General features: G+C 39.8%; 3 protein-coding genes and 1 pseudogene across 8 annotated transcripts; 3 read left to right on the forward strand and 1 right to left on the reverse strand.

Moving 5' to 3' along the window:
- The first annotated feature begins 22,500 nt into the window (after positions 1-22,500).
- On the forward strand, positions 22,501-46,720 carry LOC104611915 (mechanosensitive ion channel protein 2, chloroplastic-like). 5 transcript variants are annotated; one of them, XM_010279198.3, is made up of 14 exons: positions 22,501-22,788; positions 23,845-24,079; positions 24,188-24,247; positions 33,136-33,287; positions 39,666-39,789; positions 40,008-40,105; positions 40,191-40,304; positions 40,688-40,748; positions 42,096-42,245; positions 42,357-42,467; positions 42,719-42,886; positions 43,006-43,119; positions 43,747-43,803; positions 45,528-46,720. In XM_010279198.3, exons 2-14 carry the CDS (start codon positions 23,999-24,001, stop codon positions 46,500-46,502), a joined length of 2,265 nt encoding a protein of 754 aa, XP_010277500.1. In that variant the 5' UTR covers positions 22,501-22,788; positions 23,845-23,998; the 3' UTR covers positions 46,503-46,720. The 5 variants fall into 5 exon arrangements, with proteins under 5 accessions (XP_010277500.1, XP_088746884.1, XP_088746880.1 ...); XM_088890754.1 differs by lacking the exon at positions 22,501-22,788 and adding an exon at positions 23,549-23,735; XM_088890752.1 differs by lacking the exon at positions 22,501-22,788 and adding an exon at positions 23,564-23,582.
- Positions 46,721-48,126: 1,406 nt separating this feature from the next.
- On the reverse strand, positions 48,127-113,018 carry LOC104611913 (O-fucosyltransferase 31-like). Of its 2 annotated transcripts, XM_088890770.1 has the most exons (24): positions 112,676-113,018; positions 108,182-108,522; positions 108,001-108,088; positions 107,836-107,885; positions 102,286-102,468; positions 102,115-102,190; positions 89,482-89,590; positions 86,092-86,163; positions 85,824-85,955; positions 78,315-78,515; positions 78,155-78,210; positions 77,985-78,078; positions 76,625-76,712; positions 71,665-71,784; positions 66,729-67,160; positions 52,664-52,726; positions 52,460-52,541; positions 52,253-52,323; positions 51,977-52,065; positions 51,616-51,819; positions 49,606-49,876; positions 49,261-49,488; positions 48,956-49,153; positions 48,127-48,515 (listed from the first exon to the last, which is right to left on the reverse strand). In XM_088890770.1, the coding sequence occupies exons 1-24, from the start codon at positions 112,830-112,832 to the stop codon at positions 48,306-48,308; spliced, it is 3,615 nt and encodes a 1,204-aa protein (XP_088746896.1). In that variant the 5' UTR covers positions 112,833-113,018; the 3' UTR covers positions 48,127-48,305. The 2 variants fall into 2 exon arrangements, with proteins under 2 accessions (XP_088746896.1, XP_010277497.1); XM_010279195.3 differs by lacking the exons at positions 66,729-67,160; positions 71,665-71,784; positions 76,625-76,712; ... (10 more) ...; positions 108,182-108,522; positions 112,676-113,018 and adding an exon at positions 53,751-54,183.
- On the forward strand, positions 79,050-81,301 carry LOC148803642 (putative UDP-glucuronate:xylan alpha-glucuronosyltransferase 4; annotated as a pseudogene).
- A 21,254-nt stretch (positions 113,019-134,272) lies between the features above and the next one.
- On the forward strand, positions 134,273-142,635 carry LOC104611912 (very-long-chain (3R)-3-hydroxyacyl-CoA dehydratase PASTICCINO 2A-like). Its single transcript, XM_010279193.3, has 9 exons — positions 134,273-134,639; positions 134,745-134,856; positions 135,010-135,028; positions 135,123-135,211; positions 135,288-135,341; positions 136,103-136,173; positions 136,252-136,333; positions 142,151-142,247; positions 142,351-142,635. The coding sequence occupies exons 1-9, from the start codon at positions 134,569-134,571 to the stop codon at positions 142,419-142,421; spliced, it is 666 nt and encodes a 221-aa protein (XP_010277495.1). The 5' UTR covers positions 134,273-134,568; the 3' UTR covers positions 142,422-142,635.
- Positions 142,636-144,179: the final 1,544 nt, after the last annotated feature.

Genomic DNA, 144,179 nt, shown 5'->3' on the forward strand with positions numbered 1-144,179 from the left:
TATCATCGGAAAATCTATCATACAAGAAAGATATGATATCAAAAGAGCTTTGTTAAATGGGGGTTTGCGTTTTTTCAGCAAGCATTGATGTGTGCTTCGAAGTCCCTCAAGTTCTGCAATGGTGATTTCGCAGTTTATAGAAATGGTGACTCAAAAATTCAGGTTGGGGGAAAGAACAAACACAAACTTAATTTCATTCGGAGAATCTCAGTATTTTTGAAATTTGACAAACATACACACATTCATGCCTTTCAAGACCCTTGTGTGAACCCCTTGAACAATGAAAATATGAAAAATGGAAGCGATTCCATTATGGTTTAATTGATCATGGCTGAAGATTGAAGAAGAGATGATATTCATGTGTAAAATATGAAGAATGAAGTATCTCATATCCCTTGAACTCCTCTCTTTGAACAAAAAACTCCCACCCTCTTTCAGTTTTTGATCTCTTGTCTGAAGAAGAAAATAAGAATAGTGGAAAAAAAAACTCCCGCAGTTTTTTTATTTTATTCTCTTAAAGGCTCGTTTAAATTTTTTTATTGTTTTATAGAATGAAAGTTGAAAAAAATAAGAAATGATGGAAGAAGTTGTTTAAGAATGCTCACTCATGTATGCCAAAGGTGTTGTGCGAAGTGTGACGTGTAACATTGTAATTAGGGGTGAGAAAAAAACCGAAAAAATTGAACCGAACTGTAAAATCGGTTAATCGAACTGGTTGGTTCAATGTTTTTAAAAAACCAAAGATATCGATTTGGTTTTGGTTAACCAATATAGAAAACCGGCGGTTAATTGAACCGACCGGTATACATATATTTTTATATATTTTATATATATTTATGTATATTATATATTTTATATATTATAAATTAATAAATATGCATTATATATATATTTATAATATATTATTTATTATTTAAAATATAATATCTTATATATATTAATAATTTTTTATTATATATTTATATATATATTTATAATATATATTGTAAAAACTAAAAAACTGATGAACCGAACCGATGGTTAATCGAACTGGTCAATCGATTAATCGATTGGTTTCGATTTGGTTCCGATTATTGGTTTTCCAAAAACCGATACTACCGATTCAATTCAAGAAAATACCCCACGGTTCAGTTAACCGAACTATTTATAATTGGGAGTACACCCTGGCATATAGGAAGTCGAGTGCAGGTGATCTGGACTCTCAGCTTCCTGTATGTCGGGGTGTACTCCCAATTACAACATTGCACACCACACTTCGCACAACACCCTGGCATACATGTGCGAGCATTCTTAAACAACTTCTTCCGTCATTTCTTCTTTTATTTATTTTTTTTCAACTTTTAATTCTTTAAAACAATAAAATAAAATTTGAAATGAGTCATTGAGAATACAAAAAAAAAAACACAGCAGGAGTCTCCACTGTTCTTATTTTCAGCCAAGGGATCAAAGATTGAAAGACGTACTAAAAAAGGGTGGAAGTTATTTGTTCAAAGAGAGAAGTTCAAGGGATATGAGATACTTCATTTTTCAGATTTTATACATGAATACCATCTCTTCTTCAATCTTTAGCCAAGATCGATTAAACCATAATGGAATCGCTTCCATTCTTCATATTTTCATTGCTCAATGGGTTCATGAGGTCTTGAAAGGCATGGATGCATTGTCTATTTGCCAAAATTCAAAAATACTAAGATCCTTTGGATGATATATTTAAGAAAGCACACATCAATGGTTGTTGAAAAAATGGCAAACCCCCATTTTGAGAATGAAAATCTATTGTCGAAAAATGAAGCTTAACACATTTGAAGGTTGTCTTGTCTTGTGTTGATAACTTGAGATTGTCGTTGTAATGACTTTTTCTCTACTAGCAAACCACTGAAGTGTTTGTCTTGCGATAGGTATCCAAAGCCACCTCCTTTCCTTTCTTGCAGTGCTTCCGGCAATGGTTGATTCTCTAGTTCTATTCTTAAGGGTGAAAATCCGTAAACCTGAGATATTGATCATCTTCGGCATTGATATCTTCCTCTCAATATCCTCCTTGATTTGGGGAATCATGAATGGTTTACTTAAAAGGTTGAACAACCAACTTCATTTTCAGCCATTTAGGAAATCATGCCATCCTTAATGATTCATTTGATAAAAGACAAAGCAATAATTCATCAAGTGTTTATTCAGTTAAACCATTATTTTTCTTCTTAATCAAAAGTTTCCACTTCATTTGTTACCAAATGGCTTATGAAACTACATAGTCAAAGAGAAATGAAAAGAACATGAGGGAAAAAAAGCCATTGCACTATTTTTTTGGTAGAAAATTGATCTTATATTTGAAAAGTAAAGTAGATGCATCATCAGATAATCCTTGGATTAGGAGTATCAGGGATAAAGAACTAAATTGGTCGAGTTTAATGATAAGAGCCAAAGGTTGACTGATGTTGGGTTGTCAACATCTTCACCACCGGCTGGATGTGCTCCTTTGCTTTTATTTCTTTTAACTTTCTCTATAGTTCTATGTTGTTTCAGATTTATCATCACCTTGTCTCTTTGTTCTAGCCTCTAGTTCATCTTATCAACGATACATATTTGTGCCACCTTGATCCATAATCACACAAACTTCTTTCTAGTTCTTGAGTTCTCACCAGAGAATATATATATATATATATAACATCAAAGCAAAAACACCACCGATCTACAGTTACAGTTTGGTCTTCATGGATGATTTAGACAATTCAGAGGTTTTTCTTCACAACAGTCGCTACTGATCAATAGTGATTCAACACTTGATCTTGGGACTTTCTTCAACAATGGTTAGTGACTTAGGGTCCATTTGGCTCGTAGTCGGAATCCGAATCAAAATCCTCCAAAAACGAAATCGGAATAATCCACTCCCATAGTCCGTTTGGTTCAGACAGGAATGGACGACTAGGACAAGTTTTTTATGCATTCATGTCTACACCAATGTATCTACAACACCACAAGTTGTTTCGCTTTACCAGAGGTTCTGTTAACTCAATTGATCGAAATGGTGTTGGATTCATCTCTACAAAGCAATTCCTGTTTGTTCTAGATTTGTCTTCTCGTCTAGTTACATCACTGGTGTTTGCTCGCTGGAGCTTTGGACAGAAAGTCTAAGCATTCTATTTGCATCTTCTACCACTTTTCTCCTCCATCTTCTCCAACCTCATCACTATCAGTATCTCCCAGTCATTGTCTTTGCTCTATGTGCATTGGTGTTCATGTCAGGTTACCACTATAGCTCTACTACAAGAAATTAGTTCCATCTTTTTCATAACCTCACCTCTTAATTGATCTCATCATTCATGCTTCCCCATATTCTATTAAGACCCCAGCAAGTTTCTTATCCAATTATGCGGGTAAGTGCATTCTACCCATCTTCTTTTATTTCCTGGATAAATAAGGTAATGACCATTTTAGCCATAAAAATTTGTTATTAAAAAGGGTATTTTTGTCCCATTCAAGTGTTAGTGACTTTCCCCCCAAGTGGAAAAGTTATTTATCAACCTACTTACCAGTAAGTGATGCACAGGAAAATAAACTTTCCCTAGTCCTTGCATAAAGCACTAGTTTTCGGATGCACACCCACATTTGCCACACTACTTCTGACATCAGATCTATTAAAGATGAGGCTCCACTTGATCCACCGGGGCGTGTACTTTCTTAATCTCCTCAGCTGCCTATCTTACCAAGCTCTTTCCCATTTCCATACGAAGAATAAAGTGATTCAATCAGTTTTACCAGTTCAAACCTGTTGAACCAGTTTAACCAGCCTGCCTCTATACATATACTTGTTGCACTTACTACCATCCAACCCACTGAGGCCCACTCCCCATATTGTTTTCAGCCCATTGGTGTGTTTTGGCCTATGAAAGCCCATTTCATCCAAGAAAAAGAAAAAAGAAAAAAAGAAAATAAAGCTCATTGAGGCATTGTCTTTTGGCCCATAGTGGCTGTTTAGCCTATTAAGGCATTTTATTTGCCTTTGTTGGCCTATTTTGTTATTGGCCCTTCTATGCAAGTAAAATGATTGTTGTTATTTTAACTGATTTCATTTGGAGAAAATGGAGGTATCTTGGTCAATTAGGATTTAAGAAAAAAAGGTGAGATAAAGAAAATAATGAAAGTTTATGTGGACATTTTGATAATTTAACACATTCCATCATCTAGGTTAATGGTCAAGGGGTATTTGTTGCAAAGTGAAAGTTCAGGGGAGTCTTTGTTGCAAATGAAAATTTAGGGGATATTTGTCATAACTCCACAATACAAGGGGGTATTTGTAATTTACCACCTTTTTTTTTTATAAAACTTACAATGAACTTATATACAAGAGTGGAGACTCCCCTTAATACACAATAAGCAAGCGATCATATGCGTGATAATCCACTTAGGCCTGTCCTCCAAACTCCACCAAGGAAAGCTATGAATAATTAATTAAGTGCCTAATTGAGAGGGGTACCGATAGCCTATAAGGAATGTTTGAAACCCAAGTTAGCTATTTTTAACCTCCAAAGCTTCCGCCCTCTCGAACAGGCCTAAGTTTAAAGAATTGTTTTGACTAAAGCCCCATTCCTTTACTACTATCTTACTTACCTAAGTAGATTCATTTACCTAAGTAAGTATTTCCTAGATAAAATTTATCTAGGTAAGTTTATTTATCCATATTCCTTTTGTTAAAATTTACCCAGGTAAATGAGACATCCCAACTTATCCATGTTATTTTGCCAGCTTCACCCACTTTCTTGGTTAAGATTACCATTTTTTCCTCTACCAATATTTTCCATTTAAATGAACAATTTTGGACCTTTTGTTTTAGAAGCATATGACTTATGAGCTAATAATGGGTCTATTCTAAATAAAACCTTATCCCATAAATCAATCGTCCTCAAGGATTATTGTCATTATGCTTGCAACTATGTCAACAATTTCTGTTTTTTCAAATTTCAACTACAAAATAGACTAACTGAGTGTTCATTAATAAAAGGGGGGAAATTTCTTAAAGTACCCTTATGGTTTAGGAAATTGACTAACTCTACCCTTACTATTTACTGTTGTCTTAAAGTATCCCTAAATTTTTTGACAATTGATATTGTCATAAATACTAACGAAAAAACGAAATATCAAACTTAAAAGTCCACTATTTCTCAATTTTTTAAAATAAAACCCATTTGATGAAAATTTAAGTCTGGGTGCACCCGGTGGCTTTCAGGCAATAAAACCCATGATTCAGGTTGAACAAAGAGCTATTCACCCAACATTGGTTTTGCTCTAATTTGATAAATCCAAGAGATACAAGAAAAGGAACTAATAACTAGAATCTGACTTGAATAAGGGGCCTCTGTATTTTGAATCTCCAAAGCAACTCAAAGCTGAAACGGCAATGCACACCGAGCCACTAACGCCCTTAATTAAACCCTTGTCCAAGAGGAAAAACCAGCCTTCGTGGCCAAGAAAAGCCCATTCACGTGACTTTTCTGGGAGGAAGACGAGATCCATTTCTCGACTGCCTTCCATGACAACGCCAAGGCTGCTAAAATTATTCAACTCTGCATCACTAAGAGTATCATCCCTATCATGATCACATAAAATAAATATACGTTTCAAAGCCCTAACACACCGAGGCTTTAGGGTCTATGTTTCTTGATCAAATAGCGGGGCTGTGGGATGAAGCATTGCCTTCTGAGCATAGTAGAAACCCTTAGGTATACAACAAACACACACATAGTAGAAACCCTTAGGTACAGATTTATCCAATACAGATTTCTGATTTCTACTGCAGAACTATGAATATTCAAAAGGTTGATAATTTATACTCTATGCACCAACGCCCGCTTGTGAGTTAGCATCAATTCTGACTTGGCACCTACCCCGACAGTACATTGAGCCTATAAATTCTGACCCTGGGCTGATCGGTCATTCTCCCAACCAAAAATGAGATAAGCTACTTAAACATATAACCTAGTAGGAAAATTGTGACAGATGTACAATAAACAAAAAATGAGACAAGCTTCGAAATCACGACAAAAGTACAATAAGCTAGTAGGGAACAAATTGTTAATCAAGACTCCTCTCGATCAGGACGATTTTGTTGAGAAGGAGCCACCAAATGTTGTTACTTGTAAAGAGAGGACAAAGTCTAAAACCCTATACAGAAAGCCCCAAAATGGAGAAACAAATGAATTGATTGAAAATGGAGAAAAAAATAAATCGATTGAAAATGGAGAAACTGACATAGATAATGAATCAATTGAAAATGGAGGAACCTCCCAAGACTGGTGAGAAAGATCACAATGATAGATGTGAGCTTGAGGGTTGTTCCACTCACGGGTAGTGATTCTTATCCGACTTATAGAAGAGGGATGAAGGGTAATATTGGGTTTTAAAAAATTTTATACGTCACATGGTGTCACATGTGTACAAATTTTGAAAGAACATTAACAGATGCTAACAGTAGGGGTAGAGCTAGTCAATTGTCAGAAAACTTAAAGGTATTTAAGACAATATGTAAATAGTAGGGGTAGAGCTAGTCAATTTCCTAAATCATAAGGGTACTTTAAGAAATTTGCCCTAAAAAATTATTGTAACTTGGCAATCTTTGATAGGTATTTTGTTTGATTAAAGTTGGTCAATTGCTCTCCACAATGGGAAAATAACTTTCTCACCTCTGAGGTGGCTAAGATTTTTTCAGGTAAATAGCCAAATTATTTACCTAGGAGGATGTATCTTTTCTATGGGCCCTACATACATTTGCAAAAGAACATGGGAAAGTTAGGTGCCATTTAATTGCACTTTTTAGAGGTCTGAATGTGAAAATGCTACTTTTCAGACCTCACCCCTTGTTTGGTTGTACCTCTAAATTGATTTTCAAATCTGAAAATCATAAACCTTGGGTCGGCTCTCAATGCACTCAGACACGTTTCAAAGCTAGCCCAATGTCCAAAATATCCTTACAATTTTTTCGTAAATGACCTAAGTTACCCCTGATACCCCCAAACCTAGAAAACCTAAACATTCGACCTCTCTTTCTCTCTAGCTCTCTCTCTCTCTCAGTCTCTCTTTGCCCTATCTTCCTGCCACTACTGCTACAAGTTGCAGCGGCGTCTCTCTCTCTCTCCCCCTGTCTTCTCTCTCTCGGTCTTTCTCTCTCTCTCTCTTTCTGCCTTGTATTCCCGCTACCACCGCTGCAAAGTTGCAACGGTGGCTCTCTCTCTCCCCCTGTCTTCTCTTACTCTCTTTCTCTCTCTCTCTCCCCTGTCTTCCCACCACCGCCACCACCGTTGTCTTCTCTCTCTCTCTCCCTCCCTCCCTCCCTCATCTTCCCACCACCGCTGCAACAAGCAGTAGTGGTGGTTCGGTGAATAATAATAATGCTTTTATTAATTATTAATTATAAATTATTTTTGTTAATTATTTTAATATTTTAATTAAAAATTAATTATTTTTTATTAAATTTACTTGTGTTATTTATTAATTATTAATTATTTTTATTAACTAATAATTTTTAATTATTTCATTAATTTTTAAAAATTATTCTAATTTTTATTTGTGTAATTATTAATTATTTTAATATTTTTATAATCATTAATTATTTTTTTTAATTTTAATCATTTCATTTATTAATTAGTAATTATTAATTTATTATTTTTTATTTGTATTGTTTCAATATTATTTTGAGGTTGAGAATTATTTTTTATGAGATAATGTAAATTGAATTCAACATTTACAAATTGTATGTTTTAGGGGTAAAATAGTAAAATCAGTAAATTTCAGATGATAAAGGGTTGATCCATTCAGACATATTTAATATCTTTTTAACTTTTCATATCTAAATTTTCAGATTTATCAAACGCCACCTTATTCAACTTTCCAATTGACCAACTTTCCCACCCACTATAGTGGTGAGGGAAAGGGGCCTAAATCTAATGTGCAGAATTGAATGACTTATTACACTGTCTTTTATTGAATCGGATTGCATTTGGATGGACTTCATGATTCCATAATCATATAACTTCCATTTTATGCTTTTATGTTTTTGGGGCTTAAATTTATTTTGGCTTCAATTTATAGTGTTTTGAGAACAATTCTTATGGGATTCCTTATTGGTTCAATTTTTTTTTCTATACCCCAAACCTCAAAATCAAAAGCTTATCCAAACAAGGCCAACAAGACAAAGGAGGTTGTGAGCAGCTGATGTTTGGTTGATTACCACATATTTGGATATTTTATTATTTGATTATAATTGTTTATCTATTAAAAGGATAAACCTACAAGTTTAACTACTCCGGTCATTGTCAAATGGTCCAAGACGTCATAATCATTATTGGCTCATTATATCACCATTATCAAATATCCATATACCATGAAACAACATGAAACAGATGGTCTATATCCAATGAACAGGATTTGGTTCTATGCTTAATACGTGTTGATAGGACCACTATTGAATTTGGATATTCCAATTTGAATTTGAGCTGATGACAATTCTAATCAGCTCGAGCAAGGTTTAGCTGAACGTTTTTGCTATTGAGCGGGTTGTAAAATTAAATTGTTATTAATAAAATATATAAAGCCCATATTTTTTACAGCGGAACTTATGAATTTATTACAAACGTGGAACCTCATCATTGATTCTAGAACCTGCTGAACAGTCAAAGCATTCAGCTAATTCGAATTCAACCAGGTCCACCCTAGCCTTCTATCAGGCTACTATTCCACCACAGCACCACTGTAGGCAATTACATGTCGGTTTATTCAATCCCTTTTTTTTGTCTTGTTTGGTAGGTGTTTGATATCGATGCCTTTTTATGTTACACTGTTTTTTGAGAAAATGGCTCATTTTTTTTTTGTTTGGCATTAGTGCTGCCACCTAATACGTTTTATGGGAAAACAACATTGTCATTTGTTTGGTACCAATGCTCTATAAACTTTTCAGCACTGGTACTTATATCCAATGCTTCTAAGGCCTTTGTATTCTCTTACATCCAACGGTGTAAAAAACCCCACATTTATCATATGATCCCAATCGCAAAATAATATATAAAAGTATAAAAAAAATCAGAAATTATGGGGAAAATGGCAAGGAAACAACAGAAAATTATAAAAAAAATCACAGAATAATTATAAAAATATGCAGAATACCATAGAAAAATTTTAGATAAAACGCAGAAATAATAACTTGCAGAAAATGGATAAAATTACAGACAGATGTTCTCTTTTACCTCACATCCATGGTAACATGGCACATTCAAAAACGTTTCCAAAGTTTTTCATATTTGGGAGAAACATGATAAAGATGAAACCAGCCAAATGCACACTCTCTTGTTGCGGCTTTCGGCTATACAAAGAGGAAGGCAGCCAGAAAGCCTATAAACAATGTATGGTGAAAAAAATTTGATCAACATACAGCCATGAGCCATCTACGATTTGACACGCATCAGCCCACTGACTTTTCTCGAAGCAGCTGAAGCAGAGCTAATAATTCCTCAGCCCTGAGGGCTCAACCAGCGTATATACCTGCTATCAAGAAGTTGCAATGTGAAACTGTAACTGTTTGACAACTGACAGAAGAAAATTTAGGGTAAATTATAAAAGACCCCCTCTACTATGGGGTTTATGACAAAACCCCTATATTTTGTTTTACAACAATGACTCCTGTATTATGACCGTAAGACAAAGACTCCCTTCTCTTAGTTTTCCCAACTGTGCAATATTTTTTATTCTCTACAGTCTATACAATCTTATCTGACAATTAGAAAAAAACATCTTTCCGGACCATACGATAAACGAACAGCAGCGACGACGGACTTCCGAAATCCTCCCAATCTCTCCCTCCCCCGATCTCTCTTCTTTCCTTTCCCCGTTCTCTCCTCCCCTTTCTTCTTCCCAATTTCCTATGTTTTCACCTTGGTTCAGAACTCCTTTGTATACAGAGCCAAAACTACCCGTACCAAGCAAGTTAAAGTGAACAGAATCCTCCAGTTGCTTTCATGAGTGCTTCATAAGAGATCATCAAATGACAATGCAGAAGAAGGTTCTTCTTTTCTTTGCATTCTTCTCCAGTAAAGAATAACAAAAGGCATGACAAAAGAAATGCATACATAAGCACCACTACTACAGGCAACAATTATTAGCTTCTTATGATGAGACACTGCTTTTTCCTTCAACTCCTTAATGGGACATGGTTGAGATATGCAGTGGGACGCCCTCTGTGGGGCGCAGACGTGAAGTCAGTTGCAGTAGCTTCGTCACCGGTCACAACAACGACATTATGGTTTTTAGCAAAATTTTTTTTCTGATAAATCCCTCTCTCCGTAGCTTGAATCCAGACCCATCGAGACTTTGAAAAGAAAGAAATCCTCAACCCCATTAAACAACCTGCGATGGGGCAGCCGCTCTTAGACGTGCTCTCTATGTCTGTGATGCATTCGTCATTTACAGTCCGTGCAGTTGTTCTTCTCTCATGTCTATGCATGAATGCGGTATTGCGTCCCGGAGATGTCACCACAGCCATCGTTGCCGTTGCCGGTACCGGCACCGGTCTCGGTGGAAATGAAACAGACCTGCTGGCCTTGCTAGCCTTCAAGGGTCGAATAACACAGGATCCTCTAGGGGTCATGTCGTCGTGGAATAATTCTCACCACCACTGCAAATGGCAAGGCATTACATGTGCTCGGCGACAGCCCAGGAGGGTCACATTGTTGGCTCTGGAGTCAAAGGGATTGGTCGGATCTATACCGCAGGAAATAGGAAACCTTAGCTTGCTTGGGGAGTTATAGCTGCTAAACAATAATTTCCATGGCGAAATCCCTCGACAAATCGGCTGTTTGCTCAAGCTAGAGGTAATAAATTTCCGCAATAATTCATTGGAAGGGGAGATTCCTGCCAATCCGTCTCACTCTTCCAACCTCACAAACATTGTTTTAGCTGGAAATAGACTAACATGCAAAATTCCAGCAGAACTCGGCTCTCTGTTGAAGCTAGAAGCCCTCACAATACATGGTAACAACCTAGCAGGAGAGATGCCACATTCTTTTGGGAATCTTTCATCCCTTCTCCGTCTCTCTGCAGCATACAATATGTTGGAGGGAAGCATTCCTAATGTAGACCGCTTAACAAAGTTGACAACTCTTGGATTGGGTGGAAATAAACTATCTGGTATGGTTCCTAGCAACTCAATCTCTCATCCCTCACTGTTTTTGATGTGGGTGCTAATCAGTTGGAGGGGACTCTTCCACCTGACCTAGGCTTCACTCTTCCTAATATCCAACTCTTCATCGTCGCATAGAACCACTTCACTGGATCAAACACTTCGAAACTTGAGATTTTAGCCACCAAAATTAATGAATTCAGTGGTAAAGTTTCAGTTGATTTCAAGGGCCTACCCCATCTTTGGTGGTTGAGTATGGGTAGTGATGAAGCGTGATTTGGCACGATCTAGTAACTAAAGGTCACGTGGACGCGATTTGATCGATGGATGTCAACTCAGCGAAAAGAGCCCAGTCAGCAATAGTTAGAGCTTGGGTATTCGGTCACCTCGGCCCAAAACCATATTGACATAAAGTCATCTCGGCATAAAGGCACGTCGGCACCCAATTTAGTTCAGAGCCAAAGAATCAAAGCGCCATGTAATCGACTCCAGAAGCTTCCCCAACGGACTCTGAATTTCCCGGGATCACGACATCTAATAATAGGGCTCATCCTCACTCTGCCCAAATCGGAGGAAAGCGATAAACCTTATCAATTGATGCATTGCTCTCCTTAAAAAATGGAATAGATCTTATCTATGCAGCCCAGAGATCCTGGAGCTTTTTAATAAGATTCACGAGTACTCCACTATATAAGGGCATCGAACCTCAAGGCGAAGGTACGCGCGGTTATTTGCTCATTAGCACTCTAGCACTTAAGTATTCAGCTTGCATCCATAATACAATACTGACTTAAGCAACGGAGCGACCTCGCCGGGTTAGCCACCCCAGGTTCTCTGATCCTTTATCTTGCAGTTTGGTCCAGCTCGCCACGCGACTAGGGTCCAAGTCATCTTCTAGCTAGGAGTAACAGATCGCGCACACTCAATTGGCGCCGTCTGTGGGGACCAATCAAAAGGTCATCCCAATCTCAGTTGTAGTTCTAGCTTTTGATCTATCTCAATGGATTCTTCTAGCAACATTGGGAAAAGCATTGAGATGAACGTCATCGGGGGGAAAGATCAGCAATCAACCTTCCCCCAAGGCCCCACGGTGTGCATCGACCAACTTACTATTCCCCTTACGGCTCCAGGGCTTCCCCCAGTGGGTGTGACTTTCTCTGAGCCATCCGTGGTCCCCCCTGGAATCGAGCACTCCCAATTCCGTGACCTTGTTTAGTGCATCCGGATGATGCAGATCCAGATGCAGCAGGTCCAACAACTTCAACAATATCAGTAGTACTACCTGTACCAGCAGTATCAACAGCAGTTCCCACCACTGCAGCCGAACCAATAGCCAATTCCACCCCGACACCCAGGGTTGCGCCAGGGCCAAAACCAGAATCGGCCTGGAACTAGCCAGAATGTCCGCCGATCACCCCATCGGAGTGAGGGGAACTCGCAGGTGTCGGTCCCTCCCAGGGGTCATACTTCACCTCGTGGGAGGAGAGACGATTTGCACACCTCTCCAGTCTCACAAGGAAACTTTAGAAATAGGCCTAAGGATAGCCAGCTCAACAAGGCCAACCCGCTGCAACACTCTTAACAGGAAAACAATGGATCCCGAGGAGATAACAACCAGCCTGGAGCTCGAGGTGCAAACTCGAGGCCAGACCCTTCGGTGCCTCGTGATAGCCAGTGCGAACTCCACAACTAGGAGGACTCGACAAGAAGGAACTAGGATCCACTTCGCGACAATGTCCGTAATGATGTCGAGATACCAGACCAGACCAAGGTCAGCAGCAACAACGTTGAGTCGGTGAAGAAGCTACTACGACAACGCCGCAAGACAAGCCACTGCTCGGCCAGAAACAGCCCACCAGCAAAGCTAAGCCAACAAGCAGAGTGAGCTAAAGAAAGGGAAGAAGTGAGCTCGGTGGCAACGAAGACTGCGCCTCCCTTGCTTAGCCGGTCATCTCCTCTATCTCCCGAGCTCCTAGCAACCCCAATGCAGAAAGACTTCATGGTTCCCCCATTAGATAAGTATGACAAGTCATTTGACCCCAACGGTCACGTGGATTCTTTCTAGTCTCAAATGCACCAAGTCGGGGCTGACGAATCTAGCATGTGTGTAGCCTTCTTCACCACATTCAGGGGGGTAGTTCGAACTTGGTATAGGAACCTTGCACTAGGCTCCGTCAAAAGCTAGGTGTAGTTTGCCGACCAGTTCACTACGCATCTCACTACCAACAAGAAATGCCCGAAGTCGCAAGAAAGCCTTCTGAACGTGGTGTAGAGGGAAAGAGAATCAACCAGAAGCTACATCAAGCGCTTCAACGATTCTTGCCTGCAGATACCGAACCTCGATCCAGCGGTGTGTCTTACTGCAGCAAAGAAAGGGATCATCCACAAAGAGTTCAAGTGGCATGTGGTAGCCAACAAACGAAAAGATATCACCGAGTTCCTTAGGTTGGCAGACCAGTTCGTTGATATTGAGGAGGAGATTAACCAGAAGACTAACGATCCACCGGTTGAAAAGAGGAAGAGAGAGAATGAAGGGATGAGCAACGACGGGCAGAAAACAAAGAAGAGCAAATCCCCGAGTAGGGGAAGAAGCAAGTCAAGAAGCAGGTCCCCCTCGCGCGGCCACAAGTCAGGTCGCCGTTCTAAGACTCTGCTCGTGGAAAGAACAAACTATACACCTCTGAATGCTAAGCGAGGAGAGATCTTAATGGCTATTAAGGACTCCTCCTTCGTCAAATGGCCTCCTAGGTTAAGGGGAGACCCGACAACAAGAAACCTGAATGTCTACTGCCACTTCCACCGAGATCATGGACACAACACGAAAAATTGTAGGAATCTCCGCGATGAGATTGAAGAACTTATCCGCTGCGGGTACCTGAAGAATTACATCCTGCAAGAAGAGAGGGGGAAAGCAGATCGGCAGGGGGATCGTTAGGGGGACCAGAGGAGAAATGCCCCCAAGACTAGCAGACAGAATGAGCAGCCACCTCGGCAGCTCTCAAAGGAGAGACTAGTTCGTAGAATGATCAATATGATCATAGGCGGGTCCATCATTGCGGGATGTACATCAGTAGCTGGGAGGACCTCGATCCGCGAATTGAAGAATGAAAGCGGAAACTCGCCAAAGCGACCTCGGCTTGAAGAACCGATCTACTTCACAGAGTAGGGCTGTTCATAAGAAGGCCCAAACCGACCAACCCGGACCGACCCAATCCGAGTCGGCCGGGTTTTCATCAGCACCGGTCGGTTTCGGGTTAGGCAAATTCATAAACCGATATATCGGGTCGGTTTCGGTTTTCTTGTGTGAAAACCAAAACCGACCCAAACCGAACCGAACCAATTAGTCTTTTAGTTTCGTACTTCCTACTTAACTAGTCTTCTAGTTCCTACTTAACTAAATTGTATCTATCCTAGTTTGTATAGTCTTTTACACCAAATAGGCAACCCATTAGGCAATTACAATTAGAATTAGGTGTTTTTTTTACCTAGATTAGAATTTAGAAAGTTTCTTGAAATATAAATATTTTAGCCTTCTTTCTATAAAACAGTTTGACTTTCTATTTTATTGATAACTTTTGTCTTCTCTTCTATTCTCTAACTTGGTCCGCCCCCCTCATGTCCTCAACTCAAGACATCATTTGATTTTTGAACTTGGCTCTCCCATCTTCTCAAATAAATTTCCTTCTAGTTCTAGGTCGAGTCATAGTACCCGTGGAGGCAAGCACGTGGCCGAACATTGTATGATTTGAGCACACGTTCTTGGTTGTCACGACTCCCTCCCCCACAATACGATAGTAGGTCGGCCTATCACGCACGTTTTGTGTGCAATAGTGTCCACTTACTACTTAGCGATGAAGTTCCCAACTGACTACGGAGTGGGGGTCATGCGAGGTGACCAGCTCGAATCCCGCAAGTGTTATGTGGCCGCTTTGAAAGGAAAAGCAAAGCTAGCGAAAGACGTCGAGCTCGAGCAACCAGCGGAGTGCACCGACGGACGAGCTGCCCCGAAAGAAGAAATAGTCTATATACTGGCCTCTGACGCCGAACCATCCAGAACTCTTTAGATCGGTGCCTTGATCAGCGAGCCTCTTTGAACTTAGCTAGTAAGTTTTTTTACTTAAAAATTTAGATATTTTTGCATGGTCCGCGATAGAGATGCCCGGGATTGATCCAAAAATAATAACTCACAAGCTTAATGCTGACTCTTTAGTTAGGCCAGTAAGACAAAAGAAACCCAACCTCACCCCGAAACGTTGGAGGGTAGTCGATGAGGAGGTTAGGAAGCTCCTCGCGACAGAGTTCATTAGGGAAGTCCATTACCCGAGCTGGGTGGCCAACCCAGTTCTTGTGAAGAAGGCCATTGGCAAGTGACGAATGTGCGTCAACTACACTAACCTGAATAGAGCCTGCCCGAAAGACTACTTCCCACTGCCCAAGATTGACCGCCTAGTGGATGCGTCCTTAGGGCACGAGTTGCTGAGTTTCCTAGACGCCTATTCCGGTTACAACCAGATTAGGATGGATCCTGCTGACGAGGACAAGACCGCTTTCATAACTGAGCTTGGACTATATTGTTATAAGGTTATGCCCTTTGGATTGAAAAACATAGGGGCAACATTCCAACGCCTTGTAAATAAGGTTTTTGAGCCGTTGATCGGCAATAAAATAGAATGTTATGTTGATGACATGGTCGTGAAGACTCACCTTTCGAACTCTTTGTTAGATGATTTAACTGATGTTTTTCAAATTTTAAGAAGATATAATATGAAATTAAATCCGAATAAATGTGTCTTCGGAGTCACTTTGGGTAAATTCCTAGGCTATATAGTCAACCGATGTAGCATCGAGGCCAATTCGAAAAAAATAAAGGCAATCCTAGATATGAGACCACCCTGAAAAATAAAAAAAGTCCAGAGGTTGACTGGCCGGATAGCTGCCCTAAGCCGCTTCGTGTCTAAATTGGCGGACCGATGCCTTATCAAACAAATTTCAAGGTCTGAGAACGTTGAGGCCGATGCCTTATCATGTCTAGCGAGCACAGGCAACAACACTATGCGAACTATGTACATAGAGGACTTACCTTGGCCCAACATTCTTGGAGGGGCAGAAGAGGTTGCTCCCGTGTTGCAAGTGGAACTGAGCTGGATCGACCTGCTCACCGATTACCTGCTCCACGGGACCCTACCTGTAGAACGCAATGCAACTCAGAGGGTAGAGGGTAGAAGGTCAATCAGCCAAGTACATCCTCATAAACGGATGGTTGTACATGAGATCCTTCACGTTCCCCTACCTACGTTGCTTGTGATCTCAGAAGTTGACCTCGTATTTCGCGACACCCATGAAGGCTTGTGCGGTGGACACTTGGGGGGCAGAGCCCTCACATAGAAAGTTTTTAGGCAGGGCTATTATTGACCCACAATGAAGGCGGATGCACTTGAGCTCGTCAAGAAGTGCGACAAATGTCAGAGGCATGCCAATATCCACCACCAACCTACTATTGATTTGAAGTACCTTACCAGCCCGTGGCCCTTCGCGCAGTGAGGAATTGACATCCTCAGTCCTTTCTCGCCAGCAACAGGGTAGAGGAGGTTCTTGGTTGTAGCATTAGATTATTTTACGAAGTGGTGGAAGCCGAACCCCTGGTAACCATCACAGCTCGTAACATATAGAATTTCTTCTGGAGGAGCACAATATGCCGCTTCAGACTACCCCGGGTGCTAATATCCGATAATGGGAAGCAGTTCGAAGATATTAAGTTTCAAAACTGGTGTGCCGAGACGGGGATTCAGCAAAACTTCACCTCGGTGGCACACCCTCAAGCGAACGGACAAGCAGAAGTAACTAACAGGGCGATACTTCATGGATCGAAAGCTCGGCTAGCTCGAGCAAAAGGACTATGGGTGGACGAGTTGCCTAGTGTCCTTTGGGCCTACCGAACTACTATCAAGACTACGACAGGTGAGACCCCCTTCAACCTCATGTGTGGTACAGAAGCGTGATCCCGGCAAAGATCGAGGTACCCACATTGCAATTTGAGACCTATGATGAGGAAACAAACGACGACGAGCTCTGTACCAACGACGGACTGGAAAGAGAACAGTGAATCACTCCCAGAAGCCTAAGGGCCACGGTGCCGATCTGACAGAAGATCTCGATACTACAATAAGTCCTAGTCACCTCTTTGGCATAGGCACACAAGTTCCGGTCGCCTCTTCGGCATGGACAGATAAGTCCTAGTTGCCTCCTCGGCATTAGCAGACAAGTCTCAGTCACCTCTTCGGCATGGGCAACTAAGTCCTAGTCGCCTCCTCGGCATAGGCATAACGAGTCCTAGTCGCCTCTTCGGCTTGGGCAAGTGAGTAGCCCGTGCATAGGTAGGTCGGGTATATACCTTATAGTGTCTGTCCACCTCAACGTACAACAATACAGGGTTATTCCTACTTGGAGTCCAGCTCGTTAGCTTGGCACTTCGGATTACCAACACTTAGGCAAGTGAGTAGCCCGTGCATAGACAGGTCGGGTATATACCCTACAGTGTCCGTCCACCTAGGCGTACAACAATACAAGGTTATTCCTACTTGGAGTCTAGCTCGTTAGCTCGACAGTTCGTGATAACCAATCAAAACCCGCGAGCTCATAATGGTCGTGAACCCAAGGGTATTAACCCAAAGGAATGCTAAAGACGAGAGTATCGGGGAGACGGTAACGAGATATTAAGGACAGCAATCTATCCGATGTCATCGTGGAAGGGCCAAAGTTGTCCGGATCCCGACCTCAAGTAGAAGACGAGACCCCCTCTCTGGAGGTCGGCCGCTCTGCTTAAGGTTCGGGTTCCTCAAACTTCTCCTAAAAGGTTCAAAGAGAAGCTCTCTAAAGAAGAGCTAGCCTCACCAGCAGAAGCTGAGGACCGCATCTCGACACCCCCGGGCTCACTAGAATCACTAAGTAACCTATCTATGCTAGCACTAGGCATATTGGACAGAAAAAAGGAAAAGGGGACAACCAGTGCAAGAAGACGGACTCACCAAAGAAGGCGGTAATGATCTCGGACACAAAGGGAGAAAATGGCAAGCTGAAGGACTCCGACACGATCTCAATAAAGCTCAATTACACGATTTATGGTGAGGATAATGGGCCCTTCGAACCCTATTTATAATCCACCACATATGGAAATCGACGGTTGAGATCTATGCGATCCGACGACTCCCATGAAAACCGGTTACACGCTACCTGAGGACGAAATCGGTTGAGCGTGCCCTTTGACATCCGTGGAATTTATAAACGGTGTGACGTCCGCGCGTAGCCAAGACGTGATCTGGGTCATTTCCTGGTTGAGCCGAATGATTGAACCGGTCCGACCAACGGTCCGCCCTCCATGTCACCTAGATTTCGTGCCAAATCCACTTAGGCTCGTTATGAACTCCTTGTGTCAGGTCAGGACCTTTGGCACAAGGAGTGGGGGGCAATTGATGAAGCGTGATTTGGCACAACCTAGTAAGTAGAGGTCACATGGACGCAATTTGCTCGAAGGATGACAACTCAATGAAAAGAGTCCAGTCAGCAACAGTTAGAGCTTGGGTATTCGGTCACCTCGGCCCAAAACCACCTCGGCATAAAGGCACCTTGGCACCCAATTTAGTTCAAAGCCAAAGAACCAAAGTGCTAGTTTGGGGCTAAAGAACCGAAGTGCCACGTAATCGACTCCAGAAGCTTCCCCAACGGACTCCAAATTTCCCGGGATCATGACATCTAATAACATGGCTCATCCTCACTCTGCCTGAATCAGAGGAAAGTGATAAACCTTATCAACTGACGCATTGCTCTCCTTCAAAAACGGGACAGATCTTATCTATGCAACCTGGAGATCCCGGAGCTTTTTCGTAAGATTCACAACTACCCCAATATATAAGGGCATGAACCTCAAGGTGAAGGTACGCGCGATTATTTGCTCATTAGCACTGTAGCACTTAAGTGTTCAACTCACATTCATAATATAGTACTGACTTAAAAATCGGAGTGACCTCGCTGGATTAACCACCCCGAGGTCTCTAATCCTTTATCTTGCAGCTTGCTCCAGCTTGCCACGCGACTAGGGTCCAAGTCATCTTCCAACTAGAAGTATCCAGATCGCACACGATTAGGTAGTAACCATCTAGGAAATATGGAAATGGATGACTTGAATTTTATTGACACCATAACCAATTGCAGCAATTTACAGGTGTTGGGCTTTGAAGAAAATTGTCTTGGAGGCATGTTGCCAAAGTCTGTGGCTAACCTCTCGACCCAACTTACAGCGTTAACTTTGGGATTGAGAACCTCGTGTCTTGGAGGCAGTAGGGATTGAGAACCTCGTGAACTTGAATGTTCTTGGATTAGAGATAAATGAATTGACAGGAACCATTCCCACTTCCATGGGAAAGTTTCAAAAGCTGTACGATCTAACATTAGCTATAAATAGATTAGCAGGGCGGATCCCTTCATCTTTGGGAAACTTAACACATCTTTGAATACACTTTGTTTACAGGTGAACAACTTAACAGGTAGCATACCTCCATCTCTTGGAAATTGCAGAAAGTTGTTTCTATTCCAACTTTCTGGTAATAGTCTTAGTGGTGTCATACCAAGAGAAATCTTTGGTATCTCCTCCCTTACTTTGGCTCTTGATTTAGCCCAAAATCATTTAGTAGGTTCCCTACCTCAGGAAATAGGTCAGTTGAGAAATCTTGAACAATTAGATGTTTCAGAGAACAAGTTGTCTGGCGGAAATTCCGTCTAGTCTTAGTAGTTGTGCGAGTATGGAAAACCTTGTTTCAAAGGGAAACTTGTTCAATGGCTCAATTCCTTCATTTTAGTTCCTTAAGAGGTCTTATAAATGTGGATCTTTCGCAGGATAACCTTTCTTGCCCAATCCCACAATATTTTCAGCAATTCCACTCATTACAGAGTTTGAATCTTTCCTTCAACAGCCTTGAAGGTGAGGTACCAATAGATGTAGTTTTTCAAAATGCTAGCATTGTTTTTGTTGCAGGGAACAGTAATCTCTGTGGGGGTATTCCTCGGTTGCAATTGTCGCCATGTCCCATTAAGGAGTTGAAGGAAAAAGAAATGTCTCGTCATAAGAAGCTAATAATCGCTGCCTGTAGTAGTGGTGCTTTTGTATGCATTTCTTCTGTCATGGCTTTTGTTATTCTCTACTGGAGAAGAATGCAAAGAAAAGAAGAACCTTCTTCTGCATTGTCATTTGATGATCTCTTATGAAGCACTTATGAAAGCAACTGGAGGATTTTGTTCAGTTAAGCTTGCTTACGGGTAGTTTGGCTTTGTATACAAAGGAATTCTGGACAAAGGTGAAAACAAAGGAAAATGGGAAGAAGAAAGGGGAAGGGGAAGAAGAGAGATCGGGGGAAGGAGAGAGAGGGAGGACTTTGAAAATCTGCCGCCGCTGCAACAGCTACTACAGCTGCTGTTTGTGTATCGTGAGGTTGGAAAAGATGAACAATGTTTTTTTTCCAATTATCCGAATTGTTGACGAAAAGTTAACGAAAGGGGATCTTTATCTCTCGATCGGTAATATAGAAGGATTTTTGTCGCAAAACAAAATACAGGGGTCTTTGTAAGACGCATAGTACAGGGAGTTTTGTAATTTACCCGAAAATTTATGATCCTGTTAGACACGGCACATCATTGTACGTACCTTGCCGACCTACAGTCACGATAAGGAAGAGAAGGTGCCGTGTCCGTTTTTCATGTAGACGTAGTTCTGACCCAATCCAACCCGAGGTTGACGTGGCGTCTTACTTTTCTTCAGTTTTTTTTTTTATGGAATACTCTTCTTAAGTTTTGAGTTTTCTCAACCATCGCACTCATTATTGCGCAAATTTCTCTCTCAATTGCCCTCGAGAAAACAAAAAGAAGCCTCTTAGGAGAAGATTTTTGTAGGAGAGTCAATCCCTTAGACCATTCAGATTGTGACGCATGGCAAGCACATTTTAATCTTGTAAAACATTATAAACGGGTCTCCGACTCTCTTGTAAAAAAACGGTTGCTTCATGTATCAGTAGATGGATCCTGAAATCATCGAAGGTCCGAATCGTCAACGATAGCGCAACGCGACATGTGTCCCGCGTCCCGAGTCCTGAGTCAGCGGGAGCCGGCGGAGCGGTGACGGGTGAGTGGACGGTAGAAGTAGTGGGCATTAGGGCTGCTAAGTTATCCGAATTCGGATTTGAATTCAATAGCATTAAGGGGTGATCCGAATTCGATCTTTCTTTTAATAATTGAATCAAATATGCACTCCGACCCAATCGATATAATTCAATTTCATTCGATTAAAATATATATGTATATATAATTTAAAATTTATATTATATTAATTATTAAAATTGGTTTGAATATTTTATTAATGAATATACTATTTTGATCTTTGATTTTTTATATTACTAGTAAATGTATATTTGCATTGTATCTTTAAGATAAAATTATTTATAAATTATGGACAGTTTTTGAATGATTATATAAGTGAATAGTTTCTTAACATTATAAGTGGATAATTTCTAAACACTTATAATTTCTAAAGTGAGAATAAAAGACATATATGTCCTTTTTTATATCCACTGTATACTTAAATAAGAAGACAGAAAACATCCAGTAAAATTCTAAAAAAAATAGGCATTCACTCTTTTATAGATAGCATAAAAGTATAAATAGTATAGATTTAATATCATATTATAATCCGAATTCTAAATGAATAAAATCTGGATGTGTTAAATCTGATTTGACCCGATCCGTTATCTAGCATGGAATATAGCTCATAAGTAGACCTGGCAATTGGGTTGGGTGGGTCGGGTTCGGGTTGGGTCAGTATACTTCGAGTTGAATTTCATGTTGGGTCGTTAAAATGCTAGACCCTAACCTTAAATATTCGGGTTAGGATTGATCCATGAGTCAATTTGGGTCATCTCAAAAAATATTTGAAATTTAAAAAATAAAGAAAAATTGTAAAATTAAAAGAATTAACCTTAAAATTCCAAATATAAAATAAAAACTTGAACATTTAACAATTTAAAGAGTAAAAAATAAAAAGTAGAGACTAAATAGAAAAAATTAAATAGTGAAAACTTCTAACAATACATAAGATTCGGGTCAACGGGTTGATCCATGACCCAACCTAATCCAGTTTTCTAAGAGTTGGATCGATCAGGTCATTTTCACATTCGAGTAGTTAAATATGAGACCCTAACCCTATTTTTTTAGGTTGAATTGGGTCGGGTTCGCGGGTTGGATCAACTTTTTGCCAGGTCTACTAATAAGTTACCTCATGTTAGAAAAGTGCACGTTGTGGAAAACAAAAAACGCGGGACCACGAAAACGCAACCCAAAAAGGTTGGAAACAGTGCTATTTTGATAACGAGGCAACCAACGGCACTCCCTTCTCCCTTCTCTCTCCCGTTCTGGCTTCGCTCACTTGCATCGAAATTTCCAGCCAGTTGCTCTCTCTCTCTCTCTCTCATTGTCCCCCTTCTCTCTCTCATCACCTCTATAAGCAGAAAACATTCCTTTTTTTTTTATTGAAAGGTTCCAAACAATTGGGGGTCTCAACTTTTTCGTCACGAAAATTTTCAAGTTGTAAGGTGAATTGTTGATTTGGTTTTCTTTCTTCAATACTTCATCTAATTCTGTGAGGAAAGATATCGAGTTTAGTTTCTTTACGGGACCAATTCTCGAGTTCTTTTTTTTAATTGCATTTAAGGAAGTGAAAATTGATTTGATTAATGGAGTTTTTTGTTTTTTTTTTATTGGATGACTTGATGTTTTCCCTTTTAGGGGTACGCATTAATGAAAAAGTTGCGTTGTTTTTTTTAAGCCTTGATGAACTCTAAAGCAACAGTGTTTGATTAGTTAATTAATGCTGCAAATTTAGGGTTCCGGTTCAGATGATGGGTTTGTTGCCTTTCCTTGATGCCCATTTTTCGGTTTGAAGTTCACTTCTATTATTTTTCCCTCGGTCAAATTTGCTTAAGCTTATGAATTTACTTCACGATTGGAGCTTATTACCTTGACTTACTCTTTTTTTTTTTTTTTTAATCACGAAGGACATACTTACCTGACTTAGGCCAGGCTTAGTTGTTTTTGGGAAGAAAATTAGGAAACCGAAGTGAAGGAAACCTACAATTGTGAAGTCGCGCGGCTTTTGCTTAGTTCTGTTTTGATGGATTTCATATGCTTGATTGCCAACCTACCCGCTTTGAACTCATTGATATTGCTGACCTATGACACTGATGGATGGCCGTTTTGTTTGGTTGTTTTTGGTATCTTCCTGTTTAGAACAAATGCCTTTGTTGGTTCAAGTAAAAAGTTGGTTTACATAGAAGCTTATGGAGACGTAGGTTTGGACTTAATCCCATACATTCCTGTTGCTCTGTAGGTACAACTATGAACCTTGATTTTTCTCTGCCCTGCATGCTGGTTTGTGTCCCAATTCCTTGGGCATAAATTGGATAATTTCTTTCTTTATTGTTGTTGTTATTGTTATTATGATATACAACCTTATTTACAACAAAATGGTGTGATTCATGGGGTAACTTTTCCTCTTCAATATCCTACTTATGGATATTCTAGACATGGTGCTCTTCAACTAATTTCAACAATCCTTTGCTACAAGCTGACAATTTCGGTTACTTTGACAGGTTTTGGGCTTTTGGAGCTACTTGGTGCAACAATATCAAATCTACACGGTCTTTGAGCTCCTTGTTAAAATACTTATTTAGAGGCTAGGGATCAGATGAAATTGGGGTAGCTTAATGATTTTATGCTAATAACTAAATATCCAAACTCTGCCTGATGATGGTGATTGCTGGTTCTTTGCAATTGTCCAATGAATTGGGACTTTGCAAGAGCCATGGATGTGGTAATCGAATTAAGGTAGATGTCTTTGTACTTCTTGAATTTTATCATGTTGCTTAATATTTATTTTTCATATTTCTGCATGAACTCATTATATATTGATTTTTTTGTTCATTTTCTCCCCAGACCGTGGTGGGTGGTGGCAGATTACATTTATTAAGTATTTCCCTTTCATCGTACTCTTCAGTATGGTCCTCTTCCTCTTTGTTGATGGTTTTTATATCTCATCTTATGTGACTGCCAGCATGTTAAGTTCCATTTTCCTCTGTTTTCTGCCTCAAGGTTCACCAAGTATATTGTTTCTATATTTTTCTAGGACTGGACCACTTAAAAGCTTTACATTTTATAGCATCAGAGATGTATTGTAGAGTTTGAGAGCTTGAATTATAATTTATATTCTAATTAGGGGTTATTTTTCATCAATTTGATGTAGTTTCTAAAGTTGCTTTTTGCCCCATAGTCTTTTTTTTGCTCTACAGCTTTTTGCCCCATAGTTGTGCATTTGTAGGTATTCATACTAATATAGATTTCATGTTCAACTTGAAGACTGTTTTCTTGGGAAAGGGGCAGTACGATCTCAAAATAGTGAGAGGAGAAGGAGAAGAGAGAAGAGAGAAAGGAGAAAAAGATTGGAGAGGAAGAAAGTCAGCTTGCAAAGGTGCCCCTGCAGCACTAAATTGAAATAAACTAAGTTATTCAACACTCCCCCTCAAGTTTGGACATAGATGTCAATCATGCCCAACTTGTCACAGAAGTCATTGTGCCGCGAGTGATGCAAGCCTTTTGTAAATATATCTACAAGTTGCTCCTTAGAACTAACATATGGGGTGCACACTTCCCATTAACAATTTTTTCTCTAATAAAATGTTTGTGAACCTCTATATGTTTAGTTCTATCATGAAGAACTGGGTTGGCTGCAATATTGATGGCAGCCTTGTTATTACAATACAAGGACATAGGGCTATCAACAGGAAAACCCAATTTGCTCAACAATTTTTTTATCCACATAGCTTCAACAACTCCATGGGACACTGCTCTATACTTAGCTTTAGCACTAGACCTAGCCACCACACTTTGTTTCTTGCTTCTCCATGTGACTAGATTTCCTCCTACAGAGGAACAATACCCACTAGTGGATTTATAAACCTACTCCTGAAAACTTCTTTAGATATCTGAGGATTTTCTTTGCTGCCTCTAAGTGTGTGGTCTTAGGAGCATGCATGAACTGACTAAGAAGACCCACTGCATAAGAAATATTTGACCTGGTCATGGACAAATACAGGAACTTTCCCACAACTCTCTGGAATTGTTTTACATCACTGACAACTTCGCTACAATTGTCACCCAATCTGTGATTGGGATCAATGGGAGAGCCAGTTGGCTTAACCCCTAATTTTCCCGAATCCTGTAACAAATCTAGGATGTATTTCCTTTGAGAAATGAAAATTCCCTTTTATGAGTGGGCCACTTCAATTCCAAGGAAATACCGAAGGGGACTTAGATCCTTCACCTTAAACTGAGTGGCTAAGAAATCCTTTAGCCTCTGAATTTCAACCTTCTAGTCACTTGTGATCACTATGTCATCAACATACACTATCAAGGTTGCAATCTTTCTTTCCCCTCTTTTCACAAATAGAGTATGGTCAGTCTGACACTGTTTGTAATCTATTGTATAGCTAGATGAAACTTGTTGAACCAGGCTCTTGGTGATTGTTTTAGACCATACAAAGACTTCTTTAGCCTGCATACCTTCTGCTCTTTGCCTAGGGCACTAAAGCCAGGAGGTTGTACCATGTACACCTCTTCCTCAAGGTCTCCAGTCAGGAAGGCATTTTTAATGTCTAGCTGAAGAAGATCCCAATCAAGATTTTCCACAAGGGGGAAAAGAACTCTAATGGAGTTCATCTTGACTATTGGAGCAAAAGGCTCTGCATAATGTACACCATATACCTGGGTAAACCCTTTTTCCACCAACCTAGCCTTGTACCTTTCTATTTTGCCATCGGCCTTGTGCTTCACTGTGAACACCCACTTGCACCCTACTGGTTCTTTACCTTTAGGAAGATCCAATAACTCCCACGTACCATTTTTATGTAGGGCATTTATCTCTTCTTTCATTGCATCTGTCCATTCAGGTACTAAGATAGCTTCTGCCACATTTTTAGGGATAGGGACACTGTTAATGGAAGAAATGAAAGCACGAAAAGAGGGTGAGATGTTCTCATAGGAAACAAAATGGGAAATAGGATACTTAGTGGTACAAGACCTAACTCCCTTCCTTTTTGCAATGGGAATGTCTAGGTCATCAACAAATGAAGTATCAATAGCAAGAGGATCAAAAACATCAACAGGAATGATAGTACCTGGTTGGATATGATTTGTCCCCAGTGAATTTGATGATGTTGGCAGTATAGTTTCAAGTTGCTCCACAACTCTTGAATTTAGTTGGCCCTTGTGATGACGAAAAACACTGAATGGAGGGGGGGGTCAGGTAGAGGAGGGAGAACTTGAACTGGTTTCTCCTTCACCTTACTCTCCCCTTGAGGAGAAACCGGGAAAAAATGAATACTTTCAAAGAAAGACACATCTATAAAGACATAGTATTCCTTGGAAACGAGGTCAAAGCATCGATAACCTTTTTGGGAAGAAGGATAACCCAAGAATACACAAGGAATGGTACGGGAATCAAGTTTACCACAAGTAGGAGATAGGTCTTGGACAAAACAACGACAACCAAACACACGGATAGGAATAGAGAAGAGGGGAGCCTTGGGAGAAAGAAGTTTGGGGGGCCTTGTACCTTAGCAAGCGAGATGGCATACGGTTGATGAGATAGGCGGCACACAACACAATATCCAACCAAAAACATTTAGGAACATTCATGTGTAACCCACGAGCAACTTCAAGGAGATGACAATTTTTTCTTTCAGCAACACTATTCTGTTGGGGGATTCTAGCACAAGAGATGCGATGTATGGATCCACACGAAGCGAAAAACTCCATGAGATCACTATGAGAATATTCTTTGGCATTGTTTGATTGGAAAATTTGGATTTTCATTTGAAACTGAGTGAATATCAAGTGCTAGAAATCTTTAATGATTTTTGATACTTCATCTCTGGATCGCATAGGATACACCCATGTATATCGGGAGTAGTCATCAAGAAGTGTAATGAAATACTTATAGCCAGACTCGGATGTTAAAGAATAGGGCTCCAGACATCAGAATAAACAATATGGAAAGGAAATTCAGATTTATTATTTCCTGAAGTAAAATGATTTCTACAATGTTTGCTTAATTGACAAGTTTGACATGTGAAATCCGACACTAACACTGATTTAAATAATGGTAACAAAACTTTCATTGATTCAATAGATAAATGACCCAAACGACTGTGCTATAAATGGACTTGACTCTTACTAGACAGACTTTTAGACAAAATAGCCGCAAGACTAGTTTTATTCTCCAGCATGTAATGACCATCTACCATACGACCTCTAGCAATCATCTTCCCCAAGGCCAAGTCTTGTATCATACAAGAGGAAGGAAAAAAGGTTATTGAGTAGTTTAACGAATTTGTCATACTACTAACAGAGAACAAATTTATGGGCAGTTTAGGAACATGTAGAACATTAGAAAGGGTGAGTCCAAGAGGAAGGGAGATGGTTCCTTGACCAGCTATGGTGGAGAAAGAACCATCAACAAGTCTCACCTTATCCCGACCAGATAATAGATGATAAGATTGAAAACAATTAGACTTAACCGTCATATGGTTCGAGGCTCCATAATCTATTATCCAAGGAGAGTATGGGGGACGAGAGGACACATAGAAAGCTGTGGCAGAATTACCGTTACCTGATGTAGATGCAAAGGAAGTTGAGGGGGGAGAAGCAGAATCCATCTGGTGGATTGCCCTCCCATACAACTCCAAATGGTTACAGAAAGAATTAATGATATCTTCCTTGGGATTAGTCATGGGAGGACTCATAGTAGTGGCAAATGATTGAGGCTCTTGAGAGGCTAAGTTTGCTGCATTAAACTTCCTCTAACCTTGTTGTTCTTGCTTCTTATTTTTTGTCTGACTTTTTATTGAGCTCCTGAGCCCACTTTGGCTCCCCATGAAACTCCCAACATGTCTCTCGAGTATGTCTAGATTTCTGACAATGTGTATACCATAGTTTATCTTTGTCATCAACTTTCTTTGGGAAGTCGCTCTTCTTGAAGGAATGACCACCACCTGTACCAACACTCCCTTTAGCTACTAATGCAATCTGCTCTCCCTTAGGATTATTCATCACATTTCGTCTGCTTTCTTCTGACTGTACTAGAGCATATACTTCTTGCATTGATGGGAGATCTTTACTCCCCAATATCTGAACCCTGATAGATTCATATGTGGAATTTAACCCTCAGAGGAAGGCAAACACTCGTTGCTGGGAAACCAGAGACTTGTATGCTTTGGCATCTGCATCACATTTCCAGTCTATATTCTCATAGTGATCTAGTTCCTTCCAAATAGAAGTCATCTAAATAGTAGACGGAGAGACTTCTCTCTCCCTGCTTACAAGTTGAGGAGGAAACCTGGAACTGATATATTTTGGCATAATGCCGTTGTTTTGAAAATGTAGACTTAGCCTGCTCCAATATCTCATAAGCTGTTTCTGCCCACATGAAGGTAATTCTCACTTGTGGCAGCATAGACAATAACAGCCATGACATCACCATGCTGTTTTCCTGGTCCCACCTATCTTGTTTCACACTTCCAAATTGGGGTTCTCTAATTCTACCATTGATATACCCCACTTTCCCCCTTGTAGTTATGTAGAGCTTGATTCCCCTTGACCATTCTAGGTAATTGCATGGTTTCAAATGTCGCCAAATGTCGCCCAACATATGTCGGTGTCGAGGCTCACCGACATGAAAATGGATGGTAATACAAAAATTACATTATTTCAGTTGTCATTTCCTATATTTTGGAAATGTCGACCAAATCGGTCCAAATAACCAAAAAAAGACAGTTTTTCCTATTATGTTGACAGGATGTCAACTAGTGTACATTAATAATATAATATATTAGTATATTATATTAATATGATACAGTATATTAATATAAATTGTTTCATTAATAATTTTTATTTAATATTTCAAATAAAATATTTATAAAAAAGAATTAACAAAATATAAAAACAAAAGAATAAATTAATTACTTTATAATATAAAACGTAAAATATTAATTAGTTAGTATTTTTTAAAATATTTATTAAATTTTATAATAAATCATATTCTACATTTAATATAAAAATCAGAATAAATTTATTAAATTTTATACTAAATAAAAATTTATTATAAATTTAGTATTAAAAATCATAATAAATTCATTAAGTTTTATAAGAACTCAGAATTTATCATAATCTTAATACTACAAAAAGGAGAATCAGTTTATTAAATTTCTAATAAAACATAATGTATTATAACTTTAATATTTAAAAAATCAGAATAAGTGTATTTCTATTTACTAGTGTGAAATAAATATTTTAGAATTTATAATAAATCAGAATTAAAAATAAGAAAAGAAAATATTAGATAACCTTGTAAAAACATCAAAATGCATAATAAATCAGTAAATCGTCATTTACTAATTTGTTATTGATCTTAGTTTCTTAGCTTTATATGATGGTTGGGAATAAGATAATAATAGTCTAGAAATATGTATTAATGCTTCTTTTATCATTTTACAAAATATCATTGCATATTTCCACATATTTCATAATATTTCCACAATGTCTATAATTTTTACAATATTTCCCCTCGACATTTCCAACATATATCCTATATTTTGGTAAGCGACATTTCCATCAACATCGACATTTTAAACCTTGGGTAATTGAGGCCATCAAAGGGAATCACAGCCATAGGGAAACTCATGTCAAAACCTCCACTCATCCCACTCTGACTAGAGGTCACACCAAACATACTAGAATCCTCAAAAGACATAGAACTTGGTTTCGGTTCAGTCACAATTCAGTCAGAGAACACGTTCTCAGTTCAGTTCAGACTCACTGTTCAGTCAAACAAGGTTGAAGTCTTAGTTCAGCCACAATTCTGGGCACAAAGAAAACTTGTTCTCACATAGAATAATCAAAATTGATCACGCACCATTACTTGTTCTCAGATTTCAACCCTACTAAACCAGTTTAGATGTGTAAAACATATCAAAAACAGGTCTGACCAGTCCCTCTAGCAATAATTCACCAACTTTCCACACAACAGTTTAAGTTTCAATATGAACTGAAGAAGAAAACAAACTGCTGTCACAGCAGTTACAGAACTGCAGACCTGAACAGCCCACCTTTCAGGGCATAAGAAGGATCACTTGATCCACATATAATGAGAGAAAACACTCTCACACCAGCCGCAGGTCATTAGATCCACATAACCCACTTGCCTGGCTACAAAAAAGGATCAGTTTGATCCACAAAGCTGAGGAAAGAAGAAAAAAATGTCACAGCATTCGGCTTCCCTCGAAGATTTCTGGGCTCATGACCAAGAGAAAAAAAATTTCACAGCAAGCTTCCTCACATGTCCACCAGATTCTTTGAGTCGATCATCAATAGACAAATACAGTAGTTGGAGGAAGAAAAAACACAGTTTGCCCTGCTCCTAAGATTGGATCTGTTGCTCTGATACCATGTTTTCTTGGTAAAGGGGCAGTACGATCCCAGAATAGTGAGAGGAGAAGGAGAAGAGAGAAGAGAGGAGAGAAGAGAGAGGAGAAAAAGATTGGAGAGGAAGAAAGTCAGCTGGCGGCGCCAGCCTTTTTAATATTTATACTAGGGTGACCATTCAGAAATTAAAAAGAGGTACAATTACAAAGGTGCCCTTGCGGCACTAAACTGAAATAAACTAAGTTATTCAACAAAGACTACCAAATAATTTAAACAATGATAATGCTTAGTGTCAGTAAACTTGATGTTGAGTGTATATTCAGCGGCACCTGACTTGTTTATGGAGGTATATTAATATTAATCAATGCAAGTCAATGTGGAAACTTAGGGAAAGAAAACAAAATGTAATGTTTGGTGGTTAGTGATGACATTCTAGGATAATGTCAATAAAATTAGAAGATTGGATCCTCTTCACTATCTGTGTTCCAAAATAAGTTCCTCATTTTTTATTTAACATGTTTTTATTTTGTAATCATCATATCTTAACTGGATTTTAAGGCCAGCTGTCTAGTCTTTGACATAAGACTACTGAGAAAATGGTTGGATGCATCAAGTGTCAAATAGCATCTCAAAAGGCTGTTGAAGCTTTTGATTGTTGCAACATAGGAAATCTGGGTCCATCAGGGATTTGGGGGGGGGATCAATGATGATAATGGGGCCATAATTTCCATGTATGAAGGCCCTAAAGGCTATGGTGTTACTTCAAAAAGTTAATTGTTAGCAGTTCTACAAGGATTGCGTCTGAGGATGTCACTCAACTTAGACAATGTAGTGGTGGAAGATGACTCAAAGGTGGTTGTGTGAAGGACCTTGGCACACCTTGAGAGAGATAAGGTAGCTAACTCAGGATTTGGGTTAGGTTGCTTGCTAGCCTCTCTTGGGATGCTTGGCATGCTGTATATATTCCATTCTCTAAGCTTGTAACCACTAAAGCTTTAAGTTACCCATAAAAAGGTTGTAGAGGCTAGGGTTTCAAGGGAAAGAACTATGCTGGCTGGACCGAAAAGAGAAAATGGATATTCGAGAAGACAAAGGAGTAGGATTTTAGAAAGGTTAGAATAGGAGTCAATAAAGGTGCACGGGTGCTATCAATGGGAAGAGATGAAAAAGTGTGATTGGATGATTGGTGATTTAGGTTTCATGGAGAGGTTCTGCTTAAGGTTGAATTGGAATGGAGTAAACAAAGTTAGCATAAGGGGGAAAACATAACAATAAAAGGGAATGGTTGAGATAAAGAAGATAACCAATAAAAAAGGGCAGTTAAGGTAAAGAAGATGATTGATGAATCTTGCCTCCAAATCCTGGACAAGACTCACTAGTCTTGGGCAGGAAAAGCTCAATGTCATCCTAACATTGAGGTATGGAATCACACCATCACAACAGAACCTTTGTGAAGAGAAATCGGAGTCCATCTAGGAAATGTAATAAGATTGTGCTATCTTTAAAGCTACCAATTCTAAAGGATCCTACTGGGCCTGTGATATCAAATCCACCCTATTGCATGCACTGGTTGGATGTGGGCCTACTGCAACAAATTTTTGGTCCACCTCAAGGTCCATATTGAGCCCAAACATCAAGCTCATCTTGAGCCCTAATTGTAGGCCTGAGTGGGGGCCCATTTTTAGGCTTATCCATACTGCTTGTCTGCTTAATTTGGACTTTGGAGGTGTTAAGGAATTTGGTTTTCCAGGGCTTAAAATACAAGTCAATTGTGATTTCTTTCTTTCTTTTGTTTTCAGAATGTCAAATGGCAAAATTTGACCTAAGAGCTAAAGAGCTGAATATTAGAAAACTGGTCATAGAAGGAGATGATTCTAAGGGTGGTAGTGGGCTGGATAAAGGAAGAAATGAATGGGCTTTGGAACTACAGTAATGAAAAGAAGAAATTCAATTGGCTGAAAAAGGACATTGATGTAATATTTTTATGGGTTAAAAGAAGTGCCAATTCTTATCGAAAAGGAAGTGCCAATTCCTTTGGTGTTGGGTTAGCTAAACAAGGGGTGAATTGGGGCTCCTTATTTTGGGCTCAATTGTATCTGTATTTTTCACCTTTGGGTGGCCTTCTTTTTCGATGGGAGAGTTAAGAAAGCTTATTTCCCCTTTCCTGTACTCAATCCTTAATTCTTTTTAATGAAAAGTCACTTGTTATTGATAAAAAAAGAACCTACATAAGGATCTCTGTTAATGCTAATTTCTTTTGCTTGACAAATTGCTATGTGGTTGTGTTGTATTACTTTCTACATGTTGCAATTCTTCCTGTTTCTTTAATACTTGTATCATTAATTGGATCATGAAGAAATTTTCTGAGTGGTAACAAGATCAAGCTTTGGATTACCTTTTCATGGCAGGATTCTTGGAGCCTGAGCCTCTCAAACAGTGCATACAGACCAAAACGTTCTTTACACTCCAGATATAATGTTATTACGTGCCGGTCTGTTCTAATGCCAGGACAAGGAAATGGGATTCCCATTCTGAAAACTGCTGCTGTAGCTTTGACAAGGTATAATGCATGTTAAGTTATGAACATTCTGAGTATGTGAATAGATCCACATTCTTCATTAATACATAATCAACTTATCCGTCTATGAAGCTTCTGTTTGTAAGCCTGTGAGGCGTGCCATCGAGTTTTTCTGCATTGATAAACTTCTCATGTTCAGGCATTTGGATACTCTTGATTGGAATGCAACTGTGAAGGGAGTACACTGTCACCACCCAAACAATGGTGTTGACCTCAAGGGATTTACTTCAAGATTACAAAACAGACCAAAACAAATTGTCCCCAAAGGTTCGTTGCTTTACCAATGTATCAACTAGTCCATTTGCTTATCTCCTTGTCCACCTAAACAAAATCCCGACCCCCCTTATTAAGCAAATGGTTTCCCTTTTTAGTTGTCTATGTGTCCAGACCCCCAAGTTATTTGACTGCATCCACCCAACTTGTAGTTTAGAACCCCCAACTTCCCTTTCTACAGTGATTTAAAAGGCACGACTAGGCGCAAGGCGATGCACATTTTAGGGTATGCTCCTCACCTTAGTCCCAAGCACAGAACTTTCAAAAGGCATGCGCCTGGTGCGCTTTGCACTTCAGCCCAAGCGTGCAACTTTTAAAAATTTGTGCAGTTTTTTTTTGCTGTTTTTCTATGCCCTAGCCAAGCCCCTCGAGGCAAGTCCAAACAAGTCCATGTCAGGGTCTTAAATTCTTAATCCCTATAAAAAAGTTTTTTATAACTTTAATTGTCTTTTAAAAATATCTTTTATTAGGATGAATGAATGAGCAATATTAGCAAATATGGGGTTTCCCAGTCATTTAGATTTCTTCTAAAATCTGGGCCCTAAATAATCTCCTCACTCACCTGGTCATAGCAATCCTCCACCACAGCATCTTTGTCTTGGGCAATATTGTAAATGAAGGGGAATTTTTCTCTTAGAGTGAAGTCTCCACACCATATATCATTGCCAAAACTTGGTCTGATAGCATTTGTCTACCCTGAAGTTGATCCCTTTCAGGAAATCAGGGAGGATTTTGAGAATATTGCTCCAGACTGCACACCCTAAAGGTGAAAGGCCAGACCTAGAATCCCACCCTAGGATTGAGAGCACATATTTTCCTGCTATAACTCTTCTCTCTTCTCCACAAATTTCCTCTTTCCTTGCTAAATCTCTAGCTCCATTTACCAAGAAGAGATTTGTTGGTTTTCCTGATGTTTCTGATGCTAAGGTCACCATTTTCCTAGGTTGGCACACATTGTTCCAATTTATTAAGTGAAATTTGAAATTGTTTCTCCATCCAACCCATTAGAAAGTCCTCATCTTCTTCTCTAGCTGTTTAGCCACCCCAGCAGGGATTAGAACTGTTATGATTCGGCCTGCCTTGGAGTTCTATTTGTTTGAGATCAGTCACGTAGAGAGAGGTAGAAAGGTGGAAGAAAGAGAGAGAGAGAAAATGAGAAAGTCTGGTTCGAACTGGAAGTCAAAAAACCTAACTCCCATTCGGCCAGACATGTGCTTTTATTATTAAAATAATGGAAAAGACATATGTGCCCTTATTTAAGTAAGGAGCACTGGTTCTAACATAATATTACAGATCAACAACCTTAATATAAGTATAAAGACAGAAATACCCCTACGCTAACACTCCCCCTCAAGCTGGCGAGTATATATCATATAATCCCAACTTGTTACATATGTAGTCCACTCTTCCCCGACTCAACCCTTTTGTAAATAAGTCTACCCACTGGTTTTTTGTATTAACGTATGCAGTGTCTAGCTCTCCATTCAGCACCTTATCCCTCACAAAGTAACAGTCAACCTCAATGTGCTTGGTTCTTTCATGAAACACCGGATTAGAAGAAATATGAACTGCAGCCTGATTGTCACAATAGAGCTTCATTGGAGTATTGATGTTGTACCCTACTTTCTGTAGAAGGTTCCTTAGCCACACTAATTCACAAACAGTATGCGCCATAGCCCTATATTTTGCTTCTGCACTACTTCTTGCTACGACTGTCTGCTTCTTACTTTTCCATGTCACTAGGTTACCCCCCAGGAAAGTGCAATAGCCTGTGGTAGACCGCCTATTAGACATAGAACCGGCTCAGTCAGCATCAGAATACCCTTCTATTTCAAGTTTTCCGCCACTTTTGTATATCAAACCGCGACCTGGAACCCCTTTTAAATACCTCACAATTCTCAGAACTACGTTCCAATGAGGAACCAGAGGTTTCTACATGAACTGACTTACCACACTAACCGCAAATGAAATATCTGGCCGAGTAATAGTTAGGTAGTTTAGTTTACCTACAAGTCGTTGGTATCTACCAGGGTCTTCAAACACTTCACCCATATCACTGCTTAGCTTAGTATTTATTTCCATAGGTGTTTCAGCTGGTTTAGCACCTAACAAACCTGTTTCCTCCAGCAAATCAAGCACATATTTCCTCTGACACAAATTAATACCGTGCTTAGACCTTGTTACTTCTATCCCCAAGAAATATTTCAATTTACCAAGGTCCTTTGTTTGAAAATGTTCTTGTAGAAAAGTCTTCAACCTGTCAATGCCCATTTTATCATTCCCGGTAATAACAATATCATCTACATACACCACCAATAGTATTTTTCCTGTCGGAGAGTCATGACTGAAGACGGAATGATCAACTTGGCACTGTTTCATACCAAACTTCTTTACCACCTCACTGAACCTACCAAACCATGCTCGAGGAGACCGTTTAAGCCCATATATAGCCTTCTTTAGTCTGCATACCTTACCATCCTCCCCCTGAGCAACAAACCCTGGAGGTTGCTCCATGTAGACCTCCTCGAGTAAGTCACCATGCAAAAAGGCATTCTTGATATCAAGCTGATATAGCGGCCAATCATACATAGATGCAAGAGAGATCACAACACGAACTGACCCTATCTTAGCAACTGGTGAGGTCTCTGTGTAGTCAATACCATAGGTTTGGGAGTACCCTTTTGCAACCAATCGCACTTTCAGGCGTTCAACACTACCATCAGGTAGATACTTGACTGTATAAACCCATTTACAACCAACAGTTTGCTTCCCAGGAGGAAGAACAATGAGGTCCCGATGAAGGGCTAAAATTTCTTCTTCCATCGCACGGCACCACCCTGGAGAGGCAAGGGCTTCCTGGACATCCTTAGGGACAACAACTGATGATAACAAGGTGACAAACTGGCAATGGGAGGTGGAAAGGTGAGTAAGTGAAACATAATTAGAAATAGGATGAAGGGTGCAAGTGCGTTTACCTTTCCACAAGGCAATGGGAAGATCAAGCTCAGATGCTGGGTTTGGGTCTGGAGCCGGATCTGTCGACGGTGATGTAGCCGGAGGAGTAGAAGTTGGTACGTGTGGGTGATGTGTACACACGTGATGGATAGGTGGGCGTTCAACAGGTGGTGGCACCGGAGGCAAGGATTTGGTCACGGATGGAACAAGGGGAAGAGGGTCGGCAACGGGAAGTGGAAGAGGAGGTGACGAGGAGGAAGAAGCATCACCGGACCCCAAAAAGAACGGAGTAGACTCAAAGAAGGTGACATCAACACACACAAAGGACCGTCGAGAATTAGGATGGTAACACTTATACCCTTTCTGGGTCAGAGAATGGCCAAAGAAAATGCACTTGAGAGAACGGGCATCGAACTTGTCATTCCCGGGACCCAGATTATGGACGAAGCAGACACACCCAAATACCCTAGGAGTAAGAGGAAACAGAGACAAGGCGGGAAACAAGATTGTAAACGGAGAATGACCATCAAGGATGGACGTGGGCATCCGATTAATCAGAAAGCAAGAGGTAAGCACCGCATCACTCCAAAAATGTTTGGGAACATTAATGTGATGCATGAGGGATCGTGCTGTTTCCAAGAGATGGCGATTCTTTCTCTCAACCACCCCATTTTGTTGTGGGGTGTAGGTACATGAGGTCTGATGTATAATGTCGTGTTGGTCCAGGTATTATTGAAATGATGAGGATAAATATTCACGGCCATTATCAGAACGGAAAACTTTAATGTGAATACCAAATTGATTACGAATCTCAGCATAAAATTTTTGAAAAATGGTAAACAATTCACTTCTTTCTTTCATTAGATAGAGCCACGTCATCCTTGAAAAAGCATCTACAAAAATGACAAAATATCTATATCCATTATATGACATCACTTTATAAGGACCCCAAACATCGGAGTGAATCAAAGAAAAAGGACTCGACACACGGTTATCAACCCTAGAACTAAAGGGAACAAGATGGTGTTTCCTAAACTGACACGACTCACAATCCAAAACAGAAAGTTGACTCAAAGATGGAACCAAAGACTTCAAAACTTTCAGCGACGGATGACCAAATCGACAGTGCCACTGGAGAGGAGAAAGGGATGACTAATTTTTTCCACCACCGTCAAGGTAATACAGATCGACCCTCTTCTCTTCATCGATTAGGGGAGGGCTTCTTAGAAACCACAGCAACCGACCACACAAGACACGATTGGAGGCATAGAAACCTCCAAGGGGAGAGGGCGATCACTCCTTTTCAGCCCTTTCCCTTATCTCCAGTTGAATGTAGAAAAATCAAGAGAAACCCTAGATTGGGTGCGCAGAGAATAGAAATCTAGGCAGATTCGAGTTGCTCTGATACGATGTTATGATTCGGCCTGCCTTGGAGTTCTATTTGTCTGAGATCAGTCACGTAGAGAGAGGTAGAAAGGTGGAAGAAAGAGAGAGAGAAAAGGAGAAAGTCTGGTTCGAACTGGAAGTAAAAAAACCTAACTCCCATTTGGCCAGACATGTGCTTTTATTATTAAGATAATGGAAAAGACATATGTGCCATTATTTAAGTAAGGAGCACTGGCTCTAACATAATATTACAGATCAGCAACCTTAATATAAGTATAAAGACAGAAATACCCCTACACTAACAAGAACAAAGATGAGTAGTATATTGAAAGTGGGGATGGGACCCTGACCCTTTTTATCAAAGTAAGCTTTCCACCTTTTGATAAATGTTTTAGATTTCCACATGGCAGCTTCCTATCAAACCTCTCTAGGACTGCATCCCATGTTCTCTTGGAATTGCTTTTTGTGTCAAGGGGCAATCGGCTTGCTAAGCTATTCATTTCAGTGAATACTTAATACATGCGCCATCGTATGCACAGATACAAACTATATTAGGAAATTATTGGCTCTATGTTAGTGATTTTGACCTGTTTTATTGCCTTTTAGAGTGTTGGAAAATAGTAGTACTAGTTTATGCATTCCAGTTTAAGTATGCGTTGGCTTTAACCATCATATGCTTGCTTGTTTGTGACTTCAGCTTGACCTGTTTTATTGTCTTTTAGAGTGTTGGCAAATAGTAGTACTGGTTTATGTTCCAGTGTAAGCATGACTTTAACCATCATATGCTTGCTGGTTTGTGACTTCAGTACAACCGGAAGCACTATTTGTCTTATTCTCGCTTTTAGAATAAGACATTTAGAAGTGCTATCTATAATAGATGATGGTAATTGCTATTTCATGTAGAGTGGATTCCTAAAGTAGGTTATATACTTTATCTTCTCTGCGTTGCGGCTTTAGATGGATTCCAAGGGAGCTGAACTCAATTGTGGATCTTTTGGCTAAATCTGGGATGGATAGAATTTTTTTGTATGGTGCTAATATTTTGCCCCCTTAAGTGGGGTGATTTTATAGTTGTGAAATCCTGATGGTTGTTTGTACATCTTCTCATGTACATCCCCCCCCCCTGCCCCTTTTGAATATAATACTTATTTTTTCGCAAAAAAAAAAAAAAGATAGTAATAGTACATTACCTTGTTCTTGGAAAGTCTCTGTGCATGAAATTTGCTAAGTAGATCACAAGATACACCATATATTTGAAATAGTATGCCAGAAACTCTAGTCAATTTAAATGCCAAATTAATCATGCCTTTAGGTGGTGTTTCATAACTGATGAAATTGGGTGATGAAAACTGAACATGGAAACAATTCCAAATTTAATAATGTCCCATTCAGCATATCAGAAACCGAGGACCTACTTATTTGTGGAATGATGGAACATTGGTGTAGGGGTGATTACTTTACGCCTAAAAGATTTAACATATATCAACAACGCCCTGGATTTAAGCTGTTTTTAAGTTTAGAATCTTTTCTGTGTCCCACTTTCAGCAATTACTTCAGCAGTTATCAAATGCTACCTTAATACTAAAGTGGCTTAGTAAACTGGAAACAAAAAATGCCTATGCATTGAGAGTATAGATAAGTGAACAGCTACATCAATGGGTTTAGATCTCCAAGAGGAGTTTGGATTGGAGTCAATTGTTTTTTACTTGTTTTCTGTTCTATCTTCAATTTTCTAATATTGTGCAGGTCATATAGTGCTTTAAATGGAAGTCCTCTTGTAATTCAGTTGGTTCCGGCAGTAGGTATCATTGTCTTCACAATTTGGGGGCTTCCGCCGCTCTTGCGTATGACAAGAAACCTTTTGCTGCATGTAAGTTGCCACCCCTGCCATGTGGGATAGGTGCCTACACATCCCTTAGTTCATGATTATTTTTTCAAGAAAAGGCAGGAGTATGAGGGAGGAAAGGAACAACAAAATTTTCCCATGTGACTTTCTTTCTTTCTGTTAGTTCTTTACTATGGTTCCTTTTGAAGTTGTGTCCTGATTTTTAAAGGCATTCTGACACTTTTTTTTTTTTAATTTACTAGAGGAGTGATAGTAGCTGGAAAAAGAGTAGCACACATTATGTTATGACCTCTTATCTTCAACCTATGCTGCTGTGGGCTGGAGCAACACTTATCTGCAGGTCTTCTGGATTTTGAGAGAGGAGAATTTGAAAATCTTTTTCACTCAAAAAATTCTTGACAAACTAATACCCTTGTGTTTTGCAGGGCATTTGATCCAGTTGTTCTACCGTCAGAAGCTAGCCAGGCTGTTAAGCATCGTTTTCTGAATTTTGTTAAATCATTGTCAACTGTCATGGCCTTTGCCTATTGTCTATCAAGGTGAGTATGGTTACTATCACAATCTCAATTTTCTTGGAATCGTTGAATTGAGTCCATGCTCTGTTTTTATTTGAGTAGCCATTCCCATTGGAAGGTAATGTAAAAACTATAGCTGTCAATTATTGAATATCTATATTTATATCCACGATATTGCCTTCTGGATGCAAATCCCACATTTGTCAGCCACGTTCCCTGCACATAGAAATGATCACATTTCACTTTCTTATATTTGCTTTCAATGATTTATCCTTATTAATCTGCAGTGTACTTATTTTTGTGGTTGGATACTGTATCTGGCATCTCTCTGCATGTGTTCTTAGATTAGATGTTAAGGAATTTCCTCAAAATGACTTAACATGGCCTTTTTTTTTTTTTAAATGCAGCTTGATTCAACAAACTCAGAAATTCTTTATGGAGGCAACAGACTCTAGTGATACGAGAAATGTATGCTTTTTATTGCTTTAACAATCTCTTTGCTTGCTGGCATGCCATCTTGTTTTATCATTTAGTCTTTAGATGACTATTGCTGTAGTTCTCACTAAGTGTGCAACTAGTAACAAAACCAAATGGTATAATTTAGCACATCCTGTCAATGAGGTTGAAAGACCTATTGCAAGTATCTAACCTGTAGAATTAATGGCAGAAACTTAGGTTATGGATATGTAGATCTCTTTCCTACTTATTTCTTTGCATTCCAGTCTTAAGTCTGTAACTAGTGACAAAACCAAATGGCTAAATTTAATATATTCTGTAAAGGAGGCTGAAAGACCTGATGCTGGTTACTAACCTAGGGAATTTCTGATGGAAACTCAGGTTATAAATATGTACAGTTTCTTACTTTTTTCTCTTTGCATACAAGATTTTGTTTTATTACTAATGTGTGGATCTTATTTTATGTGTCTGATACATCTTATGATGCATTAAATATAATTTCTGATTTAGTAGTTTTATTATTACAACATAAAGATATTAAAGGGTTTTGAGAATAGAGAAAGAAAGAAAAGGGGATAAAAGAGGAGTTTCCCTTTCTCTTTTTATTTCTCTTTTATTTTCTTAATTACTCTCTCACACAAATGGGGGCCATTGCGTGGTGTTATGGTAAGATCTTGGGCTTAGAAGCATGGTGTAATGGCGTAATGCACACGCATTATATACAATAGAGGCTCAGCTGCTTGTTTTTTCTCCTTTTTATTACCTTTTTTTAAATTTCTTTTATTGTTATTGTAAAGTTACAGCTTTCTTTAGTTGCTGATTTATTACTTTTTTGGATATGCAATTGCTCTATTTGACATATTATTTATAATACTATCTTTGAAATCTGAATCATTGAAAGATTAAGATGCTATTGTTTTTCTAGATATGATGATTTGTCCTGTTCTAATATTAAATTCATTGTTATTTAGCAAAGAGAATCGCCATTTTTCAATTTATGCATACTGATTGGTATGTAAAACTAGAGAGTTAACCTAGGATTTCTATTATTTACTTGCTAACTTCTATCACCTAGGTGGCTAGGCAACTATGTACTACAGTGTTGCTTAGAATCACCTCTATGCCTTGCCAATTGTCTTTTTACATGTTCACAAGTGTTGATTAGTCTTCATTGGTCTGTTTGTTTCTCATAATCAGGTTGGGCTTCTTGACCATACCAGCCAAGCAGAACAGACTGTCTCCTTAAACTTTTACCCAGCATTTTATCGCACTGACTTGAGATATTAACTTTATTTATCTTAAACACATAGTCAGCTCTGATTTGTCATTTTGCAACTAACATTTCTTGGTTTCTGGCAGATGGGTTTCAACTTTGCTGGAAAAGCTATATATACTGCAGTTTGGGTTGCTGCTGTTTCTTTGTTCATGGAGTTGCTGGGTTTCTCCACACAGAAGTGGCTTACAGCTGGAGGTCTTGGAACAGTATTGCTGACCCTTGCTGGTCGTGAGGTGATCCCCATTTTCTGTGTATTAGGTCTATTGAAATGGTTGTAGTTTTGATGAAGTATAATGCTGTTAGGTAACTGCAAAACCTTAATTAACATAGTTCATTGTGTTCAGATATTCACAAACTTCCTCTCTAGTGTGATGATTCATGCAACACGACCGTTTGTTCTGAATGAATGGATTCAAACTAAGATCGAAGGCTATGAAGTTTCTGGTACTGTTGAGGTTCGTATTAAGTGTCAAACACTAACTAAGAAAAGTACAAAAACGAAATGTGTGGATACTGTTAGTGTGTGCCCCTTTTTGGGTTGGGTTGGGCTGGATGAGGGAGTGCATCTGGTTTATTCTTTACTCAGGGTTGGGTTTGGGCTGGGGCTGCATCTTTTTCTTACTAAGTCAGCACAGGTATAAATATAGGATTTTTAGTACAGCCCTTGTGTTTCTTTATTGCACATTTTTATCTTCTATTCTCTCAGCATGTTGGATGGTGGTCGCCAACAATTATTCGAGGTGATGATCGTGAAGCTGTTCACATTCCAAACCACAAGTTTACGGTGAGCGTTGTGAGGAATCTCAGTCAGAAGAGTCATTGGCGTATCAAAACCCACCTTGCCATTAGTCACCTGGATGTTAACAAAATTAATGTAAGGACCAATTTGGATTTCATATACTTGTTGACAAATGAGACATGTTCTATGCACATATGGACAAGAACATGCTAATGCTTCCCATATATATTTGGGTACAACTTTTCCATGTTCAGAATATTGTAGCAGATATGCGCAAGGTCTTGGCCAAAAATCCACAAGTAGAGCAACAAAGGTTGCATAGGAGAGTGTTTCTAGACAATATTGATCCAGAGAATCAGGCCCTTTTGGTAAGCTTTGATGTTGATCTATTGTAAATGAAAATTTCATTGTATAATTTGTTATTTCTATTTGCTTTTTGTATGATATACTAGTTGGTTGAGGGAGGTTGTGCATTTGCTATAAGATTGTTTCAATACCCTGAAATTTAGCTTGTAATTTAGCATGGAAGAATGGAAGGAATGCCCATTACGTATTTTATTTCATGGATTATTATTATGCATTAGATGAATCATTAGGTTTATTGAAGCTAAAAATTTCTGTTAATTACATGTTAGAAATATGCCACCACATTTAGGCTGTTCTCTGGTAGTCTACACAGTTTGCTAATTTTGTTGCTAGTGGTAAATAGACATTTTAAATAGAGACAATTCCATGACTGATGGATTACATAATTAACAAACAATAAGAGGGAATTTACTGGTGTCCCTAGTCCTGACAATTCTGGTACTTTGTTTGGAGCATGTGACCCTGAAGTATCAGGTTGGTCATCTTCCAACTGTCGCTTGATCTTATTTCTTTTATGAAATTAGAAATGCATTAATGGCAGTTGTAGTGGTTATGTATAAATCATTACTTTAGGATAAAGTTTTAAGAGTCTTAACTAACTTGTGTTCTTGGCATGGGTGGAATTGCAGATTATGGTTTCCTGCTTTGTGAAAACTTCCCATTTTGAAGAGTACCTTTGTGTCAAGGTGAGAATAAATCATTATTTAATGTTCAGCTTGTATATCAAGAAAATGGAATTCTTGCTTCTTTATAAATTTATAGGAACTTAATGCAGCTATTACAGATATGGTGCAAGCTACTGTTGCACCTCTCCATCTGCCATGAACCTATGGCAATTATGGTGCTATCTATGGTATATAATCCCACCATCAAAAAATTAAATTACTTTTTTGAACACTCATTGTTGGACGATTGGCACTTTTCTAGCGTTGATGAAAGACTGAAATTCAAAAATGTTGGATGGTCGGGTCTATATGAAACGTTGTTGTTTTGATAGGTATAGTGCATTTGAACCAAACTCAATCAAACTACTTATTGAAAGAAAAAAATAAATAAATAAACAATTTAGCATGGGTTCCTTTTTTAATTTGACCTGTTAAAATAATGACCATACTTGGCAAATTCTTGTACTAAGGTTATTCTGAAGAAAAATGCCAAATTGCATGGTTTTCAAGAATATGGAAGAATATTAAAGTAATATAGGAAAATGTATACTATATGAATAATATGAATTTGAAATATGTAGGATAAATCTTGAGGAAAATTTAATTATATATTATAAATTAAAATTATTTTCATTTTTACATATGCATATATCCATTATATTTTTTTATATGCACATATTTAACATTTACATATAAAATATGCCAATTTTTTACTCTGACCTTCTTAAATGAAAACGGCATTAAACACAGATGCATAGTTGGTCAATCTTTTTACTGCATAACATTATTTGCCCTTTTTTTTTGCATTGGCATTCCCTAACCATTTACCAATTCTTATATAGTGACTGCTGATGTGGGACTGAAACGGGGAAAAGCAACGAGTCCCTTGTCCACTTTCAAAAACTGAAAATAGATTTCTTTTGATTTGTATGATATGTTCAGCCAGTGGTTGAAAAATACGAGAATTTCACATGGCTGTTTCTTGTGTGAGTGCTCCCATCTGATGGTCAATCATATAGTATCATAAAAAGCAGTTATTGAACCAAAAGAATAAAAGAGAAAAAAATAAAAGCAGTTCTTGATGCAAAAGATGAAAAGGGGGGAAATGGTGGTTAATTTGTTTATGTTGGTGACATTCATGAACATGTTCGTAACAGTGTTGCATGGACACGGATACAAGAATCAGAATGCAATGCATGTCCAGGAACCTGATTTGGCAAGAAAAAACAAGGAAAAAATATAAATATTAGTATAAACTATTAGAATAATCCATTCTTTTTTAATTCTTACTTAAATATCTATAAGATCTAGGACTCTGTTACTTAAACAATGGTTTCTAGAAAAAGATGTCACTTGTTGTGTATATTAGCTATTCATTTATGTGGAATAAGCAAGTAGATAAAGGAACATGTTATTGAAGTGTCCAATAATCTATGAAGTGTGATTTGATGCATATCCGATATGAATGCTTCATCTACTTATGAGTTCATAACTGTTGCAACCATGGTCACAGCAACCCCCCCTTCAAATTAAATACAGATACACCAGCAATGGACACAAATATAAATTGCATGGTGTTTTGAATTTTAACAAAGGACTGGTGTATCCATGTTTAACTGGGGGGTTGCAACTTGCAAGTGTTGCAACTGTGGTTACAGCATGCAGATGTGATCTTAGGAGAGTCTATGCAACACCAGTGAATGGGAGTTCAACTGACACTAGCTGTTTTTTTTTTGAGGAAACAGGAAGCCATTTTACTGGATCTCCTCAGGGTCGTCCGCCATCACCGTGCACGGCTTGCCACTCCTATCCGTACAGTTCAGAAAGTATATAGTGATGCAGATGTAGAAAATATACCGTTTGCGGATACCATCTTCACTCGTACTCGTCCAGCTGCTAACCGTCCATTCTTACTTATTGAACCCCCATATAAAATTAATGGTGATGATAAAATAAAACCTCAAGGTCGGTCAGTACACGCAAATGAAGAACAGGATGCAAAAGGCACAGAAAGACAAACATCTGACACCAATGCAGAAGCCAGGGTTGAGGCAGCATCAACGTTTGACTCCAAGGCAGATGCCAAGATTGGAGCCATGCCTACGTCTGACTCTAAGGCAGAACCTACAGTTGCAGCGACCTCAATATCTGATTCAAAGTTAGAAGAAAAGGTAGCCGCAATGTCAGAACCATCCAAATCCAAGGCCCTGAGTTCAGTGAGGGATAGTTCAGTCCAAACCAATCCTGACAAGCAATCTGAGGTTGACAGTATTCAAATGGGAACAGGTGTATCCACTCCGCCCTCGAAGACACAGCTTGGAGGCCTAGATTCAATGGGACTAAGTTCCAAGGACATTACCCTTCTGGGAGCTGCTTTTGAGAAGCCTCCAGTCAGCTTGTCAGAGACCAGCGATGAAAGGGTAGGTGTTCCCCACTCTTCACAACCAAAGCAAGAAAATGAGACGTTGCCAGTTCCACCACCATCAATTGCCAGGACTGTGGTGGAGGATAACATTGTTCTTGGTGTTGCTCTAGAGGGCTCAAAGAGAACCCTACCTATTGAGGAGGGGATGCATTTGCCTCCAGCTTCTGCAGAATCCAAACTGGCAGCTTGCCGGAATGGGAGTGGGTCTTCATCGGCTGGGAAGGATAAGAAAGAAGGCCAGATTCCTAATGTTCCTGGTGCAGCAGCTGGAGATCAGCGGGATCATGGGAGGTGATTGATTCAGATTATATTTTCAGCAGTGTAGGTTTTCTTTTCCATTTTGTTTCGAGGGAACATGCATGGAGCTGTGTTTTTGAAGGCAGGCATGACGAAAATGTATATTGTTAATGATGTCAAAATCATCACCAATTGTAAAATTCATTGATCTTGGCTAAATCAGTAAATTCTCTGTTATATATGAAAGCAATTCATTGTGGAACACCCTTACCACCATTTACTCTATTTTGAGCCGGTTGCTTTTTCGCTTTCTCTGGAAGTGTATTTTTTAACTGAACCAGTTAACCGGTAGTGGTAATGTGAGTTTATTCTTGAGAGATGGAAGGAATGGTTCAAAATCCCGGCCTCGCCTTTGGAAGTTGGACCAAAATGAATTGTTGGTGGGTGGATAGGTGAATTTGAGTACCGATTTCCTCACAGAACATTCCTCACCCACTTTACATCAGAACAACTCCTGTACTCTATGTTTTCATCCATGGGGAGATGTTTCGAATGCATGGCTTCATGTAACAGAAAATTTTGGTTTTATTTTTTTTTCCGATTCAGTGATTTTGGTTATTGGTTATTGGTTTTTAGATTTAAAAACTAGGCTAATTGAAAAAACTGAACCAAAATTTGGTTCATTTATATTGGTATTGCCTCAATTCAGTGTCGGTTTGGTTTTTCCTCTAAGGGTAAATTGCTGAAACATCCCTGAAGTTTCTGGTTGTTGCTGAAACCTCTCCTGAAATTTGGTAATTGCAAATTTGAAATCACCTTCCCTGGACATTTTGACATAGTTGCAACTTGCAAGTAGATCACTTTTATTAGAATTCTCTAAAAAGAGGCATGAAAATGTCTAAAATACTCGTATAGTTATTTTGACCAAAATATTTTTTCCAAGTTCTCTAAATCCTTATCCCAAATCTTTCTGATCTCTTTTTCTGAAATTGATTTATTTTCTAAATTTGCTCTTCATATCAATCGCTCAAAGGTAAAGTTACAACTTTAAATTATCTTTTTTCATAAAGTTTGTATCATTTTTTTCTGTAGAACCCAGCCTCAATAGTAACTGCACAGAGTATTTTTGAACATTTTCATAGATTCTAACAGAAGAGGTCTACTTACAACTGTGTCAGAAAGTTAAGAGGAAGTGATTGTAATTACCAACTTCAAGGAGGTTTTAGCAACAGTTTCAAAACTTCAAGAGAGGTTTCAGCAATTTATCCTACCTGTAATAATAACTTTTGTTAATTCAGTTCTGGTTTATTAGGTTAAAATGGTTTTTAACCGAATAAAACAAATTATGTTCACGCGTTCTGATTTTATCTGCCAGAAAGACATGACACCAAAAGACTTTCACCAATCTGTCGCTCCCATCATTGATCTCTTTGGTAATTGCTTCGAAGTTGGGTACTAGACTCTACCATTGACCACCGGATGTTAAATGTTAAGTGGAACCATGTTTCTACAATCGGAAGTTTCTGACTGCAACAGCAGTTTTGGATACTCGCACCAAATCGCACTGAGCTAATTTAGGAGTTGCGACAAATCACAAGTTTTCTTTGGTGAGTTCCTCTAAACTGATTCTATTGAAGCATATAACTCGGTTCAGATTTGCGGAGATTAGCATTTGCACAATGTTTACTCGGAAGCCCCAGGAAGCACTTGGTCAGGATAATTATTAGATTTTCTAATAACAGGTATTGTCATTCGTACAAACAAGAGATTGAAGCTTGAAACTTAATAAAGAAAATGGATTCTGCCCTATACAACGCTATAAGCCACAAATAATCATGGCTGTAAAACATTAAAACTTGCGCTAAACGTGACACATACAATCAGGTGCAGGATATGTATAAATGGATTGCTTCTCTTTCCTCAGTCGGATTTGTCCTTGTCTGTTTTTGTGCCCCTCCAGAACTGCCTGCTGAAACTTGGACCATTCTATACTCTTGTTCAGGAGCAGCTGACCCAACAATGCCATGCTTGGCCTAATAGTCTTCAAATTCTCATAGGTTCGATGACCCACCTAATGATATGACCAAAATCAACATCAACAGTGGCATTACAATCTTTTTTTTTTTTGGATCTTCATATAAACTCGTGCATATATTTTAAACACAAGTACTGAATTGAAAACTACGGTTGACAAACTTGGAATTAGGAGCACAAACCATTTCATGGATGCCAAATATGTCGTGAACCACTGAACCAAACCTAACAATGAATCATTCCTTTCCATTTTGGCTGTTGACTGGAAAGATAGGGCTTGGTGCTCTTTAAGGACCACCACCTAATGTTGATCCTTGCTATCTGGGGGTCGTGGGAGGGGTGGACTAGATATGGACCTTCTGGTTTTGTTTTTTTTTTTGCACAAAGTGGCTTTGCTGCTCCGTCACTTCTATAAATTTTATTTAGCAACACTTCAATTCTATCAGACATGGTCTTGTGTTAAGGGGAGATACTTACCAATGCATTATGCATATTTCCAGGAGATGCCGAGATAAAAATATCACTGTGCATGCTGACATAGTAATCAACCGCAGCTAATAAAGAAGCTTTCCCTTCAATTTTAGCCCGTTCCTCTTCAGAAGCCAGGCTTTTCTTGTCTTCCATCAAGGGGAACAGATTACGCAAAGCTTGTATCCTTGCTTCCCCACCATAGACCTGGATAATATGGAAAACCAAGGTTTTTTAACTCTAGATATGACACAAATACTTCATTGATTTCAAATTCTACATAAATGCAGGGGCTTTCCTATGTGCAGATAAACCTTGTGGGATGCAAGATAGAGTCGGGTACTATTGTCAAGGCCCAAAGCTGCCAGCAACAATCCAATCTCTTCTGGAGTCAATGGGCAGCGTCCTTGACTCCTTAACTCCTCATCAGTGAACTGAGAGTTCATGACCCTTCCCTGCCAAATCACTTGTCTGTATTTGGCCAAAGCCATTTTTTCTGCTTTACCCCCACCAAAATCACAGGCCGAATGAGCAGCCATATCCTGCATGATAAGTAGTTAGAGAATACGGTGCAAAAAAAAAGACTTGTAAACAATGAGAATCTGAATGCAGTAAATTAAATGGTTCTACAAATGATTGTCAACAGAAGTACACCATACCTTATCAAACCGAAGGTGTAGTACAACAAACTTTCCATCTCCCCATTTCTTTCCATCATCAGTTGTCTCCCTCAAGAACTGATTATCTCCTAGTGCACTTTTACCTGCTGGACGCCTAAGGCGATTGACAAGGACCTCTCCCAATTCTCTGATGTGAGGAACGAAGGCTAATGCCTTAAAGTTGACTTTACAGCGAAGGCGTTGAATGTCCATAGGCAAGTTATCAAAAGCTAAACGGTGAGAAAATGGTGCAATAGCAGCAATACCATAACTGGGCCAATCACCAAGTGTAAAATCATTATTAACAATTTTTGCTTGATAAAATAAAATTTCTGATTAAAATGCACATTACCAATTAATCTTATATGTGATGTCGTGACAACCTAAGAATACACAGCTGGAAATACTTGGTGATGCATTGATTTCAAAATGATCTATTGGTACCACAAAGAAAAATGTACCATTTAAATTAAGCTAGTGGCAACCACATCTCAGGTTTCAAGATGTAAAACAATGAATAACTGGCTCCTTCATTGGAGCAAAGATAAAGATCTAATGCAAATCTTAGTTTTAAGAATGGGATGACATTAGTCAGCATGGGATCTCTTTGTATGAAAGCATCAAAGCAAGTTATAAAAATATGCAGATAAATGTTGGTTCTTGGTTTTACTCTGCTGATAAAAGAAAATGTTGGTTTTACTCTGTATTTAGGTACCCCAGAAACCCGGATACACTGCAAAAATTGGCAAATATTTAATTGGTACTTCAGGAACTGATAATGAGAATATGGTTGCATGAAGAAATATTATTTGATAAAGTGGAGAATGAAATGGCTCTGGAAACAGGTGGGTTGAGTATTGGAAGCAAGATTTTGGATGAGTTTTTCTTTTAAAGAGGGAATCTAATTTGATAACTAGAAGAAATTTCAGAGTCTTGAAACAAACCAAAATTGCCTCCTAGCTCATTCTTCTCAATGGTTGGACCAAACACAGAAGCACTTGTTCTTGCACAAATTTCTCAAAGCAGCATTCACCTAAAAGGGTTTCCATGGAAACGGTAAGTACTTGAAAAAGAAGGCCCTCCTTCCTCAAGTTCTTTGGAGTGGTTTTGATTTTCCTTCTCTATGTAAAGGAGGTGTTTTCTAAACAAGTAAACAGATATCCATACTATCTAATAAAAAACAGAACAGTCTTTCAGAAAAAAGCAATTTTTTTGAGCTAAAGTAGGACAAAAGAAGAGGAAAATTCTTTTTCCTTAAGCCTAATTCCCTGAAAAGAACCAGTAAATTCAACATGTTTGCTAGTATATAGTGGTTGATCTGATAGGTTTCTATTTGCCAGCTTGTGGTTGTTTTTGATCTCCTTTATTCAGCTGGTATTACCATTTACCATCCATTTCAAAACCTTGAAATGCTGGGTATGGATTTTTATCTCAACACTATAAATAAAACATGAATACTGTCAATTAAAAAAAAAAACACACACGATTGCTTCTAAATGCTATTGTTCTCAAAGTTTTGGAGGAAAAGGGGCGAGGTAGAGTGGAGGGAACAGACCGGGATGAGAAACTGACTCCTCTTTTGCCATGTGGTAAAGTTCTTCTTGGTTAGAATTAACCACATGGGGTGAGAATGAAATGGAGATAATGCTAGAACAAATTTCATTCTAATTAATCAACAATTGAATCAATCTCCCTAAGGCTCCCATATATGACAATGCCCATGCCACTTATCAATCAGAGATAAAGAGAAGGTAATCGCCAGTTCGCCACATTGCATTTAATTCAGTTCACAAAAACTCATTCAGAAGAGAAAGATTAAGTTGGGAAACTGAATAGATGATTCAAATCTCAAGATTCCAGACAACATAATTTCTGCCTTCGCCAGGGTAGGGGGGTGTAGGGGTTTTGGGGGAGGGCTACCTCCTGTTGGTGTAGCCTATTTACCAAAAAAAAAAAAAAACAGAACATAATTTTAATTTGCAAATAATAAAAAGTGATGTATTTACCAACCTCTGTAATACAGGCAAGACATTCTCTAGATACCAATTAGCTGAAGCATGAACAGGTGCTGTTTTTATTCTTGTAGCTCGAATGGCTGTTGCATAATACTCTCTAGTGCTCCATGAGTATTCTTTAGGTAGATCTTTAACTATAGAAATTTCATCCTTGAGGACATCAATAAAGTGATCTACATCAAATATTTCTGAGAATGAGCTGCAAATGAAAACCAATAATCAGTGGTGCAGTCTCCAACATTTTCTTACAACTGGTGTATTGTGTATTGTTAATATATACTCAAGGAAGGGGAAAGAACCCAAAACTTAGAATAATCTAGACAACATAAGAGAGTAAAAGTATTTTCTATAACTACCTTGAATCCTGCCAAACAGGATTTACTTCAAAATGTGGGATCACAAGTGTTGCATTTAGAATTTTAGCAACAGCTACAGCATCACAAATCTGCAAAATAAAAACTAAAAAATCATTCTTTGGGTAAATAAAAAAGAGCATCTTAAGTAATTAGTTTTATTTGTTCACACAAACAAATAAATGCAAAATGAACAAGATGTATACTTTTAAGCATCATGTTCAGTCTATTTGTTCCCCATATTAATGTTCTTCCTTGAAAAAAGATTAGATTACCCACCCCCATTCTTTGTTGGTTCAGGCCTCCATCCAGAAACACCTGGATATATCCCTGAGACTTCTTTGGTAGCACTGTTAGAAAATTAGAAACAAAGATAATGGATATCAGAAAACAGATCCTGCATTTGCTTCAAGAATCCCTGTTCCATTACTTCATGCAGCAGATTAACTGTATGCAATTTTCATTTGCTCCACTTTAATTACTCACCAGAGGAACTTGCAGACTTAAGACAAGGTTTCCATCCTTGATCAGCCAAAGGAGACCAGAGCTCAGATTGTTGTCTACCTGACTGGGTGTAAGAATCAACAGAGGAAAAAAATAAAAAAAAAAAACAAGAAGAAGACAATCGGCAGACAATACTTGACCTTAAGAAGAAACATTTCAAAGAAAAATATAGTCCCTTATACTCACAGGTTGGCGTTGTAAAGCACCCTTCAATAGTGGCAGATGCTTGGGTTTAGGAGCATTCCACTCCTGCAAAATAGGGAAGACATTCCATTAAATGAAAAAAAAAATCAACTGCATACTTTTAAGATATGTACATCTGTTATAAAAGTAGCCAACAAAAGTAAATGTTAACAGTGGTGTAACACCCATCCATGGAATGCATCTGCATGCTATTCATAATTCCCATGACCAACAATAATAGCTAGTACCATAAAGTTTAGTTGATAGTCTATACCGAGAGAGACATACTAGAAATAAATAATTTTAAGCAAGCAATAATAGTGAACTCAAATGCACGTATTTCTACTTTGTGAAATACAATGGAGGAATCAATGGTCAGGGATCCCATTATGCATTGAATTTGATAATAAGCACATTAACACGACAAAAGAAACCAAATAACAGTAAACTAAAACGCACTTTTAATAAGAATTTTCTTTCGAATAACAATTAATTTACTTAAGGAAAGAGAAAAAAATGAAACAATCAGGTAAGGTAACCACCAGCACAATTCCCTTTTAAAAAAAGGAGGTATGAGTCGTGAATAAGAGCCAGAAATTGTTCTAGTTGAAGCCAATGCATCAGGTTGACCGGAGTTTCCATGCTTGAAAACTCGGTGCACCAGTTTAGTATAACCATAGGTGGGTCGCAGAGCACACCCATTCAACTCACTAGCCCACCGGGTCAACTCCTTTCAGCGTTCAGCCAGACGGTTATTTAGGATTGACGTATTTGTGTCCCCAAAACCAAAAGCCAGAAGGCCCAAAACTTCTCTTCCCAATTATAGAAGAAATCATAGAATAAATCAGTTGTTCGACAAAAATCGCTCTGACTTCCGAATCACCCACAAAGTACCAGAGTAATAATCCCCAAAGTCATCAAATACATGAAATCCCGCCCGCCATTACCAGTTACAGAAGACACCCGCCCGCCCTGATACACAAACACGACCACCCGCGCGTGCTAACTTAACAACACAGACGCAAACACAGAGAAACACGGGAAGGCCGAACAAAAGCAAAGCTTGAATGTTTGATGGAGAAGAACGTACCGAGAAAAGAGAAGGCGAGGCGTGGCCCAGGGGGCTAAAGAGACGAGGAAAGAAAACGGGGAGGAGCAGCACTAAGAGACCTGCAAATGCTTCTCTCTGAGATTGGAGGAGGTGGTGGTAGAATCTCATAGTCGGCAAGCCCCCTAGTCTCGCTCTGGGATCTGAATGAAACCGATGTTGTACTGCTGGTGGTGGAAGCCCTAATCGTAGAAGCAGAGGAGAAGAAAAGAAGAATTCCTCATCAAAGGAAGATCGAGAGAGCAACAAGAAGAGAGTTTAGTTTAGACTTTAGAGAGGCTTTGCTGAATGCTGAACGTTCACAGGGGGGTGGTTTAACTGTCTCTCTCATCTTCGAGGGCCCCGAGGTTTCTGTGTAGAGGGTACGGTTCGGGTACGGCCAATTTGGCTCGACATCACCGATCCATTTATTACTTAACGTTGTTTGTTTGGTATATCATTTCCTCCTCCATGCTGCTCAGACACTGACACCGCAGTAGTAGTATCCACATCTGGGTTTTAGTTTTAGCCACCTTTTGTTTGGAGCAAATTTGGGGGGGGTCAAAAAAGCATAATTTTAAAAACCAAACCGGACCGGACGGTCTGACCGTTTGACCAGGGAATTGGTCATATCTCTGGTCCGGTTTTGAATTGAACTGTTTTTTTGAAAAAAAAAAACATTGATTTGGCCAAAGAACTATTGATTCGGGCGGTTGAACCGCTAAACCATTGACACAGACCACGGTTCAGGGTTTAATGAAAATTATTTTATTTTTTAAGGGAGGATTAAAGAGAAAAAGATGAGATCGAGAGATGGGGAGTGATTGAGACAAGATCTCAGATCTGAGGTCAAAGAGAGAGAGAGAGATCAGATTTGAGATCAAAGATAGATATTTGAAAAGGTTGGGGGAGAAACATTACCATAGTTGTGTGTCACCATGTCATCGTCGCTGATGAGCACCTCTTCCTCCTCCTCCTTCCTTCTTTCCTTCCTTCCTTCATTTCCTTTTTTTTATTTCTTTCTTTCCTTTCTCAGTCTACAATCACATATATCTCTCTTCTCACAAAAGAGTTATTAGATACATATATATGTATGATCCATTTTACCCTAATATTCCAATCTAAGGGTTAAATTTAACAAACTGCTTAAACCATTCAACCTAAAAGATAGAACCGCTGACCCAAAAACTAATGGCCAAACCGGTTCTGTTTTTGGGTTGGTTTTTAAAACCTTAGTCAAAAGTATTAAAATTTTGCAATGTATCGATGACCCTCCAATACATCCCTATAGCAAGTGTTTGGGGGTTTGACCTGTTTTAGGGGGCAAATAGTCCTTAAAGGCTTAAACAACCCCTGAACAGGTTTGAAAAATAAATTAAAAAGGTAAAAGTGTCCAAAGATACAAGCCAATATGCCCCATCCTACATATTAGCTTGTACTAAATATTTAGAACATCTGGTCAACTTTCCTATGTTCTTTTAATTGGTGAAATATGGGTTCCATAGAAATAAAACTTTTTCTTAGGTAAGTTTTTGACAACTTACTTGAGAAAGTTTTATCCACTTGGGATGTTAATAAATTACTTACCTATGAATGGGGAAATTGGTCAAACTATGTGAGGAGTAAAATATACCTACTAGAACAAAAAAGAATAGGGATCAAATTTGCTCACTTAACCATCTAACAAAAAAACATGGGTGAATGTACTTACTTGAATAACATTTTCCTAGATAACACTTACTCGGATTGAAAATGAGGAAAATTGGTTATAAGGATCGAATATCTGCTTCTAGGTAATTCTCCAACCAAGGAGGACAATTGGTTGCACAGCCATGCCAACCACTAGAAATGGAAGAAAAGGTTGTAACATTGTGGGCTACCCACTTGAAATCTGTGGGCAAAGTCCTTGAATATTTGAGATAACTAGCTAAACCTTTGATAGGGACACATCCCTTTCTTGGAGAATAGTTGTGATTAGATCCTAGGAGTCTGATTCAACAACTAGGGAAGTCACCCTGCAACTTAAAGCCTCGGTCAAACCCCTTCTAAGAGCCTTAGCTTCTAGAGAAGGATCGAAGAGGGAGAACCTTATTATGCCCTGCTGCAATTAGTTTACCAGAAGAGGACCTTAGAAAAAAAAAAAAAACTGATTATCACCTTTTGAGCTTGGGAGTTACAAGCTGCATCCGAGTTTAACTTAACAACTCTCAGAGGGGGGAATTCCAAGTTTGAGGGGGAGAAACTAGGGAGGAGATGGGGGAAGGGGATATGTAAGTCTCAAGTTGCTCATGGGTGAGAATGAAGACATTTTCAATGATCTTCTAGGGATGATCTTTCTCACCTTGGTGGACCAAGTCGTTCCTTGATTTCCATAATAGCCAGCATGTTTTTGTCACTCTAGTCTTCCTTGCTTGCCCAACCTTTAAGTTTGAGTCCTTTATCCAATTAGCTAGCCAACCCACCGAATCTTCCTAATTTGTAGGGGCTTGAATAGGAACATTTAGGCCAAACCAAACAACCCTCACGAAAGGGTAGGTGATAAGCATATGGATCAAGGAATCTGGCTACTCTCTCCACCTTGGGCAGGTGTCATCATTTATAATATGTCTTTACTTCATCTTGACAAGGGTTGGTAGAGCTCCATTTAAGCATCTCTAGTGGGAAAACTGAATTTTGGGGAGAATCTTGAGCTTCTATATGTATTGCCATATGTCGACTGACTAGTTTAGGAAGGGGTTGAGGCTAGGCACCCGTAGAACTAGCTATTAAGCTGATTTCATCGAAAAATTATTGTCCTTTGAAAGTTTCCATGCTAGCTTGTCTTATCGGGGGGTCCAACTTAAAGGAATTTGTAAAATTGCCTTCACCTCCACTTCTATAAACAAGCCTCTAAGAACTTTCGTCTTCCATGATCTTGAGTTTGAGTTGGTAAGGTAAAACACTTTCATGAACTATGACTAGGTTGGTTTCTCTAATTGAATCTTGTAGTGGGGAAGGGACGGGACCCATGGCTCCTCCCAAGTGTCGATGCTTTCTCCTGATTCAAATCTCCAAATGATGCCTTTTTTCAATAGGTTTCTTCCATCAACAAGGCTTCACCACGCCCACGATGGGTGGGACCCAAGAGGGGCCTCTAGGAAAGGGACCCTTGGAAAGTAAACATTTCTAAGGATCTTTTCGACATGGCTTGCTTTTTTAGAAGGTTCCAGGCTACTTTCACTAGGAAGGCTATGCCGAAGATGTGAAAATTTCTAAAGCTCAAGCCGCCCTTTAACTTCGGATGGCAGAGGTCTCTCTAGGGTATCCAGTGAATTTTCTTCTGTCCCCACATGAAGTTTTCCACGGCACTATTCATCTTCCTGCAAATTTCTTTTGGGAGACGAAAATGAATCATTGAAAAAGATTGAGGACGTTGAGGCTAAGGCCTTAATCAAGATTTCTTTGTCTACAGGGGTTAAAAAGGCCCCTTTTCATGAATATACTTCGGACTAAACTAATTCTAGAATTTTAGAAAACAACTCTGAATTGTTTCCATCGATGATGGAACCCCGAGGTAATTGGAGTAGTTTCCTTATGGAACTTTGACTACTCTGGCCATCATTTTCCTTAACTGCGGAGTTAAAATTTTGGATAATCTGGTTGAATGCATGACAATGGTCTAGGTCTGCTTTCTCAAAAAGGATACAATCATCTATGTATAGGAGGTGGAAAATAACCAGGCCCCGATGGCTTAAAAGAAGGCCCTGGAATTCTTGATTTCCAATTTTCCTTTTAATAATACTTGTGAGGCATTGCATGATACATACAAAGAGATATTGAGCTGGTCTCCCTAGCGGAGGCCATTTAGAGGTTCTATGAAACCTCTCACAATCCCATTCAATGGGAGAGTGTAAAACACATAAGAAACATCATTCATGATCTCTTTTACCCATCTTTATACAAACCCCATAGCCAAAAGAGTCAATTCTAAAGCTTTCCAATCCACTGTCTTATGCTTTTCTCATATCCAACTTTATTGCCATGGTGAAAGACTTCCCTCTCTTCTTTCTCAAATAATGAAATGCCTCATGAGCAATTTTGATATCTAAGATGTTCCTGTTGTCCACAAAAGCACTTTGAGAGTCATCTATTATCTTGCTTAACACCAACTTCAAACGGTTTGCCAAGGATTTAGCAAAAATTTTATAAAGCACATTGCATAAGGATATCGATCTAAAATGCTCTACTAAAAAAGCATTTTGTTGCTTTGGGATCAGGGCTACGTTGGTAAAATTTAGTTTTGGAGGGTGCATTTTGTGGGGTATAAAATGGTGGTTTTCGCATTGTGTAACACTATTACATCATTTCACTTTGATGACCCCTTATTGTCAAATATTAATACTTTATGGGGCTCAAAGTTTGGTAGATGATAGTTCCATCTAGAAGTTGATAACAGTGCCTGTGTTTTGTGAATCCTTTTGATCGATGGGATAGACTACCATATTAACCCAAAAAATTACAAATGCATTTTTCCATCCAGATTGGTGGGACAAACTACTAGTATCTATCATCTAACAAAAAATTTAGCCATCAAAGCTATAGAGTGGGTTGCAATAGTAGTAGATTTATCCTTATGGACAAAAGATATTGAAGAGAAATTGTTCAAGAGGCTCAAAATAATATCCAACTTCTCCTAACAAGACCTAAAAATTTCCTTCTCCCTTCTTCGACATCCAACAACAATTACTTTTGAGTATGAAACTATAATCAAATCCTTCCATCATTTTCCCTTGAAAAAAGAAGAGCTCTTAGAATGACTCCCAGTTCTGATTCTAGAGTACCAATGACTCCTAAGCTCCCTCTTGTAGCTACCAAAAAAAAGGATTTATCATCACTTAGCACACAAAGCCATAAAATTATAACACTCCATTCAATACATTACCATTACATAGAATTGGTTTAACTTCTTTGTCAAATAAAGACAAAAAATCAACTACTTTCTCAAAATTTACACACATAACATCCCCTTAAACATTTAAGCACAAATACATTGTTTATTTTCCTTATAATTTCAAATAGAGAAATTACTTTGTCAACATTTTTTTTTTGGATTAGCAAGCTACTAAGATCCAACTTAGCAACTCAGTCATATGAGGTTCAACAAGAGATCCAAAGAAAACTAAATCAAAAGATTATCCATCGAGTTAAATTGCACCATTCTTCTAAACATAGTAGGCTACATGCTCGAAAAACAAAATCTCTAGTCAAAGGACAAGAAATAAACAAATGAAACAACAACTTAGATTCATTTTGACAAAATGGACAACTCATATCCTTAGTTATAATATACCATTTATCTATTCTCTACATGAAGAATTTAAAACTAGGAGGGATTTTTAATCTCCAAATCTTCTTAATGCTTAGTTTGAAAGGAATATAAACACAAATACGTAAGTGCAAAACCTTGTATTTTGTATTATTTTTTATACATTTGTACTGCACATATTTGTATTTGTACTCTTTCCAAATTAAGCCTAAGTCTTTATCTAAACACTTGTTAAAAATATGTTTACCTAGAATCTTCTCAATCTCACCTGTTGAAACAAATTGGAGACCAATTGAAGATTCTAATTTCTTGATTCATGACATATCAAATCTCTTACTAAGATGCTTCGTCTCAAGGGGAGGGGGACCCATAAGGCAACAAAAATATTGTTTAGATTTTATCCAAGGACACTCCCAAATACTCAGGTCTGTTTGGCCATGAATTTGAAACCCTATTAACTTAACCATTGTTTTAAAAACTGGATTGGACCAGATAGTTAAATCATTCGACCGAAGAACCAGTTATATATCCAAGTCCGTTTTTAGGCTGGACTAATTTTCTAAAAAAAAATGTTGAATTGGTCAGAGAAGTGCTAACCCAAACGATCAAACTGCAAAATTGTCGACTTGGGCAACGGTTTGTGGTTTAATAAAAAATATTTAATATTTTTAAAGATTATTAATAAAAAGGAATGAAGAGATTGAGAGATGGGGAATGATTGAGATATGATCTCATATATGAGATCACTAAGATTTGTGTGTGTGTGTGTGTGTGAGAGAGTGAGAAAGATAGAGAGAGAGAGAAAGAGAAACAAGATCTTAGATCTTAGAAAGTGTCATCACCATTTCCGTCATAAGTGAACTTCATCATCTTCTTCTTCTTCTTCTTCTTCTTCTTCTTTCTTTCTTTCTTTCTTTTTGTTTGGGTGATGGTTGAGTTGGGTAAGGATGCCACGTGGCAATCTCAACGGCCATCCTCTCTCTAGCCATGTTGAAACCATGTGTAACGGAAGAGTACGACTAAGGAGTGCCCTACATGGACAAGGAAGCATACTCCATCGGGGAAGAGGAAACCTCCCGAAGACCTTGACAGACAACCTCATCCCAACAACCCTAGAAGCCCTATCCATCTAGGACATGGATACCCAACTATAAATAGGTATGGGATCTTTAATTTTTGGGAAGAACACTGTGAATATCTCTACACTATCTCTTAGGCTCGGACCAACATTATTCCAACCTATTCGGCCCGACTACCTCTTTCTCTACCAAACTAACTTGAACGTCGAAGTACCTACCTGGGGAATAACTCCTCAGGTTTTTGACCTTTCTCCTGGTTGTAGATCCTAGTGCGCAGCTTCATCCTTCCATATCGGCTTCATCCAGTTGGCAGGATTATCCAATTGTGTCCGCGGTTAAAAACACCTCAGATCAGACAACATCAGATTGTCGTCGTTTGTGGGAAACGTACAAAAAGATATTTTCCAAACACCTTTCTACGCACTCAAAGCAATTACACCCAAAAACACATCCAACCACTCTAGATCTTGTTCCCCATCTCGGAGATCCCGCTTACTTCACAACTCTCCACCTCGGTATCCCCAACATTAGGTTGTAGTCGACCCCACGCAATTCCAAGCCATGTAGCAAAAAGTCGACCGCATCCTAGCCATGATGGAGATGTTGGGGCAACCAGCTTACCCTCCCCAAGCTAGATGCCCTGCCGCGCAGGCGCCTACTATAGTCGATCCTCGTGCCGAAGACCCAAAAGGGTGCCACACAGATAGGCATGAGACCCAGTTTGGCCATGAATGACCACATCCATCCAAAGGATCTGACTCCGCAACCCATCCTCACGCACATGATGCTCATAGTAGATCCCATCACTCAGCCCGTCCATGGTCAACAATCGGGATGATGTGTATTCCCAAATGTGCACATACACTATCCTCCTCACAACAGCTAGCTCCTCCTTCGATAGTTCGGTCTGGGAAGGACCCTTATCCTTGGTCCTCGGAACAGACAAGGCAAGGGAGAACGACCAACCTCCTCAGCACTTCACAAAGAAAAAACCCTCTTTATAGTGTTTAATGGAAGAGGGAGCCCCAACAAGCACTTTGGTGTTCGGTCTGGTCGACAAGTAGTAGTACCCTTGCTTGTGCTTCTTCTAGTGGAGAAAATATCTAAACATCGGTAGGGTGATCTTGATGCCCTTGAGAGTGTAGTAGCAAAGTAGACCAACTAGGTACTGAAACGAGTTCGGCATGAACTGAACATGTAGAACCTAATACCACCTCAGGATGGCCACTACCTTGGGATCTAAAGGGAACCTAAGGGCAGCTATCAAATTGTGGACATATACACAAATTTCCCCAAGACGAGCCGAAGCGGCCCTCTCCCTGATCCTAGGACACCTCAGTTCATACTCCTCGGGAATATGATACACTTGCCGGATCCAAGCCAGGTTGGCCGAGGAAAGGCTACACGAAACCGAGGCAAACCGCTCCTTAGGCTCCACATCGGCCTCAATCGCCTCATTGGCACCGATTTCTTGACCTCATCACCGCCCTCGTCATTGACCTCGGCCACATTGGCATCAATCTCTGGCGCCCTAACATCGGTTACCTCATGCCGAGGACTACCCTCACTCTCATCCCCCGAAGTGTACCCAATGAAAAGGGAAGACAAGGAAGACGAAGAGAAAGACATCTTACCGAAGAAAAAAAGTTTGGGACACCCGAGATATCAAGCAAGGGACTTCAACCGAACTCCAAGAAACAAACTCTTCTCAAATGACAAAGTGAAGTGGCTCGCCTATCCCTTTTTTTATAAAGGCAGCCAACGGTTCATATCAAACCAGATCAACGACACTGATTCGATGCCGCCCTTTGCATGCGCGTGAGCTCAGGAAGACGAAATAGCGCTTCTGCCTACCAACCTCGGAAATCACACTAACGTTGAACCAACCAGTTCACCCAACAAACCGGTCTAACTCTGAGCTAGTCAACTCAAAGAAATTAAAGTTCCTCATCCGAGGACCGCAAAGCTCTTCCACATCTAGTTGCAGCCAAGCACAATACTCCTCGACTTCAAAACTGGGCGAGTGGTGTTAGGGTGATGTTTGAACTAGCTAAGGATGTCACGTAGCAATCTCCGTGGCCATCCTCTCTCTCTCTAGCCACTTCGGTACCACGTGTAATGGAAGAGCATGACTAAGAAGGAGTGTCCTACATGGACAAGGAAGAGGAAACCTCTCGAAGACCTCGACAGACGACCTCATCCAAACAACCCTGTAAACATTAAGGGACCTTTAATTTTTGGGAAGAACACTCTGTGAATATCTCTACACTATCTCTTCGACTCGGACTAGCATTATTCCAACCTGCTCAGCTCGACCACCTCTTTCTCTACCGAATTGACTTGAGCGTCAAAGCACCTACCCAAGGAATAACTCCTCGGGCCTTTGACCTTTCTCCTGGTTGCAGATCTTAGTATGCGACTTCATTCTTCCACCTCGGCTTCATCCAGTTGGCAAGATTACCTGATTGTGTCCTCGATTTAGAACACCTCAGATCAGACAACATCACTTTTCTTTCCTCCTTCATTCCTTTCTTTCCTTTCTTTCTTTCTTTTTTTCTCAACCGACCTAGCTCTAGCTCTCTCTTTTCTCATAAAAGAGAGATAGAACCCTAATATACTAAGTCATCTATAGGTCAAATCATCTGAACTGTTCGACCTGGATGGTCAAACCACTAACCTAGAAACCGATGATCAAAATGGTTCCATTTCCAGGTCGATTTTTAAAACCTTGGACTGAACTATAACTCGAAGATCAAAAAATGTTGAAATTCTTCTTGACAACACAATGGGAATTGGGAAGGTATTTACTTTCCAACAACTTGACCCAAAGGTTATTCTTTTCATTGATAAACCTTCGTGCTAATTTTTAATTTAGAGCTTTGTTCATTGATCCCATTCTTTTTAATCATAAACCTTCTATAGTTCTAGATAGATAGATATTCTTCCAATTGGCTCACTTCAATTTTCTCCTAAGTCCTACCTTCTCCCTCATTGCACCAAAACTCTCTCTGAGTTTTTTCCATTTCCTTAATTGTCTTTTCAGGGATTTGTTGGGATTATAACTGATAAGAGCAACTTTTGGGTCTTAATATCAATAAAAATATTTATTTTTAATATAATTTCTAAAATAGATTAACTTTTTAAAAAATATATCAAATAAGGGCAAAAACACTAGTCATCTTCTTCCTCTTCCAAACCACTAGCCCCTACAAACTTCAATGACCACCATCCTCCAACGCCGCCTCTAGCAATGCCTTCGCCCACCTTTGACAACGCTGCTGGCCACCTCATGTCGTCTGATTGACATTAACGAAGCTGGGCAGAGGTAGAGGTAGCGACGACGATGATGCTAGTGGATGGTAGTCATTGAGATTTGCAAGGCTGGGGCAAAGGTGGGCGGAGGCAGAGGCAGCAACGACAACATTGGTGGATGAGTCATTTAGATTCACATAGCTGAGGCAGAGGTGGGCAGAGGGAGAGGTGGCAATGACAGCATTGATATGATAGTCATTGAGATTCGCACGACTGAAGCGGTGGTGGGTGGAGGCGTTGCTGGAGGTTGTCAGAGGCGGCGGTGCTGATGGATGGTTTGTAGGAGGAAGAAGATGAACAATGTTTTTGCCTTTGATATATATATTTTTTTAAATTAACCTATTTTAGAAATTATATTAAAAGCATTATTTTTATTGATATTAGGGCCCAAAAGTTGCCCTTATTAGCTATAATCCATTTTTAATCACTCAATAAGCAGGAATAGCTTGCGTAACCAACCAAATCACCACTTTTTTCCTTGCATAGAATAAAGAGGTTGTTTTTCATCAATCATAACCAATTGATTAAGGTTCATAACATCCAAAGTTCTTGACACCATTTTTCCTTTAAAATTTGTGCCCAAATCCCCCATAGTGTCTTCTAGTCATCTACTAAGTATAACACTGATAAACTTCTCTCTAGATTAGGAATGGATGGCCAGTAGCCAAAGAGAGGGTTACGGTACACACAAGAGTTTCAGTTATTTTTACAACTCTTTCTTACTGGTCAAGTAGAAGTAGTATAATAGTTGTATCTTATCTTATAACCTAGTGTGCTGAGCATTGGGCTTTTCTTCCGTGCTGAGCTCAAATAATCTAATCTTCAACTTGGATCAACTCATCTTCTCTCCTACCAATAGACGCTACCCACACGTAGCCACAGGACATTATAACCGTGCATTGGGAACAGATCCAAACCTTTGTCTTCTCGGTAAGCTTTTGGGAGCATTGTGAGTGGAAGATCCAGACTCTTTAATTATATATGGATTTGATCCCGTGCCTCCTTTCATGGAGAGAGGCAAGTGACCATCTCAACTATTATCATAGGCCTATTTTTTGTCCTGTCAGCTAAAAAGCAAAAAACTGTTCACCCATGAAAACACTTTTGAACGCAGATTGAGTTTCTACTTTCTATTAAATTGGTTATTGGAACAGAGGGGTGAAAAGCAACGAGTAGACATGCATGTTGCTCGTCAGGTAGCATAAACATAAACGTATGATGTGCCTCCTGGTTTAATTCGTTAATAGCAGAATCGGTACAGCCATAATTTTGCAATATAGGCCCCTCGCTCGACCACATGGTTGGTTTTGTTTTTGCTGTCGAACACCCCCTTAATGATTTAGTCTTGGTTCTTTCATGGGACAGGTGGCCAGTTTAGTTATCAGAATCGATAAAAAACTTTGGCTGTCCACGTTCGACAGCCGAGAGGCCCGAGACAGTGACTACTCACTAGGGCTCTCTCTCTCTCTCTCTCTGTTCACCCAGCTGATTCGAAAGAGAAGTAGCCCCCGGCTCGAAAGTGTGACTGGATCAATATTCAAGGAATGTATGTAAAAAGACGAAATTACAGTGGCCCACTGAATAAAACTGTACAAGAAATATTACCCCCCCCCCACCCTACAACTTCAAAGTGCAAATGCTACACACGCAACTGCTTCTGTCTATTTTTTTAACCTAATTAGCCATTTTAATATCTTATGACTAACTCCCTCCGACCCTTCTCAACATAGAGCCGCACCAGATAACTCACAAGACGGCATATCAATGACCCCACCAGAAATCTAGAATGCCAAACCCCCAACAATTAACAAAGGAACCTTGGACTTTTATCATGAATGCTAAACGAGACAGGTAACTTGATCATCACCGTTCCTCTTCGACGGGAAGCATGAGCCTAGGCCTTTTTGCAGATTGCTTTTCATTTGAATCTGAATCATCAGCACTCGTTTCAACATCATTGCCTATGAAACCCAGTTGTTCAGCTGACGCAACCTCTTGGTGGGGTGGGTCAAGGGGATTTTCTTGGCAGGGGAGGGATCCTTTGCTCTCATAGCTATCATCCATTCTATCCACCACCTCTTGAGAATCCTCAACAACACAAGCCTCCAACCTCCCATCCTCAACAACACAAGCCTCCAACCTCCCACTAGAGTCTGAACCTGGGCTTCCTGTGACACACCCAATGTTTTCTGGTGAGACTGATCTTGGCCTCTCTACTTCTGTCCCCTCTGGCTGATTTAGACCAACAAAATCCCTAATTTGACAATGCTCATCATCCACACCTATTTCTGATGAATATTGTGATACACAACCAGAAGAATCAGGGGATGAGCCTCCATCTTCCTCTTCATCCAATTCCATGCAGATTCTTGGGTTCCAAAGTGTCTCTGATGTTTCAAAATCTTTTGAGAAATATGAGGTTGAACAAGCTTCATTTGTCATTCCTGCCAGTGGGTGACAAGCTTCACCTGATGGTGCATACATAAACTGTTTGCCAGTTTCAGCATCCTCCTGTTTCCAAACCCAAAATGGAATGGAAAAATATCAGTCATTTAAATTTCCTAAAAGATACTTCATCAAATATTATGATTTTTTTCTCTTCACACAGAAGGAAATATTTTTCATAATCCCAGGAAAAGTTAAATCAAAATCTTGTCTCAGTATACCCAAGTAAAGCTAATAAAAACTGAGTTATATGTTGCCAGAGCCACTAGATTTAAGGATGAATTTGAAAGCTCTGCCTTTTTGTAAGAAGACTGTCAACATTGTGATTACTCAAGGTGATTTGGCTAGCCACACTGTGTGAGCCTGCATGAATAACTGGTTTCCCTAAGGACCTTATGACACAGTGGTGCACTTGGCATGCAGAGCTTGGCAGTAAATCAGAACCTCTTTTTGGTGCACCACTGCTTATGACTTACGAGTCTCAAAAGCACAGCAACAACTTGGACGGCGGTTAGGATTTCCATGAAGGGTACTCGCCGGTGAGCTGTAACACCACTGCTATTTTGTTTTTGCACCAGGACTAATTAAAAGCAACCAAACTGAGCTGTACTGGATATCTCAGCCAGGAGTTCTGATGGGACAAGACTGCATCCAGCAATCTTCTTCTCCAAACTTCAATGAGGAATTCATTATTTTTTCTTTAAAATAGGGAAAGGGAAGCTTGCACATTCATAGTGTTCTGCCCCTCTTTCACAATGTCAAGCCAGTCATGCTCACAAATGTTGACTAGATAAGTCAATTAACTAGAAATTTTTGGTGATATTAAGAAATACTACATACCTCTATTGACGGCATAGAAGATTTGAACCTCTGAAAAGCGTCCATCTGATCAAGAGGTCGATATTGTCCACCAGGATATGATCCAGAGATAGCTCCTGGCTCAAACAACTCCCTGAAAACTAATCCTGAATCTTTGCTGCATTGAACACCACCAAGAGATGGCGAAGCCAACAACTTGATTTCAATTCCTTGTTCAGCAGTGGAACAAGATGAATTACCATGAAATGTCTTTGCTGGACTGTGTTTCTCAGTGACAAATTCCATTGTATTTTCAGTGTCATTTTTTTCGATGAACTTGAAGGATTGATGCTCATCACCACAAAAAGTTGAAGGTGCTTTCTGAGACTGATCATCAAGGATTTCATGAATCAGTTTCTGGATATGTGCGCGCTTGAGAGAAGCCTCGGAAGGTGGAAACCAGTCCATGCTAAGCTGAAAAAGGCAGCTCACCAACATAAATATATATAACAATAAAAAAACAAGGCAGACAGCCAAATAAACAGTCAATATTGATAAAGAAACTTTAAGTCCCACATCAAAATGAAATTACTGATGTATCCCCTCTCCAAGGCACAGATAAAGGAATTGATTAATTTCATTTTTTGGGCTGCTTATTATCCTTGGAGGATGTGGTGGACAAATTTAGAGGGAATTATGTGGATTTGTCTGGAAGTGACTGGAATGGAGATTGTATGCAATTCTTAACATAAATGTTTATTATGTACATGCTCAAAAGATTTTTCTAGGAAAGGCAATTGTATTAGATATGAACTGCAAAAAGTAACTTGTATACAAGTATATTTCATGATTAATGAGAGAAGACCATGTTCAAGATTAACATAATTCCGCCCCAGTGTAACAAGTGTTCTCTTCGCCGCGCCATCAAGTGCCAACCACCATGCATAGCCCACCCGCGCCATCCAAGTGTGTGTCATGGGTGGGCTATGCATGTACTTTTGTATGGGGGATTGCCAATGGCATTATTGTAATACTGTAGTATGCTTTTTCACCTTTTTGATGTTTCTTATTGTCACTCCCCCAAAAGCTTAACGTACTCTTTGAGGGGCGGTAGGTAGTCGAGTGAGCTCATAAGCGTGTAAAGGTTAAGCACGAGATCCCCTCGACACTGTACTGTGTGCTTGTGCTTACCACTGATTAATGCAATACAAATAGCCTTTTGCTAATTCGTGTGCCATCTTGTTGCCTTTTTGTGTGTGTTTGCTTTGTTGCATAGGCTTACTCGCCCATTTCGAGTGTCGCACGGGGCCCCAACGATTACCCCCGTGACAGTTGGTATCAGAGCAGGAGCTCCTTTTAAGCCATTCGACCTGCAACGCGAGTTACAGCATGAAGCACAACAGGGACATCGTGGAGGAAATCGAGCATGCACTCTCCACATCCCATGAGGCTGATGATGCGCCCGCCAACGACATCGGCAAGGACAAGGAACCGAAGACCAGCAAACGTGAGAAATCTTCCAACAAGCATGCAGCCGTTGAGTTGCGCATGCTGCGTTGCGAAGCCACCGTAGGTGAGATGCAAGACTCAATAGACGAGCTGCATCAAAACATGGAAGCCATGGACAACACACTAGTCGAGATTGAAGGTCGCTTGAGTGGAGTCGTGGACGATGTCCGAGACATAATCAATGGCACGCTCAAGCAAATCTGCAGCACTGCGCGCCAACAAGAAGCAAGCTCCAACTCGCAGGTCCAAGACAGGCTTGACAGTTTTCAAGCCCAGCTCGATGAGATGAAGAACGAGTGGGCAATGTGGAGAAGAAGCACCTCCACATCAATGGTCGTCCAAGCCCAACTAGATGAAATGAGAGCGGAGTGGGCCTCACTGAAGTCCGCCGCATGTGCCTCCTCCGACACCCAAGCTCAATTAGAGGAGCTCAAAGCAGAATGTGCAATCTTGAAGAGGGTCGTCGCTAATCCAGCCAGCACTTCCTTTGCACATACTCCCTCCCACATCAAGATTAGGGAGCCAACTCCCTATTCGGGTACCCGCAATGCACGAGAGCTCGACAACTTCCTGTGGCAAATGGAACAGTACCTTACCGCCGCCAATGTGACTGATGAAATGACTCAGGTCCGCACTGCTACTATGTATTTGACTGATGTCGCTATGTTGTGGTGGCGCAGAAGGTGTGTTGATATAGAACGTGGTACGTGTGTTATCCGTACCTGGGCTGACTTTAAAAGAGAGCTGAAGAGCCAGTTCTACCCAGAGAACGTGGAATACCTCGCTCGTCGCAAGATGAAGACTCTCAAGCACGGCGACTCCCTCCATGACTATGTCAGAGTTTTCAGCCCTCACATTAGAAGTCACCGACATGTCAGACAAGGACTTATTGTTCAACTTCATGGATGGCCTAAAGCCTTGGGCCGAGCTTGAGCTCCAACGACGCAATGTTCAGGACCTTGCCTCCGCCATGGCCGTGGCTGAACAACTTATTGAACGGAGATTATCGGATGACGAAGGAAGCAGACCAGCCAGCCCGCGTACCACACATTCAAGTGGGGGAGATAGACAACCAAGTCCCCCGAAGGAGAAGCCACCCTTCAACCACAAACCAGTCGAGTACCACAAAGGGAAGCAGCCCCAAGGAAGTCAAAGCTACTACAACAACAGATATCAAGGGAGACCCAGCCATCCTCCCATTTGCTACATTTGTGGGGAGGAGCACTTCACCAGGAATTGCCCAAAGCGAGCAAAGCTGAATGCCCTCATTGCCAAGCCAAGTGATGATGAGCAGAGTGATGGAGAACGGAGTACCCATGCGCCAAGAGTGGGCGCCCTCCAACTTTTCAATGCCATGATGAAGAAAGGGGCTACCTCCAAACAGCCCTCCTCAGTCAAGAGAGGACTGAGGTATGTTGATGTAACCATTGGCGGGAGGCCAACCAGGGCCCTAGTTGACACAGGGGCCACTCACAACTTCATATCCATTGCAGAGGCCAAGAGACTTAATTTGGCCGTCTCCAAAGAGCCTAGCTGGCTCAAAGCAGTTAACACAAGTGCCAAACCTACTGAAGGCATGGCTCGCCGAGTAAGACTACAACTCGACACCTGGGATGAAGAGATTGACCTCTCTGCCGTCCACATAGATGATTTTGATATTGTCCTTGGAATGGACTTCATGGTACAGGCAAAAGCAGCACCGGCGCCTCACCTCGACACCCTGATGATCTTGGACGAGCAGTCACCTTGCATGGTTAACATGATCGCCACCGCCAGCACCAAGAAGAAGCACGTCTCTGCCTTGCAACTCCAACACCACCCTCCACCATTGATGGCAGAGAGATCTACAACAACCACCATTGCAACCAGAAGTGATCGCAGCAACTCCGGGAAGAAGTTAGCACCAGTGCCAGTGCCGCCACAACAACAGCAGCGAAAGCCACCTTTGTAGTAGAAGCCGCACACACCCACAACTGGTGGGCCCAACAGAAGACCCAAGGCCGTGTCAAACTTTGCCCACACCTACTACCACAACCACAGGGGAGAGCGAGTGCCACCCGAGCCATTTAGGGACCACATTCACATCATCCCTCAAGATGAATCCCGTAGTACCCTTGTGAGTCACCCTTGGGGAAAAATGCATGGGAACCAACACCCTAACAATCCAAAACACCATTTTGACCCAGCCTTGGCCACCAACTTTCCTACCACCATCAGGAACAAGTCAAAGTCCTACCTTGAAGCAGCCAAGCAGGGACTTAACTTAGGGACTAGCCATAAGTTTTCCCACCATCAAGAACATCCACTAGCAATCTACCCAACCTACTATCTGGGCCTTGGAAGAAACTCGGTTCGTGGAGCAGTCGAAGAACCTTCCTTCACCAACAACAAGTTCAAGCCTCAAGCAGAAGCTAGTCTTCGAGGACGAAGACTAAATTGAGTGGGGGAGACTGTAACAAGTGTTCTCTTCGCCGCGCCATCAAGTGCCAACCACCGTGCCTACAGCCGCCACTCCAGCGTCTAAGTGTGTGTCATGGGTGGGCTATGCATGTACTTTTGTATGGGGGATTGCCAATGGCATTATTGTAATACTGTAGTATGCTTTTTCACCTTTTTGATGTTTCTTATTGTCACTCCCCCAAAAGCTTAACGTACTCTTTGAGGGGAGGTAGGTAGTCGAGTGAGCTCATAAGCATGTAAAGGTTAAGCACGAGATCCCCTCGACACTGTACTGTGTGCTTGTGCTTACCACTGATTAATGCAATACAAATAGCCTTTTGCTAATTCGTGTGCCATCTTGTTGCCTTTTTGTGTGTGTTTGCTTTGTTGCGTAGGCTTACTCGCCCATTTCGAGTGCCGCACGAAGCCCCAACGATTACCCCTGTGACACCAGGGTTTATGTAATGTCTACTACCTCTCCTAATATGTAGGAAAGATATATTGGGTCACTCGATCATTGAGTTGTAGGCTAACCACACTCCACCTTTTTTTTTGACAGGTAACCACCCTCCACCTTTTTGCGTCTCTACACTTTTCAAAAAAAGTAAAAAATTATTAAACTCTACATTACAACAGTTATTTGAGGGTGGCTAATAAATTTTAGATGGTAAACCAAAGCCCAGGAGGAGAAAGGTAATGTTAAATGCTAAGAGGTCATGGTGTAAAACTTAATCCTATTCCCTTAGACTGAAAATACATGTAAGATATTCATTAGATCTTATAAAAAAGTGATTTATAATTTTATATAAAAAAATGCCATGCACCCTAAGAGAAGTACAGAACTAGCCTTTCCACCCAAAGTGCTATTTACATTAGCTCAGTTTTTCCTATATAAAGTAGATACCAAACCATAAGAAGTGAAACTAGACCAATGCATGACAACTACTGAAACTCTGAAACCAAGATATGATAACAAATTTAGAAAAAAAAAATCCTTCAAGTGTATTTGCAGAATAAAGAGTTTACTTACAAAGCTGGAGAACCTTGTTATCCTGAAAGGGTTAAAGTTGACTGGAGCGTCCTCCAAAAACAGTTCCACATAGTGGAGCAGGAACAAGCCACAATCAAATGAATTTTCCTGCTGTGGCAGCTGGAAATACATTGAAAATTTGAGAAGGTAACATGTAAATACCAACAAGAATCAGCTAGAATGTCATAAATCATTATAAAAAAGATGAAACATAGAAAGCTTCAAAAAAGATGCATTTTTACCTCATAATTGCTATATATATATATATAGCAGTAAGTTTTGTTGATTATGGAAAAGAACTATAATATGTACAATAGTTGAGGGTTCTTAGCAGTTAGAATAGACAAAGCTACCTAACCCCATGTTTATAAATACAACTTGAAAGTTGAAACTAGAAAGTAGCCCCCCCAAAACAATTGTTCCCTGTTAACCCCTCATTTAGAAAGTGAGTCAAAAATTCTGTTATCTGCTCTATGTGACCATAGTCCATAACCAACACACCTTACCTCCATGACCAATTGCTTAACTTATAATTTGCCAGTGCTTCCAGGTCCCTTCAACTTCCAACTTTAAACCATTTGACCACTGTTCTGGAATCACCTTCCACTACTAGAACAGGTCATCAGCCAATGTTGGTCCTAGCTATCTGGGGTCTTGGGAGGAGTGAACAGGATACAGACTTAATCTTTGACTTTATTTTTGCTCAAGTGGCTTCTCTCAGACTTGAACTTGCATTCTCACACTTGTCAGCCCTAGATTTTACTATTACACCATGTAATCAACTTCCACTACTGCATTTCTCAAATTCGGTGACTTGTATAATTTTAATCCTTGGAGCACAGTATGTACTTCAGCTATTCTGCGGTCACCCATGCCTATTGGTCCTGAGAATAAGACAATAATTAAACCTGAATAGTCCCTGATAACTCCCCCTACTCTGGAAAGACCAATGTTACCAATGTTGCAGCCATCAAAGTTTACTTTCACTCAGTGTTTTAAAAGGTGTGGGAAACGTACACCTGGAGGTGCACCTCCTCCAGGCAAGATGCCCCCAAAATGCATTGAGGTATATGCTGGAGGCATTAATACCTATGAGGCATACACCTCAGGTGCAACAGGCGTTTGCCTCACATGAATTTTGCATGAGGCATGCTAGTACACCTCATGCACAGCTCATACAAAAAGACAGAAAGAAAGAAAAAAGGAAAAAATGGAAAGGAAAGGGAAGGTAAGGAAAGGAAGTTTCAGCTGGGGCTCTGCCAACATGTTTCAGCATGAATGCAAAACCATGAATCTAAAAGAGACCACAGAAAAGGGGAAATCCTATGCAATACAAAAATTGGAACTTGTGCCAGTAAGGAAGAACCCAATACTAGGATTGCCAACTCACGTTTAAGAAAATATGCTAATCATTTATATGGCAGATGTCAAGGATCCAAAAGAATGGAGTGAGCTTTGATGCTCAGGCTCTTATATGATGGCTAGTCACCAAGGGCCTCCTTAAGAGTTAGACATCCAACTAATGGCAATATGAGAATCCTATATGATAACTAATCCGATCAAAAACCATGAGGGAGAACCTGAGATCCTGAAGGAGGAAAAACTACACCCTCATTAAGTCCCCATGTCCTAGATGATCAGCACAGGAAGAATTACATCATATCTGCTACTTGTGGACTCCTATCCCAGAGACCAAGAGGTAGATCCAAGATGTTTATTTTTTTTTTTAATAGCCCCAAAATTTACTCCAGGTGGAGGGGTGGCCACGTTAATATTTTATTAATGATGATCAGTAAAAAAAAAATAGATACAGGGGAGGACGTAGCCCGCCTTGCCCTAGAACCCAAATACAAATGTTTTTAGTAAGTCTAGAACCCATGCCTCTAATTTCTATATGTTGCTTAATTATCATTAGTCCACCTCTTTACTACATCCAAGATTTTCATGTAAGAGTCTTATACTTTATGAAATATCTTGTAATTTTTTTCCAAAATTCCCCAGTTTCCCATCAGCAGATTACTTAGCTGACAAATTGGCTAAGCAAGGGGTTCAGAAGGCACATCTGTTTTGGGCTCAAATGTAATGTAAATAGAAGGGAGGGGGCATTGGAAACTGGCTATGTTTGGGGATGCTGTTGCATATTGTAAATATTACATTTATGAGTAACATGAAGCAATGTTATTAATGAAATATCAGAAAGTACAAAAGACAGGTATCCAAGAGGTTGATATCGCCTGGTTACAGAATATATACATCAAAGGGTTACTACCATCCCCCTAAAAGAGATTCCCTCTCTCCACCCCTTGTTTTGACAACCATTAGCAGCCCTGTAAACACAGTGCACTAAGACCTCCTCATTTATTCTAAGCTCTTTTTATCTCCCTTAATAAGTTATTGTACTGCCAAGGACATCTTTCACCATCTCAGACCCAACCCACAACCACTCTGGAGTACTCCCTCTATTATCACATTGACATAATTCATCCTTTTTACAAACCTCAATCCCTGTAGCACTGCCAATATTTCAGCTTTGGTTGAGTTTCCATGGCCTTCTGGCCTAAAAAAATTGTTAAAATGTCTTCATTGGTGTTCCTGAACACTCCTCCATATGGGGTTGGATTACCCATGCTGCATCCATTGAGGGTGAACAACAACACTGCTGATGGAGTATTGTAAATAATACATTCTTTATGATTTATTATAAAATTTTCAGTTACTGATAAAAAAATTTCCCCTAGAACTAAATGCACACCAGTGCCATCTCCAAAGAAAATCCAGCATGTCTTTAAGAATTACTTCTATAAAGACAGAAAATTTCCTTGAAGGCCTGAACCAAGAAGACATACTTACATTGAGAAAATAAGTGGTTTGTGGATCCCTTATCTTCAAAGCATAAGATGCAAGCACGAGGAAAAATGCCTCAACAGTGCTGTCTGAACATAGACAGGGATGTTGGAATCTCAAACGTGTCTAGGAGTCTGATTCAGCAAGATGAAAAACATAGACTCGGAGACACATCTAGAAAATAATAACTACTACTAAACTTGTGTATTCTAACATCAGATACCACACAAAAGGGCATAAAAAAATAAAAATGTTGTCTTCATTACCTAAGAAAGTAATATGGGAAAGAGATGGTAATTATCATTACATCAGATGCTCATTTATGTTAAATAAGCAAAGACATGAAGGAAAAGGATATGTCAAGGTGCCCTTCAAGAATCTGTAATGTTGGAATACAGTACATATCTGACACACATTTGCTCCATTTAGAAGAGTCCATGCAATACTGGCTCCAAGTCTCTTAATTTCCCTTGGAGCAGGTTGCAGCTGCTTACTTTCACCTAAACAAGGCTCTTGTGGTAGAGGTCTACATTACTTTAAAGGGAACTTGTGGGTTAACAACTTCATAATTGGCTTGTCAAATTAGAGATAGAACACTTTTACGTTAGTTAGACTAACTATTCTCTTTCAACATTGGCAAACAATGGAAAAATTAATTGAAATATGATCCCCTACATATTTTCAGAACCCCTACAAATCCTCTAAAAATGCTTCAATACCCTGAATGCCAAAATAGTGATTTAATGAGTGCCCTGTAGGCACCCATTGAAGTGCACTTGATCCACCATTTTGTGTGACATTTTGAGTGTCAAAAGAGTGACACCCTGAATGCCAAAATAGTGACATTGGCAAGCAATGGAAAAATTAATTGAAATATGATTCCCCCACATATTTTCAGAACCCCTACAAATCCTCTAAAAATGCTCCAATACCCTGAATGCCAAAATAGTGATTTAATGAGTGCCCTGTAGGCATCCATTGAAGTGCACTTGATCCACCATTTTGTGTGACATTTTGGGTGTCAAAAGAACTAAATTTGGATACAGTGCCATAAAACTCTAAATGACCTCTAAAATGGTGTATCAACCACAAGGGCTAACTAACTGTTAGGTGCTGAGAAGTATATGTACCCCTAGGTATAATCTCCCTTTATGGGCCGTTTCTGGAATTGAACTAAATGCTACATCAGAAGATGCAAGGATAGCAACAACATGAAAAAATAACATTTACCTCCATGACCTCATTTTCTCACATCAAATAACCAATCAATAGTTGAGACTATCATATTCCCACACTCTCTCATGTAGAAGGATGTTTGTACTTCTATTCCTCACTTTTTTAAGCAAACCTTAGTTTAGGAGGAAGGGGGGTAAATGTAGAATTTGGTCCCAGGTCAGTGGGCACTGCCTCCATTGGCTTCAGCTAAGCCAGCTGACACTTTCCCTTTTTTTTTTCTTTTCGATTAAGTAAATTTCATTAAAGAATGACTAAAGGAGAGCATGGGCCATTGCGACCTGGGTGACAAGGGTTCAAATTTTGGAAACAGCCTGCATGAGTAAGGCTGCATACATCTGTCCCTCCCCAGACCCCACATTGGCGGAAGCCTCATGCACTGTGCTGCCTTTTAATGACTAAAGGAGAAAAATGCACAAGGAGAAAGAGATAAATATAAAATACTTTTTTTGGAAAGTAAAGAAAGACACAAGATGCTGAACAAAAAGAAATGATACAACAAACTATGGCAGACCTAAAGGGCCACTCTTAAACAAACCTTTGGGGGAAGGCCCCAACCAAGTCCAGAAATCCTTATGACCAGCTGAAGAAGATGTTACTCTAGCCACCTGCTTCTCTGGCTTGCTTTTTGATAATTAATGAAAATTCTGTTAATAATCAATTAGATGTGGTACTGAATAGAACAGAATGGTTGAACAAGGTTCAAATAGCTCACCCCATATAATTGGCACAAGGCATCAATTATGATTAACTAAAATACACATTCAACATTCATGGTCATCTCCAGAACTAAATTTCAGATAAGAGGACACTGTTTGAAGTCTAAATATTGTTTATCCATGTAATTACATGCTATAGAAGCTAAAACAGTAAACTGAAATACCTCCAGTGGAATAAACCGCAAATTAAGGAATTTTTCTGAAACATCTTCAAGTGCCTTTTGCCTTTCTTTCCACTCTTCCCAAAGGTAGCTGTTCCCTCAAGATAAGAAAAGGTCAATGAACAATTGTCAATGAAAGTTTAAAAATGACGAATATAAGTTTCTAACAATGCTTTAAGAATTAAAAAATAAATGATGATTAATCTTTAAGCAAGGGCCTACATCATATAAAATCACCACTTCTATCCAATTTAGAATGCAGAAAATATAATTTTACAACCAGGTCAGATTTCAGAATCCACATGCAAGCAGATTCTAGGAGCAGACTTGGTAGAATGATCACAACAAAGTAATCCAAGTTTTTATTGGATTTTATGAGGATGAATTTTAGAACCTAGATTTTAGAACCAACATACTAAATTCCAAAAGGACTTTGGAATACCATGATTAAAAGGGCCCCAAATTGAATGCTATCAAAATATTTAAGTCAGTTGGAGAAGTCCAAATTATGGACTAAAACTACACAAGTGTATATGTTGTATGCTTTTAGTTTATAACTTTTTTTTGAAGATAAATAAAGAAGAAAATTTATTGAAAATAAACAATGGTACAACTTCTTAGGTGACACAGTCACTAAACCAAAATACAATGATCAAATATTCAAAATACACCAAAATTACAAACCAAAATCTTCTTTTTACCCCTAATTCTCCATTACTTTTCATCTTCCATTTCAATATTTTTTTGTTTCTTCCCATTCATTACTTTATAAAGAATAGGTGGCTTGTACTAATCTCCATTAAGTAACTTACAAGTGAAAAAAATTTATAAACATGGTTACTGGCAAACTATCCCAAGCAAATTCTTTTCAGTATGGGGAACAAACGTAACTTTTGAGGGTCCCAAGGTTTCTCGTTATCTCACATATACATGCATATTGAGAAGAAAGGAGTTAACACCTGGGAGGAACAGAGCAACAAGGAAATATGCCTATAGAACCCCAAATCCATCCAACCAACAACAGTTAGTAGACTTGTATCTACAAATAACTACTCTAATAGAGAGGGCATACTTTGGGTATAAAGCATGGTACAACTAAACAAAAATTATTCTTAATAACTTGAAGACAGCAGGATCTCTATTTTTTTTTGGTGGGGAAGGGGGTGTACAACATTATAGGCTCCTCAAAGATTTTATCCAAATTCTCTAAAGCCCTTACACTCAACCAAGGGGAAGACATTTTCTACAAGGAATGCCATACAAGCCTGCATTTTGAATCAGATCATCACAAAAATCTGGAGAAAGGTCCAAGATCAGCTCCAAACTCTACAGGAAAAAGGCAAAAACAAAAATGAAAGATAACCTTTGAACAAGATTCTTGAGGCCTTTATGACTTCCTTTGATAGAATCCATGTGCAATATGCATGGTACCTTCGTGGCCTTGATAAGATCTTCATCTGGGGAGAAAAACAAGGTCATGAAGCATAAACCTTGGTTTACTAAAATTCATATTGCAACTTCAAATGAACTTGCCTTTAAAATTGACTATTTCACCAGGATGGCAGATGACCATCAAGCTCCAATGAAGACTGTTGATCAAGATGCAATAAATATGTTACATCAATGGCAAAACTTTTTTACAGTTGAAATCACTTTTATGGCAAGAAAAAGATATGCACTACTAATTTCTTACTTGAAGTTTACAGGAATGAAGATGTAATCTTTTTCAAAGAGATTCACTTTCCTTGTCCATTTCCGAACACGTTGAAAAGCTGCCCTGCCTTCAGAAGCACTAGATGGATCTTTGTCCATATCAGCCAGCTTTCGAAAGAAAAAACTATTAAAAAAGTGGAACCTATGTTTGCTCTCAGGTTTGATTTTATTCTTCAAATATCTGCAAGTAATTTACAAAGTTGTTAAGAAATGTACTTTCCAAACCTAAAAGTTGAAGCTAAAGCCACAAAAAAAAGCATAGATAAATGTAATAATATGCATTACAAGAAAACAATGTGACTGCAGAAGTTGCTAAAATAATAATAAAAAAGGTATAACTAATCAATCAAATTTGTTAAATTTATAATGTTAATATTCATTGAACAAACAAAATAATCCTAAGTGCATCAATTTCAACGTAATATACAATCCAAAGATAGGTTCTATAAATCAAAACAAATACCAAAGGCGTTCATATCAGTGGTTATTGACTATTTCTACCATTTTTGTTAAGTAAATACAATTACAGCTGTGTCATTATAATAACAAGAATACTAAAATGAAAAATAGCTATAAGACTGGGAGCTTTGTATGAATCAGGGTCTTGAGTAATCAAAACACAACACATCCTAAAATGAGTGCAGTAGAAATCTTGAGTAATCAAGACACGACACATCCTAAAATGAGGGTAGTAGAAACAAAGGTTTTCATATGAATGAGCGGTAAGACTCAAAGGAATACAAACAAACAATTACAAATGAATAAATCTTTCAGAACTTAAGAATAGACCCAATATATGATAAAATCAGAAGGTATAATAAGATAATTTGGCCTTATGCACAAGATACAATGAGACAAAAGATATCATGCCAAACAGATCCAGTGTACACAAAGGCACAAAGTAAACAGCATAGATTCAAAGGTTGTTAAGAAGAATTCAGAGAGACAAAGGGTAGAGTTGAGTCACAAAAACTTGGGTTTGAAATCCTTGATGTCTCACAATACAACTAGTGGCGATCATTTATAGCCCACCCTGGTTGGAACTTGTGGCGGAAGAGTTATAGACTAAGTGCCTAGGCGAGCGCCTACATTCATCTAAAAAATTGTTTTTTTTAATTTATTGATATTTTTATTCGATGTTTTATTCTTTTAAAATAAATCTGGTTACATGATATCATTCTAGTATTAAGACCAAGTATACAGCCTTTTTTTTCTTTATGTCATAAGGGTTTTTTTGGTTCGATTGGAGAGGGAGGAGAACCGAAGACTTCAAGCCCCAGCCCAATTCCATCGCACCTCAGCTACTTCACTGATTCAGACATTTTTTCCTTTTTTTTTTTCAAATCAGCTCCACTCCTCCCTTCACTGATTCAGTCATTGTTCTCACTTCTCACTTCAGTTTCTAACAGACGAACCTATCATTAATATATATGAATATGATTATATGGCTGAAATCTATAGATTTTACATTTATAGATTCCATCGCTTGGGCGCCATATGGTCGCCCAGGCTCACCTAGTCACCTTGACAACTATGGGACCAAAGAATGCATATGAAGAGTCCAAAGAGAAACTACCCTACCGTAGGTTGTTTGTAATATTTCCACTTTTTTCTGATTTTCATGAATAAAATGCTCTAGTTATTCATAAAAAAAAAAAATCCAAGGAGATGCCTCCTACCCCAAGGCCAAAACATACACAAAAAAAGTTAATAATAATTATTAAAAGGGAAAATTCCCGATAGGTACCCAGTACTTTAGGTCGAGTGCCAATTTAGTACCCGAACTTTGAAACGCGACAATCTAGTACCCGATCTTTCGAAATGCGACAATCTAGTACCTACTGTTAATGGACCATCAGTTATATATATCACGTGACCTCATGTGTGATTTAAAACTTTTGAAAATGTCAAAATTACCCTTGGAAATAAAACACACTGTTCATCATCTTCTTTCTCAAGAAAATGAAGTAGAGCCCAATCTCTCAACAGTCCAGACCATAATTTCATGACGAAAACCCAAGAGCCCAAAATAAAGGGCTCGCCGCTCGCTATCCTCCAAGTGCCCAAAATAAAGGAAGCGACAAACCCTAGTTTTTAAAATCCAAACTTCAGAAGCTTACGTAACAATCCTCCACTCTTTAGAAGCTTACATCTGTGGTGCCATAGTCTTGGCCTAGAGCATATTTCAGTCGAACTCTACCAAAGATTTGATCTTACTTGCCAACGAATCCATAACTAAGACAAGCCAGCGAGCCCTTCGGGCTACCAGATGGAAGATCAAGCAAATCAATCGCATTTGAAGCCCCAACGCCAAGAGAAATACCTACCTACAATGAATGGAACTACAGTAAGCTGCTGATATGGCAGCTTACCGAGTATGGCAAGATCATCTTCATAGAATCTAATTTGGTCACACTCAGAAACATCGATGAATTTTTCCGATACCCCCAGTTATTGGCCATAGGAAACAACCAGGTTCTCTTCAATTCTGGGATCATGTTGATTGAGCCATCGGAGTGTACATTCAGGAAGTTGATGGATAGGAAGCAAAATGTGGTTTAATACAATGGAGGAGACCAGGGCTTTCTAAATGAAGTGTTTACGTGGTGGAACTGGTGGCCGTCGACTGAATTATCTAAAAGTTTTCGAAGAGACTAAAACTAGTGAAAGAGAGAAGCTGTCGAAGTCTCTGTACGTGTTCATTATTTGGGGTTGAAGCCATGGATGTGTTACAGTGACTACGACTGTAACTAGGATATGGGGAAATGCCGTATATTTGCGAGTGACTCGGCTTACAGAAAGTGGTGGCAAGTGTTCAATGCAATGCCGAAGAGGTTGCGAGCTTATTGCAGCCTCACTAAGAAAATGAATGCAAGGATAAACAAGTGGAGAGAACGGGCAAAGAATGGCAATTTCCCCGATAGGTACTAGAAGATCAAGGTTAAGGATCTTAGGCAACACCATTGATGGAACATTAATTTTTAAAGTAACACCTAGCAGGTGGAATATTAATTTTTCTCATAGGTAATTAACAGGTGGAATATCAATCATGTGAAAGGGTACCCACACCACTTTGTCTATTAACAAAGGACCCCTGGTTTTCCCTTCGAAGACTTATGAGTGCTGAGATGCGTTTAACTTGAAGGGCATTTGTTACACAGTTGTTACTTTATCAACCAGTAATGGAACACCTAGGACCACCTTTTAACATATGGTTGATAAAGAAATTAGGTTACACTTGAAGGGCATTTGTGTCTTTTCCCATGACACTTAATGGTTGGTTAATAGCAGGTACTAGATTGTCGCATTCTGAAAGTTCAGGTACTAGACTGTCGCGTTTTAAAGTTTGGGTACTAAATTGGCACTCGGCCTAAAGTACATGGTACCTATCGGGAATTTTCCCTTATTAAAAGGTAGCCAATTTAACATCTTTAAAGAAATGGAAGTTCAATGAGGGATAAAAGAATGATTTATATGGGATTGAGTTCTACGCAACCAAATATTATATCATATGGAACATGAAAATTCAATAAAGAAACATCATCATCTAAGCCTTGTCCCAACTATATGTGATTGGCTAGTTGAATCCCATTTTGCTAACCCATTTTGTTCAATGTCATATCCATTGTTTTTTTATAGGAACGGTAACTTTAATCAACTTATAAAGAATTAGTACATAGTTCTAGTTCCCAAGAAAATGGAAACTGACCCCCAAAAGACTTCATTCTTAAAATTCAGCCCAAAAGAGTTTGACCCAAGTCCAGGTGAATGAGTCTTGGTGCTGCATGGAAGGAAGAGGCGAGGCAGAGACAGGTGAGGCCAGAACATTCACATCCCATGAAGCTGCTAGATTGCAGGACCTCATTTCACTCAAAGCGTAACAACCATGCGAGATCGTAAAGCCTGTGAGGCTACTGCCTCGTGAGGCTGCTAGGTCAAGATTCTAGACTCTGAGCTTTGAGTTCGCGAAACTAATCTACAAGGCTCCTACTAGACCAAATCATGAAGCTCTTCCATTCGCCTTGTGATTTCTTCACCCTACAATGCTTGTTGACTTGATCCGTTAGAATTTCTCTTTGTAACAAACAAGTTTCTTCCCAGAGACTACCATCAAAGTTTGTTCATTTATAATATTGTAACAAACAAGCTTTGAATCAAATAGAATCTCTCTTGGCATTCCTATTGTCTTTTTCCTCTTTTCATTTCTCTTGTTGTGCTTGTTTCAAGCCACAGATCCCCCAAAATCCTTTCACCTCCTTCTAGAGCAAAGGTCCAACGTCATCTCCTTTGCGGGTTGTAAAACCGAAAGGCTGGTGTTGGCACTATTTCATCTCTTGTTGTTTCAATGTCTTGTTGTCATCAATTGTCTTCGGTGAGACGAACATTGTTTAAGGAGCTCCCTTCGGTGAGACGAACATTGTTGTTTCAATGTCTTGTTGTCATCTCTTGTTGTTTCAATGTCTTGTTGTCATCAATGTCTTGTTGTTTCAATCCCTTGTTTGGATTAAAGCATCTGCCAAACTATTGGCTTATCTTCTCACCTATCTAATAGTTACACTCAAGTCCCTTGAAAGACATCTAATTTCCCTCATAGCTTGCCTATGAGTCCAAATCCCCATGCTACCTATTTGAACTTTGAAGCCACACTATAACCAATTTGGAGCTCCCTTCCACTTCAATTTGCTGAAGGCACAATTGTCTTGTCAATCTCAACCCTTATAATAGGGCTAGCACTTCAGCCTTTTTTTTTTGATAAATAGCTAGCACTTTAGCTCTTAAGAGAGTCATCCTCTTTTATGGGCACAAATTATAAAGCAACAACCTTCCCTTCTCTATCTCTTACCATTCCACTTATCCCAAAGGGCCTCGATTGCCTTGAGAAGTCCCATCAAAATTTATCTCTTATCATTCCTCCTAAAATCATGAAAGGAGAAATCCTTCAACAGATCAAAGGTTTTTAGCTAATGGACCACCTTAAAGAGACGTTATTGATTAACTCTTTGATTTACCCCGATCTTGAAAGATGTGATGTTGTGGGCAATTTCGGATTAAAGTGTCATATCCATTGTTAAATAAATATATTGAATTTGAGTTCATTAACTTAACTTTTAGAATGGTTCATTTTAATTGAATGATAATAATTCCATTTTCAAAGTTTTAAGTTTGAATTCTTAAATAGTTATTAATTTCTAGTCTTATAGTATTCCATTCCTTTGTTGAATTTCACTTCATTTGCAAATTACTCCATTGGATCGAGATATATAGATAATAAATATCCATCCATTGATGTTGATACCTTGGTTCACACAAGTGTATGTCAATATTTTTCCTTTTTTTATGATAAGAGATATGTGGTAACGTATAATTTCATTAAAATAGAAGTGCCCACACATAACTGGTGGCTGTACAACAGGAAATTACAATAATCAATAAAATAGACTACTTCCCCTTTGGTGTTTACAAAAAGATTTTCATAATCAAATAGATAGCTATAATCTGATCCAACCATTCTTATCCAAGCTGCTCACTAGGAAAACAGTTTGCCCACCATTTTTGGCCGCACATCCTCAATTTCACAGACATTGTCCTGAAAGACTCTTAAATTCCCCTCTGGCCATAATATCCAAAAACATTGTTCCTGAATAATTTTCCAAATGACTCTCCCTTTTGCTCAGGCCCTGGAGGTGCCACCGTTTCAAAAAGCAAACAGCCTAAACACTTTCACCCAGATGTTACAGTGAAGCTGCAATGCAATAACAAGTGATTCACAGATTCTTGAACCCTATTGCAAAGGACACATTCTGCTGAATCAATCCCCACACCTCTATTCAACAGGTTATCCTTAGTGACAATCTTATTTAAGTAGGAAGACCAAACAAAAAAAGATAGCTTTGAGGGAATTTATTCGCATCATATCATACCCATAGGAAACTTCTCTTCTTCCTGGGTCAACTTGTTATAAAAGGATTTTACAGTAAACTTCCTGGACCTCTCTTCCAACCACAGTCCTCTGTCTTTCTGCTAGGATCAATTTGCATATTACAAAGCTTCTGAAGCAAGCCTGTGAATGGTTCTATATCCCAATCATTCAAATATCTTCTGAGAAGCAGAATCCATACACATTCATCATTAGAATTCTGCATGGTCTGCCAATCTCACTTCCTTATTAACTGCTATCACAAACAATGTTTTAAAAGCACAGGGCGAAAAAAGCGCAAAGGCCATTTTGCATCCTAGGCACAAGGTGCAAGGTGAGGTGTGTTCCTTTTTGAAGAAAGGTGCAAAATATTAAAAAAACAAAAAAAAATTGCAAAAAGGCAAAAATATTGCAAAAATATATAATAAATTAAGAAATATTAAAAATAGTATTAATTAAAAAATCAAACTTTAATTTTAAACTAAATGTTTTGAAAAGCCTGTTAGCTCAAATTAAAATACATAAACATAACCTATAAAACACGTTCAAAGTGAAAAAATGCAAAAATAAAATAAAAAATAGCATACAAAACATATTCAAGCATGTCAAAACCTTTAATTTCATTATTTCTTTCCCAATTACACTATTTAAAATAGCTAATGTGATATTAAACATCTTTCATTCCTAATTCTACGAGCCACCTTTGTACCAAGACCCTTGAGGCAAGCTCATGTAATGGTCTTAAATTCTTGAACCCTACAAAAGAATGATTTTACAATTTTAGTTATCCTCTAAAAATATCCTTATATAGAAAAGAGCAGTAGGCACATCAGGTGCACCAGGCATGTGCCTCTTGAAAGTGCTGCGCCTGGGGCCTAGGTGAGGTGCATACCCTAAAATGTGCCTTGCCTGTGCGCCTTTTAAATCACTGATCACAAATAGCTCCGGGAATTCATCATTCAAGAGATCATTTCTGCACCAACAATCCTTCCAAAATCTTATCCAGATTTGTTTCACCTGCTTCACATTCCTCATTTCTTAAACCATATTTTGCTTGAATTACTCTTCCACAAATTATTCCCTTGTTACCCAAATCTCCAGTACCATTTGCCTAGTAAGTCATATTATATTCTATTGATCAGCAAAACAAGTCGTGATATATTGTTCAATAATAAATCTTCAATTATCTATTTTTATGTATAGATAAATGATAAATCATGTGCTTGGGAGTTCCTGACAATAAATAAACCAAGAATTTACCAATGACTGCAATTATAGAGAGACATTGAAAGTAAAGCCTACTAAGAAATATGTAGAGAGAGAGAGAGTGGAGCATAGCATTACTAAGAAATATTTAATGTCTTGATATGAAAGAACTAGATGGTATAGAACACAAATAAGTTTCAATGCAGACTTCAATTATGTCCCAGAATCAAAAGGATCATACTGCAGGAAACAAACAACATTAACTATAACTGGGTTTCTTTTATGGTGAAATGGATTATTTGCAGGTTGAAACAAATAGTGTGCATCAAACAAATGAACTAATGGAGATTACACACTTATACTCACTTAATATAGAAGTCGATTATAGTATCATTGATGAAAGTCTCTGGTTGTAATAGTTCAACATCTCTCTTACTAATAGAAACAGCATCAGGATCCCCTTTTGGATAGATAACATCTTCAAAAGGTTCATCAAAACTGGACATTCAGATCTATCAGTACATACATTCACACAATAGTATAAAAGCAATCTAAGAAAAATTCAACTAAACATCACATATTTTAATGCCATTGGTATAGGAAGAGTGCAGAATAATGTCATACTTTCACTTACTTAGGAAAGTAGTGTTTTGAAGATATCATGCTGTTTTGCTCTGCAAAATCTTCTTCCCTCACCAAATCAGTACTGCAAAGAAATTAATTTAACCAAAATTAATTAAAAAATAGACAAAAGAACTGTAGCTCAAGAATTACAATTCTGGCACAAGGAACAAGGAATTGCAAAGACAATATCCCTGTGTGCCATCTTCAGTGTTTTAAAAGCACAAGGCGCAAGGGCCATTTTGCGCCTGAGGCGCAAGGCAAGGCGCAATATTAAAAAAAAACAGCTAAAAAGCAAAAAAAAGCAAAAAAATCAAAAAATTATAAAACATAATATTAATAAAAATATAAACTTAAGTTTTAAAATAAATGTTTTAAAAAACCTATTATCTAAAATTAAAATACATAAATATAATATATAAAGCACATTCAAATGAGAATTTAAAAATGAAATCAAACATATAAAACCCCCACTCTCTTTTTTTTTCAATTGCATCAAGTAGCTAATGTGACATATTACATTCCTAATTCTATGAGCCACCTTCGTGCCACGCCCCTCGAGGCAAGCCCAAACAAGGCCATGTTAGGGTCTTAAATTCTTAGTTTTCACACAAAGAATAATAATTTTATAGTTTTAATTGCTCTTAAGAAGATATTTTATTTGGATGAATGAATGAACAACATTACCAAATAGGGAATTCTCGAAAAACTAAGAATTTAAGACCCTAACATGGCTTTGTTTGGGCTGGCCTCGAGGGGCGTGGCACGGGGGTGTCCGGAGGCGGAGCCCCCAGCCCAACGGCCAGACTCAAAAAAATGGAAAAAGCAGCAAATTTTCAAAAGGTGCATGCCTAGGTTAAGGCGCAAGGTGCACCAGGCGCACGCCTAGGCGCACCAGGCGTGCACCTTTTGAATGGGATGCGCCTAGGCCCTGAGTGAGGCGCCTACCCTAAAATGCGCCTCGCCTGTGTGCCTAGGTGCGCCTTTTAAATCACTGGCCATCTTGTACACTTCTTCCCTTATTTTGTACATTATTATTCATAAAAAGATAATAACCCAGCTAGTTTTATTCAGCAACTGGTTGCCAGAATTCTGCAGGAAAGATTGAAACTAAGAATATAACTTCATGATATAAATGACTAAAAAACTTTAAAGGACATTCATAGAGTGCAGGTATTGGAATAAGATCTTTTACACATTGATCAACAATATGATCTGTTTTATGCATTGTCCACATGTAAATTCCAGGGTGTAAATGTTATGCCTGTAGCAACTGAATATAAAACCAAGTTCAAAAGAAGAAACAAATTGCTCAAAAAGAAGAAACACAATTTTTATAAGGGCATAGGGCTAACATCTTTCCATCTCAAGCATTGTGGCCATATGGAATTCAGTTGCATAGAAGTTTGGGAAGAAACTGGCTGTTAAAGAAAAGGTTTACCCATTCAAAGGACATAAGTAAATCTACTAGGAATTTCTAATTAAAACCTTCCAATTGATTTGTCTTTGTTCTCAATCCTAGTGTCAGTAGCTGCAATGCCTTGGGAATGATTTTCTTGGGTATTTGTCTAATGAGGATGGGAGTGAGTGCCTCATTAAGTGCATTGAAGTCAAAGTTTTACATCCAAGGACAAGGATGGAGTGGCTTGAAGACCATTCTTTATTGAACAAGGCTTCGGTGGTCAAGTGGTTGTTGATGTTTGACAATGAATAAAACACACTATGGAGAGTTTATAGCAAGCAGTTACCATTGTTTGGAGAAGGATTAGCAGCTGCACCCATCACTGGAAATGCATCTACTATTTGGAACAGTATCCTCGGAATATAAATATCTTTAAGTGGAGCAATAATCAGGCAAGGAAATATACAGAACTTATGCTCCTTATGTAAATCTCATAAAAAGCCACCCCCTTGTTTATTGTTAGTGTGATTACTTGCTGAGTATATTATGTCATTTCATCTGCTTTTTTCTCATTCTAGTAAGTGTGCACGTGCTTTGCACATGGCAATTTTGGATGATGATGATGATTAGGGGTGCAACTTGAGCAGGTTGGGTCAGGTTGAAGGTCAACCCAGGATCAACCCTAAAAGTGCAAACCTCAGGCTCAGGCAAGGCCCAATCCAAGGTTAAGCCTAAGTTTATCAACCCAAGCCCAACCCGAGCTTAACCCAAGTCATTAGGTTGGGCTTAGGTTCAGGCTGGGCCGGGTTGGGTTAGTTGGGCTTGGGCGGGTTTGAAAGAATTTATGTACATATTTTTACATATTCATCTTTTAACGGGCTTTATGACCCAATTTAAAAGTATAATCAATTGAAAATATGTACAAATTTCATTTACAAATGAACATTTACATATTTTATACATATACACACATAGATAAATAGAAAAAAAAATGATTTTATATAAATACAATAGATATAGGTATGTATTTTTTTCGGGTGGACTAAGGTCGGGTCGGGTCCAAGTTTTATGGCCCAGGTGCACCCTGTAGCCTGAAAACTCAGGCCCAACCCATGCAAAAAAAAACTTGAGTTGGGTCGGGTCAGGCTCGAGTTGGACCCGCCCTTGGAGCTGCCCAAGTTGCACCCCTAATGATGATAGTAAATAATATGTTTCCAAAATTTTCTACAATTTCTTAAATTCCAATGTCTATAAAAATTATTCTTATTTTTGTTTAATATTATGAATATATGATATTAGAAAAGTGCCCAAATTTTTTCTACGATAATGTTAATGGGAGTGGTTGTTCAAATATAAGACTTAATGAGAAGGATTTGAATGAGAAAAGTGGTTGTTCAAATTACATTCTGTCCTTGCAATTAGAGAGGGACCAAATTCAAAAAATTGGGGTATTTTTTGATGAATAAAAATCGGGGTATTTTAGTCAAACAAAAGTTCCACACTCTCATTCGAACTTTTAATAGTAGTACAGATTTGATTTGAGTTGTTCTAGGAAGTATGCCCTCCCTTATCCCAGTATGGCCAAAGAAGAGCTTTAGCCAGAGAATTCATCCATATTGTCCACATGTAAATTCCTTTGGTCTTCCTCTTTAAAGGAATTAACATAGCAAATTTTCATAATGATTGGGCAAAGAAATTCTTTAATCTACTTAACAAAAAAGAAGAATTTCTTTAGTCCACTTCTTCATGCATAATCTATAGATCCTTGTAATTCATCACAAATTTTGACCACAAAGACAAATGCAAAAGGGACTTGCTCCCTTTCTCAATGCATATTAATACAAAATTTTAACCTTTATGTATAAGTTATGTTAATTTTCAAATTATCTTTGCTAGTTCTTTACAGGAGTTAAAACAAATCAAATTATAAGTTGTTCTTTGTGGAAAAATGCAACAAGACCATACTTGCACATTAATAACCAGTCAACACAAAGAACTCACTCAAGCACAACGTTCCAGATAGCCTTGTATCTTTCATTTAATGAAGTGATCTTTTCCTGTTTCTCAGACCAGTTAGGGTCAGAGAGCACAAAAACCAACTCCAAGATGTCTGGATGCAACATATAGCACAAATTTAGTATTTGACAAATACTAACTGAGAAGTGAAATTCTGAATGAGAAGAAATGAAATAAGTTCTGATATGGTCTTAATAGGACCCTGAAAATAGCATATCATAATTTCATATTTTTATCAGTATATTTCATAATTTCATATCAATGTGGCAGCAACTCAGCCAATATGAGAACAGCATAATGTTGCTTAGACCAACTCGGAAATAGTCCTAATCCTTGTATCTAATGAGGGAGAATTAGTACATAAAAGAAATCACTAATTTGTAATACATGAAAAATGATGTTGAACTTTTTAAACAATAATAAGGAAAACAGAGTAAAATCTCAATACAATGTGGCAGTAGAAACAATATAATAACACAAAAGAAACTGTTATTTTTTGGGTGGGGGATCCAGGAAAGTTCCTAGAATGGTATCTGTCACAATTGGTCTTCCTCAAAAAGAACAAGCCTGGTCTGAATATAAAACAGTTAGGGAAAGGATAGTCTAAGATGCTTGAAAGTAGCAATTCCTAGGTAGAGCTCGGAAGAAGGGGAATTGAGAAGCTTCCTCAACAAAAAGAAGGAATCAAACATATTAATAGAGATGTTTAGAAATTTCAGCATCGAAGATACAGTCAGAGATCAGAAATTTGTGGACTTATCTACTTTCTTTTTATCAGCATAGAAGATTTTATTAGTTCAATGAAAACGTGTAGTACAACAGCTTGGGATTTTCCAACAGCACTAAATACAAAACATTCATAGTAAAGCCAAAAACAACCAATGTCTATTAATCCCTTGCTTTACTAATGAATCCGCCAGCCCATTTGCAATTCTTCTAACCCAATTGTAGGTGTTTAATTCCTTTGAGAGACATTTTATTTGCCCCAAAAGAATGCCTGTACATCCAAGGGACTTGGCAAATGCCTTTTTCCCAAGTGATGACCAGTTTTGAGTTCCCCTCTACTGCCAAGAAGCGGAAGCCAGATTGCTTGGCTAATCTTAGGCTTTGTAAAAAGGCCATCAAATCAGCCTTCACAGAGTCTCCCACTCCAATAGGTCCTGATTACATAGCCACCACCCTTCCCGAGGAATCTCCGAATACATCCCCTATACCTGCCAACCCTGGATTGCCCATAGAATTCCCATCAAAATTCAGCATTAATGTATTGCTTAGTGGAGATTTCCATTCCATAACCAATCTGTCTTAATCCTTAGAAGATTGTACCACTTCAACCCATGTTATTATATCATTCAACGGGAAAGCTTGAAGATTTTCCATTGTCTTTACCCACTGTGCCACTTTGATCTTTATAATGTCTATTACTTTCTCCTTCGATCTACTAATTTCATTAAACATTCCTCCATTCCTTTCTTCCCATATAGTTCACACCATTGCTGCCCTAACTGCCTTCCACATAATTCCCTAACTTTTCTTCAGCTGCCTCAAAAAACTTGAGCTAAGGAGACTTACCACATCTTGAAGGGGGATCCACCTGCACCCAAAGAAAGAGCAAAAGTACTCCCAAAAAAAATGTACAGAAGGGCAGGAGATTAGTAAATGGGAGATGGTTCCTACTATCATAAGAGTAATTCCACTATTAGGGGTGCTCCCCCAAAAAGAATGATCAAGCTCATCTTCAACAATTGTTAGGGGTGCTCCCCCAAAAAGAATGATCAAGCTCATTTTCAACAATTGTTCATTAGGAAATATGGGCTCTTCAGGGATTCGTAGAGTGTTTTTCTTCTCTTTTGAAAAGGTAAACTATAGTTCTTTCATTTATATATGCAACAGATCAGAGTACATAACCATAATAGTAACTTATAGAATGATGCTTCCCATAGAGAGGCACAAGATGCAGCCTCAGTTACAATTCAGCCCAAAATAGATGCTCCATTGCTCCCTAGTGCTCCCCCAAAAAGAATGATCAAGCTCATCTTCAACAGTTGTTCATTAGGAAATATGGGCTCCTCAGGGATTGGTAGAGTGTTTTTCTTCTCTTTTGAAAAGGTAAACTATAGTTCTTTCATTTATATCTGCAACATATCAGAATACATAACCATAATAGTAACTTATAGAATGATGTTTCCCATAGAGAGGCACAAGATGCAGCCTCAGTTACAATTCAGCCCAAAATAGATGCTCCATTGCTCCCTATGCACTCCTTTCTTAGCTAAGTAATCAGCTATCCCATTGGCTGATCTCCTTTGCCAAATCACCCTTATAGTCATGTTAGTGGTTAACCATTTAAACCTTTTTACAGCTTCCCTATAAGTCCAAATTACAGTTTCCTGATCTGTCAGCCACCCGACTACCAGCTTTGGTCCCCCTCAATTATCAAGTTGTCCATGTTCAGCACTTCAGCTCTCTAGCAAACTGTGCTCCCTGCCATACAACTTGAAACTCAGCATGGGTGAAGTCCCCGACTAATACAGGACCTGAGTATAATGCAATTATATGCCCTTATGCATTCCTAAATACACCCCCTATTCCTTAAGGCCCTGAATTGCCAAGGCTGCTTCCGTCAAAATTTAGCATTATTTCAGGAGGTACCCAAGTAGAGCAAGGCCTAACTTTGACCTCTGAACTTTTTGCTATAGCTTCCCAATTCTGCCAGATATCATCAAAGGAGAATTAGGAAAATAAATCCAAGGTCTTAGCCTAGTGTATAACCCCACTAGCGCTACTTAAGAGTTAAGAAGGATTCCCAAATAGCCTCCTCAAGTCATTCCTATGCTTATCATTAAAAATTCGAGCATCTCTGTTCCCATACTGTCCACACCATTGCAGCCCTAGCCCATCTCTACAGGATCCTGCCCTCCTCTTAGATCATCTGAAGGTTGTAGGGTCAAAAGGCTACTGACCTACAAAGGCAAAGACCACCTACAACCAAATAGTATAAACAACCTTTCCCAAAAGCTTGCAACAATCAGGCAGGAGATTAGCAAGTGGTAACAACTCTCAGCATTAGTTTTGCAAAGGACAAACCAATTTAGGGGGAGAGACAAAGGAATAGTCTTCTTTTTTGCAGAGTGTCTATCGCATTTAATTTTCCATGATGGAATTCCAAACAAAGAGCACCAACCTTGGGTCGGGCAGGTTTTGACCAAACTTTTTTAGATGGGAACAACAAAGGGAGGAAGCCAAGCACAAAGAGGGAAAAAAAAAAGGAAGCACAAGAGAAGTTGTCCTTTGGGTGAGGAGTCCAAACCCTAAATTCTACTATCTCTAGTACATGCATCATATACCTAATAATGCTAGAAATTGAGTAAGAATGTCATATGTAGCTTTCCACAGAGTAGTCAAAGTAGTGCACTAAGATACACCAGCATCCCAACCCTTGTTATCACTTCAATGTATACTTCCCTCTCCATAGTCATCTCCACAACCACTTACCAAGGAAAGCCAAATTCTTCTTCAATAAATTACATATATCTAATCCCCCTTTCTCCATGCTCTTGCACACAATTTCCCATTTAATCAAGTGATCCTTCCTTCCTTCACCATGAATCCCACAAGAAATCCCTCATAATTCTCTCTACTTTCAACACCTCCCTTTGTGGCATCCTAAACGCTGATAGGTAGTAAAATGGCTAGTTTAGTAATGTGGATTTTATTAAGGTTATTTTTCCTCCTAAACAGATATAACTTTTCTTCCATACTGCTCGTGGGTTTCCTGAAGTGGGGCAACCTAAGGAGTCCGATTTTTGCACTCAACTTTTCCTCATTTAGATTTATCCCAGCAACACAGCTTTTCTCAAAGTTAATCTTCAACTTTGAGAGACACTCAAAACAGTTTCACTACCCAAGTACCCATTTTGGATTTCTTGCTTTTTGGGGTCCCCTTCTCACAGAAAATGATCATATCATCCACAAACTGAATGTGAGTTACTATTGTGTTGTTCCAACCAGTCATGCACCCTCTACACAATCCCATCCTATCAGGCTCTCATCATTAACCTACTAAGTGCATCTGCCACCAAGGTATAAAGAAAAGGTGAGAGGGGGTCCCATTGCCTTAGCCCTCTGCTATCTCGAAAGAAATCCTAAACCACACCATTCAACATTCACGAAAACCAAGTAGTGATAGGTTTCCAGACATCCTTCAATCCATCCACATCACCTTTCTCCAAACCCACAGTTTCTAATTATCTAGAGTAAGAAAGATGAATCTACCATGTCATAGGCTTTCTCAAGATCCATCTTACACAAAACCTTTCTTTCTTCTCCTCTTCAAATCCTCCCCACACCCATTAGCTATTAAGATTTGATCAATGATCTGTCTACCTTGAATGAAAGCCCTTTGGAACTGGCTAATCAAAGAGAGGAAGAGCTGCTTTCAATCTTAATGAAAGCACTTTTGCCAAAATTTTATAAATGCTCATCACCAAACTAATGAGTTTGAAGTCTTTAGGCAAAGAGGCATCCTCCGTCTTAGGTATCAAGGCTAAGAAAGTAGCATTAATACCCGGGCTAATAAAATGCTCATCAGCAAACTCCTCAAACATTGCCCAAAAGATTAAATTTAATAATTTCCCAACAATCTTGGTAGAAGTCCATAGTAAATACATTTGGGCCTGAAACTTTTGATTTGTTCATTGAGAACACAGCCCTTCTAATTTCTTCCAAACTAAAATCCCTCTCTAGACATCATGCCACTTCGTCCTCCAACCTCATCCATTCCAAACCCTCCACACTAATCCTACTATCTTCCTACCTTCTATAAACTACCATAAAATGATGCACAAAACACATAGCAATCTCCTCCTGATCCATCACAGTTTCCTTATTCACTACCAATTTTGTCAGAAAATTCTTTCTCCTTCTACCATTCTTTTTGATAAATAACCGAAGTTCTAGTATAGTTGGCCTTTGTTTCTCCTTCTACCATTTGCAATCGCATCGAAGAACTTAGTATTATCAACCCCCTCCTTTATCCATTTCTGCCTTGATTTTTGTCTCCAACAGATCTCTTCCCTTAAAAGCATTTCTTTCAGCTCCTTCTATAGGTTCCATCTCATCCTCCTATCCTCCTCATTTATAAGGCCCTAACTTCCCTTGTTGCCACATTGCTTAATTAGAGAAGTCATGCTCAGTTTTTCTCCTCTATTCTTCCAAAGTGATCTCTATTCCATGCCTTGATTCTTTCTTTTAGCCTTTGTACTTTCCTATGGAATCTAACTCCTTTCCACTATACTCCTCACAAATCCTCTCTCCACCATATCTCCACCTTATGAAAGAATTCCAGGTGAGTAAACCACATGTTTTCAAATTTAAACAAGGTAGGACCACTTAAAAAATCCTTTGTTCCAATCCTAAATGAGCAGTGATCAGAAGTAATCTTGGCAAAGCCCTAGCCATCAACATCCAATAATCTTCTCATTTAGTGCTAAAAAAAAAATCTATCCAACTTTGAGCAAACAAAGGAGGCTTGTACATTGGACCAAGTAAACAAGCTCTATTTAAGTGGGATCTCTTTTAGCTCACAAGTGTCAACAAACTCATTAAACTTCCTTATGCTAGTAATTGCTAAAGAACTGTTGATTGGAGTGTTTTGTTTCATTAGTAAACCTACTCACATTAAAATCCCCCCTATGCACCATGCATCATCCCAAAGACCTTTATGTAAAAGAGTTCCTCCCACATATCCTTTCTCTCTATAATTGTTTGGCCCATACACATTGGTCAAGACCCAAGTAAAGCCATCCCTGACATTCTTAAACTTCACTAAAATCAAGCAATAGACTGTTAGTTCTTCTATAGATTCCACCACTTCAATTCTCCACAATGTGACTATCCCCCACCCCCAAATGCTCCCCAAGAAAGTACCACAGTCCAACTGATATCTTTGGAGCTCCAAACACTCCTCACCTACCTTCTATCCATTTCTTCCGATTTAGTCGCTTACAACAACACTATATTTGGTCTCTCCCTTCTCAGTAGATCATTTATCATCCTCCTCTTCCTAGCACTACACAGTCCTTTAACATTCCAATTTCCAACTAATGATCTTCATGACAACTTAGTATCTGGTCAACCCAAACCAAAATTGGAACTTCTATTTTAATCCCTCCCTACTTCCCCCCACATCATATTTCAATCTCTCTACCTCTGTCATTTTTTTTCTTTCTTTTTTTCTTCTTCCCCCTCCTTCCTTTAGCGAACTTTAATATTTGCCACTTCCTTCAATTTCAACCCTACAATTTCTACAACTTCTTATTCTGTCAAAAATTCATTATCATTCTCCATATACCTTTCCGTTTCTCTTAAGATCTTCAAACCACTCACAAACCATCTTCCAAGTCCTCACCCCTTGATCCCACTCTTCATCAGCACTGTCTTTTCCCTCACCCCTCCTCTCTACTCCCAACCACTTATCTTCTGGGTGTGTCATAGGCAATGGTTGAAGCTGTATAGTATCTATCACAGGCACAGAGAGACCATAAATAGCCTTAAACCGAATGAAATTCATACCTGGAGAGTTGGTTTCAGAAAGAATGTTAGGGCCAGAAGAGCCTGGATTGAATTTCAACCTTAAGTTCCCACTTCCCAAAGGACTGGAAGTGGGCAAAAAGACTTGAGGAACTTGACCCTGAGAAACACTTGGACCCCTTATAGGTGTACCTCTGTTCTTACATAAAGGAGAGCTCACTTCTTTATTTCAATCCTCCTAAGATTGTGGAGCCCCAGGAAGCAGTGTAAGACCATTCGATCTGCGGTTTTGTCCCCTGCCACCAGAGTAGTCTTCTTCATTTTCACCCCCCACCGAGATCTCAGACACCAATTTTACAGTGTAGAGGAGTATAAGAAAAACATAAACAGAATCTCTTGCAATATACCACCCTCTACACCCAAAATGGTATGCCAATCATAAACAAAATCTCTTCATGAGAAGTCCTTGTACTCAGTAAGATACAAAACCAAATTGATCAAAAAAAAAGTAGGATACAAAACCAATTTATCAGCAGACTACCAAATTCCACATCTCATGACTCTTCTATTCCTTTCTTTTCAAATAGCCGAACAGGCAAAAGGAGGAGCATGACCCAAGTCAAAAAATGACTAATTTACATTATTGGAAATTAAATATTTGTCAACCAATGTACAATTTGACTATATATTAGTACCAGTTAACAGATAAGAACCCAGGACTTTGAGGTTAGACAGATCAAACTCCCATACCCAAACCAATGTAATGTAGTCTTCAGGTCATTTCGATCTCACCCTCCTTTGCAGGATAGAGAGGCCTGCATTCTTCTATTAAATTTTCTCTACAATAAAAGATCTTTATGTCATGATTTAGAAAAGAAGTGGAAATTACAAAAGAAAATCTTATGGTCCAAGCATTCAGAGATCTCCTTCAATCTCCAAATAACAGTTGGGGGCTGAACAAACAGAAATCCAGGTCCATGAAAGTACAGGTACTTATTGAGGGACATCAGGGAGATGAGAATTCAGGTGTGGTGGATCTCATGGGAGGAAAAAAACATAGCCAATGCATTGGCTAAATAAGGGATAACGAGAATTAATTTGTACCAGGGGTAACCAATGTAGAACCAGTGGATTTCAGGGCTACAGGGGTACCTGGATTTTGGTGGTGGTTGACACCTTTTGTACAGATGTACTCATGTTTTATAATCAACAAAACTTACTGTTGCTTATTAAAAAAACAAATATATATATATATATAGTAGTCATCTGATAGAAGGGTGAGTATTGAAACAGGTGGATATGAAAGTAGGCAAGGTTTGAACTACTGGAACTTATGGAGATGTCATCAATCTGCGTTAATGCAAACAAGGTAGGGAAGATGGAGGAAAGGATCAGAGTACTGACGGAAAATCAGGTAGGACGATTCGTGGGCATCAAACTGGATGTGGACAATGTCAAGTAAGCATCACTCAAATGGGGAAAGGAGAAGGTAATGGGAGTGAGAAAGCTAAATGGAGGTTTATTCCTGTTTATGTCTCATAGCTGGGAGATGGCAGAGAGGATTTTAAAAACGGAATTGAAGACAGAGAGGGAGTTCAATCTGAGGATTGGTTGGTGGTATCCGGTAGTAGGAGTGTTAATAGAGCATAAAAAGAAGAGATCAGTGTGGGTGGATGTGGTGGAATACCTCTACATGGTTGGAGTATTCTCATATTTGAGGAAATCAGAAACCAAAGTTTTTGAAATTTGATGATAGAAATAGAGCTTGGGATAGACTGGACATGGCAAGGCTGTTAGTGGAGGTGGAACTGTTAATATTCCACCCAAGCTGAATATGATCTTTGCAGGAGAAAAATACGAATTGAGATTGGTGGTCGAGGGAGAAGATGTTACGTTTCTGACCATGGTGCAGGAAGATATAAGAAAAGAGGGAGATCAAAGAAAACCAAGGGGAGGAGAGATTCAAGTGGAGGAGAGGAATGGAACAGAGGATAGGCAGATGAAACAACAAGATCAGGAGGATCGAGAGTTGGAGACGAAGACTCAAAAGGGTAAAAAAAAGTATTTTTTTAGGGTGGTGGGAAGAAAAGGGTGGAAAGGGGGACACATGGAGAATAAGGATGAAGGGAAAAGGAAAATGGACAAACCACGTATTAAGGGAGGAGGAGGAGGTGGAATGAAGTTGGAAGGTTTAAGTAGTGAGTTGTCGTTTAAAGAAAGTGGGGCTCATAGCATGAGTCGAACAGGTGTTAATTCTAAGTCTTGTTTGAAAGCTTTAGGAGTGACAAAAAGGGGGTATAATCAGAAAAAATAAAGTAAAGAGGGGAGATTAAGAAATTCAAAAGGACCTCAGGAGAACTGGGTTTATGGAGAGGGAAAAAATCAGCAGAGTTAGCCTTTGAGAAGTTTGAAAAAAAAAAAGGAAGAGAGGAGAAAAAGGAAGAAAGGAGAGTTTTGGAAGGGAACGAGTGAGGTTCTAAAGCAAGGAGGTGTATAGTAAGACCGAGGGGGAGGGAGATGAAGTTACTCAATTGGAACATAAGAGATCTGAGGGAGGGGAGAAGAAGGTCTCTGGTCAGGAATTTGATTAGAAGCCATAAACCAGAAGTGGTTTTGCTGCAGGAAACAAAGCTGGAGAACTTCGATTTAAAACTGAAGAATGAAATTTGGGGAAAAGGGGGAGGAGAGTGGGTAGTTCTTAAAGAGTTGGGGCTCTCAGGGAGTGTAGTAATTCTCTGGGATCCAGGAGTTTCCAGGAAAGTAGAGAAAGAGATTGGGGTATACTCGGTGTCGGTGTGCTTGCAAGAAGTTAACAGAGACTAGAGGTGGGGTATAACAAATGTGTATGGTTCGAATGAGGAGGGAGAGAGAGAGTGGAGTTTTGAGAGGAACTGGGAGAGCTAAGGCAGAGATGGGAGGGGGTTTTCTGGAAAGTACAAAGGCTAATCAGGTTTGGGGAGAAGCGGAGGAGCTGGAAGTATGGGTTTATATCATCAGTATTCTTTTCCATTCTATGTAATGGAGTCTCATCTGAATTTCCAAGCCTCTAGAGGGTTGAAACAAGGGGATCCAATTTCCCCCCTTGCTATTTGTATTAGCAATGGAAGTGCTGAACCTTCTTATGAAGAAAGGAGTTCAAAGAGGCTGGTTAGAAGGCTCGAAAGTGGGTTTAGCTGGTCTGTATATTTCTCACCTTCAATATGCAAGATGATAAACTCATTTTTCTGAATAAATTAGTAAATCAGGTGTTAAATCCAAGAGCTATTTTGGCAAATTTTGAGATGTAGACAGGGATGAAAGTGAATCTAGAAAAAGCCTCTTGATCGGAGTTGGAGATTTGAGTAGGGAGGATATGGAGAAGTTTACAGCCGTGCTAGATTGTAAGGTTGGGGCGCTACCTTTCTTTATCTTGGGCTTCCAGTTGGGCCTAATCCATCTGTTGAAAGCATTTGGAGGCCTCTTTTAGAGAGAGTGGAAACGAGGTTGCATAGATGGGAGGCTAAGTACCTCTCATTGGGAGGTAGAATCACTTATAAGGAGTGTTCTTTCAAGCCTACCAACTTATTACCTTTCACTATTAAAGGTTCCTAAGGAGGTGACTAGGAAAATTGAAAAGGTGCAAAGGGATTTCTTATGGGAAGGGATGGGGGTCTAAGGTGTGTAGATCAAAGGAGAGGGGAGGTTTGGGGTTGAGAAGGATAAAAACATTCAACAAAGCTTGGGTAATGCCGAAATCAGTCAAGGAATTGCTATGCTGTTGGAATGTGCAAGTTCTGGAAGTCTGTCCCTGCTGTTGTTTTTTGGTCTATCTGGACTGCAAGAAACAATAGAATCTTCTGTAACGAAGTGAAGATTTCAGAGGACCTTGTACACTCTGTTAATAAACTGATTTCTTGGGTCTCTGTGAAAGCTGAGTTCAAAAATCTGAATATAACCGAGTTGTTACGATCCCATTCCCTTTGGAGTCTGTAATCTGATCTGCTTTCCTGGCCAATCTCAGAGCGGCTAGGGAGCTATTGTACTATTGCTTGTTAGTTCTAATAAACCTTTATCTTACCTTTCAAAAAAAAATTCAACAAAGCTTTATTAGGGAAATGGTTGTGGTGATTTGGACAGGAGAGAGAAAGGGAAGCTCTATGGAGGAGGGCATGGTTTAAATGTCCCTAATTTCCCTAATATTTCCACGACATATTTCCATTTCCATGGATAGCGACACGAAGTTTTACCAGAATCGACATATCCCCCAATGAACACTACCAGAACTATGTGGAGTACAAGAGATAGCTTCAACGACAAATTTCTATCTCCACTTCCATGGGTAGCGACATGAAATTTTTACCGGAATTAACATATTCCCTAGTGAACACTACCAGCACTATGCAGAGAACAAGAGATAGTTTTATAATACAAGTTGGTTTCAATATTGTAAATATGTGGAGTAACAATGTTATTGTCTGCCTAACTTACATGACTACCACTTTGAGCTAGCTCAATATTTCTTTTGAACATGAAACATGAAGTTATATATTAGTCTTTATTAGTGTAATAGATATTTGATTGATCTATTATGACCATTTACATTTTCTATGGTTCAATTTTTGCTTTAAATCATTCTATCATGAAGTTTTGAGTCTATAAGTTTAGAGGACAACTTCAGAACATAAATATTTTATCTATAGCCTTAGTTTCTTAGCTTTGTTTAAGGATTTGGAACAAGATAAAAAGGTGTGCATATACTTCTTTTATTATAAAATATCATTCTTTATTTTTGCATATTTTACAATGTTTCCACCATGCCTATAATTTTTACAATATATCCATACTTTCGACATTTCCAACATGTTTCCTATATTTGGAGGAGGGTGGTGGTTGTGAAATATGGAGTGGTGAGGCTTGAGTGGGAATCAAGCAAAGTAAATGGGGTAAGTGTTGGAAAGGAATTATGAAGTTTAATCAGGAATTTGGGGGCTTGATTAAGTTCAAAGAGGGAGATGGACCTAAAGTAAGGTTTTGGGAGGATGAATGGATTGGAGTGGGTAAACTATGTGACATTTGCCCAAGACTTTATAGATTGCCTGAATAGCAAGTTTAAATATATCAGTGCTATGAAGTGGAGAGGGGCGCAGCTGGTTTGGAATCCAAAATTTAGAAGGCCTTTACTTGATCAAGAAGTGGAAGAGTGTATTTTTCTGTCGGAAAATTAGAAAGTTCCAGCATTTCTATATCTACAGGTGTTCTCAGTAAAGTCAAAGCGGGTAAACTTGGAAAGAGTGCAAAGATGGAATGTTCTCAGTGAAGTCATTTTACACGGCGTTAGTTAGAGATAATCTGGGTTCAGTGCAGATAAATGGTGTGGCGGGTAACCCGGTACCTCCAAGAGTGGAAGCATTTGCTTGGCTGGTTGCTCATGACAGTATTCTCACCACTGATCACTTGAAGATCAGAGGTTTCAACTTGACATGCTACTGTTACTGGTGCAACATGGATGAGGAGACAGTTCTTCACTTGTTCTGTTCTTGCAATGTGGCGTACTTTATATGGAAGTTCTAATCCTTCTTTTTTGGAGTGAATTTTCTTCAACCATCATTTCTGGCAGAAATTTTCTCCAGGTGGCAAAACTTAGAGGAAGCAAGAAAACCAGAATCTTGTGAAGCTGCATCCCATTTGCGGCCTGCTGATCTCTATGCCTATGGAATGAGAATAATATAAGACTGTGAGGATAAGTCGAAGAGCATTGATCTTTTGGTAGCAGAAGTGGGTAAACTTGTAACAGATTGGGTTTTAGCCCTTCTGGATTTTGACCAAGCCAACAGATCTGATTTGTTAGAGAATTTCTGGAGTGTTCTCGAACTGCAACAATGTGGATTTATTTACAGTATGAGTTGTTGCTTTTTCTAATTTGGTGTGTCATCTTGACAAACAACTGCTATAAAATGTATCTTTATTTTATTTTAACGAAAGTGCTTTTCTTTATCCTTCAACAAAAAAGAAAGGTCAATCAAGAAAAATCTAAGAACATAGAGCAGACTTTATTTCATTCAATTGAATGAAGTGGTGGCAAAGTGGAAATTGTAAAGCTGGATTGACCTGGAGTTTCACGTCCACTTTCATCTCCTAGTGAACCAGTTGATTTTAGACAGAGCTTAACCATAGCTGTTTCAACCTGAAACCACCCATGTAAGAAGCAACAAATTATTTACTGTAAGCATACATAGCATAACAGAACAATGAACTCCCAATTTATTGTCTCAAACCTACCCTTCCACACCAATGAGACTCAATATCAATGATGTCATCAATTGCCCATTCTTTGTTGCCATATGCAGTTGAGCTCTCAAACTTGATGCAACTGCAAGAAAAAATTAACACAGATTCTGTACAATATGCATCCCCATATGTAACATAGTCAGGGGAAATAACAACATCCATATTTATAGGATCCTGCAAATGACACCAGAATTGAGAAAACAAAAACGAAAATCAAAACACCATCTAAACCTTTCCAAGATGGGAAGGATAGACATAAAAGGTTATAGAATACAATGCATAGCAATAAAATAATCAAAAGCAAGTGCAAAAAATAAGGAAACCATTATACAAGCACATCAAATATTAACTTTAATATACTATAATTAGCTTATTCCATTCCCTTAGAGAAAATGGGAGCCTATATTCTCATTGGTACTGGATGAAACCTAAGGCTCAGTCTGGAAAGAGTGCAAATACAAACACATTCAGTGCAAAACCTTGTATACAGTATCTCTAGACCTTGTATTTGCACTGTACATGTTTGTATTTACACTTTTCCCAAGCTGAGCCTAAAACGCAATTCAATAAAAGCAGTAAAAACAACCATTGGTACATTGGGGATATAGATCCTTTCTTATGTTAATTACCATGTAGCCATAAAAGGTTATAGAATACAATGCATAGCAATAAAATAATCAAAAGCAAGTGCAAAAAATAAGGAAACCATTATACAAGCACATCAAATATTAACTTTAATATACTATAATTAACTTATTCCATTCCCTTAGAGAAATGGGAGCCTATATTCTCATTGGTACTGGATGAAACCTAAGGCTCAGTCTGGGAAGAGTGCAAATACAAACACATTCAGTGCAAAACCTTGTATACAGTATCTCTAAACCTTGTATTTGCACTGTACATGTTTGTATTTACACTTTTGCCAAGCTGAGCCTAAAACGCAATTCAATAAAAGCAGTAAACACAACCATTGGTGCATTGGGGATATAGATCCTTTCTTATGTTAATTACCATGTAGCCACCCTATTTGGCTTGAGCATTTCTTATAGGCAGCCTCTCTATTCTACCTTCAATTTGCAGAGTGCTTTATTATCTCACTGACAATATCCCATCCCTGCAAAGATGGTTGTGCAAATTATGAGCGCTGGGTTTAAATCCTTTGCAGAAGTTGTGGCACAAAAGTCGAAGAGTCAGCAACAATCAGAGAGGAATTTGACTCTAAATGGCTTGAGAAACATGCAAAACCCTGGGGTTTGCAAACTGGCTTTTAAACCTACTGGCTCGAGTTCAAACATGGCCCTATTAGCTCAGCGCAAGATAACTTAAACACTCATGTGATCTTGGCTGAGAATCAAAAGCCTTTAAAACAAAATCCAAGTCTATCATCTTCCTTGTTGAGATGAACGAGATCATCTACCTTTCATTGGATTCCATACCAAAACCAGAGTACCATTATCTTTGAAAAACAAAACCCAAGGAATTCATGATTAGGATGCCAAAAGTGATGAAGGCTGGGTAAGCTGTGATTATGACTCTGATGTCAACTCAGATGAGAGTTTAAGTATTGGAAGTGTGGATCTACATAGCAAGGATTTTCTAGATGGTGATGAAATGTTGGGAACGAAGGTCCTTTTTATTAGAGAGAGTGGGGACAAAGCAGTTGAAACTGTCAAGCTACGTGGTAAAGCTTCAACAACCAGCAAGGAAAACAGTAATGCATTTTGCAATGGAGATTGAGACAAGCAGGAGGAAGCAGATCAATTGAAACCTGATGTGGGAATCCCAATGCTAAATCGAGAACAAACACAGGATGTCTGCAAGAAAGTAGTATCTACTCGCCAGGAGTAGACTGCAGAGTGAAGTAAACTTAGTAGCAAAAAACAACTAGGTTCCTCTGATACAGTGTTATGCTTCTTTTGGGACCTCCCACCCAACAAGCTATATCTTAAAGTGGTCTACACCAAAGTTCTGATCAGGGATTTGATGAGTGCTTTAACATCTCTGTTCCGTTGTCTGCAAATATCCAAACCCCTCTACAGTCAGGTATGAATGTGATTTCATTTTTGGGTACTGATTGCCTTCTCTTTCCTGGTGCGATCCAGCATCCCAATCACTTGATGTCACTATTTGCCTAGGAAGGCCAAGTGTGAGTTTGGAAGGGGATGTAGAGAATAATGAGATTCAAAGGAATAACAAGGAGGGGGAGAGATTGTGGCAACTAATTTTGACACATTTTCAAGAACTGAAGAGTAAGGAAGTGGAGGCTATGGAGGAACAAGAGAGAACATTCATAGAAGGAATGGATCAGGCTGGTCAGGTTCTGCCCCAGGTTGGCAGAAAGGGGAATAATGAGAGTAACTAAGTAAAGCAGTCCAGGAGTTTGCAGCAAGCATTGGGGTTTAGGTAAACACACCCAAACAAGCAAATGTATATGTAAGTGGTGGGGAAGGTAAAAGAAAGAAAGAGGAAATTGAGCGAGGTGGAGAGATTGAAGCTAGATGTAGATGGGCACAAGGAATTCAGTGGGAGAGGAGAGAGAATAGGTAGTGAGTGAAGAAAGGTAGAAGGGAAGTAGGGCTTGTAATAAAAGTTGAAAATGAAAATAATAAGCTGGAATATTAGAGGTCTTGGCAGCACTAGGAAAAGGAAGTTAATTAGAGAATTCATCAAGAAACAAAATCAGGACATGACAATGGAAGGCTTTATCAAGCTTTTTTTCATCAGCAAGAAAAGAGTAATTTTATTAATAATTGAGAGAACTGAGAACAAGTTACAGAGTTAAAGGTAGAGCGCAAGATTGACAACCAATGCCCAAGAGAGAATTACAATAAAGCCTAAAGTAACTGCCGTCTATAGACCCCCTGCTTGGCTAATGAGACGGTCATCCCATTTGCAGTCCTTTTTATCAAGCTCAATTTTGATGGTAGTGGTAGGGGAAATCCAGGACCTTTAGGAATTGGAGGAATTTTTAGGGATGAGAGAGGCACTATTGTGGCACTTTTCTCAGCTCCTACTGGAGTAGGCGATTCCTTGAGAGAGGAGGTCATGGCTGTTATGGAAGGGGTACGAAGAGCAAAAATGATGAATATAAATAAGTTAATTATTGAGGGAGATAATAAATTGGTGGTGGAGTGGTTGAGGAGTGGGAAGGCAGCACTATTGCAGTATAGAAACAAGCTAAATAAGTTCCAGTGGAATACTAGAGAGATGGAAGTGAGATTTCAGTGGGTTCAAAGGGTAGCCAACAGCATGGTTTTGGCACAATTGTAAGGACAGTTGCAGGGAGAGATAAAGGCTTGCTATCTCTCCCATAAATACTCGTAATCTGTACCTTCTAATCTATATTAATAAAATGCTCAGTTATTGATCATAAAACAAAAATAACTTTCTTTGTCTCACTATAAAATTTTTTATAAGTTTCAACATTGTTCATGTCCCTTTTTTTATTGTTTTATTCATATCCCCATTTCAATTAAAACTTGCGACACATGAAGCATGAGAATTTTTCCCTTATCACATGCTCAGATATACCATTGATATTCACAAGAAGGTTTAGAGGGTATGCTTGATTATACTTATACATATATACACACATATAACAGGGGCCATTACTTGGTTCAATGGTAAATCTTTTTTTTTTTATCAATATGTTCAATGGTAAATCTTGGGCTGACAAGAATGAGAACATGGGTTTTGGTGGGGTTGAGGTAGGGGGTCGGGAGAAGTGTCTAGAGGAAAAGAGTTAGAGCAGGAAGGAGGACAAGGAGAGAGGGAGTAAGGTACAAGAAGAAATGGGCATAATCCAGAATGGATAAGTGGAAACAAGCAAGTTGGTAGAGAGAGAGGTGACAGTGGGGAAATCCCTGGGGCTTTTCTTCTGGGGAGGAGAATATATTGCGAGGAAAGCTTTTGAGCAGTTTGAGAAAGTTAGAAGGGAAGAGAAAAACAAAAGGGAGGAGCGAATTGAGAAGAGTAGAGGTTGGAACGAAGAAGAGGGAGAAGAGGTGCTGGGTGAGGAATCGTGAAGGGTCGAAGCCCAAATTTTGTAAAGGAACTAGGAAGAGGAGGTAAGGACAATGGTGAGGAGGTACCAAGGTAGCAGGAAAGGAAGGATAGGTTGGAGTGGTTTCTCTATTTTCTATGCTGGGTCTTTTGGAATGAAAGAAATAGAAGATGCTTCAAATATATGTCAAAAGTTTTGAGGTGCTTGCAGCCCTGGTTGGAATATGGTAACAAACTATAAGTGCTTTTAGAATTTGATCGAAGTAGTTGATCAGATATGGAGAAAATTTTGGAATGTCCTTGAAATTCCTTAGTATGTTGTGGTTTGTATTGGTGAGGTATCAAGGTAGCAGGAAAGGAAGGATAGGTTGGAGTGGTTTCTCTATTTTCTATGCTGGGTCTTTTGGAATGAAAGAAATAGAAGATGCTTCAAATATATGTCAAAAGTTTTGAGGTGCTTGCAGCCCTGCTTGGAATATGGTAACAAACTATAAGTGCTTTTAGAATTTGATCGAAGTAGTTGATCAGATATGGAGAAAATTTTGGAATGTCCTTGAAATTCCTTAGTATGTTGTGGTTTGTATTGGTGAGGTATCATCTTGTCACCTCTCGAATTGTATTTTTTCCTTTTAGAGAGAGAGAGAGAACATGGGTTTCGGTCTGAGAGCAGCCACTTTGTGCAAAAAGAAAATGTCAAAGGTTAGGTCTGTCTCCACTCCACCCCTCCCAAGACCTCAAATAGCTGGGACCAACTCTTTTTATCAGTAACAATCCAAATTTTATTGATTTCTATAAACAATGTGTATAAAGTATGGTCTAAGAGAAATCTGTGTAGATTAGCAAAGCTACCTATACCCTAGTTGTTTTATATGGTAGGTTCCCTAGGAACCTCCCCTACAACATTTGAGATCTATTAACCCCTTGCCTAGCTAAGGCATCAGCCATGCTGTTTGCATTCCTAGGCACCCATTGGAATGTGACCATCATTTCTGCAGCCAGCTTATTAACTACCCTTAACACATTTCTGCATGACCATGTTCCCTTAACACATAGCTGAGACTAACATTAGGTAATGGCCTTTTTTATATATACGTCCATATAATGAGACATGGAAACAGAGTAAAGATAGTGGCATAAAAGGTGAGACAAGGAGGCAAATATCACACTGGACTGTGATTTGAAACTTTCCATTCGAGGTCCTCAACTCACCTGAACAATGTTTATCTCTTATTTTAGTTAATAATGTTTAGAGGCTGACTATGATACCAAAAAGGCATGATATCCAAAAAACTTACAAGTTACAACCAAATCAACTGGAATCATAAAAATGGTAACAAATCAGGTCATATTCATCAAAATTCAAGGAGCTTTGATTGGTCAAAATTCTGGTATCATACCTTTTCAGAATCATAGAATTGCCTAATGTTTATCTCATACATACATATATAAGGTATAACAGGTGTATACTGATGTTGGGTACAAGCTAATTAGATTTTCCCTTTTCTCTACGTCTAAAAACGCAAACAAGAAAACATTTACCATTTCCCAACCACCAGAACAATGATCTGAAACTGGCTCCTCACAGGAAACTGCAATTTAGAAATATGTAGTAGTAAGAATGATGAGATCCAGTAAAATACATACCAAAGGATAAGCAAAGGAATTGCAATAATGTCAACCGGGATAAAATAAAGAGATAAAAACCTTCATTCTCAACAAGATCAGGGGAAGTTGGTGGTGAACAAGATTTCATGCTATTATCATCATCTGATAACACATCAACTGGCTCGCCCTGCAGAAGTTCCAAATAGATTAGATAGTGAGGACCTCCAAAATTGACATCTAGATTCATCTTACAACTAAGGAGAGGAGGAAAATCAAATACATTGGATAAAGGCTTCAAATGTGTGGAATCAAACAGTTTGTTTCCAGATGAAGGTAACCCCAGACTCAAAGGTCTCACTGGAAGGGAGTTTAAACCAACAGAAAGACTTTTGGGTTCATCATTATCTGTATTATTGCAATTAGGTGGTTCATAATTCATAGAATTCGACGCCAGAAGACCATCCAAGCCAGAACTTTCTCTTCCAATGGCACAGTCAACTTCAGCTACATCCAAAACATGTGAAATGCCATTGCTGCATTTTCGATCACTATCACTTGCATCAACTTCTACACATGAAGCATTACTGATTTCTGTCTGTTCGGTATTAGTTCCTCCTGCAACTAAAGAAAGGTTCATAGATATAACAATATCAGAGAAAAGAACAAAACATACAACTGATACACATTAAGATGCTGGCATTAAAAAATATACTCATATGGATATAAAGCTTTGCTTCCTTTACAGCTAAGAGTAACCTCTTCTTACATAACTCAGACCTATGTTCTGTGGACAATTGGACATGGATACAGGTTTCACATTCCAACACATACAGACACAGGGAGTTGGCCACAACAAGCCCCCAAAATCTATAAAAATAGACATGGCTGTATATACAGAGGCATATCATGTCAGTAGGAAGGTCTGTATGCATGTTCTTCTGCACTTTGTATTTTACCTTTTTTTATCATTAACAAGATCAATAGAGCTTTATTGGACCAAATGGAGAAAATAAGTAGAGAAGTACAATCACCCAACAATCAGCATTGTTAGACTCAAAAACTTCCAAAGAGAAAGGTTAATAACACATGTACAGAGATACAATGCAGCTTATCTAACCTGGGAAGGTTGCATTCCAATACAAATCCCCACACCATATCTTGCAATGCCATCACTTATGGAGTTTGCCAACCTCCAGATCCACATGAATGAGATGTTCACATTAGAAGCCAGAACTCTGATGGTCTGACCTCTCACAGTGTTTAAACCACCATGGACCTTCACTATTATCTCTCATCCAACCAATTACCACCTAAGAGTCTCCTTCACTATTATCTTACAGCATAGTTTTCAAGGCGTCTAGGCGATTCTGGGCAACACTGGGGGTGCCTAGTCGCCTAGTCGCCTAGGCAATAAAAATTTTATAATATAAAAAAACTGACTTTTGGCTAGTTTCCTAGTTTTATATACCATTCAGCATGTATGTTAATTGAAAAAAAAAAATAGCAATTCTCTTTATTAAGAACATTAAATTTCCTCTAAAAATGTGGCAAATCATCACATCTAAAAGAGAGAAATATTTTACATATATTAGTTTCATTATTTTCAAAAATAATACTACTATGATAAGTATTTAATAGAGCAAATTCATATTAATTAGCAGCTAAAGAAGGTTATTAACTTTATATGATAAATATTCAAGATGGAAAGCAAAATAAAAAAAAAACATGGAGTTTTTGTTTTATTTAATTAGAGAGAGAGACTAGAAAAAAAGAACTTTATTATTCTATTCTTTCTTTCCTCTTTCTTTTCTTTTCTTTCTTTCTTTCTTTTTCTCTTCTCAAAACCCTTTGATCTTTTAAAATCCAATAGTAAAACATTAAAACAAAGTATAATTGATATATAGCATATAATAAAATGTATCAACACATACATTAACAAGATACAGCAATACAAATGATATTATAAAAGGCGCCCGCCTTGTCGTTTTTGTCACCTAGGTGGGTGCTTAGTCGCCTTGAAGGGCGCCTAGTTGCTAAAAGTCAAGGCATTTGGGCAAGGCGCCCAGCCAAGGGTGCCTAGTTGCCTAAGCGGGCACCTAGGTGACGCCTTGACAACTGTCTTACAGACCAAGGTAAGGCTGCGTACAATTGTCCCTCCCAAGACCCAGCATTGGTGGCAGCCTTGTGCACTGGGCTGGCCATTTATTCTCCTTTCACCCTTACAATTTGAACACTTGCATCTCTAATAACATCAGCTCCTGCAGTAGCGTTAGTGCCTTTATTTCTTCCCATGGCAAGTGTTACATGGACTCTCTTAAAGGAATTAATTGTTCGTGATTGATGGACATACATCAGATTAGGGGTGCAATTGAATCAAGCTTTAACAAAAAGTGCGGACCCGAGTTCAAATCTTAGGGTAAGTTCAATTGGTTACTAGAACTTGAATTCTGCCAATAAAATATTTGGCTCGAAAGCTCATGAATATATATATATAGAGAGACTATAAAAATGTATCTTATAATATATATATATATATATTGTAAAAATACATTACATATTAGTTTTTATAAAATATAAAAATATATTAGTTTTTCAAGCTTTTGAGCCAAACTCAAACTTATCAAATATTTAGTCGAACCAAACTCAAACTGGAAAATATAGTTTTAATCTAACTTGAACTCAAAGATAAGAGCATTTTAGTCAAACCGAGACAATACAAGCTGAAGTTCAGCTTGGCTCAGTTCGACTGTATGCCTACATCAGATACTGACACTCCATGGCTTATTAAAGGACACTTTTTTTATCAAACTATTAAAGGACACTTATACATAACATTTTCCTCTTTCTCAAATTTATTTGAAATAAAAGAACATGTAATGTACATGTTGAATGTCATTTTCTTATAAAATGTTTCTTAGTAACAAAGACAACGTTTTAGACCATTTTTATGGATATATGATGTTAGAATTCAATAAACATGGACTATAGGTTAGATGATTGCCTTATCAACATGAATGTTGTAGCCTTATAAGCCCTAGATAGGCTGAATTATTTAAAGTTTAAACATCATGAGCACAACAAAAAAAAAATACAGTAAATTACCCATTCAACAACAAATTTAAGGTCAATTGACTCAATTCATCAAAACATATCAACAGGCCAGGTGAGTCCACGGTTCAAAATTTCACAAAACATAGCAGGTTTATTGTATTGTATCAGCTCCCACCTCAATACGTGAAATATTAAATATCTTAAAATCTTAATGTCTTCATGGGGTAGGCCTTGCTAATACCATATCCCCTGTAAAATTTTGAAAAAAAAAAAGAAAAAACACAAGGCTCAAAATATCGATACACCCCGATATGCCAGAACATGCATATATGGAGTTTTGATCAACACTCTTGCTATTTCTTTTTAGAATTTTATAATTTTACAAGGGGCCGGTCTTAGTAAAGCCTACCCCCTGAAAACATTAAAATTTTAAAAGATTTAATATTTCAAGTATCAAGACAAGGCCAATAAGATATGATACACCCAAATATATGACGAAATTTTGAACCTTGAAAACAAATTAAAAAAGAATAGCATGTGTGTTGGTAAAACCCCCAATACGCACATTCCAGCGTATCGGGGTGTATTGATATTTTGAAACTTGGGTGAGTTGCACCTAGGATCTGAGATGCACCCCAGTAATTCATCCTTACCCATGAACCTAGGCATTACATTTAAGATACTGGAAAGATTATAGAAAGACCAGCATACAAGGACTCAAGGAGAGAAGTGGTGATTGGGAATTCGTCTCTGCCCCCTCAAGGAACAATAAAGCTGAACCTCAAGAAATGCCCAATGGAGAATCTAGGAGCATCAAGAGTACAAGGTACCTTCAGAAACCAGGGGGCATTATTTTTGCTTACTCATGCCCCACAGGCACAGGAGACTTCATAATAGTAAAGAACATATTTTTATTTCTGAGTTTTTTATGTTCCCTATAGGTTTGAGATTTTGAGGTGGAAAGAGATTCTCAAAGTGGTGATAGGTTGGATGAGGAGTAGAGGAGAGAGCCTATGGACTTTTCATCATTCATCAATCATTAGCCTAAACATTAAGAACAGATTGAATTGTGTCTCAAGATTAGCTGGTGCGAGAGGATAATTGTATTGGGGATCCTAAACACCCAAGTTAGCCTGGGAGAAGTGAGTCGTTCTGAGTTCCTTCTATTCTCCAAACGAGAGCTGTATTGCTTTCTGTTCTGTGGGGAATAATACTGTTATGTGCCTTAGGAGAACTCACCCCTAAAAGCTAGCTGTTAGAGGGAGGGAACCCAAGCACATATATACCCCACAACAGCATCCCATTCTACCGATGTGGGATACCTCACATTAGCATCCCATACTACCAACATGGGACAAATGGATCGTAACAAATACCTGAAGAGTTAGCCAACCCCGCTGGCGGGCTTCTTCAAGTAGACGCTACTTAGGATACAATAAAGTTTTCCACAAGCACTCTCTTTATAATGAACGATATCTGAACTGATTTGGGACAGTATTCCGATCGTATTCCAAACAACAACCCAAAAGTAAGGCAAATGGGCATGTATAAGACACCCACGATCTTTTATATGTATTCATAAAAATATATTGGTGAACAACCTACCCCTATTCAAGGTAAGAGGAGCAGAAACCGATCGATCATGACAAGCGGATAGAAACATAATATGGGAGCCAAAATCCAAATACAGTGGAAATACAAGGGGTTAGAATTTGGAACTTACAGCATTGGAGGAACTGATACTTCGTAACTGGAGGAGTGACGGTGTCGGAGTTATTAAATTTCCCCATGAATCGTCCAGATAACGATTCAATGACCTCGTCTTCTTCTTTGAAATCGAAAACCGTAAGGTCTTTGCGAGAACTAGAAGAGCTTTTCATCACGCATAATAGAATCAAACTATGCTGTTAAACCACTGAAAAAGGATTGGTCGTTCACCTATAAGTGCCCCTCCACTCCGGAAATCGACGATCTGTATTAAATTCAGGCCAGACTGTGGAGGTTCCACAAATACGAAATCACCGGAAATGAAGTCCCAGATGTGACGGGAAAGGTAACCCGGCGACGGGTCGAGCCCATTGGTGTGCCCTAATTTATATGATGACCGAGTAACGAAGAAATCGTTTGGTTGGGCTTTCTTTTTTCAGTAATAGCCTGAAGACTTTGGCTGTTGATGGCCCAAGTCCATGAGGCCCATGACTACTATAGCCTAACCACGGCCCACGGGTGGGATTGGATGGGTCGATTGGGCTCTCTTCCTGAATATGTAGAAGTGGAAAAGCTACGCTACTGAAACGTCGCGGAGGGCGGAGGGCGGAGCAGCGCAGTATACGGGCTTTCGACTTTTCGATTACAAATTACAAAACGACAAAATTTAGGGTTGTTTGGTACTTGGTAGTACGACTGCCGGTGGAATCCGAAGTTCGATAGATATCACCATATCAGGTCTGATGATTTTTATTTGGATAATGAGATAATCTATTTACAAAAATCGTGGTTTGCAAAACCGGATCGGATCGGTTTCGTTTTATCTTAGTATCGCTATTTTTTCAAAAATCGTTGATTTGGTCAATAAATTGCTGATTCGGACATTTGAATTTTGAACCGGTTACGGTTTGACCGGTTTTATTTTTAAATTGTTCTGTCAGAATGGACCATCTATTTTGTTTAAGTGATCGAACTGTTTGACCTGAAAATCATACTCCTAACTGATTCGTTTTTTAAAACCTTGACAAAAATAGAATCAAATTCTTTTTTTTTTCTTTTCATTTTTTAGAATTTTACACAAAAGTAAAATCTAAAAATAAATAAAATTTTGTAAGGTGGGGTAAGGTGAATTTTTTCCTATTTTTAGGGGGGGGGGGGGGGGGGGGGTGATATGGTTCATAGTGTTTTACCTTTTACTAGGGACAAGTGATAAGATCCAAAAAAAAAAAAGTTATGGATGGGACTTTATAATTTGAGTTTAAATTGGCTCCCTACACAGTGAGCCCAACGTGCGCCCCATAACTTGACAAGTACAAGAAAACAACAACCAGTGTGCTCAAACAAGAGGGTAAAGGACTACGTCATAAACAAAAATGAAGATGGTGACCTTGACATAGAGGGTGTTGAGGATATTGACACAATTGTAGTCGAGTTTTCTGAGGATTTGAGTGCGATTAAGGAGGTAAATACATGTTAATTTTTCTTTTTATCTGACACTTTAAATTTATCTTATGTTCAGTGTAAATTTGTAATCCTTTATTGCTTGTAAAATCGAAAAGTTTTGACAATAATGGGTGGGAAAACTTCATGGGGTTGAAGGCAAAAAATTAAATGCTGAAAACAATGCATTCTTTTGCATTAGTTGTTCTAGGGTAATACTAAAGGAAGGGGTAACAAGGGTTTTGGTCCAAGTTGACTTATTTGTTGCTCTCATTCTATAAAATCTATGGGCAATTTCAAAGGATATAATGTCCAAGAAAAAGAAAACTGAAAATTAGAAATTGGAAGAGAAGAAATATGAAGATGGTAGTTCATCACTATCAAGTTCCTTCTCCCAAAAATCCAAACAAATAAATGGGTTGAGGAGATTGTCCCGCAACAGCCCCGCCTCCACCAATGATCATCCAAGGCTGAAAGCTTGAAACTATTAAGGGATGGGCTCTCCCTTGATAGTCAAAGCTTTGATATATTAAAGGAAGGTCTTAAGGCCATAGCCCCCACTATTAAGACACGTGGCAACCTCAACTTTATAGAAAAAGCATCTCAGAAATTGGTTGTTCACATTTTCAAAGAGAAAACACAATCCTCATATACATAAGTTGTTTTTAACCACATTTAAATTTTTGAACTCAGACATGTGGCACTATAAGACAGTGTCATACATTCAATAATAGTTCTTTAGAAATACATGAGATGGTGGGAAACTCCCATTCTCATCCATTCCTAAAAAAATATAGGAAATGTAAGTGGTTATCCACAACCACTTCAGTCTACAGTCTGCAATTTCAATAATTAGTTTTATTTGAATTTCAAATATAAATATAATTATTAGACAAATAGTGAAGCTCAAATAAAATATTCTCAAAAAAACTCAAATAAAATAATATTACTATAAAAAAAAAGAGTAAAAACCAAAATGATACATATGTGTGACTGCCCCATAACGGGGTCACATACTAGATAAAATATGGTAAGTTTCTTAAATCAAATAGAAAACTATCAAAACAATAAATGAAAAACCTAACCTAAATTTTTAATGTAAATGATTTAAAAAAAATGAAATTTTAAAATAGTTCATATTAGTGACCCCATACTGAATACGGGAGTCAGGCCTAATTAGTTAATAAAGCCAAATATATTGTTCCTTGTTGAAACTAAATGTTCCCTTCTAGGTTGAAACAAGAGTTTAAAGTGGATTGGAAGTTGGGATTGTAGGGGTGTTTTACTTAATGGGGCGCTCTAGTGGGCTTGCTCTTTTTTGAAATAGTAGTTATAATTTAACTGTTCTTCAAGCTTCTAAGAGATGGATCCATACTTTAATCATAGATTCAAACAAGGGAGATTGGTTGTGCACTTTCATCTATGGAGAGCCTAATAAAGGAGAAGATAGATGTTTTATAGCAATTGGAGAAGGTTAGTTGACTCTTATAGACAGCCTTGGGTCTATATTATCTTGTGAAGATAAAAAGAGGTATATTTGTTAGTAGAGTTCAAATTCTCTCTAATTAGAGGCATCTTGTGGATTTTGAAAGTTTAGTTGTCCTCTCTTTTATGGTCCAATATTTACATGTATAGATAAGAATGATGGTCGTGATAATTTTATGAAGAGAATTCATATGGCTCTCGATTAAAAAAAAAAAAAAAAAAAAAAAAGGCTTAGAAGACCATTTAGATGCACAGTCCTTAATTGAGGATTGTGGTGACTTAATAAAATATGTTTGGGTCGAGAGGTAAATGTAGGAATCTTCAACATGTTCTTGTGAAATGGAATATAAAAGATTTTGGAAAGCTACAAGATAGGATGGAAATGGCTAATGAGGGTTCTAATAGAAAGCTTAATAATGAGAAGGTTGTGGGGCTAGAGCATAATCCCAATAGAAAAATGAAGAGATAATAGGTTTTATGGGCTCAAAAGTTGAATTTTGGTGAATGGAAGCTCCATTAAGAGAGTTACCATGTCTATAGGATTTTGATAAAGAGATCCACTCTCCCCTATCTTTTTTTTTTTTTCTAATCCATTCATATGTTTTACAGAAAAAATGCTTAAAAAGCAACAAAGCAAAGGTAGAATAACATGCATTAAAGTTTCATATGCTAATAGTTGTCCTTATGTAACTCAATTATTCTTTGAAGACGATTATTATGTCTTGTCAAGATATGACCTGGTTGAAGCTAGTAAAATTAAGGAAGCTATTTTGGAGTATGGGGAATAATTTGGGCAATAGGTAACTTCCAGAAATCAAAAGTTTAATTTAGTAAGAATTTTCACCATAGGCTACAAAATTTGGTGGTAAGAGTTTTGGGTATAAAAGAAGGTGAGCATGTCCTCAGTGTATCTAGGGCTCCCCTAAAAGATAGGAAGGTAAAAGAACAAGGCTTTCTCCTACCTATGGAATAGAATGGAGTTTTGATAATAAAAAGTGGAAGGAACTATTATTTTCACCTGTTGGCAAGCATACCTTAATTAAAGTAGTTTTGTCTGCTATCCCTACATATACAATGTCATGCTTCGTGGCTAAAATTATGAGAAAATTTTGTAATGGTAATAGGAAAAACCCTTGGATGGGATGGGATCAACTAAATAGGAACAAACTTGAAGAAGGGTTGGATTTTCGGGATATTCATTGCTTTAATTTGGTTGTCCTTGCCTATGCTTGATTAGATATTTTGTTCAAAGACTATCTCTCTCTAGGTTGAGATCTTTATAGCTAAACATAGAGGGTCCAAGAGTTCCTAGATTGTTCTCCTCCCTAAAAATTGTTCCTAAGGTGGGAAAAGTTTAATAGCTAGTGTGAGCTCTGGGAAGCTCATGGCCGGCTTAAAAGAGTTGGAGTCACCACCCATTTTTTGGAGGAAATGAGCCATAATTTTCAACTATGAAAAATCAACCTAAGTTTTTAGTAGTGACTCTGTTTTCCATGGAAAAGGCACACAACCAAGAGATTTCGGGTTCTAAGGATTGGGAGGGGGAAGGTATTAGGCACCCCTCTCTCCAAGCTGTTGTAGCAGCTTGATACGAGAGTTATTCAAACTCAACTTCTTTCAAGGAAAAACATAAATGGTTGTAAGAATTTCTTAAATCCAGAGGAATATGCTTTCAACTTCTCCTATGACTGATTTTGAGGTGATGTTATTGGGTCTTAGGTACTGATTTCCCTAAGACCCCCACCTCTATGCCTTTACTCTTAGTCAATAAGGAATTGCAAGCCAAGTTTCTCCAACATTTCAGAACCTTAAGCAACCCAGAAAAGATGAAAAAAAAGACTCACCTTTTTGTATGTACCTTGTCGAAAGATTTCCAACAACTAAAAGGACTTCAAACGAAACTTGAGTAAGGCATAGAACTGAGTTGAACTTTTTGGTGTTAAGTTTGAAAGACAAGAAACGAGGCTTCAGCTTGGCTTCAGGGACTTTGGGATTTCAAGTAGAACAGGTGGGTTACATAAGTTGGAAAACTATCATCTTCCCCTCTTCTTCTCTTTTCTCGGGCCTCTCTTAGGTCTCCTTTCCTCCCTCTCTTCAGTCCCCCCTTTCAAGCTCGAGTTGGGCCTCTATTTATAGAGAAACTGGAGGGAGATGGGTCAGAAATTCGCTCAGCTACAGTGTTTGCGACTGAGCAAAGTTCTTTCACTGAAATAAACAAAGATTTTTCAAAGAAATAAGTGCCCAGTCAAGCTTTCCTGTTTGGTGAAACGTTTTCTTTGATTTAGGGGTGGTTTTCATGGGTTTTGTGCAGCCAATGGGAGCTGAGGGTGTGTCAGACGTTGCAGTCTCGTATTTGGGGCTATCAGTGGTAGAAAAATATAAATTTAATGAACTTTTAAAACTATTTTGTCTTTTCTTGGTCTTAAGTAAGAGTCTGTTTGGTATTTTGAGCTTTTTGGGTCTATTAGGCTCTGTTTGATTGGTACGAGTGTTTTAATGAATCAAGAATGAAATCAGCCATCACCCTTTTAAGGATTCAGGTTGGGCCAGATGATGTGGCAATTTAATCTGGTGCGTCAAAATGGTATCTTTCTCGTTTAATGGTCAAATGAATGAGTCTGGTCATGAAATTTAGCGTCCTGGGGTTTTTGGGTCTTTGGACACAATGGTGAGGTCTGATCGGACAAATGGGGTAGGGATGATTGAGATCTATGGCTGACAAGTTCGGATTTACGATATTTGCTTAAATATAATCTTTATTTGATGATGGGTCAAATTGAGGTATTTTGGGATGAAATTTGGTGGGTTGACACTTTTGATCATCTTGGATCTAATGGAAGTGATGGATCTTTGATCAGGGGTGCAGATTGATTGATTTAGTTCATATCATGGTCTTAGCTTATGGTTTTCCAATCAATGAGAGGGTTCGAAATGAAATCTTACTTTTTCAATGGTCAAATGGAGGTGTTTGGTCGTGAAATTTGACATGCTATGGTTTTCTAGGTCTCTGAAATACAGTGGTAAGGTATGGTTTTTTCATGTGAAATTGGGATGATGGATGGTAGGCTCTCATTAATGAGATTTGTTGGAATATGATTTAGGCTTGATGGGGGGTTAAACGAGGGAATTTTGAGCTATAATTTGATAGGTAGGCATTGATTAGGGTGAAGAGTCAAGTGGATGGTTCTGATATGAGAAATATATGGTCGGTCTTGATAATCATTCAATGCCATCTGAACGGGATCTTGATGTTTTTGCGGTTGGTTGTTGAAGACTCATGTTGGGATTTTTCTACTTGATTATTTCTTAGTTGGATTTAATTTTGGAGGAGTTGGTATTTGGATATCGCATAGACTGGGGCCGTTAGAAAGGAAGTTGGCATGATGAACGGTGGATCTTTAGAATATAGTCCTAAAAATTGATGTATAACTAAGTTATAGTTTTTCAAGTCTGAGGATGATGTCTAATCAAGGTTCTTGTTTGTCCTGTAGATTGTTTCAAATGAGGGTTTTTTTCAGGTTTGAAAAGTCGCAAGTTGACCTGGTTGTGTTTCAAGTTTTTGGAGTGGAAAAGGGGAGTACAAAGAGGTAGGGTGAAGGGACCAAGCAAAAATTGGGTGCTAACAGCTAGCAAGAGATTCTAAAACAAAGGGGGATGTTAGGCTATAAAATGAGTGGAAAGAAGTTAGAGTGTGAAGTGATTCATGGTTGTCAAGTGTTATTTATTTTGTTTTTAAACTTATGGGTCCTTGGCTAACATCCCATGAAGCGGAATTTGTGGATGATTAATTGATGCATATAGCAAAAATCGGAGGTTGGACATCTTATTCCAACTCTTCCCTTAAACCATAGTTCAAAACATTAAAAAGATAAATTTGGCAAATTATAGTTGGCATGATAAATTGCTATGAGACCAGTTTGGTTTGGATCTTGCTTAGCTATGCATACGGAGGAAAAACTGGACTGGCCTCTTCTCGATTGGATGTCCTTTTAGTGGGAACAGATTAGAGATAATCCAACGGATGATCTTAATCTTTTCAATAAATTTGCTATAATCCTTTGGCACTATTGGAAGAGTAGATGCAAGAAGGCAATAGAGAATAAAGCTTTCAACCCAATTGAAACTATTTCATCGGCCCTTGCACAGATTGAGGAGTTGGCTTCACTAAAAAAAAGGGGGAGCATTCTCGCCTCTCAAAACAACCAAATGATCAGCAACCATTGTAGATGGTCTCCTCCCTCTCACTCATTCTTAAAGATTAATGTCGATGGTGCAAATGCAGATTCTTTTTCTGGGCTTGGCATTATTTTGAGAGATCACATTGGAAGTTTTGTGTTTAGTAGAGCCATTTGCTTGGAAAGGACGGATCCTAACATTACTGAGGTGCGAGCTTTCAAAGCTAGACTCCAAATGGCGAAGGAACTCCACCTCTCTCATATTCACATTGAAGGAGATGTGCAAAAGATAACAGATATCCTGTTGGATGCCTCTCGAGACATCCCTTGGCGACTTTACACAGTTTGTGCTGATTGCAGGAATCTTTTGCAAGAATTTCATTATGTTTGAATCTCCTTTATCCCTCGTATAGGTAATAGGGTTGCCCATGTAATTGCAAAATTTTCTTGTCATGTGATGAATCTTGACCACACTACCGTAGCATGAATATTATAAAGTAAAATTAAATATAACAGATTTTACAAAGAAAATTAAAGTAGACAAAAAGATTTTAGGACTTACCCTTTTGAGTATAATATTGTTGGCATGCACGAGTAGACAAGGCTATATTAGGTAAGTGGTGTTCAAGAGAAATCCAAAGAAAATAAGCATGGTTATGATGTGAGATGCTCGGATGTGCCCTTATTGATTTTGGTATATTTATTGATTTCCTTCTTCCCCTTTCAACTCTAGTGCTAAGCAACATGACATTAAGTGAAACCACCACTATTCACTACAGATCCCAATTTTGCTATTAATTGGAGCCAAGGATCGAGTTAGATACCACATGAGTATGAAGAACAAGAAAACAAATAAGGAGCTAGGAGAATGGTTCCTAGAGAACTGATGTCGTGTAATTGTAAGGTCTCATCGTTATTTGCTGGAAATCCGACTTGGGAACAACTGGTGAGGTTGAAGGGAGCCCAAAAAAACGCACTCCAAGAGATAATCTCAGCAATGTTTGAGGTTATTTGGGTGCATGAAGCTATGAAACTACCCTCATTTATTGTGGACTGAACTGAACCTCAAATTAGTCAAAGTAGGTTTAAGTTAATAAAAAAAAGAAGAACATAAGGTGGTTTATCAAAGACTAAATTATATATGTGTGTACTATCCTGCCAAATTTAACAAGTTGATTTAATTAGAATGAGTGATAAAGTCTGAGGTCAAAAGAATAATTCGAACACGTCATACTAGTTAAATTATCCCATAAGGGAATTCCAACAACATTACACACCCATCAAGTCATTCTGAAAGTTAACCGGTAACACCATACAAAATATTGAATCAATAGTAAAGCAATGGTCAACTTGGGTTCAGATACCTCTATGTTTACAATTACGACTAGGGAAGTTCGTGATCAAGTTTTGAACAAAAATTCTAAACTGAACCCTATACCCAACTTCTTAAATCAACATGTTAGTTTTCTTTTTTTAAATTAACCAGTTCCCTCAATACTTTTGTGATTCATTGGTGATTCATCTAAAGGGTAGCCCCTGATGATCATAGTTTTTTTTCATATTTATTAAGAAAACAAACAGAATACATAGACTATGCTCTAAATAGAACCGAAAAAGGATTCTAGGCAAGGTTATCAAAATTATCAAAGAGGAAGAACTGATGTATGGGGTTTGTTTGTAATTTGATTGTAGGATTGCAGAGTAAAACCAAAACGGAAATTAGATTTGATCGTTCAGGCAATTATCTTTAGAGATATGCCAAAGGTGTGTGTGCCTACTGGACCCACTAAAACAGGGGAACAAAGGAGAATCTTAACAGGGCTTAAACTTAATTGTCTCATGTATCGGTATGACAGAAAACCCCACCAGGATCACAACGATAAGCAACAAATCAAATAAAGTAGTTATAGGAAATTGAATGTTTAATTACAGAAATTGCAAAAGGAAGAAGTCACCATTCGACTTCATAATTCGTAAAATAACGTGCAAACACACAGTCAAACTTATCAATACTGAAGGATACATAGCTGGGTTCTAAAACTTGTGCAGTTCAATTCCGTGGGGATGCATATCGGCTTCCCCAAAACTTTCTGATGAAGGAAGATTTGGCCCGATTTCGCAATTACGCCATGTGGCAAAAAATAAATAGCTCGGCACTTAAAGCAGTGTACCCAGGGCGCAAACACCAAAGGGAAGAAACCAACAGTCCGAACTCCCTTCGAGGAGACCGAACTCCCTTCGAGAAGCCCGAACTCCCTACGAGGAGCCCGACCTCCCTACTAAGAGCTCGAACTCCCTACGAGGAGCCCAAACTCTCCCTTAGGCCCCGAGCCACACAAAGCAGTGACCCGAACTGGCCCGCCTCATGGCAGTTTGGGACACTCCCCTATCCGAACTCTCTACGAGGAGCCCGGACTCTCCCTTAGGCCCCGAGCTGCACAAAGCAGTGACTCGAACTGGCCCGCCTCATGGCAGTTCGGGACACTCCCCCATCCAAACTCAAGACTTCGCCTGGCACACCGCTCCAGCACTTCGCCTCCAGAACGCCGAACTAGACAAACCACACCGTACCTGACACCGAAGGAATCCGTATCCAGGGGCAACACACCTGACTGACTTGGGATCTGACGCTTGACAGCCGCACTTCAACGGCCACCTGCCACCGTCACCTGCCACCGCCATCTCCAGTTACAGAGACGGCTCCGACAAAAAGGGCAGTGGCGGTTCTGCCCCAGCAGAGGTGATGACACCCGAACTGGCAGAAGCATGGAAGTAATCATGCCCGACCTGACAGAAGCCTAGGAGTGGGTGCGTGAGGTGGTTATAAAAGGCTCTCTACCCCCCAAGAACATGGTATGCAAACTTTGCGCTATCTGGTTTTATCTTGCCTTTGAAGGATTCTAACTTGAGCTTCGGAGCTTTTACACCGGGTCCCCCCCGGAGCTTCCTCATCTTCTTCGTTTCAGGTTCCCTGCGATTCAGTTCAGAGGCAAGGTCGTTGACAGCTAAGACCGGCCGGATTGCGCACCATCAATTGGCGCCGTCTGTGGGAACGCTTCAAAAAGCCTCCCTCCAAACTTTCATAACCTCTTTTCTTCAAAAAAAAACCCAACACTCATGGCTTCTTCCAGCAATGCCGGACGTGGCACGGAGACAAACACCACTGGGGAACAACTTCAAGTCCCCGTGGTGTGCGTTGGACAGTTCACCATCCCCCTTTCGGTGGATGGGATCCCCAACTTGAATGCGCCACAAGCAGTGGCACCCGTAAACCTTCCTGCCATGAGCATCCCCTTTCCTCCCCCTATTGAGACAACCTTTACTAAACCAACTGCCGTCCCCCTGACAGCCGGCCAAAACCGGTTGGACGACCTGATGCAGTGCATACGGGCAATGCAAGCCCAAATGCAACGGTTCCAGCAACACCAGCTTCATCAGCACCAAGTACTACACAACATCTCCCAGTATCACTATCAACAGCAGTTCCCCCAACTACCGCTGAACCAACCACTACTTCCACCTCGGCACCCTGCTCTGAGGCCGGTTAAGGCCTCCCCACAGGATGGACGCCCCCACCAGGGAAAGGCCTCCCGGCCCCAGAACCCCCTAACAGCCAGGCCTCGTCCCCAGGCCGAAGAGAGAGACAAATCATCCCCGCCTCGCAGCTCGTAGGCGGGTCAGGAACCTCGCCCGCAAGGTCGGCACCTCGGCACTCCAAGCCCGAGCTCCCACTCACGGAAAACCGATTCGGCGCCCTGGCAGCAGACTACCAGCATTCCAGGCCCATCGAGCTCGGCAACACAGAGGCCAGCAGCACCAGTACCAGGCCCACTCAACAACAAAGGCGTCGGTGAAGTCGCCGAACTGCCACCCGTGTCCTATCAGAGCTCAGAGGCAAGGAAGATACAAGCTCGGACAAGGTAGGAGCTGCCCCGATTCTCTCAGTTCCTTCCCCCCTCGCACCCGAACTCCTGGCGGTCCCCTTGCCCAGAGATTTCAAGTTCTCACCTTTGGACAAGTATGATGAGTCCTTCGACCCCAACGACCACGTGGACGCTTTTCAGTCCCAAATGCACCTCGCCAGGGCCAGCGAATCGTGCATGTGCGTGGCCTTCACCACCACCTTCAGAGGGGTAGCCCGCACTTGGTACAAGAACTTGGCCCTCGGGTCGATAAAATGCTGGGCCCAGTTCATGCAGGTCTTCACCGCACACTTTGTCACCAGCAAGCGGTGCCCATAACAGAGGAAAGCATCTTCGGAGTAGTCCAGAGGAAAGGAGAATCCATCCGGGGCTACATCAAGCGGTTCAATGAAGCATGCTTACAGATACCACGGTGCAGCTTGCGGCAGTCAAGAGAGGAGTAACGCACAAAGAGTTTAAATGGCACAAGGTAGCTAACCAGCCCGCAACCGTGGTCGAATTCCTCAAGCTCGCGGATAAGTTCATGAGAACAGAGGAAGAAATCAACCAACGAACCGAAAGCGGGAATGAGAAAAGAAAGAGGGAAGGTGAGCCCTCCAACCCAGTCAACAGAAAAAACCCGGCCCGAGAGCCGAAGCCGAACCAGTCGTTCCGAGCTCCCCTAGCAGTTCGGACGGACTACACACCGTTAAACGCAAGGCGGACCGAGATCTTAATGACGATCAAGGACGCCCCATACGTAAAGTGGCCACATCGCCTAAAGGGAAATCCGAAGGAGAGAAATAAGAATTTGTATTGTAGTTTCCATAGACCACGGTCATAGTACCGAACAATGTAATAATCTCCGGGACGAGATAGAGGGACTCATCCGTCGCGGATACTTAAGAAAGTTTGTACAGCATAACAATAAGGCAGGTCGGCAAGGGGAGCACGAAAAGGATGCCCCCGAATCTAGCAGCAGACCAGCCGAACCGTTGCAACGACAGCCTCCGGAAGAGAGGCCAGTTCGGGGAACCATCCACGTAATTGTGGGAGGTTCGGTGGTAGCAGGGTGTACCTCGGCAGCAGCCCGGACGTCAGTTCGTGAAGCGACCCTCGAGGAACAGAACCCCCCAAAAAGACCAAAGACCGAAGAACCGATCTTCACGGAAGACGACACGCGAGGGGTCCACTACCCCCATGATGACGCACTTGTCATTAAACTAAGGATCAGCGACTTCGAGGTTAAACACGTACTCGTAGATTCGGGCAGCTCAGCGGACATCCTCTTCAAATCAGCATTTGACCAGCTACAGTTACAGAGGAGCGAGCTGAAGCCCGCGAACACTCCTCTGGTGGGTTTCAGTGGAGAGGAAGTCAGGCCCCTCGGAAAAATAACAGTACCTGTGGAAGTCGGCACATGGCCTTGTGCGATCAGACTCAACCATGATTTCCTGGTGGTCGCGACCCCCTCCCCATACAATGCCATAAGAGGGCGTCCAATCACGCATATCCTGCGGGCAATGGTCTCCACCTACTATTTGGCCATGAAGTTCCCTACAGACTTCGGTGTGGGGGTAGCACGGGGCGACCAGCTCGAGTCCCGCAAGTGTTATGTTGCCGCCCTGAAGAGAAAAACCAAGGTGGCCAATGACCTTGAACTGGAGCGGCCTGCGGAGCAAGGTGAGGAACGAGCTTCGCCCACAGAGGAAACGGTCGCAGTCCCGACTTCGGCTACAGACCCAGCTCGCACACTACAGATCGGTGCTTCCGTCGAGGAACCACTATGAACCGAACTAGTGAGTTTTTTACTTCAAAATTTAGATATTTTTGCCTGGTTCGCGGCCGACATGCCCGGTATTAGCCCCAGCCTAATAACTCACAAACTTAATACTGACCCTGTAGTCAGACCCGTTAGACAGAAGAAACGCAACTTAGCCCCAGAGCGTTGGAGGGCGGTCAACGAGGAGGTCGAGAAGCTCCTCGCAGTAGACTTTATAAGGGAAGTCCATTACCCGAGCTGGGTAGTCAACCCAGTGCTGGTGAAAAAGGCAAACTGCAAGTGGCGCATGTGCGTCGACTACACCGACATGAACCGAGCTTGCCCGAAAGATTGCTTCCCCCTCCCCAGGATTGACCACCTAGTGGACGCGACCTCGGGACATGAGTTGCTAAGCTTCCTGGACGCCTACTCAGGCAACAACTAAATCAGGATGGACCAGTCTGATGAGGAAAAAACCAGCTTCATAATCGAGTTCGGCCTGTACTGCTACAAGGTCATGCCCTTCGGATTAAAAAATGCCGGGGCAACCTTCCAAAGACTTGTAAATAGGCTGTTTCGGCCCTTGATTGGCACGAAGATAGAATGTTATGTAGACGGCATGGTCGTCAAGACACAGTTTTCACAGGAATTAATATAAGACTTAGATTCTATCTTCCAAATCCTGCGTCAATTTAGCATGAAGCTGAACCCTAACAAATGTGTCTTCGGTGTCACCTCGGGCAAGTTCCTAGGGTACATTGTCAACCGGCGCGGTATTGAGGTCAACTCGGACAAAATAAAAGCCATCCTAGATATGAAACCACCCCGGAAAGTAAAAGAAGTTCAGAGGCTAAACGGCCGCATAGCCGCTGTAAGTTGCTTCATGTCCAAATCAACAGACCGCTGCCTACCCTTCTTCAAAGCAATCAAAGGCAAAGGGTTCGAATGGACCCAAGACTGCCAGCTCGCGTTTGACGAGCTAAAAAGTTACCTCGCTAGTGTGCCAACCTTAGCCCGGCCCGAGGAGGGCGAGGTCTTAGAACAGTACCTCTTGGTAAGCGACGAGGTGGTCAGTTCGGTACTAATAAAAGAAGCAGACCGGGTCCAGCGACCCATCTATTATGTTAGTAAAATTTTGCAGGGAGCAGAGACAAGGTACCCGCAGATAGAAAAGCTAGCATACGCACTGGTGATAGCAGCTTGGAAACTCCGCCCGTACTTCCAGGCTCACACCGTCATCGTCCTGACTGACAAACCTCTGAGGCAAGTTTTACTCAAACCCGAGGTTTCCGGTCGACTGACGAAATGGGCCATCGAACTCAACGAGTATGACCTCCAGTACAAGCCAAGAACTGCTATTAAGGCCCAAGCCTTGGCAGATTTTATCACCGAGTGCACATTTAGCCTCGAAGCCCCTGAGTTAGTCGAGCCCGAGATCCCCAGTTCGGGCGAGCTCGGAGCTCCCAAGCCAATGGAATCCGAACCTCGTGAAGTAGCAGTCAGTGTAGCATCTCTCCTGGTTAGGCCAAACGCGAACTGGGATGAGGAGCCCTAGATCCTTCACGTAGATGGCTCCTCGAACCAGCATGGCAGCGGGGCTGGAATAGTGCTACACGGCCCGGGTGGAACAAAATTGGAATACGCACTACGCTTTGAGTTTGCGGCATCCAACAACGAGGTGGAGTACGAGGCACTGATAGCTGGGCTGAACCAAGCGCACAAGGTCGGAGCAAAGAACGTAGTTATCTGCAGTGATTCTCAGCTCATGGTCAACCAAGTTACAAGCGAGTACGAAGCACGCGAGCTCACGGTGATTGCATACTTGGCAAAAGTAAAGGAGGCTCTGCTCAACTTCCAGTCACACTTCATCAGGCAATTCCCGAGGTCAGAGAACACTGAGGCCGATGCCCTGTCCCGGTTAGCCAGCACGAGTCACAACGCCATGAGAACTGTGTACATAGAGGACTTACCTCGGCCCAGCATTCTTGATGGGGCAGAAGAGGTCACTCCCGTCCTTGAAGCAGAGCCGAGCTGGATCGACCCACTCGCGATCTTCCTGCTAGATGGAACCCTCCCTGCGGACCGCAATGCAGCCAAGAGGGTGCAGCGCCAAGCAGCCAAATACGTCATAAGAGACGAACGGTTGTACCGATGATCCTACACGCTCCCCTACCTGCGTTGCTTGCGACCTGCCAAAGCCGAACTCGTACTCCGCGATACTCATGAAGGTCTGTGCGACAGACACCTTGGGGGCAGAGCCCTCGCTCAAAAGGCACTTCGACAAGGATACTACTGGCCAACGATGAAGGTAGAAGCCATCGAGCTCGTCAGAAAATGCGACAAGTGTCAGAAGCATGCCAATATCCACCATCAGCCTACTGCCGACCTCAAGTACCTCACCAGCCCATGGCCCTTTGCACAATGGGACATCAACCTTTTGGGGCCATTCCCGCCAGCAACAGGTGGGAGAAATTCCTAGTGGTGGCAGTAGATTACTTCACAAAGTGGATAGAAGTTGAACCTCTGGCAATAGTTACAACTCGAAACATACAAAACTTCTTTTGGAAGAACATAGTATGTCGCTTCGGGCTACCTTGGGTACTGATCTCCGACAACGGCAAACAGTTTGAGGATATCAAGTTCCAAGAATGGTGCCAAAATATGGGAATTCGTCAGAACTTCACATCGGTCGCACACTCGCAGGCAAACGGTCAGACAGAAGTAATGAATAGAGCCATCCTCCGCGGACTGAAAGCACGACTAGACCGAGCTAAAGGGTTGTGGGCGGACGAGCTATCAAGTGTCTTGTGGGCTCACCGAACCACGGAAAAAACCGCTACGGGAGAGACCCCCTTTAACCTCACCTACGACACCGAAGCGGTAATCCCGGCGGAAATCGAATACCTACACTGCGACTAGAAGCATACGACGAGCAGACAAAGGAAGACGAGTTACGCACCAACCTCGACCTACTGGATGAGGTAAGAGACCTCGCGCACATTCGAACTGCGGCCTACCAGCAAAAGGTAGCTCGGTACTATAACGCCAGAGTAAAGAAGAGGAGCTTCCGCGTCGGCGACCTGGTTCTTTGTAAGATCATGGTACCCGAACCCGGCGTGGGCAAACTCTGACCAAATTGGGAAGGACCCTACAGAGTAAAGAAAGCACTCGGGGGGGCATACGAACTCGAAACCTTAGAGGGTAAGCAAGTACCCCGAGCATGGAACATCGTCAACCTAAGGCGATACTACCTATAGACCGCCAAGCAAAGTGGATAAAATCACCCCCAAAATAGGTCGCGCAAGTGCGACAGCCCGGACAGGAAATAGATCGGACGTATGATTAGTTCGGCAAATATGCTCAATTCGGGAGAAAGAACAACCAACACTTGACCAAAAGTCATTCCATTTCAAAAGTAAGGTAGTACATTAAAAAAAAATTACAAGCCCGGAGCTATTTCTTCATTATCAGAAGGCACTTCAACAATACCTGAAGGCCCCGCCTTGCCCTCGGAGTCTGGCTCACCGTCAGCAGCATTGGCCATCTCCTGAGTTATGTGAAAAGTGGATATGGCACTAATATCGAGCTTGGGGTACGTATTCTGGATCATCCACCGGCTTAGTTTAAAATCCCTCCTGTATGAATCCACCATCAGATCATCAAAGCCCGACGAAGCAATGTACTCATCGACAGCCTTCTTCTTGGCATCTTCAATACCTTGAGAAAAGATCTGCGTCCTCTCCCTGATGTCCTCCTGAAGGTACTCAACCTAATGCTACAGATCCAGCCTCAAGTCCGCCATGTGCTTCACCACCACTCCCATGGCCTCGGCATCTCTCTGAGACCTCGCCTGCCTGATCCGTGAAAAACGAGCAGCCTCTTCGGCAGCTCGCGCCTGCCTCGAGCTCCTCTCCACCTGAGCTGCCAATGCGTGAATAAAAGAATTCACCTAACAAAAAGAACCGAGTGATCAAAAGAACCAACAAAACGAAACCAAAGAGCTCTAAAAAAGGGAGAACACTTACCACCATGGCATGGGTAACGACACGACAGGCCACTAGATGCAGAGGGAGATCAGTCCACGCCGCGACCTCCTCGGGGAAAATGGCCTCCTTACTCTTTTGAAGAGCATGGGTCGACAACAGCACACTCCTGAAATCCCCGGGGCCCCCGAGCCTGAGGGCCCAGCTCGCGTATGAGCAGACCTAGAGTAAGCAGGAGCACCGGAGCATGTAGGAGCCCCTGTGTAAGTAGTCTCAGCATAAGGGACCCCTGTCGGCTCCTGCATTGAAGGAACCATCTCGGGCTCCCTGGGCAGATCTTCTGACGGATAGTTCGGCACCTCGGGCTCCGCATCCCGGGGCATCTCAGTGCGAGTTCGCTTGGCAACCCGCTTTCTCCTCTTCATGCCTTGGAACAAGTGCCCACCACGGGTCCCTCAAGAGTCCATCACACCTGCGAAAAGAAGTTCACCATCAGTAAAAAGCAAGAAAGACAGCAAGACAGAATCTCTAAGTGAAGAACCTACTCGAGCTCAGGCCGGCCGCAATGAGCTTGGCCTCCGTCAGATACTGTTGACACTTCAGCCCAATCCACGCCCATTGCCGGAGGCCCTTCGCCGTCTCTTTGTCAAGCGTGACCCCGGAGTCAGGAGCGGCCATCCCCCACCCGGCCTGAAATGGCCACCCCAACACACTTCGCACCCCGAAATAGTCCTGCTTCCATGCTGGGACCTTGTTGGGGAGTTCATGTAAAAGCTTAAAGCTCAGGCGAGGAGACAGGTAGTATGTCCGCCTGCGCCCGGGGAGGGGACCCGCTTGTTTCTTAAGCATCAAGATTGAAGAAAAAATCTCCAAGTCCAAAGGAAAGCTCTCTTCGCAAAATAAGGAGATTGTCCCCACCAAATTTCGAATGAAGTTCGGGTGAAGCTGGCCGACTGTCACACCGAAGTTGTTCAAGACTTCGACAAGGAGGGGATGGAAAGGCAATCGCAGCCCCACGGCGAGCTGCTCCCGGAATATCACGATCTCATCAGGACCGTGTTCCCAAGGAAAGCTACCCGAAGGTATGAAATAAGCGTACTCCCCGAGCAAGTTATAGTAGGTAACGAGGGATTGGAGCCCCTCGGGCGTCATGGTCGAAGGACCAAACTTGTCTAACATCCGACCCCGACGAGAGGTGGACGCCAAACTACCCGAAGCGCCTCGGCCTACGAGTTCGAACTCTTCCTCGAGCTCTACCTCCGACTCGCTAGGGCTATCAGGGGATGCAACTCGGTTCGTAGAACCTGCATCAGACCCGCTGGAAGGACTATTCGAGCTATCCAAGCTAGACATCGGGGAGTGAGATGGGATCCAGGAAAGTACTCACCCGGAAAAAGGCTGTAGACCACAGGAGCTCGGACGAGCAGAAGACCTTGAACGCGAGCTGAAAAAACCTGGACGCGAACTGGATGCGAGCTGAAACTCGAATGCGAGCTCGAGAGAAATACAGAAGTGACAGTGACTGGGGTCCCCCCCCACTATTTATACTCACAATGATCGAAAAGCGATGGCTTAGATCAAAGCCAATCCGACGGCCCACAGCCGCACTGACTGCATGTCCCCTGAGACCGAGACGTGATTGGCGCACATCTTTCTGAAACTGACAGAGCGCCGGCGCACGTCTTTTCGAAACTGACGGAACGCCAGCGCACGTCTCCTCAATAAAAATGGCAGCGCCACGTTTTTTCAAATTTGAAAAGACGCTTGCTATCGCGCCTCCCAAGTGGCGCGCTTTTTTGAAATTTCGAAATAAAGCGCGCGCCGTCACATCTATCAGCGCTTAGGCAGGCCGGCACGCTTCCCGCCTTTTGGACGCTCGAAGAAACCCAAGGAACCTTGACAACGCACCTCGCGCCATCAGAACCAAGATTCAAAGTACATGGCAAATCTACTTGACACCTTGCGAACTCCCCGCGCCAGGGCAAGACCCTTAGCGTGAGGAGTGGGGGGCAATTGATGAAGGAAGATTTGGCCCAACCTCGCAATCACGCCACGTGGCAAAAAACAAATAGCTCGGCACTTAAAGCAGCGTACCCAGGGCACAAACACCAAAGGGAAGAAACCAGCAGTCCGAACTCCCCTTGAGGAGACCGAACTCCCTTCGACAAGCCCGAACTCCCTACGAGGAGCCCGACCTCCCTTCTAAGAGCTCGAACTCCCTACTAAGAGCTCGAACTCCCTACGAGGAGCCCGAACACTCCCTTAGGCCCCGAGCCACACAAAGCAGTGACCCGAACTGGCTCGCCTCATGGCAGTTCGGGACACTCCCCTATCCGAACTCCCTACGAGGAGCCCGGGCTCTCCCTTAGGCCCCGAGCTGCACAAAGCAGTGACCCGAACTGGCCCGCCTCGTGGCAGTTCGGGACACTCCCCTATCCGAACTCAAGACTTCGCCTCGCACACCGCTCCAGCACTTCGCCTCTAGAACGCCGAACTAGACAAACCACACCGTACCTGACACCGAAGGAGTACATATCCAGGGGCGGCGCACCTGACTGACTTGGGATCTGACGCTTGACAGCCGCACTTCAACGGCCACCTGCCACCGTCACCTACCACTGCCATCTCCAGTTACAGAGACGGCTCCGACAAAAAGGGCAGTGGCGGTTCTGCCCCAGCAGAGGTGATGATACACGAACTGGCAGAAGCAGGGAAGTAATCATGCCCGACCTGACAGAAGCCTAGGAGTGGGTGCGCGAGGTGGTTATAAAAGGCTCTCTACCCCCCAAGAACATGGTATGCAAACTTTGCGCTATCTAGTTTTATCTTGCCTTTGAAGGATTCTAACTTGAGCTTCGGAGCCTTTACACCGGGTTCCCCCCGGAGCTTCCTCATCTTCTCCATTTCAGGTTCCCTGCGATTCAGTTCAGAGGCAAGGTCATTGACAGCTAAGACCGGTCGGATTGCGCACCATCACTTTCCATACATAAAACGCAATGGAGAAGACCTAGAAAACTGTTGAACTTGCATCTCCGATCATCCCCCAAGCAGTAGATATCTTAATGGTGAAGCGTAGGATCCCCTTCCGCCAAACCGTAGACAACTTTCACTAGCATCCCCTTATGGCTGCCGTCAGTCAAATCAAGAACATTGCTGCCAATAATGCCATGGGGCCTTATCCAAAGCCTAAACTTTCTCCATCTTATCAGGTTCGAAGCTCATGAGTTGTACATATGCCTCTGGCTTAAATGTTGTTGGTATCCTTCGACGATTCCTCATCAAGACGACTACAACAGAGCATGAGAGAAACCTTTTCGGAAGCAGGGATGTGAGAGTATTGATTTCGTGGGAAACCTCAATCCCGTGCAGAGGCAGCAAAGGGTGAGATAAACCAGAATGTCGTTGGCGAGGCAAGGAACAGGGAGCCTTATCTCGAACCCGGATGACGGAGGTGAAATAGGGCTATGAGTGGGAGAGGTGGGGGAGAGGAGATTGCCGTTGGTTCCGTTGCTCTACTGTTGTATCGTCCCGGTGGTCTTCTTCGTATACCCAGAAACCTCTATGTACCCTGTTGCTGTTGCTACTACTTTTGATGCTAAATTACCTTTCGTGCCAAAACCGGAGATCGAAAATCAAAACCAAAGATTTTAATGTAAGTAGGGAGTTAAGGCTAGGGAGGTTGGTCCAATATCCAAAGGTCCGGAGATGGCGACAGAAAGAGAGAGGACGTGAGGAAGAGAGAAGGAGAGAGGAGAGAAGGGAGAGTCTCCTTATGAAAAACCCTAGGTTGAAGTTATGATCTTCTTGTCTCCCTAGGGAAGAGTTGTTCTCCCCTTTTATAGAGAGAAAGCCAAAGCTATAAGGAAAAGGATTTAAAAGGAAATATTTTCTATTAGGAAAGTATATCTTTCTTGTTAGGAAATGAGATATTTCCTTTAAAGATTCTCTATGTATGCTATTTCTTTTTTTTTGTAATTCTTTTATATTAATGTGGCGCGGGTGGTGTCATTGTTTGTATTACTTGTCTTTACTAGGCCCACAGGGCATCCTGTCATGCATGTATTTTAAAGACACATGTTTCTAATATTTATTCCCCATCTACAGTAATTTCGTACCTGTTCAAAGTTCATCATGGGTCTACACGTGTCTAAAGCTCATCGCAAATTCATGTGCGTCTAAAATTCAACACAGATTTGTATAGGCCAAAGCTCATCACAACCTGCTTTGGGTAAGAGTTAATCGCAGATTTGCGATGGGTGAACTCATCGCAAACGTGCAATGGGTTATGGATCCATTGCAGGCATCCGTGTAATGATAGTTTGACACCTTCTGTACTATGGTGGTCTTAGTGACCACTATGTATAGTCACCAACATTTTTTAATAGAAGAGGCTATAATTTGGGAATGTTCAGCCTTTTGTCAATGTTCGTGGTTGATAAAGAAAATTAGATGGCATTCGAAGGACATTTTTGAATTTTAAAATGTTACTTAATGGCTGATTAATAGATTGATTAATAGCAGATACTATATTGGCACATTTTAAAAGTTCAGACACTGAATTGTCATATTTTAAAAGCTTGGGTATTTTATCGCATTTTAAAGTTCAGAACCAAATTATCACTCAAACCAAAGTATTTCCCTTATAAATTTTGTTTTGTTGACGAGGTTCCAACATCATTATTGGGCCTTTACCTAAAATTAAATCATGATTGGGTTGATGATGGTTTTTTTGGTAATAAAGTTGATGAAGGGTTAGAGCTGAGGGTTTTTACACACCAGGTTGGGCTCAACCCGAGCCAACCCGGTTCGAATTGAGGCCTCCACGGACATCAACTGATCTTGTGACGTCTATAGTCAAGAAGGGGGAGTGTGTAATTTTAGAGGTACCGGTAATTTTTTTTCCGACGAACTATACAACTGCGAATTCTGAAGTGTGCTCTTCCGCTTTCAATTGCACTTGCATGGTTGCATCACACTTCTCTGTTGTTGTTTATCAGAAAACCGTTGAGCGCACAAGCTGCTACTGCTGGTTGATCTACTCAGTAATCGCCTACGATTTGTAAGGTCATCAGAAAGTCCAGTTTCGATCTCTATATAACCCTAGGTCTTCAGTTTCTCGCGTTCGCGGCGGAAGGAGTGTTTCGGCTTAAAGAGAGAGCTATATGGCGGGGTTCTTATCAGTCCTCAGACGCCTCTACTTTACTGCCTACAACTGGGCTGTCTGCGTTGGATGGCAAGTTCAATTCTTACCAGTTTTCAGAGTTCTCCTGTGTGCTTCTGAATTGTTGAATCTCTGCATGATTTGCCCATTTATTTGCATTTCTCTGTATGGATTTAGGTGCCAAGTTCTGTATTTTGCTTTGAAGACTTTGAGGGAGTCTGGCCATGAACGTGTCCATGATGCAGTTGAAAGGCCTCTTCAGCTCGCTCAAACGGCGGCAATTTTGGAGGTACTGTAAATCCACCTTTCAACGTAGTGGTTTGTAAGTGATTGTTTCATATTTTCTGTGACTAATATATATATATATATATATATATATATATATATATATATATATATATATATTTTTCCTTTTTTGCTTGTGCTTTTAATTTTTACACAGATTTTTCATGGTCTCATAGGTATGAAGTCTATCATATCTTATCTTCTTTTCATAATGCTGTTTTGATCTGAGAAATGATCTTCTTTCCCCCTTTTCTTTTTGCTCTGAAAAAGGGTTGGTGAGATCTCCAATTACGGCAACATTGCCGCAGATTGGTTCAAGGTTGTATTTGACTTGGGGTATCTTATATAGTTTTCCCGAGGTAATTACTACTGCCATTAAGTTTATGTTCGACAATACGAGAGTTTTCACCAACAATGTGAGTCTTCTGTTCACAGACTCGGACTCATATGCTTGTTAGCTCTCTGGTCATCAGCTGGTCGGTCACGGAGGTACCAGTGTTTACTGATTTTATTTCATTTATAAATTCAATTACTTTTTTTTTTTTGAAAATTTATCTTGTAATATAGTCTCTTGTGACTCTTTGTATAGTCCGAGGTATTGAGGTTGAATTACTTCAAAAATAGCATTAAATTCCCGCTGCTTGTTAAGTTACTTATGTAAGATCATGCTATTGAGTTTGAGTTTATGTGTGCCCATTTGTGTTTTTCCTTCCACATACATTGAAAATTATATTCCTTCTTATTTTTGTTTCTTTTACTGTTTTATTTCCTACCTTCTATTCTTTTTTCTTTTATGTAATTCAAAACTAAGATGGTAGTAGCGTTTAACTAATCCATAAGATGGTGAGAGATTGGTTTACTATTTATTATCGTGACTCAGGGGGATATGATTCCCTATATTGTGTCTTATGCAAAATATCCATTTTTTTTCACATATCCTTGCATAGGAAAATATTGGGAGCCTGACAGGGGAAAGCATATCAATAACATAGTACCATTTCTTATGGAATAGTGTGAACATCAAAATCAAGTTGGTCCTTGGTTACTTATAATTATTTTTTGACATTTCTATGTTCAGTGTACAAAGCTGAAGAGATATAGGATAACTGCAATAATTTGCTCATGAAGTCCATATTTTAGTTTTGCTTTTACATGTCATCTTTCATAATTATAGAAGCCTAACATTTTTTTCTGGTTTCATGCCTGTGGTTCTCAACATGATAATAGTTTTGTATTTCTTGTGCTTGCAGATTATTCGATATTCTTTCTTCGGCATGAAGGAAGCATTCGGTTATGCACCATCCTGGCTCTTGTGGCTCAGGTATAACTTGTTCAATTGACATTGTAGTGATTGAATTCCTAGAAGCTCTCTTGTTAAAGTCAAATTGATAATTTGCAGGTACAGCACCTTTTTGGTATTGTATCCAACTGGCATTTCCAGTGAAGTTGGTCTAATATATATTGCTCTGCCATACATCAAGGTAATGAAGTTAGTGAGGCAAAAGACTATGTTCTATTTTGCTATTAACTGATCTGTTTTAATTGATAGCATATAAAAATTATATTCATGATTATAAAATACAAGCATGTAAGTGGATAATGCATACTCTAATTACAAAATCAATAAAATTTACAACCTTTGCACCTCCTGGCAATAGTAACCGATTTCTCCCAAGAGCTAACTGGTTCAGATAATTATATTTATAACAAGACTAAGAACCAACCTATTAAACATCAGCCTAATGACAACACAAATCCTTGGGAAGTAATAAAGTATTGCATCTTGTTATCAGAAGTTTGCCTATTCTTCTCTTTCCATAATCCCCACAAAAATGGTAGGTGGAGGCATCCACTCATCTTCACACAATACCGTGAGGCCAAGATCTCATAAACTCTTTAAGAGCCACCACTAAATCAAGAAGAAAGAAAGAAACTTCACATATCCAGAGACAAGTCATAATGAAGGAAATGATGACTGCACATGGTTCCCCATCTTAAGCACAAGGAATCAGTTAGCCAGGTGCTCTATGGATGGTCTAATATAAGTGCCCTAACAAGCCCCACTAACCAAAATACTTCTCAACGCTTGGAAAAATGGGGTTCCTCCAAATCTTCTCAATTGGATAGGATTTGGATGGATGAACTGTATATTTAAAGAATTGTAGCAAGAACTTACCAAGAAAGGTGCTCAGCTTCTTCCTTCCAAGCACACAAATGCAGTCTTATAACCAATATTAGGCTCCCTCAAGTGTACGGACAATAAAAGGCATCCACCTTGTTTTCACTTCAAAAGATTGGTTCATAATAATGCCGTTGGAAGGGAAGAACCTCTATAGTCTAGGATATTTTAGAGCTATGTATTGATTGAGCGAACTCTTATTGAAGGTGGTTTGGTCCCAAATTCTGTTTTCCTTTACCTCATTAGGTTTCATAAAAAAATGTTTCTAATTATTAGTTATTTACCACTAAGGCCCCGTTCACTTTTTGGTAAGTTACTTACCCATGTTCTTTTATTTCCCAGGTAAATAAAATAATGACCATTTTAGCCATAAAAATTCCATCATCAAAAGGGGCATTTTTGTCCCATCCAAGTGTGGGCAACTTTCCCTTAGATGAGAAAGTTAATTTACCCACCTAGGAGATGGTCCCCACATAAATCTGGAAAAAGAACATAGGTTTCTTGGTCAACAATCCCATTGACCAACTTTTCCCATCTCAAAATCCCAAAAAAGAACGCCCCCTAAATGCATGTCGCAACTGGAAATTTCTTAAGTTTCTGAAACTATCTTAGAACAACAATTTTCAGAAAATCATAAGTGGAACTGTGGAAGAAGTAATTATTCATCAATTTTTCAATTAATCAAATTGCTACAGTCAAAATGCCTGATATTTTAGTTTTCTAGACATCATTTTAGATTATCTGACAGGATCCAATGCCATGGATCCTAAAATACTGATCTTGAATGAGGCAATTAGCTGGTCCATAACTAATGAGGTTTTTGGTTGCTTATGAGTCTGGCTCAAAGACCAGAAATTGCAGTCTATTTTACCCATGTAATGCATGAACATCCCATAGTGATGGTTGTTTGGATTTTATGCTGAACATTGAAGTATCTCTCATCAATACTGAACCCACTTTAAAGAATTAAAGTGTCTGGTAAACATAGATTATAGGGCGCACACTTTTAGGACTGGGCAAAGTACTTGGATGGAATGTGGTGGTTATTTGATGTTCTTTATCTCACCCAGTGACTTCTTTCTCACATTGTCCTTGGCACTGTTGCTGATTTTGCAGTTTCATGCCATTGTGCAACTCAGCAACTGTACTTGTAGACAGCATTGTCAGGGTGATTTTGTACTTGGCAAAGTCTTATATTTATTGAGGAATGGGAAACTAACTCTTTGATTTACCAAAAAGGAAAGTTCACATGAAAATTGCAAACGTAGTTGCTAATATCGAGAGGATATTTCTAACAATTTACCATGGGATGCTTAATCTATACTCTCCATTTAAGAAGTTTTATTTTTGTGGTCTCTGCATCAGCTTTCTAATACACCATGCAGTGGTGTATTTTCCCTTATGGCTGTAGATACTACTTTAACCTTGTTTTGGCATCCAAATTGTTGCTTCTACAGTTATTCATCTGCATCATTCAAGTAATGATACATCTCAGAAGGCTGCGTAAAGATGAAAACCGAGTTGGAGACACAGGATGATTGAAATGGAGTGGTGCAGATTTGGAGGAGGAGGAGGATGTGCAAGCCTGGGTGACCTTCAAATGGGGAAAGGAGAGTCTTGGGAGCAAGAAAGTTGAATGGCGGCTTGTTTTTGTTCATGTTCCACAGAAGTTGGAAGAAAAAAGAGAAGATCCTGGGATCTTAGATTTAGTAGGTGGTTTCTGGCGGCAGGTCTGATTCAAGAAGGTTGGAGAAGGAGAGCAATTTGGATCAGAGTTCTGGGAATTCCCCTGCATATGTGGTGCCTATTCTTTTTTAAAATGATGATTGGGGAGTTCCGTGGTAAGTTTCTGAGCTCTGATGTTAGGAACAGAAGGTGGGAGAAAGTTGATATTGCAAGAATCTTAGTGGAAGTAGAGGAGATTTCTGCTATTCCAAGTTTGTTAGTCTCCTATTTGCAGGAGAAGAATATGAGCTAAGAATCTAAGTAGAGGGAGTGGACATGCATTTTTTCAGGGTAGAGCACAGTGGTGAGCAAAGAGATGATGGTAGGGGAGAGAAGAGAGTTGATAGGGGGTGAAGTCACAGTTTCTCAGGCCTAGCGAGTTGGGGGAAGCAAATAATCGCTCAAAGGTTGAAAATGATGGAAAGGAAATGGCAAGGGGTAAAGAGGTAATTTTGAGAGGGATTGGGGTGTTAAGTATGAGATACGTGGATGAAGATGGTGAGGAAAGTTCAGATGATTGTGTTTTGGAAGATGGGGAGATTAAGAGAGGCTTTTGATGGGTCACAATTGATATTAGGTGATAAAGGCATTGGGAGTGGGGTCCACTTGTTGTTTTTGAAAAAAAAGGTTTTTAAGAATGATGGTTGTCTTAAAAAATCAAAGGTCATTAAAGGAAGAGGCATTAAGTCTAAGCCTTTAGTCCCAAGGAGAAGAAGAAAAGGTGGTTTGAAAAATGGAGGAGAGGTTGAAGATTGGGTTTGGGTGGTGGCAGGATATGATAGTAATGGAAAGAAGAGCCTGGTTTCAAAGGTTGTAGCAGATTGAGATGGAAACTTCGAAGATTCGATTATTGTGAGTATTATTCAGGTAACCAGTGCAATGAGAATTGTGAGAAGGAAAGGGAGGAATCCGATTGGCAGGAAGGTAAAGTTATTTATTTTGGGTCCTTTCTGGTTGAAATTCAGAAGGAAGTGGTAGTGTGGTACAGGAGGGGTACTTAGCTTCGAATGACCTGGTTGTTGTAAGGTTAGAGGGGAGGGAGGAGGAGAAGGAGACATGATTGGGAGCTGGAGTGGAGGAAGTGGTTAGGGGGGACAGGGGCATTGAGAAGGGAAGAGGAGGAGGGGAGCTCACTAAAAAGGGTGAAGACAAAATCTTGGAAGTCACTGTCTTTTCAAAGGATATGGGCAAGGAGGGTGAGAATGGCTCAGTGGAAGTAGGGGTGTCGATTGCACTGGATTTGGTCCAATGTGAGTCCATTACAAATGGACCAGGTTCAATCCAATCCAGTGAATAATTTGGACCATTTTGGACCGGTCCAATTCAATGTTCGGACCGTCCAATTTGTTCAATTTCATTTTAATTTAGATTGGTTTCAACCCAAACCCAGTCCATTGACACCTATATTCTTATCTTATATCAATGGACTGGATATTGGCTTAATCCAACCAAATCCAATATAAATTTATTATGGACGGACCAGGTCCAGTCCAATCTAATAAATATTTTGGACCGGATTGGTCCAATCCACTGTCTTTTTGGTCCGTCCAATTCATCTAAATTGATTTTGGACTGGACCCGTCCAGTCCAAAACCGGTCCATTGACACCCTTAAGTGGAAGGTTATGCGGAGTTCCTGAAAGTCAAAGTGTCAGCCGTTAGACTTGGAGTGGATCAAGGCAAGAAGAGAAAAAGTACAATTAAGGAAGGAGATGATGGTGGCTCAGGGGCATTGAAGAAAGCCTGAGGCGTATGTAAGTCTCATGTGATTCATGTTTTTAAAATTTTTTCTAGGTTGAAAGAAGGTTTGGTTGGGGCTGGTCCAACTAATAAAAACAAGAGAGTTTATAAGAATAAGGGTAAAAAGATCAAGGTTTCGAAGGAGAGTGCTGAAGGGCTGGGATTTGAATCTCAAGCTCCAGTTTGGGACAGAGCTTCAGCTGTTGACTTCACCTGAAGAAAGAGAAAATGAAGAAGATCATAGTTGGGGAAGGAGGAGAGGCTTGGAATGAGGATGGAGACGGGCAGGAAGAGATTTCCGAAGGAGATTATTTATGATGCTATCAAGAAGGGGGTTGTGGTTGTTTTTCTTGGTCTGTGTTGTCTTTGTTGATTTGTGTTGTTTTGTTTTTGTTGATTGGGTAGTATCTTGACACCTTGGAGATGATTGCAATCAGCTTGTTCCATTTTTTTCTTTCATAAATTTCTTTTACATTTACTATCAAAAAAAGACTACATCTGTTTTTTAATCAGCAACAGTGAACTGGAGATTTCATTGAATTGAAAATATAAAAATCCCTCTTTCAAAAGTGATAGGGAATGAGTGAAAAGCACAAACAGTGCTTTGCTACCCATACTGGCATAGCAATCTAAAATCTTACAAGTTAGTCCCTGGATCAGGTGCCCCCCAAAACAAATGCATCCTTGTAATCCTTTCCCTTGCTACAGTCTGCAGTATTGGCAATGTTGTTTGCTACTTCTCTGGTCTCTTTTAGAGGATATTTTGGGACTTCTCCGTTGTTTTTGGGGTCCAAAAATTATGTTCTTGTAGACTTGTATCTTCTCTGGTAATGAATTTCTTTTGATCTTGTATCCATAAAAAGGAGAAAAGAGAAGAAAATAAAAAGAAAAATAAGATTAAGCCAGTTACATGAATCTATCGTTTGCATGGATTAACAGGTTCAAGAAAAAAAAAGGAAAAATCATTTGCACAGATTAATATTACAGATAGGGAACTACTCAGCTTTAGGGCTGAGCAAAAAAATACCGACTGAAACTGAACCGAAAAATCGGTTAACCGAACCGGTCAGTTCGGTGTTTTTAAAAAACCGAAGGTACTGGTTTGGTTTTGGTTAACCAATATAAAAAACCGGTGGTTAAATGAACCGACCGGTATACATGTTTTTCTATATATTTATGTATATTATATATAGTTTATATATTATAAATTAATAAATATGCATTATATATAAATATATGTTTATGATATATAATATATTATATATTATTTAAAATATAATATTTTATATATTTATATATATTTTTATAATAAATATTATAAAAACTAAAAAACCAAAAAACCACGAAACAAACCAATGGTTAACCGACTGGTTTCGGTTACTGGTTTTCCAAAAACCGGTACTACCGGTTCGGTTCACAAAAAAGACCCACCGTGAACACCCCTACCCCTACTCAGTTTAGAGTGGGTAAGTAAGAAAGCTTGCTTTTTTACCCTATGGGATATGAAAGAAACTTAGATTGGCACCTGTTAAGGGGGTTAGCACTTGCTATTCATGGATTTCATGTGGCAATCAATTGTTTGCTAGGTTCCCAAGGAGTGTATGCTGTTCTCTTTTTCTGAAGATGGATCTGACCTTCCATTCCAAATCTTGCAGGCATCTGAGAAATATTGCATAAGAATGCCAAACAAATGGAATTTCTCTTTTGATTACTTCTATGCTGCCATCATTGCCCTTGGAATCTATGTCCCAGGCATGGACTTTCTTTCATCTTTGACATTTTGACATGTTAACTTCTTAATTGTCTTACTGTTTTGCTGGTTTGTTAACTGCTTTTTGTCATGACCTTAATGCAGGCAGCCCACACATGTACCGGCATATGCTTGGGCAGAGGAAGAAAGCTCTCTCCAAGTCTAAGAGAGAATAGAATGAAATCTAGTAGTACTTTTTTTTTTTTTTTCCTTTTCCTTTTTCTAGTTATTGTTGTTCTTGTAATCTTCTCCCCCATCTAAAGGATATAAGGTTTCAAAAATTATTTACCTATCTGAGTTCATTATGAGCATCAGATGCTCCAACATCTAGCCCTCTCTTTCTGGGTTAGATTGACAGCTGCCATCTTTTTTCTCCGAAGTGATGTTTGAATACACAACTAGACCATCAAATGCTAAAGTCTAAAAGTGCATAAAAGTCAAATCTTGGCAGCCATCTAATCATTTCTGCAGAGAATGCGCTTGCATCCAATTGTCATAAAATCTACATGAGAAATTTTAGCATGGTTGGGATTCCATATGATTTGAGTTAGGACCTAGCATGGGATGATCTCAATGCACCATTCAGTTGTTCCCACAACTGACCTACTATTACTAGCGGGGACCCGTGAATTTGAAAGATTTAATATTTTATTTATTATTAATTAATATTAAATTAATAATTAAAATATATTATCAATTAAGTATTCAACGTTACTGTTAATATTTAAAATTTTAATAATTGTATTTTTCATTTAATGTTGATTTATAAAAAATAATTATTGTTAATTTAAAATGAATAAATATATTTTAATAAATTTAGTTTTATTAATAATTTGTAGTAATTTTAATAATTGTTATTATTTTTAAATGAAATTTTGGTTAACTTTATATAAATAAAAATAATTACAAAAGCTAATATTTTTATTAATTTCATTAATAATTAATAATTATATGGGAATGACAACGGGGTGGGTTCAGGTAGGGGTGGCAATTTTTCACTCAACCCGCTGAACCCACCCAACCCGCTCATATACTTGGCGGGTTGAAATGGGTTGATCACCCATTGGGTCAATTTAAATGGGTTGGATTGGGTTGGGTTGTGGATAACTATTGGGTTAACCACTACAAATATAACTATTAATTCCTTAGCTTTTTTTTTAATTTTCTTCATTTGAATGAAATAATTTATAATTAATGCATTAATTTTTTATTAATTATTGACTAAAATTAGTTTTGTCTCTAATCAACACACTTCACCCAATTCAACATAAATCCAAATCAACTTGACTCGAGTTTGGACCAGCTCAACTTGGTCTAAATATGAATAGAACCGATCACCTCAATTCGGTTTGTCTTGGTCGTTCAGCTCGACCAGAATCGACTTGACCCAATATATGCCGTTTTTTGCAATTGATTGAATCGGTTTGGTGTGGTCCAACCAATCTAATCTAGATATAAACGGTTCAACCACCCTTGATGTGATAGCTCGAAGACAATCCAATTAGATAGTTCAAGTTGGTTTGATCAGTTTGAACCTAAGTGGTTCAGTCAAACCTGAAACCCGAACATAGTTACATGGCTTCGCCACTTGTGTAAAAACAACATGCATGTAATGTGATTTGAACCTTCACCACTTGTGTAAATAGCAACTACCATTACCACTAAGCTATGACAAACTTATTTGTTAAGAGAGAGTAAGTTTTTTTAAGTACATAAATATAAGATTAATGGGTTTGGGCATATTGGATTAGGTTAAAGCGGGTTTGGGTTGAACCCAATCCATTTAATTTTATATAACTGGGTCATTAATGGGTTGGCGGGTTAGATGGGTTGGATTGAAGCTCAACCCAAACCAAACCCAATCCAACTCGCCCAATTGCCATCGCTAGGTTTAGGGCGGGGCACCCCATCCTTGTCCTTGCTCCATAGTCAAG

The sequence above is a fragment of the Nelumbo nucifera genome, chromosome 1 (genome assembly GCF_055504915.1).
Source record: "Nelumbo nucifera cultivar China Antique chromosome 1, China Antique-T2T, whole genome shotgun sequence".
Classification (NCBI taxonomy): Eukaryota; Viridiplantae; Streptophyta; class Magnoliopsida; order Proteales; family Nelumbonaceae; genus Nelumbo; species Nelumbo nucifera.

Coding starts and splice junctions, on each gene's coding strand:
- LOC104611912 (XM_010279193.3), top strand. CDS start 134,569: ATGGCGGGGTTCTTATCAGTCCTCAGACGCCTCTACTTTACTGCCTAC. Junction 134,640..134,744: donor TGGGCTGTCTGCGTTGGATG/GCAAGTTCAATT, acceptor GTATGGATTTAG/GTGCCAAGTTCTGTATTTTG. Junction 142,248..142,350: donor CCTTGGAATCTATGTCCCAG/GCATGGACTTTC, acceptor ACCTTAATGCAG/GCAGCCCACACATGTACCGG.
- LOC104611915 (XM_010279198.3), top strand. CDS start 23,999: ATGATGGTGATTGCTGGTTCTTTGCAATTGTCCAATGAATTGGGACTT. Junction 24,080..24,187: donor GATGTGGTAATCGAATTAAG/GTAGATGTCTTT, acceptor TTTTCTCCCCAG/ACCGTGGTGGGTGGTGGCAG. Junction 39,790..40,007: donor CAAGAAACCTTTTGCTGCAT/GTAAGTTGCCAC, acceptor TTAATTTACTAG/AGGAGTGATAGTAGCTGGAA.
- LOC104611913 (XM_088890770.1), bottom strand. CDS start 112,832: ATGAAAAGCTCTTCTAGTTCTCGCAAAGACCTTACGGTTTTCGATTTC. Junction 78,516..85,823: donor ATAATCGACTTCTATATTAA/GTGAGTATAAGT, acceptor AATTACTTGCAG/ATATTTGAAGAATAAAATCA. Junction 76,713..77,984: donor CTCAAGAATCTTGTTCAAAG/GTTATCTTTCAT, acceptor TTGAGGGAACAG/CTACCTTTGGGAAGAGTGGA.